At 35.9% G+C, this 144,179-nt stretch overlaps 4 protein-coding genes across 10 annotated transcripts; 2 read left to right on the forward strand and 2 right to left on the reverse strand.

Annotated features, from left to right (window-relative positions):
- The first annotated feature begins 2,217 nt into the window (after positions 1-2,217).
- Positions 2,218-22,491, forward strand: DNK (P-loop containing nucleoside triphosphate hydrolases superfamily protein). Its single transcript, XM_006829108.4, has 5 exons — positions 2,218-3,102; positions 7,314-7,781; positions 7,997-8,374; positions 8,483-8,550; positions 21,991-22,491. Exons 1-5 carry the CDS (start codon positions 2,506-2,508, stop codon positions 22,238-22,240), a joined length of 1,761 nt encoding a protein of 586 aa, XP_006829171.1. The 5' UTR covers positions 2,218-2,505; the 3' UTR covers positions 22,241-22,491.
- A 12,832-nt stretch (positions 22,492-35,323) lies between these two features.
- On the forward strand, positions 35,324-71,531 carry LOC18424523 (uncharacterized). Of its 5 annotated transcripts, none has more exons than XM_020676615.2 (14): positions 35,324-35,413; positions 36,352-37,116; positions 43,115-43,193; positions 43,303-43,359; positions 43,899-43,954; positions 55,852-56,080; positions 59,758-59,844; positions 59,915-59,989; positions 60,272-60,355; positions 69,976-70,040; positions 70,129-70,366; positions 70,447-70,535; positions 70,920-71,034; positions 71,153-71,531. In XM_020676615.2, the coding sequence occupies exons 2-14, from the start codon at positions 36,407-36,409 to the stop codon at positions 71,192-71,194; spliced, it is 1,926 nt and encodes a 641-aa protein (XP_020532274.1). In that variant the 5' UTR covers positions 35,324-35,413; positions 36,352-36,406; the 3' UTR covers positions 71,195-71,531. The 5 variants fall into 5 exon arrangements, with proteins under 5 accessions (XP_020532274.1, XP_006829172.1, XP_088704646.1 ...); XM_006829109.4 differs by having other exon boundaries at positions 36,368-37,116; XM_020676616.2 differs by lacking the exon at positions 35,324-35,413 and adding an exon at positions 40,196-40,297 and having other exon boundaries at positions 37,084-37,116.
- Positions 71,532-73,942: 2,411 nt separating this feature from the next.
- Positions 73,943-76,560, reverse strand: LOC18424525 (expansin-A11). 2 transcript variants are annotated; one of them, XM_020676593.2, is made up of 2 exons: positions 74,694-76,560; positions 73,943-74,540 (listed from the first exon to the last, which is right to left on the reverse strand). In XM_020676593.2, exons 1-2 carry the CDS (start codon positions 75,173-75,175, stop codon positions 74,231-74,233), a joined length of 792 nt encoding a protein of 263 aa, XP_020532252.1. In that variant the 5' UTR covers positions 75,176-76,560; the 3' UTR covers positions 73,943-74,230. The 2 variants fall into 2 exon arrangements, with proteins under 2 accessions (XP_020532252.1, XP_020532251.1); XM_020676592.2 differs by having other exon boundaries at positions 73,943-74,561.
- Positions 76,561-83,273: 6,713 nt separating this feature from the next.
- Positions 83,274-104,893, reverse strand: LOC18424526 (Ubiquitin-associated/translation elongation factor EF1B protein). Of its 2 annotated transcripts, XM_006829112.4 has the most exons (6): positions 104,568-104,893; positions 104,202-104,404; positions 103,988-104,040; positions 96,414-96,578; positions 83,784-83,885; positions 83,274-83,641 (listed from the first exon to the last, which is right to left on the reverse strand). In XM_006829112.4, exons 2-6 carry the CDS (start codon positions 104,392-104,394, stop codon positions 83,507-83,509), a joined length of 648 nt encoding a protein of 215 aa, XP_006829175.2. In that variant the 5' UTR covers positions 104,395-104,404; positions 104,568-104,893; the 3' UTR covers positions 83,274-83,506. The 2 variants fall into 2 exon arrangements, with proteins under 2 accessions (XP_006829175.2, XP_088704648.1); XM_088848522.1 differs by lacking the exon at positions 104,568-104,893 and having other exon boundaries at positions 104,202-104,485.
- Positions 104,894-144,179: the final 39,286 nt, after the last annotated feature.

Raw genomic sequence — 144,179 nt, forward strand, 5'->3', positions numbered from 1 at the left:
GACCTCTTCTTGTTGTCGTAGTTTCACTAAATTCACAACCCTTATGTAGAGGACCAACAAACCTAGATGAATCCAGCAAGTTATAGGTTGATTTGGCAAAAATTTGCCTAAAATCAACAAACCCTAGGTTTGTTTTAAATTCCTAGTTTTGTTGTTGAAGAAAACATAGGCTCTGATACCAACTTGATGCATTAAGATAAAGAAAAAATGGCAAAAATAATTCAATAACAATCAAAACATGTCAGTTTTTTGTGGATCTGGCTTTCCTTATACAAAATATATTTAACAAAATAGGGCTTGCTAGTACTATTCAAAATCTATTTTTGCTATTTTATGTCCCAAACGTGTTAGAAACACTAATACTCCATGCTATTTTACTATATTATAATAGAAAAGGATGAAAAATATCCCACTTAAGTTAAAATATTAAAAAAATGCCCTATAAATCCCTTCATTTAAAATAAAACTCATGATGATACTTTTAAACCTGATAAAATAAATAATTTCATAAGTATTCTAATCATTTTTCTACACATCTCTTCAAATCCTAAAAACTATAAAAAAAATACTAAAATGAACTTAGGATCTTAAAAATAGACCATGAATAAAATAAAAAGATAAATTTTTAAAAATTAAATAAATAGTATAAATAAGAATAGCTTTGCCCTCCATTATGAAGCCATCATGTTCTCATAATCTCTTAATCACTTTTTTTCCTCTACATTTGTATGTTCAATAAAATCTAGTAGGTGTGGTTTTTAAGCTCTAAATGTGTGGTTTTTCCAATCTTTATAAGCCCTAGTTGGACAATCTTGATGAGTTTGTTCCATACATCATATTTACTCATTTTTGTTATGATTTATGATTAGGGTAAAATATGAGTAGAAGGTGATAGATTGGGCATTGATCTTGTAGTTTTAGTCGGCCCTTAATTTTATGTATATGTTTATGATTTTTATGCGATTGGATTGTATACAAGTGAAATATTTGATCATATTTTCAAGTAGTGTTTAAAGAGAGATATTGATCAAAATCTTATTTCAATTAGTCCATATTAGTAACCCTTTTTTAAATCCATCCAACATTTGGAATAAGAGCTCAAGTTAAGAGGCAACTACAAGCGCATACTTTGAAAGTGGTAAATATCGAGAAACTTTCTATTTATAGAAAAATAAACTATTTTTTTTAACTTCACAACATGGAATTGTTGTATGTGATAAATGATGAGAAACCAAGTGCGCCTAATGATGATTCGATTCTCAAAGCTTATTTGGTTTATGGGAAACCCAGTTATATGGAAATGGTTTGTAAATGTCGTTTGGATACCCTTCCAGGGCGGGAATAACATTTTTGCTTGGAGATCGATTTCCACATTTTAAATCTTTTTTGTGAAAATACTAATTCTACCAAAATAAGTGAAATTAACAATTTTAGGAGATTGAATGAAAGAGAGCCACATGCCCTAAAAAATTGCATAAGTTATATTTTATAGAGTGGTTGAGGTCCGCCTAAAAAAAGAACTCAAAATAATTCTAATAATTAATATATAATCATTTATATATAAAAATATAATATATAATTAATATATGTTGTAAAAAATGTATTTAACATAATAATTATATGCAATAGTGAAAATTTATGACAATTTTTCCTCAAAAAAATGTAATAATTATAGTAGTTATATATAATAAATAATATATATAAGTAATTTGCATATTGTAATATGTATATATATATATATATAATTAATATATGTAATATTATGATATATAATATAATATTAGATTATAATATTGGAATATAGCGTTAAAATATTTTATTATAATTATACAATATAATAACGTATACTATTTTGAAGAGACAGGTCTTCTTGGCAATCGAAATGGTAGACGAGCATGCATCTACTTGGTCTCTTCCAAACAACAGATACCTCCAAGAGAAGGAGAGACATCTCATCAGGACCCCCATTTCCGGAGAACCAAACGGGCACGAGGGGCTTCCCATTCCATGACCAATTTTGCTGGTTTGGGCGGGAACCACTTAAAAGTAAAATAAATAAATACGGCCTTTTTTATTCCCGGGGAATGTGCTCGCCGACGTATTTAACTTTTTACCAAGGGTCAAAATTACATCCCTCTCCAACCCACTCTTCGTTTTTTACTCTTTCAACCCAAATCCATTCATTAAACCCTACAAAACTCCCCTCTCCTTCCTCTTATGCTCTCTGCATTAAACCCTACAAAACTCCCTTCTCCTTCCTGTTATGCTCTCTGCATTAAACCCTACAAAACTCCCCTCTCCTTCCTCTTCTGCCCTGCTCTTTGTATTCTACCTGCTTCTCTGAGGTTTTGGAGAGAGAGAGAGAGTTGCAGTATACTTTTAATAGGCAAGAAAACTGGTCTGGCAATTAGGGTTACCCACCCTGTTATCTTCTTTGCAGTGGGTGAGAAGGAAAGGAAGATGGGAGTTGGAGAGAGGTAAGAGAGATGCTACCGCTTCAGTGAGATGCAAAAGCTCTTGACTTGTTCCCCCACTGGACCAGCATCAGCTGTTGGCAAAAGTTGGGCTGCGGCGGTGGCCTTATCTCCCAACTTTTGCTTGCCGCCCTTGGCCATGCCGCTAGCTCGCGCTAGAGCACCGCCAAACCCCTCATGGTGCAACTCTTCTTTTATGGGTTCTTCGGAGAGGTCCCTTCTCCATCGGTTTGGCTGTGCTTCCTTGGCACGGGCATTGGCTGCCAGGGGCTTCAGCTTCCGTGTGTGCTGCTCGTCCGCTCCTAAGCCGAAGTATAAGCCTTGGGCTGAAGTGCGCTCTGCTTGGTTTCATGACGAAGGGGAAGAGAGAGGGAAGAAAGTGGAAGGTGCTGCTGCTGATTCTGATGACGATGATGAGGAGAGCAGGAGGTTACCAGGCAGCGATTTTCAGGGGAGACAGCAGCGGTTGCAGAGGAGACAGAGGGGGGTAGGGCCTCAGGGCAGTGGCAGCGGCAGCAGCAGCCCTGACCTTCTCAGCATACCAGGAGTTGGGCCTCGCAACATGCAGAAGTTTGTAGATAAGGGCATTGAAAAGGTTTCGGAGCTCAAGCAGCTTTACAGAGACAAGGTGAACAACCAACTCCTTTAACTCTCTCTGCACTCTTTAACTTGTGTAACCTTTCAAGCTTAACTTGGGGCCTTTATGTGTCTTATAACTTGGTAATAGGGGAACAGAAGAGGTAGATTTGAGTTCATGGCTGCATCCTCCCTCTTTTACCCCTTTCCCCAGCTCAAATAGTGTTAAATACTTCTATTTACATACAAAAGTTGTGACTTTTATTGCCTAACTGCTTATTTGTGAGGCTTCTGCTCTCTCGTCTTTTGAAGATAGGGATGGGAAATTGGTATCTGATTTTTTGTATCATTTTTCCTGTTTAGGGGGTAAGAACAAGGTCTTCCAATGAGCTTTTTGGGGGTTTATAGTTCCGAATGGCCTTCTTAGGGGAGTAGGGAGTTGAAATACAACATAGGATGTATTCATATAGTATTTGATACGAATGGCAGTTCTTTTACAGGGTCTCCCATTGGACCATCATTAGTTCACTGAATCTTCTCAAGAGAAATATTTCTCTATCTCATATTCTCAACAAAAATGTAGTTAGTTTGAATCATAATGTTTTATCAGGCTGACATCATAAAATGATGCATTTTAAGGTTTAAAGTTCCCAGTGGAAAAGCATTTAAATGCTAGTTAAAGCTCCTACCAGAGAAGCATTTAATGATTGATGTGGGTCCTGGTATACATGGAAGGACTATGTGATTTCTTCTGCAATATTTTGTTGCATCAGTTATTAAATGAACAAGTGGTGCATTGCCTTGTTTCCCTACAAGACTTTCATGTCAAATTTGCATATATGATTTCCTTATATTAGCCTTTTCAGCAGATATAAGAAAATGTTATGAGTTCTTATAGGATTTTTATTATATTGATTTTGAAAATGGATTTTTTAACTCAAACTTGTTGTTGGCTTGGAGTCGTTTGGGCCTTTTTTTAGCTTTTGGGCACTCTATGATGTTAACTGTAAATATATATTCACACGGTTATAATAGAATATTCACATGGTGATGGCTGGATTGGATTCTCGTAACCAGCAGAAAAACACTGTGAGAAAATGGAACAATTGCTAGAATTCTCACTGGAGAAGAAAGGGGAGTCAATAACAACGTGGGGGATGAGATGGACCTCAGTCAAAACTTAATGACAAACCATCTACTGCTAATATGTGGCATTCGGCAGCCATGTAAACACACCATTAGCGGGTGGGACTCTAACTCATATAAGTATGAATTCAAATCATGTTTGAATTTGACTTCAAACCTTGTGAAAGTTTGCTCATCTGGCATTGAGCTTTTGTCCATTCTAGCCCCACTTGATTTGATGGCTGTCCTTGAGCCACCTTACCCTGGCCATTAAGCCTTCATGTACCTGTAGGTTAGGTACCCCCACCTGCATCCCACTTGGACATATGAACCTGCCACGTTACCTACCTATTATCCCATTGTAGCAACACTCTTGGATGGGAAGGGCCACAATTTGAGGACACCTAATTGCCAATGTTTAAATATTCTGCTCCCCAGGCGGCAGGAATGTCAAAATGTCTAGGCGCCACCTAGGTGGGCTTTGTAGGCGTCGTGCATCTAGACGGCACCTCGATACACGCTGGTCGAGGGCAGAAATAGGCCCTCGGCTAGGGGTATTTTGGGTATCTCTCCCCCCTGAAAAAGGGGGAAACGGGTTCGAGGAGATCTCTCCCCCAAAGCCCCTTTTGTGTATTTTAGATAAAGAAAAACTCTCCAAAAGCTTATATTTTGAGATTTTTCTCAAGATTGAAAAAAATTTCAACATTTTTTTATCTCTTGCGAAATCAAAATATACACTTCTTGATACTGTTTGGAGCTTGGAGTGATCACCTAAGAGGGCTTTTGGTGACCAAAGATCATTGCTTTAGGAAGCATTTGTTATCTCTTGCGAGATCAAAAGATACACTTCCTGGTACTTTTTGGAGCTTGGAGTGGTCGCATAAGAGGACTTTTGGTGACCAAACATCATTGCTTCGGGCCTGTATTGGTTTCATTTTGAAAAGGTTAGTGCACTACAATATTTGATTTAGGGTTTGGTGTTTTTTTTGGGGGTATAATGTGTTGTTATTTGATATTCTTTCATACATTTTTTCTTTTGTAACATTTCTACATGTTTGTAGTTAAAAACTCAAAATATTTTGTGAACATTACCTGGTTTGTGAATATTTTGTGAATCTTTTGCAAATTTTTTTTGAACAAGAAATTACATTTTTTGAAATTGTTTACAAGAAATGACAATTAAGGACAGTCCTCTAGGAGCCACACGGGATATCCAAATGGCCAATGGGTGTCCGCATGGAGGCCTAGGGGGTCCCATGCTACCCCACATTGAGGATGGTGTTAGGGTGATGTCAACCCCCCATGGGGACCCCATGTCCTTTTGTATATCGTCGAATTTAATGAGGGGCATTGTAATTTGGTATTTTTTGGAATAATGTTATTTTAGAAAATTGTTCGAGTGCATGTTTAATTCAAAAAGCTAGGGGTTTGTGCACATGTGTGAAGGCTTCTAGAAGGGGCATAGGGTTTGTAATTACAAACCTAACCATAAGGGTATATGGTTAACATGCAATTGACAACCTAGCTTATGTGACATGATTTCATTAGCTCCACATGCTCTTATAAAATGGAGGAAACTGTTGAGTTTTGCTGTTTGTTGGAATTTTGTCAAATTATTACGAAAGTACGCCCCTCCAACTTGGTTTTTAGTTTAATTAAATGTAAAGAGCATGGGTATTTTAATAATAAGGAAAATTGGAGTGAATTAAAGGAGGATAAAGGTGTTCAAATCCATACCACACATCTTGATGGCATGATGGTGGATGGTGGGTTAGGATCAAGCCTCTCTTTGTGGCCATTGGATGATGACATGGAAGGCCAAGATTCATCAATTTAGAAGCATCTATACACTTTAATGGCTTGAAGCCTATAAATGCCCCCTTGAGCTTTCATTCTACACATGAGTTCACTCTTCTCTCTCTCTATCTCTCTGAGTGGCATGCTACTCTCTCTCTCTCATCTATCTTAGAGTGGCATGCCCACGGGCCATCTCTTCCTTTCTCTCTCTAGAAAATTGCATTCAAGGTGATGTGAGAGAAAGCTTTATTGAAGCTCCTTCATGGCTCCATTAATGGTGATCCAAAGCTCAAATTCAAGTCATGGATGATCTAGTCTTGAGGCATCATCAATTGAGTAAGATCTCTTCCATTTTCTTTGATTCTAGTTGATTCTTCTTGCTGTAAATTCTCAATTACAGCAAGCTATCTTCATCCTTTTGATGTTAGATCATTGCTCTCTTGATTTTACTTTAATCCCTCTTGATCCATATAGTTAAAGGCATCATCCATGCACAAATTGATATAGTTTCCATGAGCTTTCCCAATGTTGTTTTGAGCATTTTTTACTGGTATTTTTCTAAAATTTTCATAAAGTCAGTCGATTAGATCTTCATTTTGATGCCTCAAATTGTTGTTTTCACGAGAGGAGTTCGTACCCGAATTTATGTGGCTCGATTTGTAAACTCAATTGAACCGGTTGTGTTTTAAGAGCCAAGATTTTTCCCACGAGTTTTCTACTTGCTTTGATCGTCATCATCATCGTCATTTTAGCCTTTTTCCCAATTAATTGAGGTTGGCTACATTCTCTATTATGCTCTATTAGAGGCCATATCTTCAGTGAGGCCATAAGTCTCCATATCTTTTCAGACTACTTCTGATGACATCCTTTTGGGACTACTCCTTACCCTTTTTCAGTCCGTCTACTTGAACTAACTCGCACCTCCTAACAAGTGCTGTACTTGGTCGGTACCACACAATGACCTTGCTATAATATCATTTTGTAAGTTGAGTTTCAAGTGTACTGTGTAAAATTCAAGTTGTATTGTCTTGAGTTTTGACATAGTTGCGCTCCAAGTATATGAGATTTGGTTTCTATACACTCTCATAGACCATCATATTTTTGCAGCATAGCTGAAATGCTACCTATTTCCTGTTTCTAAATTTGTACCAGATGCCCACATATTTTATGCCTTTAGACCTCAAAGTCAATCTTACAAGCTTACATTATCAATGCGGAGAATATATTTATTTAAAAAATTCTTGATTTTTGTATGTCTTGTGTTTCTAATGTTTGTACTTTTTTTCTTAGCTGTACAAGGGTTGTTTCTAAGCAAAGGCTTCACTATGTCTCCTGTTACAGTTTTTTGGAGAATCTAGTCAAAAAATGGTTGAGTTCTTACAGAGTTCTATAGGGATCATTCACAGACACCATGCAGAGAGTATAACTTCTTTTATCAAAGAACGCGTGGATGAAGAGTTAAAAGAGGAAAGCCCTGAGTCTGGCAAGAAACTTGCAGAGAAAAAGCGGCTCACTTTCTGTGTTGAGGGAAATATTAGCGTCGGGAAAACCACGTTCCTTCAAAGGATAGCTAATGAAACGCTTGAATTACGTGACCTAGTGGAAGTGGTTCCTGAACCTATTTCAAAGTGGCAGGATGTTGGGCCTGACCATTTCAATATCCTTGATGCCTTTTATGCTGAGCCACAGAGGTATGCCTACACGTTCCAAAACTATGTATTTGTTACAAGGGTTATGCAAGAGCGAGAATCTGCAGGCGGAGTAAAGCCCCTACGGCTGATGGAAAGAAGCGTTTTCAGTGATAGAATGGTATGTTTTGATTATTGTTAGCGTTGCTGACTTGATTTTGCAAAGCAAATATGGCAATGCTCTTCTTTTTCTAATTTCTGCAGTACAATAAATTTTAGTATTTTCTTACTTTCTGATGCTCTCCATGGTGGTTTGTGTTGATGATATTTAATTATTTTATGTTCTTGCATTGTATTTTACTAGAATTATTGTGGTATTTGATTGACTTGGTGCAGGTTTTTGTGCGAGCTGTCCATGAAGCAAACTGGATGAATGAGATGGAGATAAGCATTTACGATTCATGGTTTGATCCTGTGGTGTCCTGTCTTCCTGGGCTTATCCCAGATGGATTTATCTATCTTAGGGCTAGCCCAGATACTTGCCATAAGCGGCTAAAGCTTAGGAAAAGGGCTGAAGAAGGTGGTGTCACCCTGGATTATCTGCATGACTTGCATGAAAAGCATGAGAGCTGGTTATTCCCTTTTCAAAGTGGAAATCATGGTGTATTGTCTGTCAGTCCGTTATCAAACCAAATGGACAGCTCCTTGCATGCAGATATAAGAGATCGTGTGTTTTATCTTGAAGGGGATCACATGCATTCAAGCATTCAAAAGGTAATTTGTTGCCAGTCCTTTACAATTATTTCCTTTTTTGGATTTCATTACAAATAAAGTTCTCTTCCGGTTTATCAACGTATTCACCTTTTATATTCATATTTTCAGGTTCCTGCTTTGGTTCTAGACTGTGAACCTAATATTGATTTCAGCAGAGACATCGAGGCCAAACGACAGTAAGATTTCATTGTCCTTTGGTTAATCCATTTGTTTTTATTTTTTCTCTTATGGATTGCAATACTATTTACTATTTCGAGTATTAACAAACCCCTGAAAATATCAACAAGCCCTGAAATCTTTAATTTTGCATGTCTTCTCTCTTTCATACATGACCTGACTGATTTATCATTTCAGTTCTTTGCTTGATCGTCTATTGGAATTTAGTGATATGCTTCAATTGGAGTTAGGGCTGCCAATGGCCAGGCTGGCTGTCAGGCTTTTGGCCGGGCTTGTTTTCCATCCTGGTTCGGACTAGAACGTAAGGCCTGTGGGCTGGTCATGGTGGGCCTAAAAGAATTTCAGGCTGGGCCAATCCCAGCTGGACAAGGCTTGGAAACAATTTTATATTTTAATCATTAAATGTGTAGTTTTATATATTATATAAAATTATATTTAGATACAGTTTGAGTCTGGCCATGCCTGATCCAATTTTTTTCAGACTGGGCTGGGGCCTCAATACGTTCTATTCAGGCTGGGCCCAGTCTGAAGCTACATATTTAGGCCGTGTCCAGACCCGGACAAGCCCAGACTGGCCCAAACCCAGTCTGTTGGCAGCCCTAACTAGAGTTGTGTTTGTTGGCCATTTTTTGGCAAGCTCAAGGCTTTCTTATACCAATATGATGTTGAAAAAGCTTCCATTGACTTGAACTTGCATATTATATGCTCATGATATAAAAATTGTATGTTTTTTGAAAATAATCTTTGTTTGAGTGTCTGAAAGCTTCTTGAAGACGGTTTAGGAGATTCCACTTTTTTAGTCAGAAGTGTTATCTTTCACACTCTCAAGTTCGATTATGATTGGCATCATGCAGTGGAAGGAACCGTAACCTAATTTATTTGGATATAGAATTGTCTTCCATTGAATATACGACTGTTTGTGCTGTGATGTGTAACTGGAATTCATAAATCAAGCATCATTGTGCAACAAATGCATGAAGGAATGCTATTCATAAGGATAACCAATAATTTGTTTGCTGTGCATTTGGTGAACATGGGTAAAAGAAAGTGTTAGTTGAGCAATTCATTAAGACACCCATTTTTCTTTCTTTCGGGTAAATATTAAGGCGCCAATTTATTGATCAATATGTACACTAATTGCTTCATTTCCAAAGTGGTGTAATACTCATTATTGTGGATCCCAAATTAGAGTGGCATTGGACTGTGCACTTAATTCTTTTTCTTCAATTACATTTTTTTTCTTTCTGTAGTAGTTAGTCATGAAGGCTCAGGCTTGCAACAGCCAGACACATTTCTCTACATATAATAAGAGTAAGATGTTCTTCCTGGAAATGAACATATGAGTTCCTATTTTGTGGATGACATTTTGGGAAGTGAACTCCAAGCTCCATAATGTCTGTGTGTGCCTATATATTCTGAAGCATAGTACTTCACTGAGCATCATTTCTCTGGCAAGTTCACAAAATTGACTGATATTGATCTCATTCCTTTACTTAATTAACTAATACAATTGCGATTAATTTAGCCTGATCTCATTCCTCTACTCTCTTCTTTTCTCTCTGCAACTATATATAGTACCATTACATAGTACTAGTACTGGATGTATTATTATATAGTACTATTATATTGTACTAAATATAGGAGAGAGAGAGAGAGGGGTACATGATGGGTCTTTACTCTCTTTTTCTCTACTTTCCACTTTCATTTTGTATTATGTGTGTGTGTGTATATTATAGCACATATATGTATTAAACTTAGGTGGTCTGATCATGTGCAACGTCGATAAGAATACCATTTAGGATGGGTGATTTGGTTCAAGTGGAAGGCTTTAAAAGGGGAAGGAAAATGCCCCAAAGGATATGGATGGAAGTAGTGAGAAAAGATTTGGTGATTTATGGTCTGGTTGAGGGTATGACTTTTGTTAGAACGAAATGGCAGAATAGGATTCGTGTAGCTGGCCCCAAATAGTTGGGTGAGGCTCAGATGATGACGATGTTGATATGTACTAACAACCTCCCCCTTTCTCTATCTCTTTTTTCTTTTTGGGGCCTCTCAATCATGGGGTGGCCACCTAAGTGCTTACCTCCATCTTTTTGAACATTGTATTAGACTTTGGGTTGAAAGGGAAAGTTGTATTACAGTTTGGGTTGAAAGGGAAATTTGCAGTTACAATTCTTTTGGTTGGTCAACCTAACATCTAGTCTAGAGGCCTTGGTCAAATAATGCATCATCATCATCTGATCCTTTTCCCAACTAATTGGGGTCGGCTACACGAATCATGGTCCGTCATTTTGCTCTATTAAGGGCCACACCTTTAGTGAGATCATAATTCCCCATATCTTTTTTCACTACTTCCAATGCATGGAGGCAAGTGGGGGGATGGGTTGCAATAATGTAATTTGGAGCATGAGATGGGAGTAGGGTTAGATTTTGTGTTGATGTTTAGTGTTATGAGAAAGCCTTGCAGAAGTGATTCCCATTTTTGGCAATCCTAGCTTTTAGACAAGAGTCCCTAATCAAAGAATGAATGGATAGAAATGGAGAGAGGGTGATTTGATGCTTTAATTTTTGGGATAATCAATGGGATGTGGAAATAGAAGAGTTAAATCTTACTCAATGTCTTGTCGTAAGCTTTCATCCTACTCATTGTTCAAAAAGCGGACCGCCCAGTGCTTAAGTGGCCAAACTGGGCAGTGGTCCCTGAGCGGCCGCCTAGGCGGTACGGAACCCGCCTAGGCGGTCGCCCAGCGCTCAGCCCTGGGCAGCCGTCCAGGGCATGACCCTGCTCAAAGGCGGAAAAGTAATTTTTTTTTTTTCGTTTTTTCAAGATATAAAAGTTTATAAAGATGGGTTTTAAGTTCATTTGAACCTAAACCCCCAAGAAACCCTTTTAGAGAGGGAGGAATCTCCAAAAAACTACAATTCATTGGATCGAATCATCGAAGTGTTTCTCAAAGTTTGGAGTTCGAGCAACCAAAGTAAGTGCAACTTTTAAATTGCTTGTTTTATTTTGAGATCTCTTCTTCAGGAGTTAGTCGGAGTGGAGATCCGGGTTGGAAATATGGATACAACCCGAATCCAAATGATAAAAATTATGTTAGATGCAATTTTTGTGAAAAAGATACAAAAGGAGGCATAAACCAGTTTAAGAAACATTTTGCCGGTATTAAAGGGGATGTTGCCCCTTGTAAAAATGTTCCTTAAGCTATTAGAGAGGAGATTAAGCGATTTGTAAGTTATGTAAAACAAAAACAAGAACAAAATCTTTGCCATAGATCTATTTCTGCTACTCTTAGAAAAATGATCCTGTTTGGGTACAACTCAAAACCAAATGATGAAAATTATATAAGGTGTAATTTTTGTGAAAAAGATGCCGATGGGGTATTAGCCAATTCAAAAAACACCTTGCTGGTGTTAGAGGTAATGTTGCTTCTTGTACAAAGGTTCCTGAAGCAGTTCGGGATGAGATTAGACATCTTCTGAATTTTGAAGAACCAGAGAAGGATGAAAATAGGCCTTGTTCTATGGAAGTATTTTCTCTAGGTTCTATACGAAGTGGTGATCCGAGTTGGAAGTATCGTGATAACCCGAATCCAAGTGATAAAAATTGTATTAAATGTAATTATTGTGGACATAATATTATGGGCATTTACCGGTTAAAAAATGCCTTGCCAGTATTAAGGGGGATGTTGCCCTTTGTAAAAATGTTCCTGAGGCTACCAAGGAGAAAATTATACAATATTTGAGTTCAGAGAAACACAAAGAAAAGAGTAGAGCAACCAAGACTCTTAGGGCCTCATCTGCACAAACTAGTAAGAGGAAGTTAGAAGAAGAGGAGGAGGAAGAGGCAGATTCAGAAGAAACAGAGGAGGACGAGCGTTATATTGAAGAGGGAGATGACTTTGATGATGATGGCCTCGACTCGGATGCATATGATGAGGCTTGCCCTATTGATATTCTTCTGATGATGACGACGACTGAATACTCTTGCCTCTTGATGCTGAGTGTTTAGTGTTGAGTCTGTTGACTGTTGTGTTAAGTCATGAGTGTTGACTTTTGTTATACTGTATATATACTAAATTTCTGTTGTGTTGAGTGTTGACTTTTATATCCTACCTACACTTGTATGGTTTTACAGTTTACTGTTTTAACAATATAGATTATCAAATTTCTCTTCTCAACGTCTATTTTTTTTTTTTTCAACTATATGGTATTATGTTGGTAATAATTTGGTATGGTTTTTACTTTTTTTCAAATTTCAACTAGCAGTCGCCGAGGTTCTGGGCGCCCGCCTAGGCAGCTGTCTAGGCGCTGGGCGGCCTGGACCCCCCAGGCTGCCTAGGACCCGCTTAGCGCTTTTTGATACATTGATCTTGCTTATTGATCTCGATGGGAATGGTGCCTAGGCAAGCATCGTAGGAGGTCATGTGTCTAGGCAGTCGCTCTTTGCCTTACGCATGCCAAGGCACCCGGCTAGTGCTATCCCCTTTAAAAGAAAAGAAGAAAAAAAGATAGAGATAAGTCCCCTTTAAAAGAAAAGTCGAGTCTCAAAAGAAAAGTATGTAACCCGCTTTAAAAGAAAGAAAAAAAATGTAAAAACAAGAAGTAAAAGGCAGGTTTCAAGAGAGAGAGATAGTCGTGACTCTCGAGAATTAAAACACTACCTGCCATTAACATTGAAGAAAGCCTCTCCTCTCTTTCCTCTCTCTTTCTCCCTTGCAACAAACAAGAGTCGGGTGTTGCAAAAACAACAGGACAGAGAGAGAAATAGTAAAAAAAATTCATAACTGCCATTAAGATTGTAGGAATCCTTTCCTGTCTCTCCTCTCTCTCTCTGTTTCGCCTTTACTATGCACCTTGAGGATGAAGATATAATATACGACCGACTATACCCCATTTTTGTACCTTGAGGATGAAGATATAATATATGACCGACTATACCCCATTTTTGTCGGTGAAAATAGTATCCTTCCATCTCTTCACACTAATTTAAATATACTCTCGCCCCTCCCCCACAGGGCTGCTAAGGTTTCTAGGCGCCTCCTAGCTGGCTAAGCAGCCAATGCAGTTGGATCTAGCTTTTTGAATGTGAATGTGGTTTAGTATCTGCCTCATTGTTCCTTAAGTGTTTTTGGGGAGAAAAAGAGATATGTCATCGAGATCGTCCTGCTTTTACCTAGTCTTCTCACCTTTTGGTGCTCGTTTGACAAGTTGTGTCTATAACTGGCATCTTAACCAAAGCACTCACTTCATGTATAGGGATTTTAAGATAATAAATCTTCTACTCAATTTTTCCTTAGTGAGTTGGCCGTGACATTGTTTCTTAAACCTTGGAGGTTATGTTAGAGTCGAGGGGCTCCTTGTGTTTCATAGCAGAAGTGAGACTGCTGGCTATGGAAGACATGGCCATTGACTATTATTTTGTAACATTTCTTGATAGTAACAACTGAATTTTTATTTTCTTTATAAGTTCACAATTAGTGTTCAAAAGGTTAGCCGTCTCGACGCCTAGGTTGGCCAAGGCCCTAGGGCAGAGGTATTTAGGCGCCTAATGTCTGGTGAAGTTAGAGGTCTTGGTCCTCTCTTCTTTAGGAACCGTTATTTAACCAAATTACGTTTTAGTCAAAATTTTAGCGAATTATAAGTGGAGGTCCTCTTTTTTCGTGGTTTTTTATTCCAATTTTGCACTTAGACCAATGTTGCCAACATCATACCACATTTTTTTTTATTTTTTATTTTTGTGGTTTTTGGGTAGTCCGATGCCGTAGATATCAGACCTACCCATTTATATGGCGGTCTGATATTGAAAACATTGGACTACCCCATACTTCGTTTTTTTTTTTGAAGTATATCCATTCAATGTCTCCAACATCAGATCGCATTTAAAATTTAAGAGATATAAAATTGGGCCGGTCCTATATCTCTAACATTTGACCGCACAATTTTATCTTTTGCTCTATAGGTTTGATGGCTACATGTGCAATAGTTGGTAGCATGATGTGCCTGATAAAAAGGACCCATGAATTTGGGATGCTGCTCCCCTTTAATTCAAAAGTCTGATGTTAGAGATATTGGACCGGCCTGATTTTATTTCTTACATTTAAGTTTAAATGCAATATGATAGTGGAGACATCAGAGCGGTATAGTTCAAAAAAAAAAAATGCTCTAATGGTGAAGACATTAGACCGATATACTAAAAAGAAAATGCTAAGGGGTGGTCTGGTGTTTGCAATATTGGGCTGGGAGTAAAACTAAAAAAAATATAAACATAGGACCGTAGTGTAAAAAATTATGAAAATATGAACCAAAACGTAATCCCGCTAAAGGATTACAATCTGTGTTGTGCATAAGTGTATACCTATATCTTATAAAATGCCTATGAGAAAAACTCTACATTGATTTCACCCATGGGCTTGAAGGCTATCAATTGAATACGGATGGTTGAGTGTGCAAGAATATTTTTAATTTTAATATTTTTATATAAATTGGATCAACCTGTAATTTAGGGCATGAGCATCACACCACCATACGCCCTTAAAAAATATAACAAAAATATTTTACACATTTTAAAATGGCAAAAACACCCTTGGATGTTATGGGGGTATTTTGGTCATCTTTTGTTATTTGAAATGTTATAGGGATATTACAAAACCATTGGCCACCTAGGCAATTGCCTCCGCCTTCTTGAACATTAATGGCATCATGTATAGAAATGGATCTTGAATGTTGCCCTATGGGCCTTGGTTTGGGAGTTCTACTATCATAAATTAGAAGACCTGATCAAGAGTGCAAGACGATAGCATATATTCCTTATACCTAGACAAGGAAACTATTATGTTGCAGGTATGTTTTCCCCTCAAATCATGCATTAGCGATTTTGTGAAAGAAGCTCATGGTTCTAAATCCTATAAGCAATTTCCTTTTTTCCATTGATGATAATTTTAAGCTATTCCACTCTGGCCTACTTCCCCTTGTATCACTATGTTATGATGTTGCCCTCGAGTTTTGCCTACTTTCTTGTGTCTCACAATGTTATGGATGACCTAACTCTTGTACTCGAGACTTTTGCATACTTACTCTTGCCTACTACCTCTTGAGTGTTGAATCAGGGATATTTTAGCCTCATGATGGAGGGAAAAATTGTTCTTATTCTTTCTTTTTATTTAACTTTAAAAGATGTATATTATAGTTTGCTTTTAGGGCTTATTTATAGGGTTTTTAGTTTTTTAGGGATTTTGGGGTCTTTATATTTTTTTGTTTATTTCATGGAAGTATTCACAATTACTATTCATGGGGGTAAATTTGTCATTATGAAATTTAAGTTTAAGTTAGGATATATATGTCTTTTAATTATTGTATGGACATGTAAATGTCTTTGAATATTGAATTATAATATATAATGTGTTAGGGGCCTTGAGAGGGTCAATTCCAGATGATTTTTAGAAATTGAGAAAAGAGAAAAGCTTAGGCTTTTGGAACCCTAGCTTAGGTATGGAGAAGAAACCCTAGGTTTCTTCGACTTATGCTTGTGTTTAGCTTTGTTTCTTGCTAATTTTACTGTTCCCTCAAATTCCCCTGCATCAAGTGGTATCGAAGCTCGCAATCTACACAAGTTATTGTAGCAAATTCGAAGTTACTGTAGCACCAATTGTTTCGGTGCCCTAGGTGAACAACAAAGAGGGGAAGTTATAGGGGGGTTTAGGGTTTGCTGGTTTTGGCCAAAGTTTCGCCAAAACCACCTAGATCTTGCTGATTTCAGCAATTTTTGTTGATTATTTGCCTAGGGTCTGTGATTTTGGTGAACCTATGGTAGCGAGAAGGGGTTGTAGAAGGGGGGTTTTCGTAAATCCACTCTGTGATCCCATAGATGATAAATTGAGGAACTTGAAAGGCAAGTACAGTAGCTGGCATAGCAATTTGCAAGCCTCAATAATGGGTAAGATGGTGATCTTTCAGCCCAAGAGGATCTTGAGTACAAGCCTTTTCACTTTTGCGCTCTGTTTGTGGAGTCGAGTGATGAAGATAGCTATAGAAGACCTAGATGTGGGGAACATCACTCCAGAGTTTGGATTTGGAGGATGAGATTTTTTATTTTGACATAGATTGCATAGAAAGTTAGCAAATTGTGGATTGGGATTCACCACTAATCTTATTTTGCAGGGTTACATGGCTGAAGTGATGCAAATTTAACAAGTTTATGTGATTAAAAATACTCTATCGACATATAGTGACCCTTTCCTTGAGGGTTTCTCAGTTCCAATGCATAATCTTAGTGTTTTAATTAGTGCAATAACCCACAAGTCCCGAGATCATGTTTGCAATATTTGAGTTGGAAGAATGTTGTCGGATTAATGCAAATTTCATCTTAGCACAATTCAAAACTCGATGACGAGAAAAGCTTAGGTTTAGAGAGGGTCAATTCCACATGACTTTTAGAAATTGACAAAAGAGAAAAGCTTAGGCTTTTGGAACCCTAGCTTGGGTATGGAGAAGAAACCCTAGGTTTCTTCGACTTATGCTTGTGTTTAGCTTGGTTTCTTGCTGATTTTACTGTTCCCTCAAATTCCCCTGCATCACCTTAATTCAACTCTTTTTGCACATCCCCTTTGGAAAGCCTATGGTTTCATCTAGTTCATCCATTGTATCTAACTTCTCCAAGCTTTTTGCTTTCCTCTCCCCAAGTTGACCTAAAATGGGTTTATTTGCTCCTTAATTTCATTCCATGCTCTATTGGTTATTTTCCCTTTGACGAAACATTACATGGGAAAATCCTGAAGTAGGACGGTAAGTTTGATATGATGCATCCTTTCCCCAAAATGAAGATATCCACTATGGCTATATATTGCTTTAAAGTGAAAATTATAGAACTATGTCCTTTCTCCAACTCCGCTCTTTATCTTTAGAGAGTCCGTTTATATTTAAGAGGTGTTGGTTTAAAAAGGAGTTATCTTTTTGTTTTTAAGAAGGTTAAAGTCTTTATTTTTTTTGCTTGAGTTGCTTTTACTTTTGGCTTGAGTTGCTTTTAGGCTAGTTTGACTTTGTAGAGCTTTGGAAGATAAAGTTTTGTTTTTAGAAAGATAAGGATAGGAGGTTAGAGAACAATGATAAAAGGGGGGTGGACGTCCCATTGTTGTGGTGGGTAGTTTTGATGGAATAAAATAAGGTTATTTTGTATAGAGAGAGAGAGATAGAGCCCTTTTTGTGGGTTTTTCTTTTTTGTGCTCTGGTGGCATGTGGCGTAATTGAAAATTACCGGCCGCCAATAATTGGCAAAACAACCATGTTTTAGAGAGACATAAAACTAAAAATAAATCTTCAAGAAGAAAGCACAGACGTTGGAGTCCGATTTTTCCACCACATGCCACCAGAGCTCATAAAAGAAAAGCCCACAAAAATGACTCGCTCTACAAAATAACCTTATTTCATCCCATAAAAAAATAACCACCACTACAATGGGATGTCCATCCCCCTTTTATCGTTGTTTCTCTAACCTCCTATCTTGATCTTTCTAAAAACAAAACTTTATTTTCCAAGGTCAAGCACTCAAGCTTCTAAAAAGTCAAAGTTGCCTAAAAGCAACTCAAGCAAAAAAAGTACATACTTTAACGTTCCTAAAAACGAAACAACTCCTACAAATAGATAACTCCTTTTTAAACCAACACCTCTTAAATATAAATGGACTCTCTGAAGATAAACCTACCCATCTAAAGATAAGCCTTCGCAAAAATGGAAAAACAAATCTCTAACTCCTAAATAAATATTTTTCTTAAAAAAAAATAGCCTAATAAAAATTACAAGAAAATCAAAATAAAAATATGGATTTAACCATCTCTTAATTGTATCATTCTCCCTGGATGGAAAAAACTTGACCTCGAGTTTTAAAATGCGTTGAGATGATTTGTCAATAGCCTCGCAACCTCCTTCAACTCAAGCATTGTAAACACGATCATGGGACTTGTGGGTTATTGCACTAATCATAACACAACGATTGTACATTTAAAGGGGTAAGTCTTCAAGTAAAGGGTTGTTGTATGTCAATAGAGTTTGTTCCACCACAAACTTGTTGAAATTGCTCAAACTTAACCTTAGGGCACACCACATATGGATCTTTGAGATGAGCACTAGATTTAATGGTCGAACCAATTTCACCTATTGATTATCCTTTGAGGCCTTTTTTTTATCTTCGTCAAATATTTCCATAGGCTCGATATCCTTTGGTTTTGGGTCGATATCTTGCTTATCCATCTCTCCATTGATGAGAAAGTTAGATATACTTGTTACCTCAAAGCCAATTTGTCTCCTTTTATCTTGTTCTTCATGAAATAGAGGACCTTCATAAAAAATAGGGTCACACATGACATCAATGATTGATGATTCCAATTGAAGATCCAAACCTGCTTGCTCTTCACCTTCAACTAGATCTTCATCAAAGTTAGGTAAATCACTCTCCCGACCTTGAGGCTCTCAATGCGGAGCGTGCGCGTGGAACATGTTCTCGAAAACAATGTCCAACTCACTAACATCATCATAGTGTGTCGGGGTTGAATTTTGTGCCAAGCATAGGTTAGCTCCTCTACTTGCTTTCTTAAATTTTTGATCTTTATGTCTTGGAGGTCCCGCACTCTCATTCTCGATACCTGGCTATCGATCACGTCCACGAACCATGATGCCTTGTCAATGAGCACTGCGATCCCATAAGAATCGAGGCTCGAAAACCACCTGACGCTATTGAAAATTAACATCCGCCAATAACTGTCAAAACAACTACGTTTTAGAGAGACAAAAAACTAAGTAGAAAGCACAAATGTGGGAGTCCAAGTCCACCACGTGCCAGCAGAGTACAGAAAAGAAAAACCTACAAAAAAGGGCTTTCTCTCTCTCTCTCTCTTTCTCAATTTTTACAAAATAATCTTATTTCATTCCATCAAAAATAACCACCACTACAATAGGACATATCCATCATTGTTTCTCTGACCTCATAACCTTATCTTTCTAAAATCTAAACTTTATCGTCCAAGGCCAGGCTTCTACAAAACTCAAATTTGCCTAAAAGCAACTCAAGCAAAAAAAGTACGGACTTTCACCTTCCTAAAAACAAAAAGATAACTCCTTTTTAAACCAACTCCTTTTAAATATAAGCGGACTCTCTAAAGATAAACCTACCCATCTAAAGATAAGCCTTCCCAAAAAAGAAATATAATAACCTGAACTCGTAAAATAAATATTTTTCCATAAAATATATCCTAATAAAAATTACAAGTAGACCCAAAAGTCAAAATAAAGAATAAAACAAAAATATGGATTTAACTATCTCTTAATCTGCATCACTAACCCCTCTTTACCTGTGCTCTTTCTCTCCCTAGCTCACTCTCGACCATGAAAACTTGGATAAGCAAATCTGTGATTTGCTTGTAGTTTTTCTTTTTTTTCTTTTTTGGGTTGGCCTATCCAAGATATGGGGCTAAATGGGGAGTTTGTATGTTTGGGACTCGGTGAGTGCCAAAAAGGTTCAAGGCCTCATATTTTGGAAATAACAATCCAGTACCAAGATTTCCAAGGATCCAAACGAGGTGTTAGTGAAGTAAAAAAATAAGATGTTGGTATAATGAATACAAATGCAGCAATTGATAAATTACATCTTCATATGCCCCTCCCTGAATAATTTCCCCTAGATACATATTTCATCACTTATTGTTCGTGAGTCATGGAAAAGTCATTACTAGTTGGCAATATCATAAATGTAGCAAGTACGTTATTGGTGGTGAATGCCGATGAACATGGACATGCCTTTTACACCTTTGTAAGCTGAGTTTTACTGTTTTCTTCTCTTATCTCTATGCATTAGCTAAGATCCGTAATTTTTTGATGAATCTTTTGTACACCTCCTAAGCCATATTTTGCAGTTTCCTTATTTGATTTCTATGCATTAGCTAAGATCTGTTAATTTTTGGTGGATCTTTTGCCCTGGTTTTCTGCTACCTTGGTGCTTTTACTTGGTTCGCATTTCTTGGAGTTCATAATGCCTGATCATAGTGCCCCAACGGTTATGAGTCTGTGATCATGGATGACTTTAGTTAGCAGTGCATGATGCTTAATTGAAATCACAGTCAAGGATTATTATGCCCGGTGCAATTGCTTGAGAGGAAACTTACTTGGTGACAATATGTTTTAGAGGCTACTGTATGGTGTCATTTGTTAAATGAGTCCAATGAGATTGTAGTCAGGTTTCATTCTAGGGTTAATTCAAGGAAAACTATGTCAGCAATTGTAATTGATATTCTAGGTGGTTCACAAAATCTAGGAAGATGTGATGCCTTATCTTTTGAATAGTTATTTCTTTTCTTCTTTTTTATCCTCTAATGGACTTCTGATCATGACAATAATTGTCTTACCTTTTAAATATGCGGATCAGCTAAAGTGGAAAGTAGAGTTGATTCCCTGGCTGTTTTAAGGAGGGTCTTGGTCAGTTGCTTTGATCTGGCCATACTTCACAATTGTGAGGTTTTTTTCTGTTCTAGCCTCATTTTAAAGGCTAGTTTAACCAGCGCTCGAAAACTCGGCGGTATCCACTTGCACTCGGCCCCTTACCGAGCCAAATGCTCAGATACAAACTCAGGTAAAATAAAAAGTTCATGAAAGGTATTATTTTCTTTGTAAAAATCAATGTGTAAATATGTTGTATATGATTTTGATGATGATTTGTGAGATTTTCTGTCATATGCCCTATATTTATATTTTCTTTTTTTTTCCCTGAAACATTTCCAGCTATAAGTCAATTTTCCCCATCTTTTATGTTTGTTTTTTTTTCCCATCTTATTTGTCCATAGTTACAGTGCTGTTTACTATGTTTTTTCTAACATTTCTTTTTGTTTTTAAAATTTTGGCCCTTTTGTGGTCCATACGCTACTCAGGTGAGTCCACTCGCCCGAGTTACTCGGCTCAGGCAGGTCCCAAATCATGAGCCTGAGCCGAGTATTTTGAAACTTGAGTTTAACAATAAATGGTTCTAATTGAAGTTCTATTATTGTTTGTTTTGGCAGTTCCAGAAAATTTTGATATCTTACTTTTTATTCTTTGCACTTACATCCATTTATGCGTGTTTGGAGATACGTTACTTTTGATTGAACCTGAACATTCGACCATCTAAGGTCAACTAAATTTGGCTGCTGTTGCCATACTTTGAAAGGAAATATAAAAGTTGAAACCTGCGGTTAGTTGACCGATTGCAATTATATTCATGGCTTAGAACCATTTTACAATGATAACTAGCATAAAAAGAAAGACTTTTTGCTCTTATATGTGTTGTACTTATCATTCTTAGCCTCCAAACTATCGACATACTACATTTAAATGCATGGGACGTTTGCTATTTTTGTCATGGTAGCATATTTCATCTTTGTGAGATATTTGATTGTACTTTGCTTTGTGTTTGTGACTAGATATGCTCGGCAAGTTGCAGAATTTTTCGAGTTTGTTAAAAAAAAGCAAGCTGCAGAGGATCGTGAGAAGAAATCCAACGAACAAGGGCAGAGGAGCCCAAATAACGGTCAGCAACAGATATTACTGCCTCATGGTGGTGGTAGGCTCTGGGTTCCAGATGGTAGCCACCCCTTGCAGCTGCAGCAGCAGCAGCAGGCAGCCATGAAATCCTTGGATTTTAAGCGAGCCATGTCATTTCTCTCTATTTAAATGCTCCCTCAGTTAGTCGACTCTACTCTGCTGGCTCTAACACTTGTGAGAGGAAACTAAGACCGGGTTATTCTCCTCTCTTGTTTGACTAATTTATGCACTTAGAGATCTTGTGGCTTTTTCTTTTTGCTTATCCTGATGTAAAAGTGATGTGCTTTAGTTATGCAATCCAATTTTGTTTGGATATGAATGATAAACTCATCAGCTTAACATTTTAACCTATATATTTAGAAAGGGTGAAGTTTGTAGAAGGTGTCAACCTTATATTAGTGAAGTAAGGTGTATCTCAAAACTATGCTGAAAATGCAGTTTCAATGCCGTAAAGCTTTGCTATGATATGAATATGACAATCAAGCTTATCTATGAGCACTTAAAAATATTTAAAATGGACCGTCTCTATAATGTGTTAGAAGATGAACTATTTTTAGGATTAAAAATTTTTATTTTTATTTAGTCATGTTGAATATCGAGGTAGAGATAATCGATTTGAGGGTTTTTTTAAGCATAAGAACAACCTTCTCCAGTGGGTTTTTTAGGTGTACTGTACTTCTACAGTATGAGGTTGGCACCTCATATAAACTTTTCCTTTAAAGAAAGATGAAAAAGGTTTATGCTCCTGAGGAAGCATATCGGAGGCATATTGTCCACTCACTCCCTCCGGTGAGCTCAAGTATTTTTAGGACTACAAACTTTAGGGTTGCAACCTCTACTACAAACTTTAGGGTTGTAACCTCCTCTGCCTAGCTACCAACATTAGAAAAGCCCTAACATACATACACGTGCTTGAAATAAATGTTCAAAGATTCAATTTCTAACAATAGGATTTTAAGCGTTTAAGAACTCAAAATTCAAATTTATTTTTGGAAAATACTCAAGATTGATTTTAAAAGTGGCTCAAAAAATTTATGATGGAGGGAGTAAAGTAATTATAAGTACCCTGCAGAGCGTTTGCTTCTACCAGAAAAAGAACAAAAAGAGGAAAAGTCCTACTGTGAACTGAAGTCTATTTACCCTAAAGTCACTTTGCGATGGTATATCGTGCATGTCACCCGGCTCTAGATTGAATTTGGCTTTAGGACAAAAAAATGTTAGTATTTTTAGTTTTGAAAATATTATATAATATTTAAAAAGGGTGCAGTTGGCATAAAGATGCATCCTCTAGCTAGCTGTAGAGGTAAGGTGCACCTTCAAACTTTGTCATGGTATATAATTTTGATGTAAGATGTTCATAGGATGATCTCAAAATATATTTTTATATTTAATTTTAAAATTTTAAATTTAAAAAATGGTTAAAATCAAGTAGATTTATAAACATATGAAAATCATGAAAATGGACGGTGTAGATAATATGTTGCAAAACGAACTATTTTTTAGACTTGAAATCTTTTTATTTTTCATGGCCATACATCTCGATATCGGGAAGATCAATCAAAGGGTTTTTCAACATGAAAACTACCTTTGTCGATGAATTTTTGAGGTGCATCCGTAATGCTACATTTTAAGCTTCCATCCTTATATAAACCTTTTCTATTTAAAAAAAATATACTTTCTTGTTAAGTTTTAGTAGCTAGAGAAAAAGTACTGGGTTTTAGTCCCACGTGAAGAATAAAGTGTACAAAGAGTGGTATTCATGTGGGAACATCCTCATGCTTTATGTTCATGGAAGAAATGAGAGTGTGGGTGCATGTACGGAATACGTAAAGTGTCATTCGTGTGTGGGTGCAAGGGTGTTGGTGTACTTTCCACTTCTGCTCAAATCGACACCTGCTTGGGTGCAGGTCGCGCTTAGGACTCACTTGCCCCATTTTTACAAGATGTGACCCAGACCTAACAAGATGCATCGGATGACTGCGTGTGTAATCCAATGGCCCGTTGAGCCTAGGCGCATGGGCGTAGAGTCTGTTGGCTGTTTCAGCAATCAATAACTGTTGGATGGGTGTAGAGTGAATAGTCACAACCGTTTATATGAACAACCACTTCTAAGCTCCACTATGCACTCTATAAATAGGTATTGAACTTCCCAATTTTAATAAACTTTTTTGACTCGATTCTCTCTCTTTCTCCATTTTTCTCTGCTATGTTTCTCTCTAAAAATTGTGCATACTTTCTCTCTTTACTTTGAAGCAAGTCCGGTGCTCTGTAGCCGTGCTTCTTCTGTGCGATAATAGGCGAGTTTTTTTTGTGTCATGTTTTCAAATACCTGGAGGACTGTTTTGCCCTGTTTACCCATTTAAGCGAATGCATTATTCATACACATGCACCATACATGATCAAAATGCACCGCAAATTCCAAACCTCCCAATGTGCGTAGTATAGAATGTACTGTACACCCACGTATGTTCTGCACGACGCACACCATGCACTGTAGATATCAGGCAGACGCGCGCCCGCAATGTTCATCCATCCTTTGCGCATTGTGTCTACATTCGCTTAGTGTGGGATGGCTTCAACACCACTTAACACGCGCTTTATGCAACTCAATGTGCACTTTCATGTGCAAAGTGTGGGCCGTTGCTTGCCCTTGTGACGAGCATTGTGCACCCGCGCATTGTGCAATATGCACTACGTTCGCATGACACATGCGCACTGAGCACAACATAAATTATACTTAGTATTATATGTAAACAACCAAACACATGTAGAATATGCTATGCACCACGATGCATGAAGTGCCCACACAGCACACCACACCACAGCACACACAAACCTATTAAAAACCAACTAAAGTCAGCGCTTTGTGCTACTCAATGTGCTCTAGTCATGTGCAAAATGGAGGCGCAACGCCTGCCCTTGGAATGAGCATTGTGCACACCGTGTGCACTACGTCCGGGCTTTTAACATTCCTTACTTTACTTTGTGCAGTGTGCAATCCGCAAATCACCAAACAAATGCATAATAAAAAACTGCGCGCTGTCACAACATCGTATTATATGGAATGCACCGTACAGGTTCACATCATCATGTTATGCACAACATGCTATATCACTCCGTTATGCCTTGGGTGCATTGTGCATCTTGCATTTCCATTTGAGTGAGAATGCATTATTCATGCGCATGCACCACACATATCAAAATGCACCGCAAACGGCAAACCTCCCAATGTAACCAAAAATAAATAAATCTAAACCTCCCAATGTGTGTAGTACTGAATGTACTGTACCCACACCTATGTACCATACATGCACGTAGAAAGAAAGATTAATGTGATCTTGCCTGATGGATATATTATTTTATTTTATTTTTTTTCATTCCTTTTCTTTTCTTTTTCTTTTTCTTTTTTTTTGGGCAAAGATCACTTACAAGTAGTCTTATTACAATAACTCTTGCTTCAAAGAAAATAAAACTAACAAATCCAAGATCTTAAGAACTTTGATGCCACTAAACCAATTTTCTTTAAACAAAGAAAATATCCACAATTATTATGCTTAGGAACATAAAGATAATATAATTAAATATGATTATGAACAAAAAGAGAGTGTCGGAAATTACCTCAACCGGACCTATTATACCCCACACTAAGTCACCACCATCCGATGATGCTGGATCGACGATCCACTTTCAATATCTGATGCTGGATCAACGATCCACTTTCAATCTCAACTGGGAAAGCAATTTAGGTCAAACCCTCTAATAAAACAATGAACTCCTTTATCAAAAATATCAAACTCTTAGGTGAATCCCTTTAGCAACCTAGTTTGAGAGAAATGCTTCTTTTTTCTACTAAAACCCTAATCAGAGATGAGAGATCGTGAGAGAGTTGAGGGAACCACCATGAGAGATATATCAAAGATGAGAGAGTGAGACGTGCCCCTTTGGGTCTCTTGAGAGAGAGAAAAAAACTTTCTTAAGAGAGAGAGATATTCTAAGTGGGGCGTACCCCCTTTGTGGGATGTGAGAGATAGAGATGAGAATTAGCTGTAGAGATTTGGGTAGGGATCAATCCCCCTATTTATAGTGGTTGAACAAGATTATAGTTTATCAAGGTTTTTTTTGGTTTGTATCTTCTTGTGAGACTGAATATAAACTATTGATCTTGGATGATTTGTGAGGTGAGAGATTTGAATTATCAATTCCATATATGGGCCATCAGCATTATGGAAAGTGCTAAAACATTTATCCCCCTCTTTCCTTTAACGATTATCCTATCAATCTCTTTTTTTATTATTTAAAATATTTTTTAAAAATTAATACAATATTTTAAAATTAATTTGAATATTTAAATCAATCTAAAATCAATATCTTTGTTTTTATAAATTCAAATTTGATAACTAAAATATCTATATATCTAAAAAAATCCAATTAATAATTCTAAAAATCATATATCATTAAAACAAACATAATTAAATTCATTAGATGGGAAAAATGATTCATATGGTATAGGAATTAAATAATAAATATTGGGGCACTCCACCTTCAATTGTGGACTACAGTCCACACTTGCTTTATCAAACCAACCTAGTATTTCCTATAACCCATAGTCCATGTTGGAGCTCATTAGTGGGTCACTAAAGTCTGGCCGATGAGCTAAAGAGTTGTAATCGCAGTTTGTGGATTTCTGGTTCTCCCTAGAGACGTATCAAGATCACCTAGACTTGATGCGACCATAGCTCCTACGGCGCATAGGGGGTATCTCTCGCACATGCATAAGCTTGAACTTAAAAGGAAGTTTGCGTTCCTGAAATGGCTATCATTGTGCATGCCGTGTGATGGTTCATGGATGGGTCTTTTGGCCCCCGTCTCTGAAGGCCACCATCACACAAAATAATCACAATCTCTCGGCTCATTCATCCGGGTATACTCCAACCTCATCAAGGGATAATCTATTAAAACCCTTACCAGATAATTTTCTATGCCTAGGTAACATAGGTTTTTTCCAACCGCCTAGCCTAACTCGTCAAGATCAGTACGGTGTCAACAAACATCTTTTGCTTAGTATGGTCCACGAGGGACCACACTCTCAATGAGTTCATGTTCCATTTTATCAAAATGTTTATCACAAGCACTCATAAGGCATTTAATGGCCACACTTATGTAATGAATACTAATTCCCACTCACGTCACAAATTGCATAGAATCCTTGTGTGCTAAATAACGTGCAATACCAGTTCGCATGTGGTTATTGAACATTGACCACACATGCATTACGCATGTACATAGCGAGCCAGAAACCCCTTCCGTCCATCTATACCCTGTGTTAGAGAGAGAGAGAGAGAGAGAGAGAGAGAGAGAGAGAGAGAGGATCTATGGAACTTGTATTGTTTCTTAATGAGAATGTTGTAGAAGCCTCAATTTGATCTAATATAGGCCCCCGATTATAAAGCATCTACGGTTTGAGAGAAAAGCTTTTGGCCTCACATCTTTATTCGCATTTTGTCAAAAAATCTATTTCTAATTTTTCTTTATTCAATTTCAAAAATTCAAAATTTAAATATCTGAAAATTACCAAAATGCCCATGGTGTTTTGACTAAATGTGTGAGAGAGCAAGCTTAGGAAGGGCATGCCCCTATTTTATTCTTATTTTTTGACTTTATCTGTTTACAAGATTAAAAAAGATATCTCTCTATCTCTTAGCTAGCTTGTACATTTCTCTTGTAATAAGGTGACAAATGATACAAAGTTACTTTATTCACATCGAATGGAAAATACCCTGTGACAAATTGATTCAGTCAAAATAAGTAAAACTATAATCCGCTACATCACACCACAATAAAGTGGGAATCCAAACAAGCCCTAAACTATAAAGTGATTGTAATCAACCCTGCTTCAGCAACATATTACTGACATGGCGCTAATGTATTGCACATAGGCTAGGTGGATGTGGGGCCCATTGGCCATTTGGACCCTAGGTTTGTAAAGCGTTTGTCATTCTTTGGTATTTGATTAAAAGAAGTTTTGAAAACATGCTTTTGGTTCTAGAAAAATTTCAAAAAATACTAGAAAATTACTAAATATTGAGCCAAATAAAATTATTTTCAGGGAAATTATTATCTTTTAGAAAACAAAATTAGATGGTTGGGCACTCCACTCAGCTAATTGCAGAGCTTTGAGTCATTTTTTCAAATTGATCCAGCAAGACCCATGATCTATTGTGTTTGGTAACGCCTCATCGTTGGTTTATCAAAGTTTAACCCAATATGTGATCAAGTCCCGAAATTATAGTGGATTATAGCTGGACCCTAAGGATATTTACTCTTGCAAATGCGGGAGTTTGCAAGAGTACTCCCTTTAGTACATGTGCATGCCTCTTCTCAGTGGATCAATCCTAAAGAAGTGCAGCTTCCCTTTTTGTGATTGTCATATACATATGTTGTGAGAAGGCTAGATATTAGGGGTTTGTCTCACTCTCTCAAAGCCTAACCTTCATACAAAGGGCTTTAGTCATAATTTTTCAATAATCCTTAGAAGTACCAAAATCACAAATATTCTTTGACCCATAACCTCATACATATATATAACATAAATAGTCATGCCTTAGCTTGCATGATTATGAAGTATTCTCATACTGAGCATGATTAAGGACAACCATAAGTCCGTTTAGTTATTGCTTCTCAATCCGCTCCTCATGACCTGAGGTTTTGTAACTCCGTAATTACCAACTCTAAATCGTATTTCGCACAAATTCGATGAGACACAATGTTCTTATTCATTCCACTATGATTAAGAACTATAAGAAAATAATGGTGTCATAACATTGAAAGGCCACAATCCTACAAATATTTATCAAGATTATTTTCATCATGCCTCTTAAGGAACTGTCGCATAGAGCTCTAGGACTTAAAGGCCTCCTCCCCATATATATATATATATATAAAGAAGGAAAAAGAGAAAAGTCAATGGCGAGAGCTCAAAGACGATTTTTGTTCAATCGAGGGAGAATTATGACAAAGAAAGTATTCCAAGTGAGAACGATCCACCATTCGAATATCAGATTCGCCCAACACATACATCTATTTGGAGAATCCAAATCTAAGACGAGCTACTAAGAAAATATGAAGAACAAACACAGATTGGACTGTTTTCTTTAGTAATTCTAGCTTATTTTTTATTTTAACTGTAGTTTATGTTATTTTGGAATAAGTAAAGGTCACATTAGGTATTTTTACTTTAAGTTGGGTTTACGAGCTATTTTTATTTAAGTAAATAGTATTTGCGCTTAAATAAGTCATGCATGAAAAGAATAGGAAGATTCATGTTTTAATAAAAAAAAAGAAGAGAGTTTTTGCTTGGAGCCCAACTAGGGTTTTGTTCAATTTGTGTTTGTATTTGATTGGAAATGTATTACTTTTTGTATTCTTCATTGAGAATGTACATCAAATTTTTAATATTTTGTTTGTATTCATAGATTCTAATTAGTTTTTTAAATTCTTTATTGTATGTTGCTATAAGCTTTTCTTTTTTAAAAGTAAATTATAATTAAAAATAAAAAATAAAGAAGCTACTCCTCGATTTTATGGAAAAAAACAAATTTGTTTCTTCAAATATGCTACTTTTCACGAGCTTAGATATTTATAATGATACAAATCATAATTGATTTATTAAAGAAATTTATGGTAGGTGGGATCATAGTTTAAAAAAGTGGCTCATGTAGCACCTAGGCAGCCACCTAAGTAGAAGTAGATTTGGGTTGGAAATGCGGCTATAATCCCAAATCCTTTAGAAAAATTTATATAAGATACAATTATTATGAAATATATATCAATGAGAGTATCAACGGGTTCACAAGACATCTTGCAGGTAGCTAGAGGATGCTGCCCATTGTAAAAAAAGTTTGTGATGCTATTAAGGAGGAGATTAGGAATTAAATGAATTTAGTAAAATTTTCAAAAGAAGAAAAAGATGCATGTACAATAGAGTTAAGGACTAGGGTTCATGTTTTTAATAATAATGAGAGCGGTGAGGAGGTGGAGCAGCTTGCCTTGTCCCAGTCTAGGAAACGGACGGGAGGTCTAATTAGATCTAGTGGACCTAAGAGACCTTGGGTTAGGGGCATAGAGATACTTTTTTCACCCTGCTTGACCTTGAGGTTGTAGTTAGAGAAAACCAAGAAGCAAAATACCATGGAGAATAAAATCAAAGAGGAGAGTGAGAGAGAGAGAGAGAGAGAGTTGCTTAGTATATTACTCGATGGGCTTATGAAGCGGGCATTCCTTTAAATGCCTCTTGTCTTAGTAGGTTCTACACCTTGACAGAGGTAATTGGGCAAGCTGCGTTTGGGTTGAAGCCCCCAATCTTTTATGAGTTTCAAAACCTCTTTTGAAAAAAGAGGTGCGTATCACGAGGGAGATTGTGGACGCGCAAAAAAATACATGGGCTCAGTATGGGGGGTCCTTAGAGTGACAAGAAGAGAAGAAGTCGTATGAATTTGTTGGTGAATTGTCTTTTGAGGACTACTTTTTGAAGTTTATTTATGCCTCTAACGATATACATAGTGCAAAATGTTGGTTAACACCATCTAGGATGGGGAGCAATATGTTATTCAGGTTGTCACAAATAATGCTGCTCTTAATGTTTTTGCCTCTAATTTGTTGCACATGACTACCCTCATATCTTTTGGACATCATGCATGCACACTACATAAACCTCATGATTGAGCCTTTTGGAGGTATGAACAACATTGTAGGCACAATTAGGAAAGCTAAGTCAATTACAGCCTACATCTATAGCCACATCCTCACCCTCAATGATGCACATGTTTATAAAGCAGAAGTAGATAATAGGGTTGAGGATCACAAGATTTGCTCCCAGGTTCTATGTTTAGATAGCCTACATTCGAGGGAAGTCCAATTGAGGCAGTTGTTCACTTATGATAATTGGAGTGCATGCAAGTGGGTGAAGTGTCAGAAAGGGAAGTCAGTGAGAGATATTATCTTATCTTAGACTTTTTTGGTGGGGTGAAGGATGCTTTTAAGGTATTTTTTCCGTTGTCCCAGTCCTGCGTATGATTGACAGTGATGAGCCCTCCATGGGCTTCATATATGAGGCAATGGAAAGTTGCAAGAAAGAGAGCCCATAATTTGGATATGACGAGAGCCACTATGAGCAAGTTTCAAAGATTATTGATGAGAAGTGGGATAGGTAGTGATACTATCTATTGCATGCATTTGGTTGAACCCAACCTTTTTTTTTTTATGCTGATAATGGTATACAACAAATGACACAACTATGATTGGATTTAATAAGTGTCTGGATGTGCTAGTCTTTAATTAGGAAATCCAAGACATTATATGGATGAACGAATAAATTACAAGTACACATTGAAGTCTTTTGGAGTGCAATGGCAATAAGGCAAAGAATCAAAGTTGATCATGGTAACAATATGCTGAACCCGGTCTTCAAATTCAAGTTTCATGTTTGTTGTTTGTTTTTTTTATATTTCATATATAATTGTAATTCATAATAAATTCGTAGTCAATTGGTGGACCTAACATAGGTTTAGTGCTTCAAACTTAGAAAAGATGGTTAATCGCTATGTTGTCCAATTGTGAGTGAAATTGGAGTATTATTGGGATTATATGTTTGTTACTAATGTTCTATACTACTTAAGTTTAATGTGAACGATTAAATTATTTTATTAGTTTATAATTTACTAATTGGTATTGTTAATTACTTATTACTATGTAAATTCTAATATTAATGTTTCATTTTTATTGTATATGTTTGTAAGTTTTCATATAAATTAAAGAAACAAGCTTGAATCAAATAGGCTAAATGACTTTAGTTTATGTAGAATTTGTTCGATTTCTTGAAGAGAAGATTTACTCACATGATTCTTGAAGGGAAGATTTACTAAGCAAAAAAAAGAGACCCCATTAGAACAAAAACATGAAGAATGCCATGAAGTGGTTGGTTGTTAATGATGAGGTCAAGAGGCACGACAGGCTGATATGGAATATGGTTATGGAGGCTTCAAGTACAACAGTTGACCCTCCTAGGACCACTAGATAATCTTCACAAAGGACGGGCGGACAACTAGATAATCTTCACAAAGGATGGGTGGACTTGGGGGGGAGGGGAAGAGGGGACAGATTCAGAATAAACAGAAGAAAATGAGCGTTATGTTGAGGAGGGAGATGATTCCGATGATAATGAGCTCGACTCCATTGCATAGCGTTATATTGAGGAGGGAGATGATTCTGATGATGATGACCCTGACTCCGATGCATATGATACATTCAATCCTACTTTTCCTGATGATGGCTAAAGACTTGAGTCTTCAAGTCTATATTTCTTTCTTTTTTTTTTCCTCCTCTTATGCATATGGACTATGGAGTATATGGAGCATATGGACTATCGACTATATGGACTTGTGTTATGTCTAATAGTGAATTTGACTTTTGGATTATATTTTCCTATTTTTCTTAATCTATTAGTAACTAATTTTCCAGACTTCAAATACTTTGGACCTCAATATGCATTTTTTTACTATGTGCATGGAGTATCGACAAATAGTATGAAGTGTATGGACTATGGATGGACTATTGTATTATGCAGTCTTCATGTGTTATGCCTCAATATGCATTTTATGCACATAATTTGGACCTAAAATAGTTGGATATTCTTCCACTTGAGTTGGCCAGGCGGCCGCCCGGTGTTGGGTGGTCAAGAACCCCCCAGCATCTTGGTATCTCTTGGAATATTGGTGCAATATTCTATTTTACTTGAATATAAAAAAATTAAAGAAATTCTTAAAATCACGAATTTATCTGATACTTGGACGTTCAAAGAAATAAAGTTCCTGCTTTGAAAAGTGAGAGAAAAATCTAAAAATAACCATTATAAACCATGTTTCAAATAATTATAATCGTAACTAAAAATTGACAAAATTTGGAAAATGTGATATTGCTTATATTTTAAAAAATAAAAAGGAAATAGAGTAAATAAAAGTTAGAATTCATCGTATGCCCAACCATACGCGAATAACTACATAAATTTAAGGACTAAGATTAAATCAAACAAAATTTTAAATATTAAATTAAAGGCTTTTATTAAATATTGATAACACAAATACGAAAATATCAATATATCAAATTAATGAGGTGGTTAAATTAACTGACAACCAATAAAATAGTTATTGTTAAAAATCATTTACCAAAATATCCATTATTTTAAATTTGGACCAAAGATATCACAACATTTTGGTGATTGAGCCACTTAGGTTACTTAAGCTAAATGACTTAAATACTCTTGTTTCTTTTGGATTTCAAATTGAGTGCATGTTCTAGATTTTAAAAATAGCCAAAAAATAGTCTACTCCTAAGTAAGTCAAAAGTCCATTTACTCCCTTGAGTAAAATCGCACCTAGAATCAATTTTAGGATCCCAATTTTGGGGATATAACTTCTTCAACCCATAAATTAACCTCAACAAATTTTTTTCCCCCCTAATTGTACCTTTTATGCACTTAAAAAAAGTTATTTCTTGAGATTAGATAGAAATCATACCATTTTTAGATGTTGAGATCTAAGTGTTAGCAAACTCAAAATTTCAATGTTTTTATTGAGACTAATCATGTACTAGTTTTTACGTGGGTCCGAGAATTTCATATTAAAAGAATCCTTCCAAGTAGCTCTTCTAACCAAGAGAAATAAATTGTACGTGTTCTAAAAATATATTGAAGCAAATTTTTTATTAAACTAACATATTTTTACGTAGAGTCTAAAATAAATAGAGCTAAAAATATCTTTGGCTCAAATGGCTTAAATGCTCATTTCTAAACCCAGCACCATTTTTAATCTAAAATATACTCAATATTTTAAAACTCATAATAAATTAAGATATTTAGGTTATTTAGTCAAGGAAAATATTAGTAAGTACCTAACTCGAAGTTTAAAACGGAACCACTGTGTCAATAAAATTGTTAAGGCCGAGGTCCTAATGAATCAAACTAACGTACAATAAAATTGTTATGGCCGAGGTCCTAAACAATCAAACTAACGTACAAAACCTTCAAATAATGCGGAAATATTTTGTTTCAGTATCATCAATATTTACAATGGCCTTAAATTTTTTTCATCTCTAATTATAAAATTTTAAAATGTTGTAGTACTAAGACTTAAAATCTATTTTTTCTCAGGTCCATACATCTTGAGGTCGAGAAGATCGAATTTGAAAGATTTTTAGCATTAAAATAACCTCTTTCAATAAATTTTTAAGGTACGACTTAATTTGATTGTTTAGGGCCTCACCTTTATGTAAACTTCCTTCTTATTATTGAGGATGTTTGACAATATAATTTATTTTATTTTATTAAAGAAAAAAGCATGTAATGAAGTCTTACCCTATAGAGGGGCTCTCAGGCTCCAAAATTCAACTTTGCAAGGCTTTTGTATATGGGAAAGGTTTCTATACTTATACTTCCCCATCCAGCCGTCCAATTTTGATCAAGTGAGCCACTGATCGTTTGATCTAGATCCGACTCCCAGAATATTTTATTTTTAGTTTTTTTATACAAATTGTATAAAAAAATATGGCAATGTGCCATATCAATGGGATGCACCTAAAAAGAATATTAAAAAGAATTTTTCGATAAAATATAATGATCAAAATCCTCTTTAAATATTTTAAAGATATTTTAGTCATTTTATTTTATTGAGAATATTTTCTTCCATATTTTTTACAAGGGCAAGTTTAAGAGAGAAGTAGACCCTCAAAATTTAGTATCAAAATAATTTATAGAAAATATTAAAAATAAAATAATGTAGTGATGCCATCTTATCAATGGGACGCACTTAAAAAGATTATTAAAATTTTTTTTTCGATAAAGTATAACGATCAAAATACTTTTTAAATATTTTAAAAATATTAAAGATATTTTGATCATTCTATTTTATTGAAACTATGTTGTTTTATATTTTTTACCGGGGCAAGTTTAAAAGAGGAGTGCACCCTCAAAATTTAATATCAAAATAATTTGTAGAAAAATATTAAAAATAAAATAATGTAATGACGTGGGATTGTGATTGAGGCCATCTCAACCGTCCATTCAGATTGGACGGTTGGGCAGGGAGAAGTATAGGAGAACGATATGAGTTTTATGTAGTAGGCGACGGACGGAAAGCTTACTCGATAGATATTGTCTTCATCTGAATCGCAGGCTGAGTCGGTTTCGTGGACCGGCTGCTCTTCTTTCTCTTCCAGCCCTTACTCCGCTTCATTCCAAATTTCATTCCTCAGGTACAAAGAAACTCCTCTCTCTATCTCTCTCTCTCTCTCTCTCTCTTCATTATGTGCTCTGCCGTTTTTTAACACCACCCTGCCCCCAATTTTTTTTTTTTTTTTTGGGTTTTCTCGTAAGTATCAAAATAATGTAGTATCTTTAATTAGGGATTTGAAGCTTGAATTCTTCTAGTTTTGATTAGTTCCATTGTCTCTGTCATTTCTGATTTGATGAAAACGAATTTGGTGACCAACTTGATTTCGTTTCTGTTTGGGGTTTCTCGATAGATTTTTGTATGAGATGCTTCAGAGGTGTCCTTCATATGAGATTATTTCATCAAGTTGTTTCTATGTTGCATTTATATTACTGTTCTCACAAGCTCAGTTTGTTAAAGTAAAATACTTTGTGTTACTCTTTTGATCAGTGTAGCAGGACCCGAATAGGGGCGAGTTCCACGGCAACTCGCCAGAGCACCAAAAGAGACGTTAAAAATATAAAATAAGTAAAAAAAATAATTAGAAATATGTTTTTAGATGAATTTGATGGGTTTTGAGATGATTTGGAGAACTTGTCTTATCACATGACGTTAACATTTCTCAAAAAAAAAAAAAAAACAAAAGGACTTTTCTTATCACATGATCCAAAATTGTTTTCCTTTATTTTTTATTTTTTCCGAATGATTCATGGTATAAATTAAAATTTTAAAAAATCCATTGTTTATGTATTTTTTGATCTTTTATAGTTTTTTTAGTGATTTATATCGCTTCTTTTATTTTTTTCTGCTTTTATCTATTTTTATCATATTTTTAACTTTGTTTATTTTTTAACAATTCTTCTTGGTGTACATATATGGACTTGGCTGAGATACTTGGCTCAGCCCAGAGCCAATTACCTTGCCCCAGGCGAGTCCTGCCACACTGGTTTTGATAATTGGATTTTCCTTGAAAAATGATAGTGAATGTTGAATTTAGGCAAAGGGCAGCAGCAAAGTCATCCCCAAAGTTGCTACCATGGATTTTGATGAGTATGAGTACCTAGAAAAAACTGTTGAGAACCCTGAATTGTCAAAGAAATCTCTTAATGGAGAAGTCATAAAGTCAGGAGGTGATGGGGACTGCAAAAACTCAAGGGGCCGGGAAGATGAGAGTGGCCGAGAAACTGAGCTTAGGTCTACTAAGAGGGCGAGATCAGAGGAAGGATCGCATGAGAATGGAAGGTCTTCTCGTGATGATGAGCGTGAGCGTGAGCGACACAGATTTGAGAGAGATAGGGAGAGAGAAAAAGGCCGAGATGAGAGAGATAGGGAGAGAGAAAAAGGCCGAGATGAGAAAGATAGGGAGAGAGAAAAAGGCCGAGATGAGAAAGATAGGGAGAGAGAAAAAGGCCGAGATGAGAAAGATAGGAAGAGGAGCAGCAAAGAGCATTCTGACCGAAGCTCAAGGGATAGAGATAGAGCTTGGGAAAGAGACAGAAATAGAGATAGAGGGAGAGGCAGAGTCAGGGAGGACAGAAATGGAAGAGAGAAGGATAGTGAGAGGGGGAGAGATATATACAAGGAACGTGATCGTGAAGGGGAAAGGGAGAGGGAGAGTGAGCAAGAGAGATCACGCAGAAGCAGCAGCAATTCTGGAAAGCACCGTGATCGTGATAGGGAGGCTGAACGAGAAAAAGAGTTGACAGAAAGAGACAAGGATAAGGACATAAGAGATAGAGACAGCAGGTACCATTTATCTCTTTTATGTTAGTTGTATTGAAATATTGATGCTGCTATTCTTTTGTACATATGAGTTCGCCTTTGTTTCCCTGCATCCTTCTTTGTTTGCCTACTATTTCCTTTGGTACAGATAGATTTATTCCTCCTAATTCATTTGATAGTTATTATAGAACAAATGGGTTTATTTTTACATATTCAAGAATCATATCATGGGATATTATCAAAAAGAACAATCATGGCAGGTAATGGGCAGTTTTGGGACATGTGTAAAGCCCTCAGATTTCTTGTAGGAAGCACCCAAGAGTTCTGCAATATTGAGATTTTAAATAGTCTTCTATGAAAGATCAATATTAGTACATCCCGATACTTCTTTTGCTTTATTGGTTATTGATATCTTGATACACTTTATGCAAGGGATGCATGATCATGAGGATTTTATGTGAATCACTGTGATTACACATAACACTTAATGCGAGCTGTTGAGACGTTATGTTTGCCTTGAAGAGAGATATTGATGTTATTCAAAGTTGGCATGTAGTTATGTCAACTTTTGCATCCCAAAGTAAATTTTTTCTGTGTGAGGCCCACAATTCAATCTCAATATTTTGTTGCTGAAATGCAATTTCAGTCATACTTTGCTATTTAACTTTTCAGAAGATCACAAGAGAAAGAACATTTACAATTGGGAACCATCATCTGTCTTCAGTTCACAGTTTGCCATTGCTACATTTGTGGTAAGGGGTCATCTAGTACTCATCCAGGATGGCTTGATGTCTTGGACATCAACACTCTATGAAACTAGATTGGAAGTGAATGCAAAGTTTGAGGTGAGGTGAACTGCTTATTTTTGTTTCTTGGACATTGAGTACGAGTATCCCGCCATCTTATGAGTCCGTCACTAAGTATGCACAAACTTGTGTTTCATGGACGTGGGTGTCTATATCTAACACAAGATGCATGTCTAAACTGACAACTTTAGAAACTCTAACATGGTAGCACCTTTGTACTTTTATACTAAACTGATTTCTAGTTAACACTTAACACTGTATCTCATGTAGATGTAATACATTTAGACTCTTCGAAATAGAAGAGAGCCAATTATATTCTATCTATAGACCCAAACACAAATTATCGTGAAATGTAATACACAAGCATTAATTGGATTTCAACTGGTTCATATGACAATATAAAATTTATTTGAGATGTAGATTAAATTTTCACAATGAATTTATGGAGGGAATATATTTCATGAACTTAAAAAATCAACTTTCTATAGTTGGTACAATGCAGCAACGGCCTTGTTATTGCACTCTAGAAAAGAACGGGTTTGTTGAGCTTGAATGGAAGAATCACCATGTTGTGGAACACTAGTTGGTGTACTTAAATCCATCCTTGCTTCTTTGCACATCATGAACTTGTTCAAATATAGCTTTAGGAGTAGTTCTAGAAAGTTGGAGCAGACTCTATAAGAGCCATAATCCTGTCCCTTGTTGAGGTTATGAAGAGTGAAATGTTGAAGGTTTAACAAAAATAAAATGAAATAAGATAAAAACGTTTAAAGCTTCGGGGTTTTATTGGGTTGTGCTAGCCTCTTTTAGAGACCCTATACTATTGCCAAATGCGAGCCTTTTGTGGAAATTATGCCTCCTAGATATCCTTTTGAGGCATCTGGGAGGAAATAAGTAATATGAATCTTCACACATTGTATTCCATGTGTGAAGGGCTCAGAGATATTGTGCGAACTATCAAACTTATGAGCCACACTATGAAGCTGTGGGAGAGAGTGATTGAGCAACGACCAAGGCATGAAACAAGTATATCAAAAAATCAATTTGGTTTTAAGCCAACGATTGAGGCTATTATCCTACTTAGGCAACTTATTGAGAAGTTTAAGGTGAAGGAAAAGGACCTTCACATGGTCTTTATTGATCTAGAAAAAGCTTATGATAGAGTACCTCGAGATTTAATTTGGTGGGTGTTGGAAAAGAAAGGAGTCTCTAGATAACTATATCAACTTGGTGAGAGATATGAACGAGGGAGCGCTAACTAGTGTGCGGACATCTAGTGGAGAGACGAGTGGGTTTCCAGTGACAATAGTTCTACATATGTATACTCTTTAAAGTGGGGAGCAAGAACCTCAAATTACTGGGATTGATATCCCAAAAGGTCGGGATTGAGATCCCTAACATTTGGGATTCGATCCCTAACATATGCATTGTACAGATGACGCTCCCAACCATAGGGATCTTCCAGCCTTTCACGAGCCCCCAGTCTCCATCCGGCTCCCGATCCTTAGAACTTTGGATTATAGTTGCCAAACACTTTGTTAGGCATTACAGATTGAAGCCTCTTGGACTTGTCATCCTCCAAGTTTGATTAAATTCAACTTTGACGTTGTTCGAGGAGGTTAGGGCAGGACGGGTTTTTAGGGACTGCTTGGTGCAGGATGTAGCAAACATATGTGGCTTGAATGTAGCAGTATCATTGGCACTTCTGACTGGTCAAGGCTGGCTGCTTATACAAGATCTCTTAGGAGTGTTCTTACTCAGAGGTGACTTGCTCCATGCAATTAGATGGGCCTCTAGAGATTACCCTATCCTTGGCATTTCTCTGGTCTTCTGGATGAGATACTACAATTGGCCTTTCCTGTATTGGCCGTTCTTGGCACACACTTCCCTAGAGAGTTTGACTCTGTCTGTTTCCTACATTGCCAATTTGTTAACATCCTTTCCCTCAATCAAACATGACAGCTTAAAGCCATGTTAGGGCCATCAATTGTCTGTCTATTATGTGCCTAGTGGGTTGTTTAGAAATTCATTTTGGACTGCCAACGATGTTTGAACCAGTGTCCATTGCTTGTTGATTTCATAAACATCCAAAGTTTCTTGTGGCCAAAATGATTGGGGTCATTACTGTATCATAGGATACAATAATTGCTATATGGCTGATATTATGCATAGCTTCCACGTTTTAACTGTTAGTTGAACTTGGTCTCTTTTTGTGTTTCCTATCATTCCTAACTTATTAATTTGGTTTCATTTGTTAAATTGAGTACTGGTCTGAATGACTCTTAGTTGACTCGCAGGAGTTACGAGTCAATGCAAGATGGTGGCTTCAGGAATATTTAACCCTATGTCATGGGGTCCGCAAACTATGACTTTTCCATGTGTTTTTGATGGCAACAGATGTATGCTTCATAATCTTTAAAAAATGTGAAGTAGCTTAGAAATTTCACATTTGTTCTTTGGAGCAATCAAATTTTACTTTGGTAGTTGGCCCTGCTTCGTTATTTTTGATTTCCAGGGTTTCTCTTGAAGTTGGATGGTTATTTGAAAGGGAGCATTCATTTGATAAGATAAACGAAATTCACAAGTACCTGCTTCTTAAAGTTGATTTGCCCAACTGGTTTCATGATTCCTTTTTCTTTGCAATAGTCCCAAAAGCATTATTTCACTACAGTTACAACCTGCTTATTTTAGAAGTTGTCATCATTTAAGTTTTCTGTCATTTCATACTCTTTGATGTGCCTTGCAGTTGCGCAAACATTTTGCAAAACATTCTCATCTAAAGTCATACTGCATTTTTTAGTGCAATTATTTTTTGAAGAATATGAATGCAGTTTGTCTTTCTGCTTTTTCCTTTTTTATGTCTTGCACTACTAGCCTACTAGAAAAAGTTCATAAAGTCTGGTTTAGGCAGTTCTTATTGTCGATGGAACTACTTTAGGAAGGTGTCAATCTTTGGATAGCCTTTTATGCTTTTATTTTTTATTTTTTATTCCTTTTCACCAATAATTTTAATGGTTTTCAATGGAACATAACTACTTATGCTAACATATGAGAACTCCTGCACTTTTGATTGCCGAGTTATACCTTCATTTCATTTAGCATACTGTTTCTATGGTCCATCTTTCACTTTTCTGAATATTGAATATTAGATAATGGGAGATGTGGTAGAGCATTCTTCAGATGGGCAGTCTCTGGCAAGTGAAACTTAGGAAGCCAGGTCTTGGTCTTAAAGAATTAATTCGCTGGGGAATTCTATACTCTGTTATAATCTATTAGAAGCTGACAATTCCAATTTTGATTGGGGAAGTAGGGGTTTCAAAATGGGGGGTTTCAGTGGTATAGTAATTTTGGTATGCGGCTGTTCGAAATGATTTAACTGTATCTATTCTGTTGCAGACGTGCTGGTGTGGGAATGATTGGGCTTTGCTTCAGGAAATATTCGTCTCTGATGAATGTGAGAGAAGGGGATGTTTTGATGACTTCAAGTCACATTTATGTTTTGATGCCAGATGTATTACAATATCCGTAGCACCTAATTGTCTTGAGGGTTGCTTATGGTATATTCCAATTTTTGTGTAGGTCGTCTTGGATAGCTTGAAGGGTGTGGGTCATATGTTGGTCTAGGAATCTGTTGCCTTTGTGAGAGCCACAGCTTCCCAAGTCACATCTTTTAAATGTTACTTTTTTCTACCCCATGCAGCTAGCATTGCTTTTATCTTCAGTTTTTTTCCACTTCTTATCCAATATCCAACCTTTCCATCCTTTGCCACTTCAATTTCCTGCTATTTGGAGATTGTTGCATTTTTTTGTTTTGTGAAATCCTGATCTTTGGCTCATGATAGATCGTAGATGTCAATGTAGTCAACAATTTCTTCTATATATCTAACTTTTTGCTCTGGCGACTTCAGGAAATTTCGCCTATTTACGAAATTCTACTCTTCTGCCAGTAATTAGGCGTTTTTTTGTATATATATATATATACCCGCTGACCCCAAATAGTTGGGATGAGGCTTGGATGATGATGATGTTGTATTATATAGACAACCAATGCCTTCACTAGAGATTCTGTTTTTTCACTGTTGTCAATGATGGATCTTAGATAGTCAGATGTTAACATAGTCAATAATTTCTTCCATATATTTAAATTTTTGCCCCAGCAAATTCAGGAAATTTCACGTATTTACCAAATTTTACTCTTCTTCCAGTAAATAGTTTTTTACTTTTTCATATCTATAATATAGAGACCTAATGCCTTGTCGGTAATGTACTTTTGGTGACATGTTTCCACTTCTCATATGGCTGTCATCACCAAGTGACGAGATGAATAGTTCGAACTAGTATCATCTAATCCTTTACTTGATAATATTGTTTATTTTTAGATCTTTTTGGTGGTCGGTTTTAGTTTCCTTTCCAAATGATTGCTGGAATAGATATCACTAACTTTACTTGTAGCTAGCAATCTTTGTGAATGTTTTCCTTTCTATATTTGATTTTGATGGTATATGTTTCGTAAATGCCTATGAAATAATGCATCTTATTGCATCATAGTCCGGTTAATGATTTATTCGAAGTATATTTGAAGTATAGTGTTCTTGATTATGATGTTTCTTCAGGCACTAAGAGACTTAACATTACTCTTTATACTTTGCGGTGTGCATTTGTGCACCAAAATAAGACAAAAGTTTTACATGGAGAAGCAATTTGCTGAATTATCTTCAGATGCAACTCAAACTTTGTTGTGCTTTGCATGAGTTATGTCTGTGTTATCTCAGGTCTCCTAGATTCATTCCAATGGTTTGTTGGTATCTTTAAAAGGAGAAATATCTTTACATGATTTCTTGGACTTAATATCTTTTCACCATCCGTAGAGTTGAAAATTTGTGCTTCAGAAGTCAAATAAAAGAAAAGACATTTTTTTTTATTTTTCATTTATTTTTCTGTTGCTTCACGTTTTGGCTGTTAGTGGTATCATGTTAACTTCTTTCAGTTCTCTGCAGGATTATGTGGATTGACTTTTTTACAGTTGGGCCAGAATGTTGCAGCTGTTTTCAAGAATAAATTTTAGGGATTCATAATATATAAAGTTTTTGTTCGCTATGAAATTTGTTCCTCATCATCTTCTCAGATGGTTTAATATTCCATCACAAGGCATGATTGTGTTCTGGCAAGTTTTATGATTTTTCAGATGCACTGATCAAGTGTTTTTTCTTTTGCAGGCACTTCAAAGATAAGAAGGAACAACCAGAACCTGAAGCTGACCCTGAACGAGATCAAAGAACTGTCTTTGCATACCAGGCACTTTCCTTCATTAACTTTTCTTTACTGTACATCTGCCATTCATTTGATGGATTGTTTATCCTTGTGATGTATATCATTTTGAATGTTTGCTCTATATTTTTGACAGATTTGCTTGAAGGCTGATGAAAGGGATGTTTATGAATTCTTTTCAAGGGCAGGCAAGGTTAGTATGATGGGGGTGTATCCGCATGCTGCAGGATTTTTTGAAGAAATTATTGTTTAGAAGTTGTCTGCATGTAATTGGGCATTTGACTTCTCAGTTTGCTCTGATGTTGGAATCTTCACATCAGTGTTGGCGGTGGAATTTTTTTTTCTCGTCAGTTTTATCCTAGCATTATGGTCTTCCATATTCTCTCTCAAGTAGAATCATATCTCGTTGCCTGTGAAACAGTTGAAACACTGTATGTTGTATATTATTGGTATTTGTTTGCTTTTTTCATTGACACTAGTTCTTCTGCCTTGCATGGGTTGTAGTTTAAGAATGGATCTTTTTCATTTCAAAGTTCTTTCTAGTTGTTGAATTTAATATGGACGCTTAAACGTGACAGGCAATGATATAGGCTGCCTCTCATGGGTGCAATGTGCAATGATGTAAACTATGAAGTATCTGTGTCGGGTGTTTCATTCTGTAAGTCACTTTGAAATGTCCCTGTAATTCTGAAGAAATAATCCTTTTCACATTATTGTCTGTGTTGTACTCAGGTAAGGGATGTTCGTCTTATCATGGACCGAAATTCAAGACGTTCAAAGGGAGTTGGGTGAGTTAATTCTTCGCTAGATTGATGAATACTTATGAAATGAGCTTTTTAGTAGTTCAATGTTAACGAGATGCCCGGAATGACCACAACTTTATGAATGTTTGGGTCCTCTTCTTTTGTTCATTTCATTAAATCTTTGTGTACTGCTGAGATATACATATGTTCTATTGTGATTGACCTTCCATTTTATGACCAGTGAGCTTGTCAAAGAGCTTTGTCTTTACTATGACTGAACCTGTTGTATCGATGATTTTCCTCACATATTAGGCCAGTAGTCAACTTCATATGAGTGGATACTTCTCAAGTTCTCTCTTTTGATGCTTATCTACATTTACTTTCTGGATCTCCATTGTAATTGGGGTGTGCAACTTTTTCGTTGCTAGTGCTCTGCTACATTGCATGTCCATTGATGTCGTAATTCTTGACATATACTAAGATGATGCCCAGATATGGGTACAGATATGGAAAATAGGTGATACAACTCCGCATTTTTCAAAATCCAGGATACCAATATGGATATGGATATCGTATCTAACACATCTGGAAGTACATATTATAGTTTATAAAGTATATGGAAAAAGTTTATACACCCACCTCTAAAATACTTCGATAAAGGATTTTTGATGTTGGAAAAACATCTAATGAAGAAAAAAAGAGATTTTGAGATGCATATCTATGAAGAAAAAAAGAGATTTCAAATCCTAAAAATAGTACATCTTGCAACATATTATCTGGACCGTACATTTTGAAGATGTTCATGCGCTTATAGATATCCTTGATTTGAACTATTTTTGGAGTTTAAAACTTCATAATTAGATGCATCCAATACATTGATACATATGTATACCATATTGGATGCATGCGCACACATATATCATATCATAATGCGTAATATTATTCTTTTGTCACATTATGTATTTAACAATTATGAGATCTGTACATACATTTATCCTACAGTATCTAAGTATCAATGTTGATACAGTATGACAGCGGCACTTTAAGCATGTAGTGCTGTGCACAAATATCCATGTATCGTAGGGCATGGACATTTTCCAGGTCAGTTGTAGAAGAGCTATGCAACAGTGAGCCTTAAGGGATGGGCCTGTCTCAAATTTAATATTTGTGATGCAGTTTATCATGATTACTTGAAGTTGAACTAATTGGTTTGGTATCAGTAGTGTTCTTATTTTCGAACTCCAAAATAGCTGGTAAAACAGGCTAAAATCCAGTTCTTTTCCATTGCTGACTCGGGTTTTTGGAATCTAGATTTTTTGGAACTAAGTGAATACTTGTTCTTTTTGCTTCTAATTTACATTTAGTCTTTGGATAAGAATTCCAAACTATTTCTTTGGGTATGTATGTAATTTGTATGTTGCTAGTGCTGGGCTAGAACGGCAAGTGGATGCCATATTCCTTGACATCTCACAGTTTCTGGTCATTTGGAAGAGATATGCTAAAGTGAGGTTGGCTGATGTATCTATCTCCAATATGGAGTTTGTGATGCAATTTTCTCATAATTAATGGCTAATAATTGGGTTTGTACTTGCAGAGTGCCTCTGTTAGATCTCCAGACTAACATATAACTTTAAACTAAAGGGTCACTTGTTTCCCTTTGTCAAATGCTAATAAGGGAAATACTATACTATATGGAGAAAGTTAATGTTGTTGCAGGAAATACTTGATACTACTGTCAACTGCAAAGATTTTAATATTCAAAGGTATTACAAGAAAAGGAGATGCTTCTCTCTCTCTCTCTCACACACACACACACACACACACACACACACACAGTCACTCTCACATGTACTATGTGTGTGTGCATGCGTGCCTGTGCTTGCACACTTTTGTATCACACCTCTGGTGTGCTGTCAGCCTTGCTGTGGGGACAGCTTCATGAAGGCGACACAAGAAGACAAATGTAGATGGCTTGCGTGTAGCTTGGACTTGTTTCCATCCACAGCTGGAATTCATAATGGTACTCATGCGAATGAAGGTTTGTATTCTCATATGCCAATTTCAAGAGCTCGTACCTCGAGACTCGTTATGAAGGTCATATTCTTGTTATTGAAGGGACCACCTGTGGAAGCATGGGCGGTCTGGCTTACACAGTGTGTGCTAGGTGGGTGTAGCCAGAAATTCTGCTGCCTGTACCGCCTAGCTGCCTTTAGTCGCGGCCGTGTAGAACTTCATATTTTTCAGGTTCTATGCAGTTTTCCCTAGGAAACTTACATTAGGGAGTCCTCTACACAACTTGATGGTCTGCCCATGTGTTTGCCTAGATAGCGTGAAACCCAACAGAAAAAGTTGCCCTTGGGTTAAAAAACAGTTTGGTACTATGATACCCTTTTAAGTGGGAACCGGGGCAAGAGTTGTCCTAATGCCTCCTAGGATGTAGATTTGCATATATTAATGTTATGGATACCAAAAACACTTGGAACCTGTCTTCTCCAAGAATCGAAGTTGGTAGCCCTAGAGGCAAGAGTATTTGTCAAAGGCTGGCAAGGAGGGTCTAACCCAAATCCTTGTTACATGACACACAATTTTAATATGTGCTGGCGGGGCAATCCTTTGCTGGGGGCATATTGAGATATCTTGGAGGCTCATTTTATCTTTGTTGACCTAGTTGAGACTCCAAAACATTTGTTTTTCTGTGCATGACTTGTCAGAGTCATTTGTTAGTGTGAACAATACTCGTGAATGCTACTGTTAATAGTGTCGTGAACAATGCCGTGGACAGTGCTATGAACAGTACCATAAACAGTGCTATGAACAGTACTGTGAAGGGTAAAAACTGTCAAAACTAGAGAGAGAAAGGAAAAAGAAGAGATAAGAGAGAAAAAGATGAAAGAGAAAGAGAGGAGAGAGTGATGTGAGATTCAGTCAATCCATGCCCCACTAATATCGATATTTCTGATGTTTATTTAGGGTTTACAAAGGACAAAATCCTCAATGACAATAAATACCCTAAAGTATACAAAAATACCAAAAATACCCCAATATACAAAACAAGTTATTCTTTAACACTCGCCCTCAAGCTGGAGCAAATGTCACCCATGCCCAACTTGGAACAAATCTGCTGAGTCTGGTTTCGACAAAGCGCCTTGGTGAATATATCAGCCAATTGATCTTATGACTTTAACATATGGGGTTGTTATTTGCTTGCTGGTCATTTTCTCAAGAATGAATTGGCAAAATACTTGAATATATTTTTTTCTTTCATGAAAAATTGGATTTCTCGCAATATGAATGACCATCCAGCCATAGAACATCTTCATTGGTTTAGCAATTGAAAAACCCATTTCCAGCATCAAGGTTTTCAACCGTATTAACTCACATGAAGTACGAGGCATAGCTCTATACTTAGCCTCTGCATTAGATTCTGTTTCTTGCTTTTTAAAGTCACCAAGTTTCTTCCTATAAAGGTGCAGTAACCTGTAGTAGATGAAGGTGATCCTGCCCAATCAGCATCAAAATAACTGTCAATGTCAAAGTGGTCATTCTTCTTGTAGGTGAGTCCTCGGCTTAGGCCTTCCTTCGTGTGTCTCAAAATTCTTCTTATTGCTTCCCAATGTGATGTTTTGGGTGAATGCATAAATTGACTTACTACACTCACACCAAAGGCTATATCTGGTCTAGTTATTGTCAGGTAGAGAAGTCTACTAACAAGTCTTTTATATCTGCCAGGATCTTCTAGTAAGTCTCCTTGGTCCACTGAAAATTTGGAACGTGGATCTATGGGTGTATTAATTGGTTTAGTCCCTAGAATCCCTGTTCCTGTTAGTAAATTTGTTACATATTTCCTTTGGGATAGACTAATTCCATATTGTGAACGAGCTACTTCAATCTCAAGAAAATTTCTTCAACTTCTGAATTCCTTCTTAATCATTGTTTGTAATAATATCATCAAAATAAACAACCAAGATAATAGTTCTAGTGGCTCGCTTTCGAATAAATACTGAATGATCCACACGGCTTCGCTAAACCCATATGCTATAGTAAGCTCGTTTAATTTCTCAAACCATGCGCGTGGCGACTGCTTTAGGCCATAAATAACATGCATACTTTGATTGACTCCCCTTGAGCAACAAAGCCCAACTCCATATAGACTTCTTCTTATGAATCCCCATGGAGGAATGCATTCTTAACATCAAGTTGTCCTCACTTCTCAAACCTAATAAATGGAACCCCTAAAGGATTTTTCGCATCCTCTAGGGGTCTCCACCAGGGTGACCCTCTCTCTCCCTTCTTGTTCGCAATAGCTGCGGAAGTTTTTAGTCGTTCTATTTCTCGGGTGTTCCAGGCAGGACTACTCTCTGGATTCAGGAGCAGTAGACATGGCCCAACAGTGTCCCATCTGCGGTATGTGGATGACACTTTGGTGTTCTTGGACGCTACCTCAAATGAAGTGGATACACTTAATCTTTACCTCAATTGCTTCCAAGCAGCAACATGTTTCAAAGTCAACATGGAAAAATAAAAAATAATGGGAGTAGCAATTTCAAATGTTGAGATTAGAGCGCTAATTCCAAACTGGGAATGTAAAGTGGAGGATCTTCCTACTACTTGTTTAGGTCTCCCCCTTGGACTTGGAAAACCCAAAAAGAGACAATGGTCCCAGGTCTTAGATAGGGTAGACAGACGCTTGCCAATTGGAAAGGTAGACTCCTCTCTGTGGCAGGGAGGTCGACCCTGATTAAAGCCACCTTATCAAAACCCTCAGTTTATCTCATGTCCCTCTTTCATATGCCAGCTCAAGTGGCTAACCGTTTGGACCAACTCATGAGAAATTTCTTATGGTCGAGGCAAGCTGAGAAGACAAAATTTCACCTAGTTGCATGGGATAACATTTGTCTTCCTAAAAACCAGGGAGGTCTAGGAATCAAGATTCTCCGAAAACATAACCTCACCCTATTAGGCAAGTGGTGGTGGCGTCTAGCAACCCAGCCCGACTTTCTTTGGGCTCAAGTCCTAAGGAAAAAATATAGGATACCTGATGGAGTTTGGGTGTCTGTGAGAACCGTGAGACACAATGCCTCAGGAGCATGGAAATCTTTTTTGTTGGCCTTGTCTCAATTCAAAAGTTACATTAGATTTCACCCTAAAGAAGGTTCCCGGGTGAGATTCTGGTCAGACTTATGGATAGGTTCATCACGTTTATGGGATGTTTTCCTTGCTCTCTACTCGCTGACCATTAACAAAGATTCAACAGTGGCTGAGGAATTGTTCCTATCAGGAGAGCGAAGAGTTTGGAACCCATCCTTTCGGAGGAACCTAACAGAAGAGGAGATCAACCTTGTTCAACAGCTCATCATAGGTCTTCACTCTCTCTTTATACCTAACCAAGGAAGAGACAATATGGTTTGGACACCCACTCCTTCGGGTACGTTCTCGGTTGCTTCCTTTTATAAAATTCTCTCTCTCAGCCTCCCACCTTTCTCGGTAATCCCACCTCGGTGATTGCGAAAGTGTGGTCTACCAGCGCCCCACCTAAGGTCCAAACTTTCATCTGGCTTGCTTGCTATCACAGAGCTCTCACAACGGACCAACTCCAAAAGAGAGGGATTCCTATCCCTAATAGATGTGTATTATGCCAACACGAGGAAGAGTCTAATCCCGACTTATTCATTCACTGTGACTTCTTCTCTGAATTATGGGGCAACATATTGCAACTCTTCGGCATAGAATGGGTCACTCCCCCTACTGTTAAAGCGTTCTTCTCTTATAATCTACATTCTCAGTGGCTGAAGGTTGGCAGAGTCCTTTGGAAGGCTACCTTAGCGGCAACCTTATGGACCATTTGGATGGAAAGAAACAACAAAATTTTCCGCGGTTCAAAATTACTAGTTGCAGTACTCTTGCACAAAACCATTTCCATAGTTTCTTTTTAGGCCTCAAATCACAAGGTATACTCGGGTATACCAAGGAATTTGCTCTTTCCCCAATGGAAAAATATTCTACATCACCGCCCCCGACAGCCGCAAAGGTCTAGCTTTTGGCAACCACCACCACAAGGAATCATCAAATTAAATTTTGATGGATGCTCCTTTGGGAATCCTGGCCCAACTGGGGCTGGGGGGGTTTTTAAAGACCACCAAGGCAACGTGCTACTTACATTCTCAGAGCATCTTGGTATCAAGGATGCACATATGGGAGAAGCTTTGGCTCTCCTCCAAGGCCTGAAAAAGTTCAACCGCTCTTGGTGCTTGCACCTCATCATAGAAGGAGATTCAAAAAAGGTTCTCTCATGGGCTAGTAGGACTACTTATCCGCCATGGTACCTAACCACTATCTTTGATGAAATTGAACATATTTGCAAGGATATGGACGTCTCCTGGAGGCATATATGGAGGACGTACAATGACTTTGCAGATCACTTGGTGAAAGAGGGAGCTAGTTTGCAAGCACAAGATCAAGCTGGGGCCGTCTCCTTTTTTGGACAGGACCCTTGGCACAGCCTTTCAACATGGCGTTTTAGTTGGCATTTTAGGCGTCCTGTAATTTTTTGAAAGTCTCATGTATATTTTCTAAATCGGGCGGAACCTATAAGCCCTTTTTGTATGTGATACGCTGACTGTATTTTTACCGATTCCCCCCTAGAGGGTGAACTTGGACTTACAAATTCTTGTACACAAAACTTCAATAATACAATGTTAACCATAATAACGACCCCTTATTTGCTGCCATATTTAAAAGTACCCTAACTGAATTAAGTTTAGCCATAGGAGCAAATTTCTCAAAATAACTAATACCAAATGTTTGTGTATCCCGTAGCCACTAGTCTAGCTTTTAATCTCTCTACAAATCCATCTGGCTGGTACTTAATGGTATATACCCAATGACATCCAACCATTCTTGCTGGCAAATTAGTGAGCTCCCAAGTACCATTTGACTCAAGCGCAACCGTTTCCTCATTCATAGCTTTCTTCCGTCCAACATACAAAAGAGCTTCCTAATAGGTTTAGCTACGGAAATGGAAGAAATGCTAAAGAAAAATTCTTATAACAGGGAGACATATTTTCCAATGTAACAAAATAAGCAATAAGATGTTTTGTACATGATCGTTGACCTTTATGAAGTGCTATTCGAAGAGCAATACTTCCAATTTCAAGAGTAGGTTCAGGAACATGATGAGGAGAAAAAGATGAAGATTGGTCTGTTGTTTGAGTTGGTGGTGCTGGTCCTTCGTTTAATTTCCTTCTCATATGTACATTGAGAGGTTGTTCCTGTGGAACTCTTGTAATAGGAGAGACATGCTTTGTAGAGGGAGACACTTGAGATAATGAATTATCAATAAAGAAAGGAATAGGAATGTAAACAGGTGTAGAAGAATTTATGGGTCGTGAATTCACCCCTTGTGTGGATTGTCCTTAATTTATTTCTAGCATATTACCCTCATAAAAAACGTATGGAATATTTTTAAAAAAGGTAACATCAACACACTCAAAGTTCTTTTCAAACCAGGATGATGACACTGATAGTCTTTTTGGGTACGCGAATATCCTAAAAATATACACTAAATAGCTCGGGGATCCAATTTGTTTGTTTCAAGATCTAAGACCTGAACAAAGCAAACACACCCAAAAACTCTAGGGGGCACAATAAACAAAGGTCTATTGGGAAAAACAAAAAACTCAGTAATTTTCCATCCAAAACAGAAGAAGGCATACAATTTATCGATTAACAAGCTGTCAAAAACAACATCTCCCCAAAATGTTTTGGGCATGTGCATATTTAACAATAAAGCATCAGTTACCTCTATTATATGACAAATTTTTCTATTTGCTATCCCATTCAGTTGGGTAGTATGTGCACATGATGTTTGATGCAGAGTTTGCCATGTGTGGCTAAATGATTATGTGCCCCAGCTAAGGTCTAGGCTTCCATTATCACTTAACGCATTAAAAAACCACTAGCAATTTCAAAAATGGGTAGGGGTTCGTCATCCCCACTAAATTACCCAAAGAAAAAAACCCAAATATTCGTTCCAAATTGCCTTTGAATTTCCTTATGGAACAATGAAAAAATAGGCAAGGCCTTAGATCTGTCCTTTATTAAATATAACCATGTCATTTGGGAAAATCGTCAACACAAATTAAAAAATATCTATAACCACATAGACTCTGAACTCTAGAAGGTGAACAACCACAAAAGAAAAGACTCTCGTTTATCATTTCTAGAAGGGAAAGAGGTCCTATGATGCTTTCTTAACTCACAAGCCTCACACTCAAGGAGTTGATGCTGCCTCTAATGAAGGGTCTGTCGTCTTCAAATTATTGATGGATGGATGATCAAGTCTGCAATGCCATTGGAGAGGGGAAACACTAGAATGTAGAGCAGCACTCACGCAGCTACAATCAAGATTGTAGAGCCCATCAAACTCACAAACGCCACTAATCATCTTCTTCGTCTTTAAATCTTGAAAGATACAATATGAGGGATAGAAAGTCACTTAATACTGAAGTGATTTAGGTAATTTACTGATTGACAATAAACTGAATGGAAATTGGAACATAAAGAATAGAAGATAATGAGAGTGAAGAATGCCTTTACCAGATACACTAGAAGAAGAACCATCAACTAGAGTGACAGTAGTTGCCATCTGGTTTACTGAGAGACATGAACATAGAGGACTCACCAGCCATATGATCAGAGGCTCTTGAATCAATGACCCAAGGAGAAGCCTTCTGTGATGCAAGGAATGCAAAAGTACATGTATAGTGAAAATACTAGTGGAAGAGGAAGGATGAATAGAGATGGTTTTTGGCTATTGTTGATTAACTTATTATTGTCCTCCCGTGAGAGCAACACTAAGTCACCAGCAAAATTTAGAGTCTCGGTCTTGATCATTGGAGCCAATTGGGTGCGCACCATCACCTTTAGAAGCATAGGACACCTGGTTAGCCCAAGCAGGCTTACTAAACTTATCCCAACATTTTTCAGCAATGTGATGTGTTCGCCTCAATGGGTGCACGTCCCACTACCTCAACCTTTACCATGATCTCCCCTTGGATCACGACTACATCCTCTATTTCCACTACCATGACCTTTGCTATCACCTCTACCCATGGAGGAGGTTAAACTAGATCCAGCACCAGTGCTAGTAGTCAATGAAGAAGAAGATACAGTAACCGGTTGAAGGTGAGGGTATACATTATTGAGAGAGGGAAGTTCACTACTACTAAGATTTGCCCCTGAATAGCACGATACTCAGAATTAAGGTTAGATAGGAACTTTGCAACTCTAAATTCCTCTCTTTGCTTCTTAAGAAGTTCCATATCACTAGTTATGGGTTGATAAATTCAACTCTTCCTACCTACCTTAGAGAGAACTATAATAATCACTAAGGCTTTGATCTCCTTGCTACAAAAGACTTGCTCTCATAGAGTTGATAAATTCGAGAAATTTTTTTATCGAAGGAGTACATTTCCTTTACAGCTTCCCCTCACCTCCTTAACAGTATCCTAGAACATAACATCAGATCTCACATGGGCTTCCATACTATTCCATAACCATATCATAATCTGAGTTCGCCCTAAGCTACTCATCATCTTTCCCCTTGCTCCCAGAAAAACCGTTATGGATTGGGCCCGTAAAAGGTAATTGGACCCATTTAATCTTTAGATATTGCTGGAATTCCTATCATGTCATTGACAGTAGTAGGAATTCCAGGTATACTTTGCTTGGCCATGAGAACAAAACAATCTCAAATAAGCAACTATGAAAGTATAACTTCAGTCACACAAAAAACACCCTAAAAACTTCCTAGAAATTTATAAATTCAACGATCCACAAGCATAAAACAGCAGGTAGCACACACAGTTACTTCTCAATCAACTATGAGGAGAACACTTTTCTGTTTAAAAACCGATGCACAAAGCTCTTTCCACTATAACTCATGATGAAATCCCAAAACAAGTAATTCACAACTTCTGCAAATACACCTTGTAACATTTCACACTTGTCCCGTTCAGCTTTTTACATCCTAGAGAGGAACCTTTCGATGGAACGAACATACACAACACGTAGAGGCTACCATATTGGCCTCACACACAGAAAGGATTATTTCTTGACGAAATCAGCACTAACAAAATTAGTGTTTTTCCTCTCGCTGTGTTTTTTTTTGTTTTGTTTTGTTTTTAGAGGTAGCTATTTATTTAAAGAAGAGAGAAAGACAATAAGTACATCAATGCTTTGATACCATGTGAACAATACTCGTGGGCGATACTGTGAACAATGTCATGAATAGTGCTGTGAACAGTACCATGAATATTACCTTGAACAATACATGAATAGTAAAAATTGTCAAAATTAGAGAGAGAGAGAGAGAGAAATGAAGGGACAAGAGAGAAAAGGTGAAAGAGAAGAGAGTGACATGATATTTAGTTAAGTGTCTACATCATCATCATAATCATCATCATCCAAGCCTTATCTCAACTATTTATGATCGTCTACACGAATCATGCTCTGCCATTCAACTCTATCATGGGCCATACCAGTGTTCGCAAAATTAAACCGGAACAGTTAATCTGACATGGGCCTGAAAGTGGTTTAACCGGCCTAACCGGTAAACCGGTTCAACTGCTCTAACTAGGCAAGTCCCGGGCTGTCAAAAAAAGGTTGAACAAAAATAAAAAAAAAAAATCTAAAATATGAAAAGCATATAAAGAATGATTAAAGCAAAACACATTCAAATGAAGTTGAAAATTAATGAAAAAAATGGATTTTAACCCATTTTTTATTTTCCAAGAGCTATTTTTAAAATTTTCTAAAAAGTATGGAAAAATATAAAAATCAGCATTAATGACCAATTTTTTTTTAATCTTTACCATAATGTAGAGAATATTTAAAAATGCATTACAAATCAAATTCCTTATTTTTGAGAATTTATATACATTTTTTTAATTTTTTTTTTGTAAAATACCTGTTGATCACCCTAACCGCCCAAAACTGGAACTGGCCACTAGCCGGTTCTGATCTAACTGGGCGATTAGCGGTTAGATCGGGCGATTTTGTGAACAATGGGCCATACCCTTAGTCAGATCACAAGGCACTATATCTCTTCTCACCGCTATTAGGGCTAATAGCTGGTTTTTTAGATGAATAAGTTAAAAGAATGTAGTGGACAAACATTTTACTCAAGTGTTCCATGATTGGCATATTAAAATAAATACTTCTAGTCATGAGTAGTGATCCTTCCATGCTCATTCCTAGGTATCAACTTAATGGAAATTGTGGTTTCGCTCTAAATACTGAGACTCTTTGCTAGGTTCACTGGTACTTTTCCAGCTAAGTTATAAACCAGAGTTGTTAGTAGTTGGGACCTTGAACTTTGCTTGGTGATATCCTTCAGAGAACTATCTGAGTTGGGTTGGCAAGCCTTGTGGCAGGAGATGATGCCCCATCTGTGCTATGTCTAGCTTTCATTTAGTGAAATATCTGAGGATACTTGAGAAGTTGGATTCAGTAATGGAACCTCGTTATTGGTCCTTGCCTCATCATTTTTCTATTGCAGGGATTCAGTAAAATTGTTTATTATATGTTAACGATATCAGTTTAATCTTCTATGTTATTGCAATATACTTGGTTATTGATTCATGAGTGTTTTAGTTCATCTGCGCATTCATGGCTGTTGAATAAAGAGTATCTTTTATCTGCTTAATTAAAAAAAGATGTGGGTTCTGGCATGTGAGTGCCTCTTTTGGGCATGCAGTTTAGTATTTTGTGCTTGTATTGCATTTGCGTCATTCCATGTGTGTGGGTGATGACATGCTTAGTTTGCGGCTAATGTTGACCTATCCATTTTATTTTTCATCTATAGGAATATTATCGCTATCGATGCTTAAAAAGCATTTAATTATGCATCAAGAAGATAATTTAATCTTAATGGCTTTTTGCAGATATATTGAATTTTATGATGCAATGTCTGTGCCAATGGCAATAGCACTTTCTGGTCAAATGCTATTTGGACAACCAGTGATGGTTAAGCCATCTGAGGCTGAAAAGAATCTTGTTCAACCTACTCCTGCAGGTGGACAAGGTGGCCTTATTGGGCCTTATTCAGGGGGTGCTAGACGTTTGTATGTTGGGAATCTACATTTCAACATGACAGAAGACCAGCTTCGGCAGGTGAGTATAATTCTGTGCATGTAGAATTTCTAAATATTCTATGGTTTTGCATTTCATTTTCTGTTATCATTATTTGCTGCTGTCTCAGAAGTGAGAATTTCCACGGCTAAACGAAATATCGGAAACATACTACCATAGTTTTCAAATGCGACCGCATATTTCATTATGCAGACTCATCTGCTTTGGTTCCCTTAGGTAGGCATAATTGATGTGCCCCCTAGGCAGGGCATCGCCTGCATAGGCGACTGCATCAGCGCAAGCCTGTGCAGATGCATATTTCAGACTTGCTTGTGGGCAGACATAGAGCCAACAAGCAAGGGAAAAATGTTCTTTTTTCCCCCGAGAGGAAGAGTGGTAGTTTTTGGGACAAGCAAGGGAAAAATGTTCCTTTTTCCCCCGAGAGGAAGAGTGGTAGTTTTTGGGGCTTGGGGGTTGGGAGGGGGAGGGGGTGGGGGAGGGTGGGGGGGACGGTTGGATTGTGGGCTGCACTTAATAACTATGGAGTGCATTTAGTTATCTTTTTGTTTTTTTTGTCATTGTGCTTTAGTCTTCAAGGTTTGGTTTTTGGTTCTACTTGCCGACAAGCAAGGGAAAAATGTTCTTTTTTCCCCCGAGAGGAAGAGTGGTAGTTTTTGGGGGTTGGGAGGGGGAGGGAGGGGGAGGCGGAGGGGGAGGGGGAGGGGAGGGGGGGGGGGGGGGGGGGGGGGTGGGGTGTGGGCTGCGCTTAATAACTATGGAATGCATTTAGTTATCTTTTTGTTTTTTTTGCCATTGTGCTTTAGTCTTCAAGGTTTGGTTTTTGGTTCTACTTGCCAAGTACTTAGTATGGGGCTATATGCTAATATTGCTGTTTTTTAATTTCTTTTCAAGTTTTTTTTGATAAGCTACCATACCGTAAATCTTTCTTCCTTAAGTGCATGATACATTGACACACTCATTTGGTTTTTATTAGATTTGATGAATGTGTTGGATTGTTGAATTAGACATGCTAATTATATAAAAGAATGGAGATAGAAAATGCCTCTATTGCTTTATATGTGACTAATGATAAATTAAAATGCCTACTGTCACTAAATCACATACTCGTGTTATTCTTTGTATTTTTATAAATTTTATTTTTGTTGATCTTTTTTTTTTTAACTTATTGTCTTCATAGGAAGTGATGTGCATGCATCGAGGTGCATGACATATCAGGCCCCCCTAGTGCCTCATACCACACCCCTCATTTGATAACATCTGCATGTTACGAATAATGGGTTTGACTTTTGAAACATATTGACAACATTACCAGGGGCGAACCTTGCTGAATGGAAGGAGCTAAAGGGAAGGATGACGAAATGAGAAAGCTCAAAGAACATCACACGTGACATCAATAATGACAATTCCCTTATCAAGGACCACCAACATGGCAAACTCACACCCCCAAACCCCCCCAGCCCCCCAAAAAAAAAAAGAAAAGAAAAGAAAGGAAAAAAAAAAAAGAAAAAGAAAAAAAAAGAAAAGAAAGGAAAAAAAAAAAAAAGAAAAAGAAAAAAAAAGAAAAGAAAAATCTCTTTCTTTTTCTTCCTTCAAAGAACTCATTTAAAGGGCCCAACCTTATTAAATCTCTTTCTTTTCCTTCCTTCAAAGAAGTCATTTAAAGGGCCCAACCTTATCAAGGCTCCTAAATCGAAACCCATTTAGAGCTCCAAATAATACCCAAACTCTCTCTTTCTGTGCCTGCCTTGCGTGTTGCACTTGTGTAGGAGCTATGTCCCCTTGCTCCTACATCAAAGTGAGGGCCCCCTGCCCTGGGAGACTGGAGCATCTTTTCGAGGAGATCTCCCACCTTTCCTCTTCCTTTCAGGTTTCCTTCAACCATATCCAAAGGGAGGTTAACGTAGTCATTGAATCCCTCACCAAACATGGTGCTCAGACTGCTGCACTCTCTATAATCAGCAACTCCTCACTTCAAGAATTTCCATTCATCTCTCCCCCATTTTCTCAAATTTTGTTGGAATTCATTAGTGACTAAATTTTCAGTTCCGGGTCACACTTCCTATCTATTTCTTTCATTCATGTTCGCCTTTTAATCTTGGGATTTTTACAACAAAATAAATATGTGTAATGTTTATTTCAAATAAATATTTACCCATTTAGCAATACTACGGTAATATATTGGTAGTGAACATGTGGCTAACTGGGAATATAAATATTGACTTTTAGATTTCCGTACTAAAAATTGTCATAAGGTGTGAGACAACGACAAATTTACCCCTCGCCCTAAAATTTACAGGAAATTCCAATTGCCAATGATTTCCCTGTGATTCTTGTACCTGGAACTTCAAGAACCTGGGCTTCCACTCCCCTCCCCTTAACTTACAACACTGACATGCAATTGCCCTAAAAAGTTTTCCGCCTATCTCCAATACGGTACAGCAGCGAATGGTACTTCTTTTTCTTGATATAGAATGAGGGGGAGAGGAGAGTAATCACAAAAAGAAAGAAATAGGGAGAGAGAAGAGAGAGACTCAATTATAGGGGTCCAGCAATAGCAAAATGGGAGCCTTCTGCTTTTGCCCAGTTTGCTTCACCTCGCAGCCCACTTCTCTACCTTGTTCTTCTTCATCCACAAGGATTCGATTGAATATTGTCCGTTCCTCTCAAGGTTCCAGGGATCATGAGCATTGCCAAACTGAACACCAGCAACTGCTTCAATAACAATAACACATGGCAGCTCAATCAAGCCTTGGTCCAGGACTGCACCACAAAGTTGCAGCTAAAAATATTAGAGAGTGGAAAATCCCCCTTGTTGATGGCCACAATCCTCGTAGTAGCTGAGATGGTTGTCGACTAAGCAGGGATGTACATGAATTTAGCAAAGCAGAGGAACAGCTGGTACAATTCTCCTCAACTCCATCACCATGGCCTCTCTCACCTCCTTCCCTTGCTCTTCCCCTGCCGACCTTTCTCTGGCCTTCTCCTCCACACTCATCTACTTGGCCACCACCACTATTTTGTGTGTGCTGTATGCAAGATCCAGCATCAGGTTCACTTTGGGTGCCTCCACCCTTCCCAAAATAGTGATCTCACCTTTGCCCCTTTTCTCCAATGGCCTCATTAACCACATTGAAGTATCCCGTGTATCTCTCCTTCGCATTATCTGAATCCATGGAAGCAAGTAAACTGCAATTCCCCCCCATTGTTCTCTCTAGAACAAAAAAGGTAGGCAAGTACCAAAGGTGCTTCCTCTTTTCAGAAACAGAAAGACAGGGGAAGCAAAGAGATGCCACTACTAAGGAGCACTAGGGCGCTCGCATAAGAGAACCCTCAATAAAGGAATTTTAATTTTTTTTGTTGTTGTTGTTTTGTGTGTGTGTGTTTTTGGACATGGGTTTTGTTCTAGTGAGGGGGGCTCTGAAAGTCCCAAGATGAACTAAAAAATACTTCAAGGATAACTCCAAGATAGAGCTTTAAAGAGACAAAAGTACAAAAGTGTGTACAAAAGTGTGTACAAAAGTACAAAAGTGAATTTTATGGTCAAACTATGACAATTCACAAATAACTGATCGTTTAGTATTCTGTAGAATCAATACAGTTTAATGTCTACAGGCTGTTTGTTGTGCCCCTAAATTGTCATGACTGAGTTGCTTTTTATATGATTGAGAGTTTTGGCCATGACAATAATTCCTGCCCAGGTCTTTGAACCTTTTGGCCATGTGGAGTTGGTACAATTGCCTCATGATCCAGAGACAGGGCATTTCAAAGGTTTCGGGTTTGTACAGGTAAACATATATATTTTAACAATAAGCCTTTCATCTAAGTTTTAGGCTAATCAATGCTGGTCACTTGTAGTTTGCACGTCTCGAGGATGCAAGAGCTGCTCAAAGTTTAAACGGACAGCTTGACATTGCTGGCAGAACTATCAAGGTAGGTTGCACTTTTTCCCATATATAGGAGATTGATATTTGAATCCATTTTTTTGCTATCTGAATCCACATACCTGCATGGAATTTTCAAAAGATTTGGCTCTTTGTTTTCCACCCAAAGGTTTTCGACAATTCTGCCCATTTTTTGGTGGCAATAGAAAAAAATGGCTGCAGATAGCAATATCAATGGTGAATTAACAATACCCTAAATATAATAGTAGTCTTTTTATACTTGGACATACACATTTTCCTTGTCAATGGCTCGAGTTCTTGCATATCTCAGGTTTCAGCTCTCTCTGATCAAGTCGGAATGCAAGATGTTGGGGCAAATGCTGCTGACTTTGATGATGATGACGACGGCGGTTTGGTTAGTGACATCCCTTTTCCTTTTATGTTTCTCCCCATGTCTTATGTGGACTTTTATGGCCAGATGCTTGTCTTATTGCTTATTAAAATTAGGGTATCATTTAATGGTTCATTTTATTTCGTAAACTGCATAACATGCATTTATGTGTGCTTCTATATGGGAGCAACAACGTTTGAGAAAGCACTAGGCGGCATCTTGATTACGGAGTTCCCCATGCACATATATATGTGTATATGTGCGCTTCGAATGTATGCATCCCAAAGTTTTGATCACACACGCACATATAGATATAGACATAGATTTGGATATACATAGATATGGATTTATATATATATATATATATATATATATATATATATATATATATATATATATATATATATATATATATATATATGGGAAAAGTTTATATAAGGTTGCAACCTTAAAATGTAGAATCACAGATGCACCTCAAAAATTTATCGGAAATGTTGTTTTAATGTTGAAAAAACCCTCTAATCGATCATCTCAACATCGAGATGCATGAATATGAAAAAAAACGTTTTTGAGTCTCGAAAATAGTGCATCTTGCAACACATTATCTAGACTGTCCATTTTCAAGATTTTTATATATTTATAGTTCTACTTAATTTTAACCATTTTTGGAATTTAAAATTTTCTAATTAGGTGTGAAAATAGATTTTAAGATAATACTAAGTATTTTTAACGACAAAATTACATGTTATAATAAACTTTTAAGGTGCACCTTAATTAGATTGTTTAATGTTGCAACCTTATAGAAACTGCACCCATATATATATATATATATATATATATATATATATATATATATATATATATATATATATATATATATATATATATATATATATATGGGAAATGATTCTGTTAGCCTATGGGCTGACAGCTACAATGTCAACCACAGATTGAAACTGGGTCCAATCCAATGGTCACGACTTCATTTCGTATTTGAATTTTGATTTTTTTTTATACAAATCCAATCACTTGAAATGTTGAGCGTCTATTTTTTAAAAATAGGAGAATTTAATAAAATAATTCGTAAAATATAAATTTACCAAAATACCCCCAAAAAGTTTTGGGGGTATTTTTGTCAATTTATATTTTACGAATTATTTTATTAAATTCTCCTATTTTTGAAGAATAGAGTTTTGGGGGTATTTTTGTCAATTTATATTTTGTGAATTATTTTTTATATAGGTGCGCCTTGATGAGTAACATGTACGCATAACATTTCAAGTGATTTGGATTTGTAGAAAAAAAATGAAAATTCAAAGACGAAATATGGTTGTGATAGTTAGATTGGCCCAGATTCAATCTGAGCCGTTGGCTGTTTGTTTGATCCAAATTTTAAAATATACACTCTTTGCATTTGAATGAGCAGTCACAAAAAAGAAAAATTTGAAAACGTAACCTTGAAATTATTTTTTTAGCCCAATTAACATAGACCTTCCATTTTGATAAGATATTTAGATCTAGGCCTTACAATGATTTTTTCTTTTCCATTTTTTTAGATGCCTTTATTATCATTAGATGAATAATGTTAAAAAAGAAATAAAATGATTTTGAGTTTGCAAAGATTAAGATCTTGAAATTCTCCAAATGAATGGTCTAGATTCGTTGATGGAGGATACTCATTTTGACCATATCTAAGGTTCAAATCGAACTTTTTTGTTTGGGGATTGATTATTGAGATGAAAAGAGTGTGTGCAAAATTTTGGATCACACAAATACCACAAACATGGTTTTCTAGAAGTGTGGTTGCATTATACTATGATATAACCGTTGCATTAGATCACTGCCCATATATATATATATATATATATATATATATATAAACTTTTTCCATATATAATTTTAAATATAGCTACATGTACATATACAAATATATTTGTACACATGTATCTATGCACCACAAACACACATGTGATGGTGTGCTCTAAGACTGTTTGCCTTTGGTAGGAGGTTGCAATAACTCGTAGCCATCAAATGTGAACTCGGGTGGCTAGGAGCATCTCACAAAGTTCGTTGACAACCAATGTTCGCAAAATTTAACCGGAACGGTTAACCGGTTTTGGGGTTGGGAGTGGTTTGAATCAGAATCGGACTAACCGGGGCAGTTAACCGTTTTAACTGGTCAAGTATTTTTTTTTATTTTTTAAAAAGGTAAAGAACGTACAACAAAATTTTAAAAAAATTGAAAAAAACTAGAAAAACTTAGATTAAGTGTATGCTATTATATTACTTACATTTATCTTACAAAAAAAATTGAAACAACTTTTTATATAAATTAATATTGAATACTTTGAAGATATGCAAGACAATTTAGAATTTGACATTAATTTAATTAATGAAGTTACAAAGTCCAACTAACAATGCTAGTTGTAATGAGAGTGGCGAGGGGGATCATGATATTGTTGTGTTTCACTATCCGGATTTACAGGACGAAAAATCTGAGTAAAGCTTGGTGGAGTTTGTAATGCCGCAGTTGTGCCCCCTCTTTAGTCAGGAATATTTCTTGTGGTACCCCCTTGGCCAAAGTCTCCTAGACTCGTCCAGCCTTCATGCTCTCCGCCACCCTGTTCTGTGTTACCCCCACCTTGTTCTGTGTTACCCGCACCCTGTTCTGTGTTACCCCACCCTGTTTTGTGTTATGGCCCTCAACATCTTCAATATTGTCATCATCATGAATAACCAGGTTATGGTGACGGCTACGGCTTCGTCTCTCCCTTGTTGAGTAACTCCTATGCCTCAATGCCTGGACTTCCTCCCGAGCCAATCTCATTAAATCTTTCTGTTCGTCAGGCACCGCTTCATGTTGGTCCCCTTCACATTCTTGGATGATTGGTTCTTGCCAATTGTTTTCCATTGTCCCATCTGTTTCATCATCCTGTGCTTTATCTTCATCTTGTGTATAATCGTCATCCATGTCCATTGTCATGTCTTCTTCATTGGATGCTGCAACATTCACATTATCATCCATATCGGCAACTGCACCACTAAGAAAATCTTGGTCTAGTAGTGGGGTCTTTAGTGACACCCACTTCTCGGCGAGGTCCCTCTGGAAGATGTAATCAAGGTTGATCGGCGTGTAGTCTGTGGGGGTCCTCCTTATATGTTTCTCTTTTAATTTTAATTATAATGAGCGTATACTAAGTTGTGCAACATCTGTGTCTGTAACCTATTCCGCCTCAGGGCATGTATCCACTGAAATGTACTCCAGTTTCTCTCACAACCTGAGGTAGCACAGGTTTGACTCAAAATTCTAACGGCAATCTTTTGCAATTACTTTGTTCGAATTCCTTGTATCGTCTATCATTGTGCTGACACAGGCAAACATAGAAATACTTAACAATAGAAAATAAGTTGATTTAAAAAAAACCACAAATAGTAGTGTACTAAACTATTGTAAGTTTTAACTTAAAACTAACCTGGGTGCAATTTTAGAGCTGCTTTTTTGGCATTGTTGTATGCAAATTCCCCATTTTTTTCCATGTACATGATAAGCTAGAAATAACAAGATGCATATACAAGAAATTAGTACTACATAGACATGCAATTCACACGTTTTGATTAAGGTTTACCTGTTGCATACACTCCATCTGAGTTTCAAGATCAGGTTCAAGCTTGTAGATGCAGTTTCTTACCCCCTCCATGATATCTGCATCATCTAAAGTGGCATTGGAGTACAAATTTTGTGGATTAAGAAAGAACCCTGCACACGGTTTGTTATATTATTAATTACGGTAACTTTTCTCGGAGTAGAGAAAGAGTCATGAATTGCGACAGTGAATCATAAATTACCTACTGCATGGATATCCCGGTGCAGTTGGTCTCTCCACCTACGATCAACAATCTCCAATATCTCTTCATTCCATGTGTTATTCTCAAATATAACTTCCTTTGCACGTCTCATTGCATCGAATAGAAAACCCATTGCGGGTTTATCATCAGAGTCACTTAACCTCAACATCCGTACTAAAGGTTCAGTTACAGAAACAACATGGTTACATCGAGCCCAGAACCTCCGATCAAGAATGGTGGTTTCAACCTGCTTTCTAAGTTGACTCATTGCTGCCCTATCAGTCTGCCATTCATTAGAGCGTATCATTGACCTCAATCCTGCCTTGTTTACCAATATCGATTGTATCGTAAGGAACACTGTAGCAAATCTAGTAGTGGCTCCCTGACAATCTCTCGCATGCAATGCTCCCTCATCAAAGCATGAAGATACGTGTGATTGTATATAAATCTTGTAATCAACTTGCTCTTCAAAATACAATATTTAACCCTCTTCAGCTTCCCTATATCCTTGAGCATCAAATTAATACAATGGGCAGCACAAGGAGTCCAATAAATATTGGGTCTTCTCTCAATTAGCAACAAGCCTGCTTTTCTGTAATTTGCAATATTATCAGTCACTACTTGGACCACATTTTCAGACCCAACCTCATGTACAATTTTGTCTAGGTGTGCGCATATCAGTCTCTCAGTATGTCTCTTTCTTCATAAATCAATGCTAGAGTGGTAAACAATGCCCCTAGGGCAACCTATTAAAAAATTGACAAGATACGTATTGGACTTGTATTCCAACTGTCAGTCATGATGGTCACTCATGTACCTGGCTAGCAGACCTTGAACACTGCAATATACTTGTTAACATCATGAACAGTAGCTTCTAAACATGGCCCTGCAAGCTCTGTCGCAGTTGGACCTCTAACACCTGGTCCTGCCTCAGCTATAGAAGCTACCATTTGTGGGTAGAAGTCTGAGCTTGCAGAATTAAATGACAGTGCATTAGCATACCAGAACATGCTAATCATCTTTTTTGGTTTTTCTATTAATACACCTGCTGACGGAAATTTTAATTTTTTTTTATGATATTGTGCCTTGTGGGGATCAAGTCCAGAGGGTTCGCGGGTCATTGATGACACATCTATGGGTTCATGCTGTTGAGTAGTAGATGACTGACTATAAGAGGATGGACGACTAGAGAAACTACATCTCAATTTAATATATATGAATCTAAGCAATGAAGACCCACATCCTCCACTATCCGGTACTACATGTTCTTGAGGTTGACGGCTATTGGATGCACCATCCCTTCTCCCATACATCTCTTGAATTTTCATTTATTTATAATTAAGCTCTTGAATACTGGCAATCCTAGCTCGTTCCATTTGCGCCTCAAATTCTACCTCTTGGTCATCTTTCTCATCTATTGGACTTTCGTACCCCTTTCCTATCTCCTCTGCATCCCTTTCTCTCTGCACTTTTTTTCCTTTTCGTTCTGTAGTTATTTTTATCATTTGTTGTTTTACTTCTGGTGGCACTTCTTTACAATCGGTGACATTACCTTTTACCCAAGCAAGATGTTCTTTTAGGCGATAAATACCACCACCCATTTCCTTGTTTCAAAAATTACATCGAACTCTTCCTTTGTCATTCACTTTTGTACTATACTGCCATGTCACATCTCCCCTTCTCATCTTATTATTTTCTTGTAAATTTTCTTGAATATAAAAGTTCATTAAAAAAATATTTATTTGGGAAAATCACACTACCAAGGGGACCTTGTAAGCATGGATATTTAAGCCCTACTTCGCATGAAAATGAACAAGTGACAATAACATCCAATAGAAAAAAAAATTATAATTAAGATGACCATGAATCACCATGCCATTCAATTAATATTTCTCAATAAAAGACATGCATGTGTGCCTCTAGACCATGAAAGCTGAAAAAGCCATGCATGAGGGGAATGCATTAAGAAATGTGGTGAAATATGTTTTCTAGAGGGCTAAGGTCAAGTAAATCCTTCAATGGGGAATATGAACAAAAATAAGTGCCCAAACCTTTCCCAAAGCACATGGTACACCACGAAATTGAATAAGAGCAGCAACCTATTAAACAAGAAGTAATCCATATAAAGATACCTCAATTCCTGATGAGCAGTTTGCATTTCATGATAGTGACCCTTGCCATGAATATATATTCAAGGTAAAAAGTATTTTTCAAAAGTTTCTAAATGGATGCATCAGAAGGGAAAAATACATCCACTTTCCAAAAGTGGAATTTAATACACTCCTTGCTATAGGTTTAAACTATAAAGCATGCATTGCTCCAAGGAGTTCTACAAGCTAGTACAATAGATCAATAATGTATGTTGATCAAAACTGAAGATCTGATAAGATATGCTGCCAAAACTGAAACCTCTATAAAAATGGGCTTTAAACACAATTAAAGTTGAACAACTAAATATATCTATTTTTTATAACATTGCCGCATACATAAAGATATAAAATCTTAATTGCTGCATACATAAAGATATAATAGCTTAAGGCTTTATGACACAATTGCATAATGAAGTATAGCCAACAGGTAGTCCGATACTTAAAGAATACTTGGAATACTTAATGTTTTTTGAATCAAATCGACTCCACAAAATCAAATCATTCATAAAAAATGTCTCCCTAAAATTTAAAGAATGCTGGGAATACAATTTTTTTTTTATTGTATATATATATATATATATATATATATATATTCTCATATTCATCACAAAAAACATATTTTTATAAATATATATATTATATAACATTAAAAACAATCCTCACAAAAAAATATCAATTTTATTTTTCATTCAATAAACTCTAAAATCCCCAAAATTGACCTCCAAGTTTTTGTTTTTGTTCTAAAATTTGTTCATTTATTTTATGCAATCAATAATCTCAGACAAATATTGTTTATATATATTCTCATATTCATCACAAAAACCATATTTTTATAAATATATATATTATATAACATTAAAAACAATCCTCACAAAAAAAATATCAATTTTATTTTTCATTCAATAAACCTTAAAGTCCTAAAAATCCCTAAAATCCCCAAAATTGACCTCCAAATTTTTGTTTTTGTTCTAAAATTCGTTCATTTATTTTATGCAATCAATAATCTCACACAAATATTATTTATATATATTCTCATATTCATCCCAAAAAACATATTTTTATAAATATATATATTATATAACATTAAAAGCAATCCTCACGAAAAAAATATCAATTTTATTTTTCATTCAATAAACCCTAAAATCCCTAAAATCTCCAAAATCAACGTCCAAATTTTTGTTTTTGTTCTAAAATTCGTTCATTTATTTTATGCAATCAATAATCTCACACAAATATTGTTTATATATATTCTCATATTCATCACAAAAAACATATTTTTATAAATATATATATTATATAACATTAAAAACAATCCTCACAAAAAGAATATCAATTTTATTTTTCATTCAATAAACCTGAAAATCCCGAAAATCCCTAAAATCCCCAAAATTGACCACCAAATTTTTGTTTTTGTTCTAAAATTCGTTCATTTATTTTATGCAATCAATAATCTCACACAAATATTGTGTATATATATTCTCATATTCATCACAAAAAACATATTTTTATAAATATATATATTCATTAAAAACAAAAAAAACCTAAATTCCTAAAATCAAGCTCCAAAATTTCTTTTTGTTATTAAAAAATCGTTTTTTTATTTATTGCAATAAATAATACTAGTCAAATATTGTCTGAAAAATCTTAAAAGAGCTGCAAAATTAAGAAAAAAATTTAAAAATTGTGTTCGGGCTTACCTTGTCTGCTTCAATCTCAGAATCGAGCCCCAAATCTCTCCATTTCAATGAAATCAGGAGTCTTGAAATATATGTATCTCTGTGATCATCAAAATCCCTAACTTTTATCGAAAAAAACTGAAAAACCAGGCCAAAATCAAAGGAATGGCGGATTTTTCATAACAAAATGAAGAACACAAAAAAATGCACCAAAAATTCGCCAAAATCGATCTAATCTTGGAGTTTTTGATTCTATATTGATGGATTTATAGAAGATTTGATGGTATAGTACAATAATTGAGCCAAAAAAACAAAAAAACGGTACAAAAATGTATCAAAAAGCTCCAAAAAATGGCGGATCACGAGTTCTGCCCAAATAATGGGCATTGTTACAAATAATGGCCGTTATTTGCTGTGGCGCCGTTATTTTGTTATGTCGCCCCATATAACGCCAAAATAACGCCAAACCGAACCGGTTTTTACAAAACTGGTCGGTTTGGTCAAAAATTCGCCAGTTGAAGGCTTAACCGGCTGGTTTTTGAGCTGATTTTTTCAGGACGATGTGTTTTTTTACAAGTACACTAAAACCGGACCTAACCGGAATCGCCACCCCACTGGTAGCGAGCTAATCGGCCTGTTCCGGTTCCGACCAGCTGGTTTTTTGAACACTGATGACAACTTTCTTGGACTTTGAGCATGATCAGTGGCCCACCCCCAGCAGTACTAGTTCACATTTGATGGTAGGAGTGGTGATTGCGACCTTGCGCTAAAGGTAAACAGTCTTAGTGTAGATAGGAGTAGCAATGGGTTGGGTGGCCCTGCCCTAAAAAACTAGGGCTTGGGCCACAAAATATGGCTTGAGGACTGGGCTGGGGCTAGGGCCAAGACAGGTCTAGTTTGGTTCGGCTCAGCTCTCATATTCTCATCATTTTTCCATTGTTTTCCTTCAATTTTACCTAGCGCAGCCCTAACCATAGTGCAATAGGCCGGGCTAGGGCCAGGTTGGTCCAGCCTGGGCCCTGCCCATTGCCAGCCCTAATTGTAGACTTATCCTATGCATACCTACATTTAGACATATTTGCATATACGAATGTCAAGCACTAAATCACCCACAATCTTGTAATCTATCTTGATTGTTCACAACAAATCCCAAAAAGAAAAAATGGAATTGAGAAGATTTCTTGTTCACAATGAATCCCAAAAAGAAAAAACGGAATTAAGGAGATTTCAAAAGTTTTGAAAGTTTTTCAGTTTCAAAAAAAAGTTTCGAAAGTTTTTATTTTTTTGTTTCTCTTAAAAAAAAAATTGTTGGGAAGCTTTTTTTTTGGGTTTATTTTTATTTATTTATTTGGTTTTTTTTGGGGGTTTTTGGGGAGGGGGTGTGTCGGGGTTGGGTTTTTTGGGGGGGAGACCCCCAGCCTGTCTCGAGGCGCCATCTAGGTGTCTGAGGTGGGTGCCTTTTAAAGATCATATATTAGTACATGCATGCAGAAACTGTTGCTATATCAATTTTTAAGAACTAAGGCTCGGCTTGGGAATCCCCAGCTGCCCGAGGCCAGTTGACTTGCAGAGTCCCTAGTTCACTTGGCAAGTCTTTATCTTGCACAACTTGGATATTCTTAATAATATTCACTTATGGTTCTCATGGTTAGCCCTCCACAATCGTCTTCCTACTTCCTCTCTTCTGCAGCAACGTGATATTTCCCTAGCATCTTTTTGCCCTTTCTGTAAAAACAGTGATGATAGCCTATGTCATCTATTGTTTCAATGTGATTTTTCCTAGGGTTCCCAATGGACGAGTTGGGGGGTTTTAGGACTCGGGACCCTCACGAGCTGTGTGGGTTCTGATGCCTCCATGTTGAGGCATGTCCTTGTTCTTCAAATGCAAGTCAGTTTATTTATTTATTTTTGATACAGAAGTGCCAAAGTTTATTGGTCCACCATCTGTGTAAATATGTCTCCTTTAATGCAGTCCCTCAATGCTCGTTCCAGAGCCATGCTGATGCAGAAATTGGACCGTAGCGGTGCTGCAACAAGGTAAATGTTTCCCTAAGACCTCCCAGAAAATGTGGTCCTTATATTATTGACACTACAATTTCATTGTTCATTTTTGTATTCTTTCTAGTATCGCTGGTTCACTTGGCACACCCGCTGTGACTGGCCCTGCAGTAAGCTTACCATTACCGGCAGCTAATCTTCTCGGGAGTGCTCCCTTGGTTTCCCCCCTCATCTCTACACTTGGACAGCCTTCTGTGGCTGGTCTTAGTCTACCTATAGCTGCTGCGATTGCATCACCTGTCATTTCCATTGGAGTGCCTAGTGAATGCCTTCTTCTGAAGAACATGTTTGATCCTAAGGCGGAGGTATGTGGAGAAGTATCATTTTGGATTTTGATCGCTATGTTTCATTTAAAGATGTTCTGAACCAATGACATGCATTGCAGACAGAACCTGATTTTGATGTTGATATCAAAGAAGATGTCCAAGAGGAATGCTCCAAGTTTGGCACGTTGAAGCACATTTTTGTTGACAAGTAAGTCATGATGGTTTTAGAATATCCCATTCCCTCTTTCATTATTGTTGGATGACCATGTGCCACATATCCACAATTGCTCTTTGCAGGAATGATTTCTGATTGGTCAAAGAGTAGCATTATAGTTGTGATGTTGAGAGTTAGAAAAGCTTGTGCTTTAGTCTTGACTGTCCAATAATTATAATGTGGAGAGCTGAGAAGGATATGTGTCGCTGCTGACCTTTCAAAATTGTAATTTAATATTCCAAACTGAAATTGATTGCTAGATGTTGAACCCCCAATCTCTGAAATCATGAACCAAGTCCATATACTTCGAGTAGCTAAATGCTGAACGCTGACATATTTGCTGTTCCATCCCTACTGTCTATGTTTTACCAATGGCAGGATTAGCGAGGGGCATGTGTATTTGCGATTTGACAGTGCTACTGCTGCCATTGGTGCTCAGCGTGCTATGCATGGAAGATGGTTTGCTGGCAAGATGATCACAGCAACTTTCATGGTATCTATACTACTACTTTCGCATTTTCCGTGCTTTTTCATTGTGAACTTTGATGGTTTTCTAAAGAACAAAAAAAAAAACTTTTATGGTTTACTGACAAACAATAACTGTTCTACAGCTACCTCAAAATTATGAGGCGAAGTTCCCCAACAGCAAGTGAGCAGACAGTTGGAGGCGGGTGAGCTGTTTTACATATGGCCTGATGGACAATTTCCGGTGTCTGGATGCCTGGACAACAGACCGTTATTGGTTTCTTTTATACATTTTGCTTGGTCTTAGAAGACGTCTTTTGAGGTCCTTTTTTGTAATGCTGGGGGGAGAGAAGAATGATTTTTGGTTGACGTTGCTTAGCCAGGGGGATTCAATGGTCTGTATGTCCTTGATGCAAGGTGCCTACCCTTATGTTTAATTTTTGCACCCGTATTTGCGGGCCTAGCACTCTGTACATGCTTAATTGTGTTCGTTAAGGAATTTAATTGGTTGGGCAGTTAGGGCCATAGGGTTCTCTCTCTCTCTCACATACACACGCACACACAGACAAGCTTCTCTTCTACGGTAAGTTCACTTAAATATATCTTAAATATCATCTATTTCATCGAGAGAGAAATGAGATTAACTTAAATCTAAGTGAACTTGCAGTTTATTTAAGTATTATATTTAAGTGGAATTTGCAGTGTTTAACTTAAATATAATCTATTTCATCGAGAGAAAATAAGATTATTTTAGTCTAGGAAATAAGAGTATTATTTATCAAGAAATGTATTCTATTTCTGCAGAGCTATCTTTATCTACAAGGAGATCATTACATGGAGTGATTCTTTTCATCCAATTTGTATCAGTTGCTTCGGCTTTGGAAATGTTTTTGAATTTCCTTTAACATAGATCTGATATATGAGTTGAAGTTGCACGTTGGTAAATCGAAAGAAAAGGTTTTAGGGTGAAATGAGATGGGATAAACTGCGAAAGCAGCAGGGAAATCAAAACATTCTAGTCTTTTCCTTTTCTACATTGGAAAAAAATTCCCATCACGCAGTGGAAACCTGTATTCGTGGCATGAACAATGCCAAAAAGAAAAAAACGGAAGTTCAAAATGTATTCATTTCTTTTCAAACTCATGATCATTATGATCAAGATTATAGATAGGTGAGATAATGCATGTGCTAATGAGGCGGGGGTTAAAGCTGTTCTTGAAAGGAAATGCTAGGAGAAATGGTTTTTGGGAAAGTAGATTCCCTTAATACTATTACATGGCAGAAGATTCCATGGAATTTACTAGCTATGCTATTTGATCTGTACATCTTTACAGAGAATTGAATATGGAGGCTGATTGGTTGGCTAGGAGCTGGTCGAGATTCTTTACTTTTTGTATTGGGGGATGGTTAATAAGTTGTTAGCTTGTCCGTCTCTGACAACTTTATTAATAAAATAGAAGTAAATTTGCTAAAAGAAGATGGATTCAAAATCAACTTCTTTCTTTATGGTTTATAGATATGTGAAGAAAAATTCAAAATCTCCTTATATATTTTTTTTATCATGATAGCTGAGAGATTACATAAATTTTGAAATGCTAGAGGATCTCTAAGATGAAAAAGGGGGCAACGATTGATAAACAAAATTAAAGTGTGGACGCCTAATTTAATTTTGTTTTTAAATTCTAAAACACTGGAGCATACTATCCTAGTGCATCATAGGTTACACTACTATAGTCAACCCTAGACTAGAGTCTAGTCTAGAATACTCTCAATTATGCTTAGAAATACCAAATAATTTGAGTTAGACAATATTTCAAGCTCAGTCAACTAGAGATTTTTGGAGCAGAAATGGCAGGAAAATATATCGAAATCTGCATCAGCCAAAATCGACAGCAACGCAGAGCATGCTGCTGGACGCAGAAGGCTGTGACGTGTATCGTGTCGCTGACACATGCCAACCCGGGATTTGTGTCGACTTCTTGTTTTGGGTACATTTTTTACCCTTTTTCCAGCCTTCAAAAGAATCCACAATACGTAAACCTGCCCTCTAGATCTAAGCTCTAATCCTAGTTCATCAGATTTGGGCCCTAGATCTAGGAACTATAATTCATATATAAGCAACTTTTTTTATTAAAAAAAAAAACCCTGGAAATAAAATTCTAGATGACACTCTCCGAAGAACTACGTTCATTTATTCGGATCTAAAATCTCGAGGATCAAAGAGCATAGACCTAATCTTGGGCACAACTTCGGGTGTGGGACCTGAGGGCCAGGCTTCCAAGTTCTTACATTTTATTTTCCGTCTTGCTTGGTTTCCATTATTTTATGCATTTATTTCAAATTTTACACAAGCCTAAGCAGACCGGGCTGCAGATGTTAAACAAATTGAACTTTGAGTAGTCTGGAAATAACATCTAAACAATTTGGCCACATACGTATCAATGGAAGACAACAGTTACACAAAAGTGGGCATGCATTGAGAGAGCAAGTAATGGTGTTTGTAACGGGGAAACAGAAATTGTTCTGGTGCAGCACATGTAGGAGCAAAAGTCTCACTCTCTCTTAAACTCTCTATTATCATTATTGCGGCCGTAGTGTCTCAGAGAAGCACATGGCGTGTGCACTCAACACTTTTAATAACAAGAATCCAAATCTACCCTGGTGGGTATATGACATTGTTGGCCATGTGCTCCTCAGTACATCTTTTCTCATTTATTTTCCTCATTTATAACTGCATCTCCTCTCATTAATTTCTACAATTTGCTACTCATTTACTGCTGCATCTTCTCTCATTAATTTCTAGAATTTGCTATTCATTTACTGCTGCATCTTCTCTCATTAATATCTAGAATTTGCTACTCATTTACTGCTGCATCTTCTCTCATTCATATCTAGAATTTGCTATCCATTTACTGCTGCATTTTCTCTCATCAATATCTAGAATTGGCTATTCATTTACTGCTGCATCTTCTCTCATTAATTTCTACAACCCAAGTTTGTTTAATACACTAGTTGAGGGAAGGGAGACTCCCCTTCTTGCCAATAAAATAAGAAGAAGAAGGAGCCTTACACCAAACAATCCCAATGAGTCCTCTCACCACACAAATACATACACACATGGTGGGTGGCAGTAAACAATGCATGCGTAGCGGGCTTGCTTTGTTCCATTTTCTACAAGCACGCCTCTGCTTGCTATGCGGTGAAGCTCACTGCACACGCTGGTTCTACGAAAATTGGAGTGAAGTTGAGAAGGTTTGGCCAAACTGCCAGTCAGGTGGTGCAACATCGGGGAATTCGACGGTGGTTCCGTCGGTGTTGGCTATGCGGAATGAGAGGCCCTGGCTGTTGAGATATGAATTGCTCTGCCAGTTCGCTCCCCAGTTCCTCGACATCCTCTGCCAGTCGCCCTCGCTTCCCTTGATCCACACCGCAGAAATGGATCCACCGCCACCCACATTGCTGATCAGAACCAGTTCAAAGTAGGACCTCCCATTTATCGTGAACCGGATGCCCCCGTGCTTCCTACAAGGGACACTGCACCAGACGAAATTGGATCTGTGATAAGTTTTAACGAAATTTTATATTGGCTGCCTACCTAACACAACTTTGCCGCATGAGATTCAATTCTTTAATTACAAAACCAAATTGAAAAGAAAAAACAGCAGTAGTAGTGGTATTGGCCAATACCTTCTGTAGAGAATAGGAATGATGCCTCCTCGGTAGATACCAATCTTCTCCCATGCAGGCTGCGCCATGTCAAAGTGCTGGAGAGGGGGGTTGCACCACCCACCGTCGTCGTTGGGGAGAGCAAAGTTCGGAGGGCAGAAATTGGTGGCAGTGATGGTCACGGACTTCCCGGGCAGGCACCATCTGGGGTCGGTCTTGGTATCACAGACAATCTGGTAACACTGACCGCAGGACGCCCCGTCGTTGAAAAGAGCAGTGCTAAGAGCAGCAGTTCTGGTGCCATAGCCGGTCGAGTAGAGGTTCCCATAGCCGCACGCACCGCCCATAGTTCCCGACGCGTCACTCCCACCGTAGAATGTGGCGTGGGCTGATGTCCATGGGCCCACACTCATGGCCTCCGTGTACAAACCCGAAGCAGCAAGGAAGATCAACAGACCAACCATGGGAGAAGCCATTATCATGGTTATGGTCATTAGTGTCATATGAGAGAGAGAAAGAGAGAGAGAGAGGAGTTCTTGAGCATGGAATACAGGGCAACTTAAATAGAGAGGAAGGCATGTGAAGGGTGCACGAAATCAGGGAGTTAAAAGAGATGTTTAATGGGGTGGGCGGTGATGCTGATATCTGGTAACATTGGGGAGAGAGCTGAGGTGGTTTGAGAGAGATTCTCTTCAATTATTCCCACGTTCTCCACCCCTCGCATCCACATGCTCATAAGCCCAAACCTAATGACACCAAACAATTTATAAACAATGATTTGCAGAGAGAGCATTTCACTCCCAACCGACGAGTCCTCTAGGCCTTGGTAGCTTCCACAAAATAATATCAAAATTTTCAGCTGCTTTCAAAACAAAGTTTGCATTTCTCGCGAACAAACATGAAAAGTAGGAGTCTTCTTGGTACCTTCCACAAAATAATATCGAAAATTTCAGCTGCTTTCAAAACAAAGTTTGCATTTCTCGCGAACAAACATTAGAAGTACTACAATTGTGGATGCCGTGAACCAAACACGCCTTAGACTATGGGGATGTAACCCATTCAGTTGGGTTACCGACATAAAATTGATTAAAAAAAATTGAGAAAGCACTTTATACATGTTTGAATATTGAATAGAGATTGTTTAATTTTTGTACCATCAAATTTAAGTGTTTAAGAAGTTAAAATCTAATTCAATTTTTTTTTTCATCTTAAAATTTGTGAAGGGTCTTAGGTTTATCTAAAGATATTCAATGTCTATTTATCAATATGAATATACAAGCTTGTCTTATATAAACAACTACAAATGACAAATATAAATAAATTACAGACACCTAAATTATAGGTAGATTTACCCTAAAATACACGATACTTCACCCACCCTTCCCAAATATATAGATTACAATATACATATTCCATATTACTTGATAGAAAATATTTAATTTCCTTTCACACTCCTCCTCAAACTCAAGATTCAGAGCAGTTAGAGTTTGAACACTCAGTTGCAGAAATGAGCAGTTGGATCTTCAGGTGCATACTCAAATTGCTTGTTCAGCAAGCATAGAAATCAGCGGCAGATCAACAAGCCTCAGAAACAAAAGGCAAGAACATAGCAACAATTCAGAGTTCAACAATAAACAAAAACTTCAGATCTTCACCAGAGATTGAAAACAGTCGAGTCAGCCGAGAAAACAGAATGACACTTGATCAGACAAGATCGAGTAACAGAATAACATACTCGATCATGCAGTTTAGAACATGATTGAGTAACAGATTCGATCGTACATGAATAGGCACATCGAAGATGAACCTGACTCTGATACCATGTGAATAGTTTCAGGTTTCTCTGAAGAGCCTCAAATATCCATTTATCAATATGAATATACAAGCTTATCTTATATAGATAAATACATATATAAATATATAAATAAATTACAGACACTTAAACTATACTCAGACTTACCATAAAATACAAGATACTTCACCCACCCTTCCTAAACAAACAGATTACAATATACACCTTCCATATTAACTTGATAGACAATATATACTTTCCTTTCACAAAATTAACTCTAGCGATTCTTAAGTGGTGCCCAAAATTTTAGACCGAAAAGAATCCTCCTAAGTAGTTCTTTCACCCCCCCATGGGAGAAGTGTGCTGAATCCCCTTTGGGAGGATAACTTTGGGAGGATAACATGCGCACTAATAATTAATAAATACATATTTAAAGTTCTTGTTAAACCAGGTTGCATTCATGCAAGAGTTTCAAACCCAGAGAGAGAGAGAGAGAGCCCAAAAGCTTAATACATATTTAAAGTTCTTGTTAAACCAGGTTGCATTCATGCAAGAGTTTCAAACCCAGAGAGAGAGAGAGAGAGAGAGAGAGAGAGAGCCCAAAAGCTTAAGCATGTAACTCGAGATGGTTTCCTGGGGTGGAAGGTGCAGAGAGAGAAAGACAATGGAGATTTGGACCCGACTCCAAAGGGATGAATGGAGTGTTTGTGCGTTTTTTTTACGCAATATCCCCTGTGCGGATAATAAAAGAGACGATTGGCTTTCAGACACCAAATACGCTTAAAAAAACCACGGAAGCACGTGCTTGATAAAGCTTATGCTTTGGAGAGCCCCTATATAATATCATCTCAGCCCTAGAAAGAGCACAAGAGTGGCCCCTAATGCTATGAAGATATTTCCCAAGTTTCAGCCCGATTGAGTGAGGCTACTAGGAGATATGAGGAAAGTGAGATAAAAGAGTACTTTGCCCTGTAAGTGTACAGATAAACAGTACAACAAAATTCTTAGAAATTGACCTCAGATGGCCTCCGAACCATTGCATAGGACTTCAGAATGTCAAAATACCCCAACCCCTGAATTTCAGTCCAGATGGACCTTTCTAGGCGGCGCCTACTTCCAAATATGGGTGGTTTCTATACTATTTAGGATTTCACAGCTTGAACAAGTTTTCAACAATAGCAAAATCCTGTTACACTTCTTAAAAAATGGGCGAAATTTGTGTCACTAGATCTCTCCATTCGCAGGCTGGATAAAGCCAAATTTTGGATATGTTGTGGTCCTCGACGAGCACAATCTTTGGTGTAAGGCTCGCACATTATCGTCGACCAGATTGAAATATATCCCAAAGAGAAGTCCGCAAGTTCCCAAGCACATACAAAAATCAATTTGCGTGACCTCTTTGCACTTCGACGACCATAATTCTATATCCAACTGTTGGATCAAACTCAAATTTAACGCACTACAATCATGACTCGATGATATTCGATTTGACATAAGAGAAGTTGCAATCCGGGTGCAAGAAAAAGTCCATCCAAGGCTCGAAAATGGGCACGATTTTTTAGATACAAAAAATTGATTTTCTGATAACTTGCAGGAATCATAACTTGGTCAATCAGAGATCATTTCACATGATTCTCATTGCAAAAATATCGTGTTGACTAATAAAAAAATCACAATAAACTCGGTATTTTAGAAATAATTTTAGAAAAGTTTACATGAAAATCATGAAACCCAAAAACATCAAGGACTTCTTCATCAAATATTTGTAGTTCATTGCAAATCATATATAAAAACGATCGTGGCGAGACAATCTATATTTTCCTGATGATAGATCATTCGTTCCGGTGCTGAAAATGCCACAACCAATGACCCATTTTATGTGGGTGGGGAGAGGTCCCTTTTTAGTGTAGATATCCCCCTCGAAATTATGGCTAAGGGAGTTCGTAAAACCTTGGTTATGAGTCTAAAGGATCACACTAACCTTAAGTGACCTAAACCTAATAGAATTATCACAAAACCACCTGAAACTTATTTCAATACCCTCACGTAATCACCTTAGACACTCATGAACCTTGTGAACCTAGAAAATTGACCGGAATCCTGATAAAATATCCTGAAACCTAAAATCGAGACCCTAAAATCCTAGCATTGTAGGCACATAAAAAATACCTCAAATTTGATTCCAAATTTTAGAGGAGGTCGCAGGATTTGTAATGGTCCAAGAGTAGACTGAATCTGACTTATGTTTAAAAAGTTATAGCCCGGGGGAATTTGTTAAAAGAAATAATAATTTAGTCCCTATCGAGGGTGGACACGCGTTAGCGTGTGACACACCGCACAACCTGATGGGCAAGAAAATGGGTCACTATGCATTTTAAGCCCGTTTTGACTTATTTTGAGTCTGTTTTTTTATCAAATTTTTTTTTTTAAAAAAAACCTAAACCTAATCCTAATTGAACTAGGAGATTATAACAATTAATTTCCACCTTAACCCTACTTCAAGCCTACAAATAAGATAAAATCCCGAAATCATTAGAAAATAGGATAAAATCCTTAAAAAATAGGATAAAATCTCGGAATTAGGAAAATACCTGAAAGTATGAAAAACCTTAAGAAATTCCTAGAAAATTAAAAAAATCTTGAAAAATCCACAAAAATATCAAAATTGGATTTTACTATACGAGATCCCAAAAACCTTAGAAAATTAAAGAAAACCTCTTTAAATCCCAAGAAAAGCCCAAGTAGATTCTCCTAAGAATAGCTAGGTTTATTCTTGCCTTAGAAACCCAAGTGAAAATCTTAAGATCCACCAATTCCAATAAGCAAAAAACATCCAAAAAAGAAGATGGTGGAATTATACACAAGTCTTAGTAAAATTGTCTATTATTAATTACTTAGTAAAATTTAAAAATATTGAAAAGTAAAATACATAGATCTTGAAGCTGACACTCCTAGTGGACTCAAGAAAGAATCATATATGGATAGATTTGTATTGTTTCTGAGCCCATAATTTGAGCGACCTCACTTTCTCAACTTTTTCATAAATTTTAACCCAGTTTTACAAAGATTTGAGTTAATCTCACCATGAGATCGGTACAAATCGGAGTGTAAACAGTTTGGCACCTATCGTGGGGGCTCTCGAGCTTCAAATCTGTATATTTAGACTGTTAATTTCATCTTAAAAATTTCAGATTTTATTTTTCATAAAAATTAATAATAAAAGAAGAACCCCAGATCTTTTGGAGGACACGTTTTGAATATATATATATATATATATATATAAAAGATGGGATTAGCCCACTAACTCATATGAACATATGAGCGCAACGGCCTATATTGAATATGGGCCGATCTGACGATCACAGATGTCCGGTAGTATTTGAATTTTATTTTATTTTCTAAATCATTTGAAATTTTAGGCGTGTATTCTTCTCATCAATGCGCACCTAATAAAAATATAAAAAAAATTATTTGTAAAAACAAAATGACCAAAATATCCCCCGCAACTTTTCAGAGGTATTTTGGTCAATTTATTTAATATAAAATATTTTTTTGATATTTTTCAGAGGTTCACCTATTTTTGATAAACACACGCCTATAGGCAAAAATAAATAGTGATTTTTCCTACCCTCATCACCATCCAAAGTTCATCGTACGGTCACGATTGTTCGGCAGTGTTTTATTTTTTATTTTTTTATACAAATCAGAATGATCTAAACTTTGGAATGTGTGTTCATAAAATAAATTGATCAAAATACCCCTGAAATGTTTCAGGGGTATTTTTGTCAATTATGTTTTACGAATTATTTTATTTTATATTTTTATTAGGTGCTCCTCACTAGGATTTATGTACGCTCCAAATTTTAGATCATTCCAATTTATAGAAAAAATCTGAAAAATGAAACATTACCAGATGATCGTGATCGTGCGATGGACTTTGGACGGTGATGAGGTTAGGCGAAATCATTGTTCATTTTTGCCTATAGGCGTTTTGTAGTATCTTTCATTCAGTTCATTCAGATTTATAGAAGAAAAATAAAAAATGAAACACTATCGGACAATCGTGACCGTGCGATGTACTTTGGACAGTGATGAGGGTAAGCAAAATGACTATTTATTTTCGCCTGTAGGCGTTAGGAAGAATTTTCATATATATATATATATATATATATATATATATATATATACATATATATATACATATATATATATATATATATATACATATATATATATATATATATATACATATATATATATATACATATATATATATATATATATATATATATATATATATATATATATATATATATATATATATATATATATATATATATATATATATATATATATATATATATATATATATATATATATATATATATATATATATATATATATATATATGGAAAACACTACGCAATGTCTCAAGGAGAAAATGAATAGTAATTTCGCCTAAAGTTCATTGTACGGTCACAGTTGTCCGATAGTGTTTCAATTTTCATTTTTTTTATAAAAATCAGAATAATCTGAAATTTGGAGCTTATGTTCATAAAAAATTAGAGAATATAATAAAAATAAAATAAAAAATAATTCGTAAATATAAATTGACCAAAATACCCTTAAAAATTTACGGGGGTATTTTAGTCAATTTATATTTTACGAAATATTTTTTTTCATATTTTTATTAGGTGAAAATCACTAATATGTACACACACTCCAAATTTCAGATCATTCCAATTTTTAAAAGAAAAATGAAAAATAAAACACTATCGGACAATCGTGACCTTACGATGAACTTTAGACTGTGATGAACATAGGCAAATTCACTGTTCATTTTCGCTTATCGGCATTGGGAAAATTTTTCCTCTCTTTCTATATATATATATATATATATATATATATATATATATATATATATATGGCAAAAGTTTATGGGTGTGGTTTCTATAAGGTTGCGACCTTAAACAATCCAATTAAGGTGCACATCTAAATTTTATCATAACATGTAATTTTGGTGTAAAAAATTCTTAGAATTATCTCAAAATCTATTTTCATATCTAATAATAAAATTTTAAACTCCGAAAATGGTTAAAATCAAGTAGATCTATAAACATATGAAAATCTTGAAAATAGACAGTTTAGATAATGTGTTGCAAGATGCACTATTTTCAGACTCAAAATTATTATTTTTTCATATTTATTCATCTCGTTATCAAGATGATCAATTATAGGGTTTTTCAACATTAAAACAACCTTTTTCCGATGGATTTTTGAGGTGCATCTGTAATTTTACAATTTAAGGTTGCAACTTGAAAATGTAGAGCTATGGATGCACCTAAAAAATACACTAGTAAAGGTTGTTTTAATGTTGAAAAACCCTCTAATTGATCATCTCGACATCGAGATGTATGACCATCAGTGTTCACAAAATCGGCCGATTTAACCGCTAAACAACTGTTGACCGGTTCCAATTTTGGCCAATTTTGGTGCTCAACCAGTATTTTAAACTTTAAATAGGTTAATACTTTAATTTTACATCAAATACATTACAATGGTTTATTAGCTAGCTTCAACGAGTAGTTTTGATAGGAATCAGGGTTCGAACCCCGCCGCCAGCTATTTGTTTTCAAAAATATTTATGCCCATTAGAAGAGTCGAACTAGAATCCTCTTTTAATGAAGTTTTTTATTACTAGACCCACTAACCAAAACACCATAGACCCACTAACCAATACATCATTTATTATTTCATAAAAATAAGGGCCTATATTATATATATAAAATAATTTTTTCTTCATTTTCTTTTTTAAAAAAGATCATTTTCTTTAAAAAAGCAGAGCCGGCAAGTCGATTGTTTAATACTATTTTAATATTCTTTACATTATGGTAAAGATTAAAAAAAATTTTGGTCATTGATACTCACTTTTATAGTTTCTTATCTTTTTTATAAAATTTTAAAAATACCTTTAAATACAAATTGATTCATTAAAATCCCTTTTTTCATTAATTTTCAATTTCATTTGAATGTATTTTGTTTTAATCACATTCTTTATATGTTTTACATATTTTAGTAGATTTTTTTATATCTTTTTTATCTTTTTATTATTTTTTTTATCGCTCGGGACTTGTCCGATTAGAACAATTGAATCAGCCGGTTTACCGGTGAGGTTAGTTAAATCGCTTCCAAGCCCATGTCTGATTAACCGTTCCGGTTCGATTTTACGAATACTGATGACCATGAAAAAAAAAAAATTTGAGTCCCAAAAATGGTGCGGCTTACGACACATTATCTAGACAGTCCATTTTCAAGAGTTTCATACGTTTATAAATCTACTTGATTTTAATCACTTTTGGAGTTTAAATTTATAATTAGATTTGAAAATAGATTCTGAGATAATATTAAGAATATTTTACATCAAAATTATGTTATGATAAAATTTGAAAGTGCGTCTCAAATGGATTGTTTAAAGTTGCAACCTTAATACACACACACACATATATATATATATATATATATATATATATATATATATATATATATATATATATATATATATATATATATATATATATATATATATATATATATATATATATAAAAAGAAAACTCTTCCCAACGTCTATAGGTGAAAATGGACAATGATTTCACCTACCCTCATCACCATCCACCCTCATCATCATCCAACTACGCAAGGCCTATTCCATAATCTTCCCCTGGAATTCCCAATATAGGTCACATGTAATTCACAAAAGCAGCGTCAATATAAGCGAGAAATACTCGTTGTCATCTGCTGAAAAAGAAAGTTTTACCAAACCGAGAGCAAATCCTCATGTGCATATATTAATTTTTTTGATCAAGCCATTTACATATATCATCAGATGGGTCGCACATCATACCAAATTACTTAAAATTGACAAAAAAGAAGAAGAAACCTTCACTCCTTTTCCTTTTTTTTGAATGTTAAAAAAAAAAATCTTCATTCCTCCCACACACTATTCCCACTGAAACTAAATATTATTGAACATAAAACTAGGGACTATGCAGAACTGCCAAGGAAATGCGCTAATGCCTTGTCTCTATCATTGTCATACATCACCAAAACCCTGGCAACATTAGTTGAAGCGAAACCCATTTCTCGAAGAAGATTATAGGAGGATACAAACTCCCGAACCTGCACAAAACCAACCTCTCACAGACAGTAATCAATGGCATGTTCATCCATTTCAAAAAACATGGAGGTAAAGACACTACAAGAAAGAAAAGAAGGAATTTGGGAACTCAAGGGAAAAGTAGATTGGTCTAAGGTTGAATACCTTGTTTGCATTGTCACCATAGTTTGCAACAGCGAAAGACACTGCTTCACGGTTAAGTCCTAAGGCAGCATATTTGTTCACGAGCTGGTCCGCTGCAGATTCCTTGATTCAACAAGGGAAGGAAACAAAAGATAACAATCCATAAGCATGCTGCTTTTGAAAGTTTCACAAATATTTAAAGAAGGAAACGTATGAGACTCCAAGACTTGCACAGAAGGAACGGAAAGCCTTCAAAGGGTTATGGTTTTGCCTTTGAGAAATCGTGCTTTTGAATTTCGGACAAGGTAACATAACAGCTTTTCAGAAAGTTAAGACAGTTTCAGATTAACTGGGTGAAAATTTATCTTTTTTTTTTTTGGGAATAATTCGGTGAACTATAATCATTGTCAAGTTTCGGGTGGAAATAGAACATTCAAAAAAGTTTACGGGGAAAATAGGGAATTTTGGAAACTTTATGAGTGCCTTACTCACCTTTCCCATTGTTTTTCAGTTTGATCTGATGCTAGAGATGTTGCATAATACAAGGCCACCTCCTTAAACAGTATGACCTTGAAGGTGGGGAAAACTGGGTGGAGACCACATATCTCAAATAAACAAAACTTCACCCTCAAGTGCCCGAATGAACATGGAAAAAGAAAATCTGTCGATATTTGCAAGTGCCTGTTGTACATGTTTTTTAAATAAAATAAAAAATAAATCTTTATATCTCCGGATAAAGTGCCTGTTGTACATGTCTCCAGATTTACAGCAACATGACACCAAATTTCAGGAAGGCAAGGGAAAATGTCACCCAACTCTTTATAAGAATCGATTACAGTTCTCATTAACTGCTTATAACTACTCCTAAATAGAAATAAAAACAAGAAAGACAAAAGAAAAGAAAACTTGTAATTTGGAGATGGTTGCTGTTTTGGGATTATGATTGTCGGCCCTTCACTTTGAACCATATCCATATAGAAATAAATCTGGCAACAGGAAGTGGTCTACTGACTCCAAAGATGTAACTACAGTAGGTTCAAAGCATTTGACATGTTAATACCATTTTCAAGATAACAAAGGGCAAGCTTACACTTGGCAATGTTGACAAATTCGAAAAATAGCAATCAGAAAATTGAAAATTTTATTTAACGGTTGAATGTCATGATGACTAGCGTTGTTGTCAGTGCCACATTCATGAGCAATAAAAGGCAATTATTATGTCATCTCATGCGATATCTGTCAATTAGCTGTCCCACTATGAACCACTACGGTTGTTAATATGGCCAGTGGAACATAATCATGTGATTTAGCCTAAATATAGGGTCAATTAGTCAGAAGTTCCAAAGTGAACTGGCAAATATAGTTAGACAAACAGACATGTCAGCATTTAATTGATTAATGTACTAGATTCCCTGAAGAAAGGAGGAAACCAAATTCATTTTCTTCATCCCATCAGAACTATAGGAGAGATTGGTACTATTTGCCTTTGGTTTTAGCATCTTGATTTATTTTTTTTCCAAAATAAATTTCTGTTGATTATCAAGGGGCTTCATACGCATCATGGGTACTCTGATATGAGCAACAAGAGGTTCAAAAGATTACATATACATATGGACTAGATAATAAGGGACTAGATTCTCTAGAATGCTCCAGACAGTGCCTCCTTAACCACTCCCCTCTAGCCAGGATATCAAGTGGCTTCACAGCTTGTCGCTGTCGCTAACCAATGTTTAGTTAATGTCATTACGGTTTTGCAATGATAACAGCAGTTTTATTGAATATTGATTAAAAAACGGAGCAAAAGGGGATAAATTCAAAAAAAGGGAAACACGGTAAATATGTTTTCTTATTTTTTCAGAAATGTGGGTAATCAAAACCAAATAATGCCAGCATGTAACTTTAACTATGAATTTTTTAAAAGTATATCTTTAACTCTCTTTCAAAAAATTCACATTTTTAACAAAAATAATATTTTAAACAAGTTATTTTCTTTCTAAAAACACTAATTTGCTCATTGTGTCAAAGTTTCAACAAAATTATTTTCAGAGAATATCAGCCTTTAAGCAGTCATGTAACTGCAGTTATTTTCCAGAAAATAAGGGAAGGGAAAAAGGGGTTGCTTTCTACAAGGAGTGTTATCTCTGCATCGCCCTATGGCCATACCATTATAATAGCAGTAACTGCATTTTTCTTCAACCATGTCCTTAATTAACTACAGTGAGCCAACTATTTGCCACTGCACAGCAACTCCTTTCTCACCCACTTAATTGCATTTAATGATTAATTACCCTTCACCACCAAAGGTTCGAGATATACCAGGAAGACAATGCATGGCCGACTACTGTGATATCTGCTTCTAATTCATTAGGAACATATTTACCCAACTCTCCTTACAAAAGCCACAAAAACAAGGTCAAGATCTTATCTAACATAGCCATCTGGTAGAAAGTGACAACATTGGAAGGGACTAAGTGACAACAATACTTGTTTTTCAGATAAAGAGTTACCGAAACAATCTCAAAAGCGGAACCCCTCTAACCTTTCCCAATCTATCGCCTCCCTTATCCATCGGAACGTCCTAAAACACCTCCAGTCTAGATGGCACAATCATTAGGTCCAAGTGTTCAACAACCATGAACCTAACCTACGGCCTTATGTTACAAGGTTCACAAGCATGTGCATTCGAGATAGTTCCTCCAGTAATGTGGTGTGGACATGCAAAGTATATACAACGTCCTAAAAAACCTCCAGTCTAGATGGCACAATCATTAGGTCCAAGTGTTCAACAACCATGAACCTAACCTACAGCCTTATGTTACAAGGTTCACAAGCAAGTGCATTCGAGATAGTTCCTCCAGTAATGTGGTGTGGACATGCAAAGTATATACAATAAATGTTTATTTCTACGTTCACAGTCATATATGAAGTTGTCTTTTTGATAATTATATATAAATTAATATATACACGAAAGTTAATAAAAACTAGATACATGTAAAATTTGAAGACATCCAAATTCTTGATACATGCCCAGAATTTCAAAAAGCATATAATTATAAAACATATCTTAATGGTGACATGCATCTTGTATGGTCCAAGACAGCTCCTAAAAGACTTGTGTTGGGCAAGGACATGACCATATAATATAACATGTCATCGACATGTCAATGTCGGGGAATCAAGATAGGGAGCTGCGCAGTCTTGAAGATTCAAACCGGGATCCTCTTTTGCTCTTGTTCGGGTCTCTTTGCTTATGTTGTATCTAGTCATAGTGGGCCTTTTTATATTTTTTGGGGCGTGGGGTGTTTCTGGTTTGGTCTGAGTCACCTCTCTTGGTGACATACACTAAGGGGAACCTTTGTATTTTCTCATCCTTCAATACAATGTTAATATCCTCAAAAAAAAATATAAACTAAAACCAAAACGAATAAAATGCACGTAAATTTTCAATGCACATTTCAAATTCATGATATGTGTATCCATAATTAGATGCAAGCGTTGATGACCAAGATGTTCAAGGTTCAAGAAGCTCTTGCAACACTTGTTGAAAGTGTTGTTTGGCAGTTCTCATATGTCAGACAAGCTTCAGTGTTGGAACATGTTTGTACATAACACACCTTTGTTACCAAGCGACAATCCTTCATCCCAAGCCAACCATCTCACCAAAACTTGACTCTCCTCAATCCTTCGTCCAAAGCCAACCATCTCACCAAAACTTGACTCTCCTCAATCCTTCGTCCAAAGCCAACCATCTCACCAAAACTTGACTCTCCTCTCGCACCAATGCTACATATAGTACATTACTGAGCTCCATCTCAGTGCTAACCATGTCTCTCATGACATCTAAGACCCTAGGAGACATACCCCACAATGAAGCTTTGTTGATTCCCAAAAGAGTCCTGCTCCACAGAACCCTTCAGCTCCAGAGACATTTGCCCAAAAGAAACTTGTGCACCATATTAATGGCCTATTTGGTCATCAAAGAACAGGACACAATTCCAGTCATTCCACAATCCATGATGCCAAAAAAATGAGGATCGCTCTAAATTACCATTTTCTTTCCAAGCCAACCACAGAAGCTGGCAATGTTTTCATCCTAATACGTTTCTCAGAGGCTTTCAAACAGTAAACCGGGAATTGACTATGCAGACCAGCTTCCATTTTGCTCAAACCGCAATACATCAGGCTATCGAACAGGCGTAAGCCTTCAGACCCATTGCCCATTGTACCATGTGATTGTAATCCCTTCCCATTTCGCCATATGAAACTTATGCCCAAGCTACCCTCTCAATTTTAATTCATACATAATCCTTTTTGGGTTTTTCTACCAATCCCTTTAGGATTTTGGGATAGTGAGACATGGTAGCTAAGTTAAATGTAGCTTTGATGAGAGCAACACTCCTAGTAAAAGGCAAAAAGCAACTCTTCCATAGAGTCAACATTCTCTAACATCTTTTGATAAATACAACCAAAGACTCATGAGGGGGACAAACATGCAGAAAGGGAAACCAAAAGAGCTATCAACTGCATAGTTACCGGGATCTCCTACTGTAGTAGGCAATCCCTTCAAGGATCTCGATTCTTTCACTCCAGGAACGGATCTCTTAGGGATCACGATTTGTAAATTTTGGGATCTCAAACCCCATTGATAGGGATCCTGATTCCTACTGTTAGGGATCTCGATCCCAACCTTAAAGACAAAGACAACAACCAAATTGATGATTTTTTTTGTTTAAAGCCAACTAGCAACACAACTTTTGCTTGCTTGCTATCAATAATGAGATCCCTACTTTAAAGAGTACACATAATCCTAGATTATCATACACTTTAGAGTTGGTAACAAGATCCCCAAAAAGTTGGCATCTCGATGCCTAACATTTGGTGATCTCGATCAGACGCATTATAAAATCACTGGCGAATACTACTTGGCAAATTAACTACGTTTTAGAGAGAGAAATAAAAATTCAAAAGGGAATCACAAGGAGAAAAAAAAAAACGCGTAAATACGAGTATTCCAGTACGGGCCCATAAGTAAAGAAGAAGAAAAAACACCCACAAAAGGCTTTGTCTCTCTCTCTCACTTTAAACGATCTCAAAGATCACTTTTTTTCCATTCATCAAATTCAATCCTCTTTTACAATGCACGCCCCTCCTCTTTATAAAGAAATCAGTACTTCATCCAGGATCATCCTTAGAAAACATTGAGGTTTATCTCTTGTAGAGACCAACAATTGTAAACGTTAAGACTTATCTCTTCCTCATCATGTACCAACAACTACCTTTTTCAACTTACCACTTTCTAAACACTAATGATAACTTCTACTATTTCTATTTCCCATTACCCATTCCATATCCTTAATTAAAAGATAAACTTTCCTTAACCATATTTTCTCCTCCATGAAGAGATGATTTCCTAAAGGAAAAGCTTGTATCCACGTAAATACAAAACCAAGCTCATATTTTTTTACACCCACATAACTCCAACACAAAACCTAATAAGATAAACCTTTGCATAAGATAAACCTTTGCATATTGAAAACCTCACCTCCAACCTAAAAGATAAATATTGGTCAAAACCTAATCTATCGAACGGACTCTATCACTGATAATTAGAAACAATGACCAACGCTTGCAAAATAAAAACGGACTCATAGAAATTAGACTTATCAAAACTACCCCCAAAAATCCTATATTTAATAATTAACTCTAATAAATAAAATAAAAATTCTACACAAACTCTAAAAATAAAATTAACAAAAATAAAATTAAAATTTGTAGCCACCAGATTTTGATCTGCATCATTCTCCCATAGTTCAAAAAAACTCATCCTCGAGTTTTAAAATGTGATAAGATCAAATTTTCTTTGCATCCTTCTTCAAATTGAATATTGAAAAAATGATCCTGTGACTTGTGGGTTACTGCATTGAACAAACCATAATGAATCTACTTAGAAGCAGAGAAACCGTCTAGAAAAGAGTCATCGTATGTAGATTTTTCAGCCACACAAAGTTGCTGAAATTGCTCTGGCTGAAATTGCATCTTAATCATAAAGCACTCCCTGTATGTATCTGTTTCTTCATCATGCATCTCCACAAGCTCAATTTGCTCTAGGATCAAGTTAACATCTTGAGTTTCCACCTCTTCATCGATAAGAAAAGTAGATATCCTTGCTTCCTTAAGGATAACTTCTTTCCTTTCATATTGCTCTTCATAAAAAACAGGAACTTCATCAAAGATGGGGTAATATGTGACATCCAAGAATGATGATTGCAATTGAATATTCAAAACTCCACGTTCTTCATCTTCAATTGGTTCTTCATCAAACTTTGATAGATCAATCTCCCGACCATAAGGAAATAGATCTCTCTCTCAAACATGAAGCTCCCGACACAGAGCGTTGGTAAGGAACGGCTTTTCGAAAATAGCTTTCGACGCACTGTCGTCATCATAGTGTGTCGATGCTAGTTTTTGTGCCAAGCGCAGGGTCAACTCTTCTACTTGCCTTCTCAAACTTTTGTTCTCTATCACTTGGAGAGCTCAAATGTTTCGTTATCGCTGGAAGGGTTGAGTCCCGATGCCTTGCCATAGACCTTGTCATGGAATGGCTTCTCGAAATAGCTTTCGACTCACTATCATCATCATAGTGTGTCGATGCTAGTTTTTGTGCCAAGCGCAAGGTCAGCTCTTCTACTTGCCTTCTCAAACTTTTGTTCTCCATCTCTTGGAGAGCTTGGAGGTTTCGTTCTCGCTGGAAGGGTTGAGTCCTGATGCCTGGCCATAGACCTTGTCCACGAGCCATGAGGCCAATAAAAAAACACCACGATCCACAAGAATCGTCTATGCTTTGATACTACCTGACGCAGTATAAAATTATTGACGAATACCACCTGGCATATTAACTACGTTTTAGATAGAAAAATAAAAATCCAGAAGAAAATCACATGAAAAAAGAACAAAACGCGTGGATACGAATATTCTGGCATAGGCCCATAAGCAAAGGTGAAGAAAAAACTCCTACAAAGGGCTCTCTCTCTCTCTCACTCTACACGATCTCAAAGATAACTTTTTTTGATTCATCAATTTCAATCATCTTTTACAATGCACACCCCTCCTCCTCTTTATAAAGAAATCAGTACTTCACTCATCCTTAGAAAACATTGAGGCTTATCTCTTATAGAAATAGTAGTAGTTATCGTTAGTGTTTAGAAAAGGATAAGTTGTAAAAGGTAGTTGTTGGTACGTGGCGAGGAAGAGCTAAGTCATAAAGTTTACAATTCTTGGTATCTACAAGAGATAAAGCTCAATGTTTTCTAAGGATGATCCAGGGTGAAGTACTGATTTCTTATAAAGAGGAGGGGTGTGCAATGTAAAAGAGGATTGAATTTGATGAATGAAAAAAAAATGATCTTTGAGATTGTGTAGAGTGAGAGAGAGATAGCCCTTTGTGGGTGTTTTTTCTTCTCTATTACTTATGGGCCCGTGCCCGAATACTCGTATCCGCGCGTTTGTTCTTTCTTCTTGTGATTCTCTTATGGATTTTCATTTCTCTCTCTAAAACGCGGTTAATTTTTCAGGTAGTATTTGCCGGTAATTTTATACTGTATCAGGTGGTATCAAAGCGTAGACGATTCTTGTGGATCGTGGTAGTTTTTTATTAACCTCAAGGCTCGTGGATAAGGTCTATGACCAAGCATCAGGACTCAACCCATCCAGCGAGAATGAAACCTCTGAGCTCTCCGAGAGATGGAGAACAAAAGTTTGAGAAGGTAAGTAGAAGAACTGACTCCGCGCTTGGCGCAAAAACTAGTATTGACACACTATGATTACGATAGTGAGTCAGAAGTTATTTTCGAGGACACATTCCCATGCCAACGCTCTGTGTCTAGAGCCTCATGGTAGGGAGAGAGATCTATTTCCTCATCACCTGGTGTATCTGGCTATGATGCGTGGATATTTCACATTTAGGGTCTCATCTTTACCGGACGCTTAAAAAGGAATATGTCAATCACATAAAGCTAATGTTGTGGCCTTGTCCATGCTCATATCCATGCTTCGTAGACAACAAGTCTAGAAACTCAAGGGCACCAAAGCTCCATATCTCCATTAACCCTCATGAAAGCTAACATGTGATATAACGAATCACAATGCCTCCAAACCCTACTTAGAGGACTCCAGTTAAGTGCTTGCACATACTACTCACCATGATAAAATGAGGAAAGTCCCTAGTGTCCTCAACCCCTTCAACAGTGGGCCCCATGTCGATGGAAGTAGCTTTCATTTCCTTATAAGAACTCCCATTGAACTTGTGGAAGAACAAAAGAAAACCCCATACTATCCCTAATGTTTGAAATCAAAATCATTATAGGCCCTAGGGCTCTGTCTTTTACTAGTGCAAAGTTTGACATTTACACCTCTTCCTTCATGAACCTATATTCCAGAATGAGTAATAACACCCATATCAAAGCTAAAAGCCTTTGGTTGTCGTCCATTCTTGGTCATCAGACCCGGACCCGGACCCAAACCCGAATTGATTATGAGAGACCTAGACCCAACCCGATCCTGACCCAAAAATCAATTCTTACATTAAAAAAGAGTATATTTAACTCAAAAAAAAAGAGAGAAGAGAGAGATTTGCATGGGAAATTGGGGTTTCATTGGGAAGAGAGGGAGAGAGAAAGGGGAATTGGGGGTTTTGTTGGGAAGAGAGAGAGAGAGCATGGGGAATTGGGGATTTGGTTGAGAAGAGATAGGGGATTTTGGGGAAGTGGGGGTCTCGTTGGGAAGAGAGAGCATTCTTTTGGGAACAAAGAGCATTCTTTTGGGAACAAAGAGCATTCTTTTGGGAAGTGAGGATTTTGTTGTGAAGAGAGAGAGATTTGGGAAGTGGGGTTTTTATTGGGAAGAGAGAGTGAGCACTTTATTGGGGAAGTGGGGGTTTCGTTGGGGGTTGGGGCTTTAATATTAATTAACATTTAATTAATATTTAAAGAATATGTAACTACAAAAATAATATTTTAATTTATTTAATAATAAATTCAAGTCGAGTCTACATGGACTCAGACCTGTACCCAAATAGTATTCAGGTCCAAATGATCCAACCCACTAGGTCCAAATTTTGAACCCATATCCGGACCCGATCCATTGCCACCCTTGCATGAACTACAAAATAAACATTTAGAACCTAAAAGAAATATTAAATTAGAAACTCGAATCCAAAAATATCGAAATCTCGATTCCATAATGAAAGAATCTCAATTCCATATGGGTCGATTCCAAATACGTCAGAAACTCGATTCCAAAGACAGAATCTCGATTCTATATATGTAAGAACCTTGATTCCATTTGGGATGAATCTCGAGTCCTATAGAGTAGGAATTCTCGTTTCCCGCAATTTTCCTTGTATGGACATTAGATTCTGACAGCATGAATCTTCAGCGCGTGCCGTGATTCGAATTCCTAAAACGATTCAAAATCTCAAGCATTTCCAACAACTATGCTCCTGCCACTCAAAATTGCCAAAGGTAACCAGATTGCACTCTTCAACTTACCTTAACCCACTGAAGTCGTACTTGTCAAACATCACCATGCCCATTGGCTTCCACACTTTCTAGCACTCAACATAAAATGTTTAGGTCGCGTTATCAAAATAGAACATTTTTTACTATATATAAAGGACTAGCAAGTGGCCTAAAAAAGAGCATCATCAACATTAGGTCACTTCTCTATATGGGGCTTACAATCTCTGGAGGGGAAGGTGTGATACAAGCACATTAATAGGGGGTGATTCTTGACAATCAAAGAACGTAATTTGGGCTCCATCCATGATGTCTAACGAATTCCAAGAGCTGCCTCATAGCTGTTGCTACTTTTTACATTTGCCTTTGTTTTCAAAGAGAAACAAAATAACATTCAAATTCACATGTTACACATCATAAATCTCTCTCCTATCACTTGGAATTCATTGTATGATGCCCTGCCACTCAAGATTAACCCATTAAGTACTCTCGTATTAGAATCCTATACTCCACTATTAATCACTCCTGCCACCCTCAATCATCTTTAGTAGCATTTCCAATGTAAAATTCATCCTTTCGATTACAAAACCATATGTCAGAACAGACCTAATGCGCAAAGTTTCTATGAATGCACAAGTTTCCATGCACATATACCAGATTTCCTTACCGGCACCCACTGCTCTTTAACCTCCACGACATCCCCACAAACTTCACCCTTTGTTCTGGAAGGTCTAATTCCTACCCAAAAAGAATGAGCACTGGATCATAACAACTATCATGTCAAATACAAATTCCATTTTCTAATGGCTAGCATTATGCCTTCCATTCTTGTAACTCCTTAAAGATAATAAGTTTCATGTACAAAAGGTAGTTGTCGCACATAGAATTAGAGCTGGGTGGGCTAAGTGGGGATGTGCATTTCGAGTTTCATGTAATTGTCGCATACCAATGAAGCTAAAGGGGAAGTTCTATAGGATAGTTGTGAGACCAAATTTACTTTATGGGGACGGAATGTTAGGCGGTCAAGAAACAACACACCCATAGGATGAGTGTAGCTGATATAAAGATGTTGAGATGGACCAATGGCAAGATAAGGAAGGATGGAATTCGAAATGAATACATTCGAGGGAACTTAAGTATGGCTTCAATAGGCAATAAGATGACGAAAAACAGACTTAAGTGGACCCACTACAACACTGGTTAGGAAGTGCGATTTGGTTCAAATGGAAGGCTCTAAAAGGGCAACAGGAAGGCCTAAAAGGACATGGATGAAAGTAGTGAGAAAAGATATGGGGACTTATAGTCTTACTGAGGGTATGACCCTTGATAGAGTAGAATGGCAGAACATGATACATGTAGCCGACCCCAAATAGTTGGGATAAGGCTGCGATGATGATGATGCACAAAGGGTAGTTGGAGTAGCATATCAACATCATTCAATTGACATCTAGTTCATCTAAAACTATAGTTTCCTTTTCTTTACAAGAACACAAATGGTCTTCCATTGTTTCCCAGCCTTTTCAGCCAAGAGTTTGAACCAAGTGTTTTAATCCTAAATGTGGAGAGCTTGCTTGAGGGCTAGTAATCCCCACATGGAATCTCGTCCCAATGATCCAGAAGATGGAGCTCAAATAGAGCTCACTCCCTCCCCCCCTCCCCCCAAACCAAAAAAAAGAAAAAAAAAACACAATTAAGGGATCTCGAACCCTTACTAAAAGGGATTTGGATCCTTGTGTGTGTGTGTGTGTGGGGGGGTCACAATCTCAAATGGCGTTTCAATATTATTTGATTTTGAACCTGGAGTCTTTGATGTTGTTTTGATCTCTTTATTTCTGGTAATTCTCTAGCTAACGACCACCTGACGATGAATTTTGTTTGCTGTTTTCATAGCTATGGTTTGCATTAGTGGTAGCAAGCGGACTTGGATCACATGAGTCAACTCAGAAACAGTCCCTGGTACCGAACGGTTCCGAACCAGGGAATTGCAATGGTTTTCCAAACAGGGAAGTTCATTATAGTGAAAAGCCCAATTCACTATAGGGACTTAAGTAATTCCTTACTTCAGTTTTTTTTCATGACCCCAAAATTTCATCTCTCAAAATTTTATGGTGTTTTCAGGATATAGAGTTCTCATTATGTAATTGTACAGATAATGCTAAAACAATTTATTACATTTTTAATTATAAAAATATCACTTTTAAAAAAAACCCACACACACATATATTTAAGATAAAGGTGCTCCCCAAGTTCTCCCATATACATATAATACATATATCGGGCTGCTTTTAGGCCTATCCTTGAACAATGCTTCCAAGGTAGGGAGCTTCATGCATGGGTCAATCCCAGACCCATGCTCCAATTCCCGCTTTCGCTCCCAACAAATATGGTTTCAACCAAAAGTTTTGGAGCCTAAACCTCTGACCATTTGTCAATTGTGGAGCCCAGGAACAATCCTAGTTGCTATATTTGATGTGTTGATTGAGGATCTATCCACTGTAGAACCCTAAGACAAGGTTCTATGAGTATGTTTATATAGAAACTGTTACCATAGGAGATAATAACAACCAAAGTTGAAAGAAAGAACATTACTCTATGCAATTTCTTCATTCTAGTTTTATTATTTTGGTGTTATAATTCCTTCAATCAGTTTCATCCCATAGATCATTTTCTTAACTTTAAAAATTAATACTCATATTATAGTACAATAATATTGGCATGTTCGACATCTCAAGAAATGCTAGGGCAGGCACCCCAACAAAGTACCTGGATGGATCCATGTCCATGAAAGTAAGCCAATGCCAACCTGCCCTTTCTCTTCCCATTCCAGAAACCTCTCTTTCCATCTTTAGAAACAAGTATTCAAAGGGAAGTGTGAGTATTTCAAAAGTAGAATAAAGTGAGGGATGCAACTCTACGAGTCTCATTTCTCTGTCTCATATTTTCCTTTTAGTTCTTATACACTTCAATTAAAGCGATTCAATTCCAGACACTACCTATAAGACACAAACACATCATATTGCTTACTACTAACCAATAAAGTCCAACACATCAATGCCATGAAAGAGATCTTTCACAGATTATGTTGCATAGAGTAGCCACAAGTATATCAATTGCTTTCATGATAGACACTAAATTATACCTGGGTACCAGATTCTGTAGGCTTTGATGAAGACGGGGTTTCTGTTGCAATTTTGCTCCAATTCTGACTCTCCTTCTCTGCTTCTGCTAGTATTTTTCTTTCAAACTCAAAGTCAAACAGGAATGAGCACCGTGGAATTTCAGCCATTTGTGGCGAGAGTTGAGGCTAAGAATTAACAATAAAATACATGGAATAACATCAGAACAGCATATTATGTCTTGCTCTGAGAGGTAACAACATAAAAAATTGTCATATTACACATAAATTAAACATTATTCAAAGTAAAGCAGCTCTCAACTCCTCAGTTATGAAGAAATATTGATCACTTGCATAAGCAAAATGCTTTTAGTAAAGAGAGCAGTTATTAATCTAGATTACATTGAATGCAACAGGAAAACGCAGAAGAACTTAAAATCAGGTTACAAGGTGCGGGTGACTGCGTTATGACATCTTCAACTAATAAAGTATGTGAAAGCTAGTCAATTTAAATCCTACGTCCATGTAAGACAAAATTCATGATTCCAAGCAGAAATAACCAAACATTTGGTTCAATAGGAAAGAACTTAAGGCAGAAAACTGAAACCAACTGGAAAAAAACTCAGTTTGTTTTAGGACTGGTAATTCATCAGGTCAAAGAAATGAAAGGAAAATTTGTTATTTGTCTCCAGAAAAGGCTGAAAAATTAAAAATTTTATAATTCATTTCAGCTAAAATAGAGAAACAAACACATTAATACAAAAAGAAATTTAAAAAAATACGGATTACGTTCTAGAATGAAAAGTTCTTGACAAGAATATTACTACTTCAATAAAAATATGTGAAATGGACATCGTCCCATGGATGGAATGCTTGATACCCATGCCACATTAAAGAGTTGAGACATAATCTCATAATTCACAATCAGAAGTTAATTTGAACTTATTCATCCAACAAAAAGAAAAAAATACAAGTTAAATTGGACTTGCTAGTTGAAAGCTTGAAATTATTTGCAATACTAAATCATGCCATACCATATCATTTTATCTATTAAAAGAAAATCTAATTATAATGTTACCTGCACATTTCCTCTAGTTTTTTCAATCATAGATGAATCATGGCATTTCAAATGGGCAAAGCATACCCATTGCATCAGGCATTGCAAGCAACAAACCCAATCAATCCCCCTAATTCATGTTTAGGCAGTGTATTTAATGGGCAAATTAATTGAGTGTGACTCACTCATGGTGAGTAGCAAAACTAGCCACCAAATTTTTTCTGGTTGCCACACTGATAATATTTCTATCCAAATGTCCTAATCTTTATTTAAAAATAGTGTCCCCGTATGCTCCCCATTAAGTTGGTCAAACTGCAACTGTGTCAAGTGTAGCACAAGTCAAAAGTGAGTTATTGAGAGCAATGCATCGACAGAAGGTAGGGAGACATGCAAACAGGGGTTCCGCCTCTTGGCTGGTGACCAGGACATAAGCATTGCTCTCCCAGTTAAACCCAGGGAACATGTTGAGGACAAAATGACTTTGTTGCAGTATTTTGAATGAGTAATATTCCATGAAACAAATACACTGTAGAAACTGTGAATTTTACTTGGTTGTTGCCTAACTGAGCTGAGATTTATACAATTTATGCATACAAAAGGAAAATGAGAGAGCAGCAAGCCAGACGAAGGGGAAACCAAGATGCTACAGTGGTGGACGAAGTGGTCCTCAAAGGTGCAAGGAGAACCTGAAACCCTTCCTTAAGGAGGAACCTTGCCGAAGAGGAGGTCACCCAATTCCAACTTCTTCATTCTGGCTTTCACTCTCACTTTATTTCCATTCTAGGAAGAGATGTTATAGTTTGGACCCCAACTCCCTCGGGTGAGTTTTCAGTGGCCTCTTTCTATAAATTATTATCTAACCCCCTACCTTCCAGGCCAACCCCACTGCTATTGCATCAAAAGTGTGGGCTACTCTCGCCCCACCTAAGGTCCAAACGTTTAACTGGCTAGCTTGCTCTCATAAAGCCCTCACTATAGATCATCTTCAGAAACGAGGGGTTCCTCTTCCCAACAGATGCGCGCGCCCTATGCGAAAACGATGAGGAATCTAACTCACCTTTTCCTTCACTGTAGTGAAGGACTTCTCTTTTGAACTTTGGGGTAAGATTTTACAATTATTCGGCATCGAATGGGTCACGCCTCCTACGGTAAAGTCCCTCATCTCCTATGAGCTTCATACCCCGTGGCCGAAGGCTGGCAGAGCCCTTTGGAAGACCACCTTAGCGGCTACCATGTGGATTATTTGGCTGGAAAGGAATAATCGTATTTTTCGAAGCTCGAAATTACAAACTTCAGCCCTCCTGCACAAGCCTTTATCTTTGGTTTCTTTCTGGGCAGCGAACCACAAATTGTTCTCGAGGATTCCAAGGACCCAGTTCCTTCCCCAATGGCAAAATATCCTATTCCACTACCCAAGACAACCACAGAGATCCAGCTTTTGGCAGCCACCCCCAGAAGGAACCATCAAGTTTAATTTGATGGGTGCTCCTTTGGGAACCCAGGTCCGGCAAGGGCCGGGGGGTTCTTAAGAGACTACCAAGGCAATGTTATCTTTTCGTTCTCAAAGCACCTTGGCCCCATGGAAGCTCAAATCGTAGAAGCCTTGACTCTCCTTCTAGGCATGAAAAAGTTTAACCGATCTTGGGGACTACACCTCATTGTAAAAGGAGACTCAAAAAAGGTTATCACATGGGCTAGTAGCACGTCTCCCCCACCTTGGTATCTTGTGACTGCATTTGAGGAAATTGAACATCTTTGTAGGGATATGGACGTCTTATGGCGGCATACGTGGAGGACGTCCAACGAATTCGCGGATCATCTGGCGAAAGAGGGAGCTAGTCGGCAACTTCACGAACAAGCTGGGGTCGTCTCCTTTTTTGCACAGGACGTCCGGCTCAGCATGCCTCTATAGCTCCTCACATGCTTTCTTTAGCCCCCCCCCCATTTTTTGGATTTTTTGTAAGCTTCATGTAAACTTTACTTAGGGCGGTCTTATAAGCCCATTTTGTACATGATACTTTCCAGTTCACCCCCTAGGGGATGAACTTCGCCCCCTCTCTCTTGTACACTTCTCTCTCAGTAATACAATGTTAACTTTCATAAAAAAAAGATGAAGGGGAAAGAAGGTAAACATCCCTAACTGAAACATGGGGAATATGCATTAGAAACTTATGTCAGTCCAAAGAACATATCTAGCAAGAAATGACGTGCAACAATCGAAGGGCCTGAAAGACCAGTGGAAGCCTAAGACTTTAATGGAAGAAGCTTCAATAGAAAGAGAACCAAAGATTTATAATGGATATCGTATGGCATGTTTCAATGTCCAGAGTGAAAGGTAATTATATCATTTGAGTTATTTGAGAACTAAGACCACCCTGACAAACTAGAAAACATCTAGCATCTGCAGTTTTTTCCTACAATACCCTAAGCATCCACATGGATTGCAGCAAAGAGGCACATGCTTAACCCCAAAAGGCTTAATGAAAATTAAACCCAACAACAAGATGCAAGGCCACAATTGGATCATCGGGAATAAGATTGAAGGCAACTTCACTAGCGAGGAATTTATCCAATGCAAGCGTAACGCCACTGAAATATTCCCAGTCCAGAAAAGAGAATCTTCTCAAAGTTCATGTTGAATTGAGCCAAGTTTTGCTTCCATACTAATGCAGTAACGCGTGACACGTAAAGAGAGGTCCTATTGATAATTTTCTTCATCCTTAAAGGATGTACGTCATTCTACCTAGCAGAACATTGTAAGTTTCTCTTCCTAATAAACCACTTCAAATTTTCTACATGTTCATCTCTACAGACACCAACAGGTGTTTGCTTTCCAACTGCTGCTACATTCAACTTCCCTAGAAAAGAAAAAATATGCATCCTATATCTCACCTAAAAAGGATAAATATGCATCCTCAGATCCCAGCAATTAAGCCCCTTGATATTCAGAGTCCAAGTTGACATCTATTCCAGATAAAGGCCAACAGAGTGCTGCACTAGATCTCCATGTAAAAATTCCCATTCTTCAGATTAGTAATAGTTAATAGATGATAGGAATATAATCAATCCTTCACCCTGCTCCGTCTTTACCAAACCCTTATTTCCCTTTCTGTAAGACCTTGTCCAATATTTGGATCCCCCTCAAATGACTCCAGCCACCCAGCCTACCTTTACCTATAAGAGCAGGGAAAAAAAAAGGCCCATGGCCTTCATATTCTCCTCCATTTTCCTCCGGTGAAGCCCTATCATCCTAAGTTCCTCATATATGAATGTAATGATGGCAAAATAATTCTTCCTTCAACACATCCACCCATTATCCCTCCACAGGAAGCCTAAGGTAAATTTCATACCTGCCCATTATCCCTCCACAGGAAGCCTAAGGTAAATTTCATACCTGCCCATTATCCCTCCACAGTAAGCCTAAGGTAAATTTCATACCTGCCCATTATCCCTCGCCTAAGGTAAATTTCATACCTGCATGATCATAGTTCATTGATCACATTTTCCATCCTACTCAGAGAAGTTTTGGTTCCATCAAACTCCAACCTGAAACTTCTACTCTCAGTTCCCACTTTACATTCTCATGCATGTCATCAATTATTTTACCAACAACTGAAACTGAATATGGACTATCTTTTCCTCTGCCCTGTTCCATAGTTACGTGTTTTATGTTTTATGTTTACCGTCAAACTACAACCTTGTTAGCATGCTCTCATATCCATTACAGGGATGTAGTTGTTGGGATCGCGAGCAGAATCGGGACCAGGAGAGGGAGATTGTGAAAGGCTAGAAGGTCCCCATGGGTGGGAATGACGTACATACAATACATATGTTAGGGATCTCGACCCTGACCTTCTGGGATCTAATCCCAACCTTTTTGGAATCTTGCTACCAAACTTCAAGAATATATGTAGGTCTAGGTCTATATACACTCTTTAAAGTAGGGATTTCTTTATTTATAGCCAGCAAGCATCACAACTGTATTAAAAAAATAGTTACGTTGCTAGTGGGCTATAAATAAAGAAAATCATCAGTTTGATCATTATCTTGGCCTTTAAAGTGTGGATAGAGACCCCTAACAATGGGGATCAAGATCAGTAACACTGGGGATCGAGCTCCCAAACCTTAGAACTTAAAATCATTAGAGATCCATTTCTAAGAGGGTCAAAGTGGGATGGCCACCTAGGTTGGGAGACCCCAGTAACTATCCCCTAGGCCTCTGTTAGAGCCTAGCTTTGTGATTACCCAACATGGGCATCTACTTTTTCACCAATTCCTTTAGATTCACTAGCATCAATAGATCCAGCTGCAGTTTTCGCTCAGAATCTCAACAAATCTCTCCCAAGACATCCTGACACTTGCACCACCCTCTATCAACAAAGCCCAACATTCTCTACTATTCAATAGAGAGAATAATCATTTCTTCCTCTAAAAGAATTGTACTCGCTAATTTCCCTCAAGTCTTTCTACAAAACAATGGCATCTGGGCCATCTGAGTAGATCACCCTCGTCCCCATGTTGGTGTCAAATATCTTAACTTGATAGTGGCTTCCTGATTAGGAAGCAACTCCACACCTATCAAGTTGATATATTTCCTAATTTAAGTCCCTGACTCATCCCATGATTTTATCTCATCCTTCCTGATATGGTCAATGCATGTTCTTACATCCTGGAATGCAAAACGGCCATCATGCTCGTAATACAAAAGGTTATTGCATGCAGAATCCTCCTGATCTTCACTACTTTTGACACTTGAACTCCATAACTATTCAATCTGTGATCCATGCTCCAATCCCAGCCTTCCTGAAAATATATTCACCCATCCTTAAATTTTGATCCCTAGCCCAACTCTATGTAATAAATCAATGTCATATGAACTGCTCCATGTATCACATGTTGCTTGTGTGCTATCATACAACCTCAAGTGCTTAACAGCCATCAATCCCATATCACCCATTTAAGAGTTCCTTAACATCGTTAGCACCTCTACAAGCATTTCTGCGGTCAATTCTCAGACGCTCTTCAAGGGCTAATTAGCCCTTTTAAATCTCATAATATCCAACCCACCCGCATTCAGGCCTCTCTATACCTCAAACCTCTTGATGGCTCTTGGTGTTTCCTTCCATCTCACGCCAGCTCTCATATCTAACTGCCCAATCTTCCTCCTTCCTAAACCAATTGACACCTGGTTGACCGGCAGCCAGGATTTCCCCCCTCAAGAGGCTAAAAAGAATTCCCAGACCCCAGCACTCCGTTATCCATCACTGTGCATGCCTTAAGAGAAGTGGCAAGGAAAGGCCAAGCCCTGCCTTACACCCCTACGAGTGATTCGATACGACACTTCAACAGTAATTGAACCTGAGTTTAGCCAACACTTCCAATGCCCAATCCCTACCCTTCTCCAACTTATGCAGTATGGAGCCTGCAAATAACCAAAAGTCAGGTTCCTGCCAACTTATGGTTGTTGCAACTGGAGCTTTCTGTTCTCCATCTCTCCATTGATGATGGTCTTACTAGCAACAGCTCTTGCTGCCTGGTTTTTAACATACCTGGCTTTACACTCTCCACAGCCAAGGGGTTATTCCAAGACGTTCTCCAAATTTTTCGACATCTGATCCATTCAACTGTGCTCTTCTCCATTTCTCTTTAACTATGGTAAAACAGTTGCCATCACCCCTTGACACACCAACCAAGCATAAAGACAATCACTACTCTTCATGTTGCCCCTCTCAAGTTTGGGAAATTCTTCCTAAATGGCTCCCCCAATGCCTGGTCAACTTCCAATTGTGCCGCCATGTACTTTGTGAATGCTAAGAGAGTCTCCCTAATTACCTGCCTCCAAGGATTTACCAATGTTGACCCATAAGAAAGTTTGGCGTTGGGAGGAAAAACAATTCGAAAAAGCTAAAAATATGAACATCTCATAATAGTAGAATGGAATTTGCTACCCAATGAGATATCTAATCATTCTATATGAAAATGAACCGTTGAATCAAGCAACAAAGCATCCTTCCAGCAAACACAGATGAATTGGAAGACAAACTATTATTGGAGCCCTAAGAAATTTGCAAATGAAAAACAAAAGAATAATCAACCATCTATACTTTCGAAAGTAAATTACCAAAAGATATTTGCAAAGAAATTACATTACTTTATACTGTTAAGCTAAAAAAACAATTAGATCTACACTAAGCACTAGCATCTTATTACCCAAATCTTCTAGTTCAATTTATTCCAAGTTTTCCCAAAAATCGCCAGGTGGCCCCTTTCAGGCCGCCCTAAGCGGCCCAGTATGAAGAACAAAGTCAATCAATCCAAAGTCAAGCCAAATTTGGATCAACATAATAAAAAACTTTGAATTCACCATTGAATCTAGCACAACGTATCATTTTCAGTAAAAACGCGTTTTGAGGGTGAATTAGAGGCGCTAGGGTGGCTGTTCTTTGTTTCCATTAATACCAATAGTTCCCTGATATTCAAGGCTTCATCCACTACTACTGCCTAAAATCAAAGAAAACGGAACACCAAGTATGCAACTTACAGGAGGGGTTATGCGGTATGCTGGCTTTATGGCAACCCTGATACCCAGACTTGCTGCAAATTCATTACATACGCCAATTATCAATTAAAATCATCAAATCCAATAAATTACGTACCCAGACTCTACTGGTACTTAATCACCCAAAATAAAATCAGAAAACTAAAGAAAGGAGAAAAAAAAAATTCAAACGAGAGAAAGAGAGAGATCGATTTACATGAGGGCGAAGATGAGGTAGTCGGAACAGGAGGCGGGCGGCTAACAGGAGGTCCGGAGGTATGGGCGATCCTATTGGGAGCGGGGTAATAGGAAGGGGAGCCATGGGCACCATAGCTTGAAGGGGGCCTGTACATGGGTATGGCAGAAGAAGAATCATAAGGAGATGCGCCCTTCCGGAAATCGTAGTCCATCGCCAGATGCCTGCACACAGATTTATAAATAAAGACGCGTTGTCCTTCGGCTTAATGAGATGCTCTGCTTTTCTAAAACCTCTTCCTGACTCAGAGAAGGATAGAATGATGCCGAGCTTAGTATTGATCTCGAAAATTTAAAAAGGACATTGACAACAAATTAATATCCTTACAAGAGAATAGTACGATGTACGGCAGTCCTCGTGTAAGAGGAAGCAGGGGATCCTTTTTGGGTCCAGGACACCTTCCTCCCACGGGTGTAGATACACAGCTATGGGTCTTAAAAATTGAACTCAATGGGTTAGGTCCGGGTTCAGACCTCAATATTATTTGGGCTACATTAATATTTAAATACGGGAAAAGTGTATATAGAGCCTAGGCTCTAAACAATCAAATTTGAACCTACCTCAAAAATTTCACTTGAAGATGTTGCTTTGATGCTCAAATATTCTCAAATTGATCAGCTCAACATCACAATGCATGGAAATGATTAAAACATGGATTTCAAGTTTTTGAAATAGTGTATTTTGTAATACATTTTTGGATCTTTAATTTTCAAGATTTTCATAGATCTATTGATCTATACTATTTTTGAAGCTTTGTACTTTATAAATAAAGATGAACATATATTTTAAGGCTATCACAATGATTTTCAATATTGAAACTACATTTCTCGACACTATTTGAAAGTAGGCTCTAATTTGATTGTTTAGAGCCTCAACTCTATACAAATCGCACCTTTTAAATAATATTTTATATATGTAATATTTAAATATATAATTATATATCTTTATATTTTTTTTATTTTTTGGGTCGGTTCTGAGGCCAGGTCCCAATCCCATAAATTTTTTCGAGCATATAGGTGTATCCTACGAATTTTTCTGTCCCCCAATACAGTATCCCACAAACTTGAAAATATTTTTTCTCAATCTCGTCATGATTGGTACCTTTGTTACTCTTGCCTTATATTGTTGACTAATTTTGTCACAATTAATACAATTTTTTTTTTTTTGTATTACTATTTGTTTTGTATTGTTGAAGTGGACTTTTTTTTTTGGTAAATATGGTTGAAGTTGTTTATTTTATATTTGTATTAATATTTAGTGTTTTGGGTAGTTTATTGAACAATCCATTTATTTAGTAGTACATTATGTTGATATATAGTAGTACACTATATTGTATTTGTTGTGTTAAGTAAATATTGTTCAACTTGTTAGTTTGTATTAACATTTGTTGTTTATTGTTTATTTGTTGTTTATTTTGTGTTTGTATTAATATTTGCTGTTTTTCGTTGTTTATTGAATAATTGACTTTTTTAGTAGTACACTATTTTGATATATTATGTAAAACTCACATTTTATGAACATTTAATTAGTTAGATATATCTTAATTTTTTTGTATTCCTTATTGTATTGATTTTCTGTAACATGAATTTTGGTATTTATTTAATACAATAGCATTGACGATGGTTATTGAGGGAGTGACTTTGGTATTTCGATATGGGGGATTGAGACGAATCCAGATGACATACGTGTTGTTTATAAAGTGAGAAAATTGAAGGTTACGAAGTATAATGGACATAGTTCATTAGAGGAATTAAAAAGTCATTTTGGGAATTTGAAAATCGTGTGATCCAAACAAATTGACTATTATGTGCCGCAACACAAGTCTATCTTGGTGTTATTGAATTGATTGATGTAAGTGATGATATAAATATTTCTATGTTGGGAGGGGAGTCTTCATTATTGTATGCATTGCCTCTGCAATAAAGTTGAAGCGTAGATCTATGAAATTTGGAACGACAGAACCTGTTGGTGATGGCCCATCTGAAAGGAATAGGTACATCTACAATTTATATTTGCATCTCTAATTTGCTTTATTTTAATCTTTTATGTGCACAAATTATTGTTTCATTTTACACTCTATTTTTTGTCAATAGTCGGCGTAATGTTCCTTTACTTAATCAAGATGAGAATATTCAAGTAGTGCTCGAGCCTTAACTTATACCAGAGCGTGATATGGAGGATATTGAACCGATTGAGAGGCCATGAAGAGGAGTGATAACGAAATTCAACTGAAAACGGGCCAATTTTTTGATAATATCAATGAATGTCAGCATCATCTGATTGATTTCGTCTTCCATAATAATTTTATTTTGAAGTTTGACAAAAGCGAAGGGGGGCGGGTGTGGGCAAGTTGTAAGTCAAAGGGATGCACATGGCAAGTGCAATGCTTATGAGTTGGCAGTACGGCATGCTTCAAAGTGAAGTCCATGGTTAAGGAGCGCATATATAGTTTGCCCAATGGGGAGGGTCAATCAGTCGTTAACTCGTAGTGATTGGGTGACAAAAAGGATTAAAGCCCATGTTCTTAACCAATCAAAAATTTTTAAAAAAAACATTATAAAGGATATCCAATGCGATCACGATGTCAAGCTTTTGTTGGGTTTATGTGGCCTTTAAAGGTCGTATGAGTGCTTGTAAAATGAAATGATATAATGGAACATGAACTCAGTGGGAGTGTGGTCCCTCGTGGACCATAATAAGCAAACGATGGTTTGCTGATACCGATCTGTGCTTAACGATCTAGGCCAGTCGATTGAGAAAAACTCATGTTACCTAGGCATGAAGAATAACCGATGAGGGTTTATGGGTTAGCCCTTGATGAGGTCGGAGAATATGCCCAGATGAGTGAAGGTTTTTGCATACTGTGAAACCAACAGGTATTGAATTACATATTGCATGAGACTTGATATGCTACTTTATGATATATGCATAAGAATATTGAGAATGTATATGTTGTATGTGCAATAATTGAGTGGGAGCTGCTACAGTCCCACATTTTCTTAGCTGCTTGGATATTCATATATACAGGTGCAAGCTATCTCACAGATCCAGATGATGCAAAGTCTACATCTAGATATGTGTTCATGCTTGGAGGGGGTACAATTTCTTTAAAATCAAAGAAACAGGATGTGACGAAATTGTCCACCATGAAGGTAGAGTACGTGACATGCTGATTGGTGATCGAGGAGGCCGTATGGATTAAGAAATTTCTTAATCGACTAGACTTTCACCTCGTGCATTGTGAGGCAGTAAAAATTTTCTGCGAAAGCATAGTGGCGATATGCATGTCAAAGGAGCCACGATTTCATAAAAACTCCAACCATATAAAACCATGTTTCTATCACTTGAGGAATGAGGTGAGATTGAGAAAGATCGAGATGCATATAAATTAAATATTCCAGTGGGAGTACCTGCTTGTATTTGACATGCCAAATGGCATAACAGACTATAATGTTGTTCACCCATAGAACCCAAATGTTTGGTGCTAGTTGTATGGCTACAAAAGGGAGCAACTTATTTGAAGAACTCTTTTGAGCCTATAAATATACGACCCCATGTGATGAGGGTACGTGATGGTCTTTTACGACAACATGTCCATGATTCACGATGCGTTGTGAAAGATGAGCTATGACTATTTTTTGGATGAGATCCGAGTAGCAAAGAGCAAAATATGTTGCCTCTAGAAATCTTTTTGTGAAAGGATTGATGACGAAAGCCATGATTAATGTATTGAGAGAATAAGTAAAAATGCTGGAGAGAGAGATGGGAATGAGAGAAAGTGAGAAAGGGATAATGTAAGGCCTTCAAAGGCCAAGTGGGAGATGTTAGGTTTATGTAGCCTATAAGGCCTTATAAGTGCTTGTAAAATGAAATGATATAGTGAAACATGAACTCAGTAGGAGTGTAGTCCCTCGTGGACCATACTAAGCAAACGAGGATTTGTTGATACCGATATGTGCTTAACGATCTAGGCCAGTCGGTTGGGAACAACCCATGTTACCTAGGCATGAAGAGAAAATCGATGGGTTTATGGGTTAGCCCTTGATGAGGTCGAAGAACATGCCCGGATGAGTGAGCCGACGGACTGTGTGACCCTTGTGTGTGATGGTGGCCTATAGAGACGAGGGCCAAAGCCTCATCCATGTGCCATCACACGGCATACATATTGATAGATCGTTCGGAAAAGCCAAATATCCACCTTTAGGTGAAGCGTATGCATGTGCGAGCGTCATAGAGGTGTGGTTACATCAGGTCGTGGTGACTTTCACTCGTCTCTAGGGGAGGACCTGTAATCCACAGACTGGGATTGCGATCCTTTGATTCATCATTCTGAATTTGGTGACCTATTAATGAGCCCCTGCTCGGACTGTGGGTCATGTGAAACATTGGGTCGGTTCGATAAAGCTAGTGTGGTCTGTAGTCCATAGTTGAAGGTGGAGTACCCCGTTATTGTAGATTGGATTCCTAAAACCATATGGATCATTTTCCGATCATATTAATTTAATTGTGTTCATTTTATTATTGAAATGATTTTAGTTTTATTATTTGAATTTTTATGAATTTCTCAATAATTTATTTATGATTTTTGGACTTATAAAAATATAGTTATTATTCTTACAAAGTTATTAAAATTCAAATATATATTTTAAATTGTTTTATTTAATTTTAAAAATAATATTTTTTTTATAATATTCCATAGGGGCCCATAGTGCACATAGGCCCACCATGTGACATGTGGGTGGGGGCCCACATGTGCCACAAAAGGGTGGCACACCCCACCCTCTTTGGATTCTCTTGTTTGCTTTTAAGATAAGGTTAGTTTGATTTGTGGCACGTGGTCAAATCTTTGAAGGGATATATTGACCATGGTTTTATCTATTTTGTAGCAAGTTTGTTTTAAAGAGATATGGTCAATTTCAATTGATATGGATCTTATCTTATTTATATTTGGTAATGTTTATCTACTTGATATTATTTGACATATCCTTATGGAATATGTGACATGGATCGTGCAATTTTATAGAATGTATGATATTTATTTTATTTAAATATATTGATGGGAGAATGGTTTAAGAAAAGGGGATAATGGTTCATGCACCTTCCATAATATTGATGGCTCATCTATAGAATGGATAGCTCAAATCTCTCACCCCATAAGTCACCCTTGATCGACAGTCTATGTTCAATCTCACAAGAAGAAGCAAGCTAAGGAAAACCCTAAGAAACCCTAATATTATTCAAAGCCTATAAAAATGGATTGTCGCTACCAAAAAATCTCTACACCTTATCTTCTACCTCTCTCTCTTAAGAAAGTTTATCTCTCTCTCACATTGTGAAAGAACCTAATGGTTTAGGTTATGAAGTTCTTCTCTCTTATCTATCAAATATTGATTTACGACTAAGAGTTTTAGGGTTTAGCAAAAAGATAATCCATCTTTCTCAAACTAGATTGATAAGAGAATTCACCTAGGGTTTGAGTTTGTGATCAAAGGGGTTTATGTTCCATTGGTGTGGCTTGGCCAAAATTTGCTTTTTTGATTCGACATTGAAGCTACACCGTTGATCCTGCGCCATCAGATGGTGGTGCCTCGGTGTGAGGTGTAATAAGCCCGATTGAAGTAATCTCCAGCACTCTTTCTTATGTTTCTTGCAATCTTATATTTTATTCTCAAGCATAGTGCATAGTTGTTTCAATGGCATCAAGTTGATAAGATCTTGGTTTTATTGTTATGTTGATTTTATTTTGAAATTTATCTTATTATAATAAAGACCACTTGTAAGTGATCTTTTGCCAAAAAGAAAAGGAAAAAAAAAAACAAAAGTATTCCTTGGTAAAAGATCACATAGGTATTTCTTTCAGCTTTCCTACATGCAAGCTTGACGAGAAAAAGATGTTGCCAGGGAGATGATAGATGAATCACATAACCAACAATACAATGACATCCTTTATATATGGAGAAGCTTTGAAGAACCAACCCTAGAACCGAAGTTCACATCCACATAGCTGAAGGCATATTCGAACGACTATTTAATTCTTTTCATCCATGCATCATGGTTTTGTTAATGGATGCATGCCACTAATGGATACTGATGAGACATTCTTAAAAGAAAAATATGAAAAGGACAATATCAAGGCATATCATTGTGCATCATTGTCGTAGATGCAAATAATGGGCTCTTCCTAATAACATTTGTAGCGGTCGAGAAATAGAAATACTAGAGTTAGTAATGGTCTTTGAGTATACTGAGTGAACTATTACATGAACATGTCCAGTTGTCTGCCTTGACAATTGTACCAGATCGACAGAAAAGCTTGCCAGAAGCAATAGAAAAAATGTTTTCCCACATGTTTTTCGGTATTTTGTGTGCGATATATGTGCGATTTATGAAGAAGTTAGCAAATACCGAAGTATTGTTGATGCTATTTTGAAAAGCTGCCCGCAAACGACCATTGGTGGGTTTGAAAAAATCATATTTGATATACAGTGTGCTGACCCATAAGCATATAAGTGGATTAAGAATATCCCTCCCAAATCTCGGGCAAATGCCTATTTTCCAAGGGTTAGATACAATCATCTTACCTCTCACATAGACGAGTCATTCAATGCATATATTTTATCTGCCTGGGAGAAGTCGATCATTGCAATGTGTGAAAAATTAAAGGTACAGTTGATGAACAGGTTTGAAGAGAAGTGGGAGCTAGCTAATAGTTGGAGCAACGTGCTAGTACCTAAAGCCCAAGAATTACTCAACTTGCGAAAGATGAAGGCAAGATTTTTACACCATGTTATATCTGTCATGGATACATAGTTCGAGATCCACTATGCAGGGAAGAAGCATACTGTCGATTTAACTCATTGGACGTGCAATTGTAGGAAATGACAAATCTGTAGCATACCATGTAGTCTTGCCATTGCGGCTATTAACCATATTCATTTGGATCACACTGTGTATTGCAATCAGTATTTAATAGTGGAATGCTTTAAAAGGGCCTTCCAAACTCCCTTTGGGCTTATCCCTGATGATATTGAGTTGATTAGTATGTTCAACCGGATAGGGTTGCCACCAATGATGACACGCCTTCCCGATAGGCTGAAAAAGTAACAAAAAATATTCGAGATTGAACACTCCACCAGGGCTTTAAAGTGCATGCGATGCGGCATAGAAGGTCATAATATGATGACCTGCAGAGAACCGATAGGCCATTAGGATCTTGATGTTGCATCAAATTAATCTATACTTATATCGAACTATCATTTTGTATCGAATTATCATTTTGGTGAATTAATTAAGTTATTGAATTCCGTGTTATCAGTCCAGTGTATTGTACTTGGAATTATGTACTTGGCATCATTATATGTATTATACGTAAAAGGGGGAGGTCATACTTGGGTGCTTTTTTCTTAACTAGTAGTTTTATTTGCAAAAAAATTGAAGAACACCTTTAAAAGTGGTAAGTTATACACTCTTCTTAACAAGATTGAGATTTCTATGAAGGATGTCATTATTAATAAAAATAAGTTTGATGTGGTGGATACAACATGACAATGGAAACAATAAAAATGGAAAAAGAAATCAAAGATACAACATTATGAAATCTTTCATCATTTGAAAAACAAGACAAGAAGGAACAAGTATAGTTTGTTATTATATAATAGAACAAATGATCCTTTTGTAACTGCAGTAAACTGGGGTCCTCAGGACCTCCAGGGTATCCCCTAGCTGGATGGATATAATCCATAATCACTGAAACCCTATTTGGTCACCATGTTAATCATAAGGTTACATATGCAAAACGTAATTGAATAACTGATAAAAATAATGACATGCTATTATTAAGTGGAAAATATAGTCAATTTTAGATCATAACCTAGTATTATGGAGCTCTTCAACTCAACCTCTAGGTTCCAATACAATACTTGGCTTATCATCATTTTACTCTCTTTACTTTTAACCATTACAATAAAAAGCACTAATCTATGAAAAAAACATGATAATACAAAGGAATGAATATCGAGATAGTAAGAACTCATCATACATTTGCATATAAAATCAATGAAACAATGCTAAGTCACATATTAAACTTCCAAATAGGTGGTCATAAATTTACCGATTGAATGAGCTCTCAAATAAATTTGGTATTTGAATTATTCTATAAAAAATATTGAAGCATAAAGCATAAAGTTCTTTATTTCCTATGTACTCCTAAAACCACAAGCATTTGCAAATTGTTTAATGCATGCATCATAAATCGAATACAAATTTTCATTTTTAAGCTACTCAATCTATCAACAAGAAAAATTCAACCCTTTCCTAAAATATCACTATAGCTATCACAAATTTGTACTTAAAACTATTTAAGAGTATCAAAGTTCCTATAAGAAAGAAGAAAAGAATGACAAAAAGAAGCAATCAAGAATAAATGACAGTAAGGATAAATGAATTCTAATAAGACTTAGAAAAAGCAACTCATGATTTACCAAATTCACCCACTAAAATACTATGATCATAAATAATGGTAAGCACAATAAAAAGAAATAAATAAAAGGGAAACTTCCTATTCATAACTCTGTATTAGACTCAACAACCAATCTCTCTATAAAATTAACTTGATTAATAAAAATACTGAACAACAAAAATTTTATGAATCCACATAAGTTTCTAGTTCCAATGTAAAATTTGCAGCTAGAAAGCAAAATTAGCTCCATAAAACCTCATGTATATATTTCTAGTTAAAAAAAAAAACCCAAATTTACGGTTCTTAAAAACCCCAAATATCACTCAAAAAAATTGCCATACTAATTGAATTGTGAAATCCGTTGAATAAACCCTAAATCGACTTCTTATACTCAAGTATGAAACCCTAAATCATAATCTTATACAATCTAAATATCTAAAATCGAACAAGAAATCATTGTATGCATACCTTCAACAAAGATTTGAAAACCGTCAAATGCCTTCAAAATCCATCCGGTTATGATTTTTTTTTATTACATATTGGGTTTTCTTGTGAGAGAGGTAAGAGAGAGAAAAAAAATAGAGAGAAGAGAGAGGAACCCCAAAGTTCGACTGTTGTGAGAGAAGCAGAATTCGTGAGGTTTAAATGAGCCAGAGCAATTTTGTTTTTTCAAAAACCGAAGTTGGTCAGATTTCGATTTTTGAAAAACCGAAAAAGGGTAAAAGCATTTTTTTAAAAAAAAATTATTATGAAATGACAAAAAACGAACATGTGGATAATAACGAAAAGTATTTGATATTTTTGTAATAACAGAATGTATAATGAATATTTACATAATTTTTCTAAAAATACATCATGTTGTTTTCTTGAAGAATGGAAAAGGCCGCATCTACGATTTGTGAAAGGGGGGGCCGTAGCAGCCACCAGCCATGCTCCAAAGGACATGTCGTGATGGTCAATGATCGGTTAAAATTTGGGTAGTGTCCTAAATTGCCCCTCCAAATCAAAATTAGTTTTTAAGGAAACCAAAACATGAGATATTGCTATTTCGAATGCTAATATCTTGCACTAAAAACCTTCTTGAAATCAAAATAAAGCCATTGCTTTGTTTTACATTTATATGAATTATCTATTATCCAAATAATTAATTTTATGCGCACGTTTGATTGTCTACCTACACAATAAAGGGTAAAGAATGGAAATGGTGCCATGCTTCTCAGTGCCTCGTCTTGATCTTTTTCACGGTTAAATACACATGGGATCTTCACAGGGTCTCTCTTGCTGCAAAAAATGCTTAATATACCCGAACTGCCTCTAATTGAGGCATAAGTGGCAACTGAATAGATGCGTTTATCTCTCCAAACTACCTTTAATTAGAGCATAAAGAACAACTGAATAAATTTTTGTCACGGTAACAAAAATTGCAGGGAGCCTTTTTGCCTCAATGCTTAATTGTATTGCATCAAAGACAATGATACACCAAGTTCCATACCTAAGATGATTTTTTCCCTTCCGCAAAAAACTCGCCAATTTCATCCTCAATATGTTCTCCCTTCCACAAAAATCCTCACCAATTTCATCACTAAATTCTTTTTTATGTGGGGATGATGACAAAGTTCAAGCTCAAAGTAGCCAAAAATCATGGTCCCAAAAAGGGATATACACAGGAAGAAATTGAATGATTTGGATAGGAGAAAAGCATGTGAAGATCATGATCAATTTTGCAATCTCCATGTGAGAAAACCCATATGAGAAAAACCATAGAAATTGCACCAACATGGTAAAAACTGCACCAACATTTCTTTTCTCACTATTAAAATCATACCCCAAATCGTTTTTTCTTTCTCTAAAGAGCTCACCTCCTGTTCTTGATCTTTCTTAGTGCTCTTTTGTAAGGGTTCATGAGGAAACCCTGCTCAACACATGCACAATGTGAAATCTGTGAACTGATCGGCCTTGGTGGTTAGTGGGCAATTAAGAGAGAGGGAGATTCATCCCCGTGAGCTGATTTAAGATTGAGAGGGATTAAGGTTTAGAGAGAGAGAGAGAGGAGGGGCTCTGGTAGACGAGAGAGGGAGAGACACATGTAATATTTTATTTTATTTATTTATTTATTTTTTGTGGAGAAATTGAATCCCGTAAAATTCCACTACGGGTTGAATTATTAGGGATTCAGATATTTGGGGATTATTTCAATATTAGAATATATGATTTGATCCAATTAAACATGATATATAAACTTATATAATCAAAATTATGGTAGATTCGATATTATCTTGAAATATTAGGATATTAGAGTATTTTCAAACAGGGCCTAAGTAAGCGGCTTCATATCTCTTTAGGTATGAAACAGGGCCTAAATAAGAGAACTTTCCTAGCTGATGGGAAACTCTCTCAATGAATGAACTTTCCTAGGACCCAAAGAAATGCTTTCACATGGAACAAACGTGGCCTTCTCTCTTAATTAATCTTCCCTTTATTTCTTTTACAATCTTGCTAATTTTTTATTATCAATTTTATATTAAATATGTAATAATGCACCTCATGGAAAGGTTCTTTTCTAAATCATGATTTCTTCATATCTTGTAGAGACGTGATCGATATTTGTTTTTTATTTTATGGGATGTCAATCCAAGTATTTCAGGGAATTAATATCTTTACGGATTTGCTTGGGATCAAGCTAGGAGTTCAAGAAAGTTCGTAAAAGGCCTTTATGTAATTTGGCTTTGTGTGTCTTAATTGGATCACCATATGCAAGCCAAGAGAAAAAGTGCAACTTGATGAAGGAAGCCAAGACAAAGAAATCTTCTTGATGGAATCCAAGGGAGAAAATTTTTTTCTTGATGAAGGAATCCAAGAGGGAAATTGCATATGGATAAAGGAAGCCAAAATAGAAATTCATTTGAAGAAAGACGGCATACAATAGAGAGATTTTCTTGAAAAAAGACGGAAGACAAGAGAGAAAGGCTCAAATAGAAAAGATCTCCTCCTAATGCTCCTCCTCTTTGGCCTTGATACATCGACATGAGATTGGTATCTAACCAAGGGGCGTTTGAATATTTGGAAATATATTGTCTGTGAAATATATTACTGACGTAATACATTACCTGTAAATGGATTGTTACTGTTTAGGTAGTATTTAGATGCAAATTGGGAAATACATTGTTATTGTTTGGCTATGTTTGGAAGAAATATAAGAAATGCATTACCAACATTTTACCAGCACGTGCCTATAAACTATCATTTCTTTCTTTTTTGTCACAAAATTCCACTAAAATACAAAATTATCATTTCCTTCTTTTTGTCACAAAATTTCACTAAAATATGAAATTAACATCATCATTACACCATTCCAAAAGGATTTTTAATAATAACAGTATCACCAATCCAAAAAGATTTTCTAATAATAACTTGTACCATTTTACAGACATGACACTATTTCCTACTTATTTTAAATGCCTTTGGCACTTATATGCAATCATATGTTTTCTAACATGACATTGGCTTGAACATGACAAGTCATTGGAACAATATGATTGGAATAATATGATTTTATTATGATAAGCCTTATTTTTATTTATTTATTATAGAAGTCTTTCAAATGTCTCTCTATATAATTTCAAATAAACAATAAATTTATGATACTAAATTCAAAATATGTAGGGTACGAGTTAAAAAATAGGAAGAAGTTTGATTAGTAAACTAGAAGGTTCGGTAATTGCAGTATAAAATTTTGAGGTATTGGAGGAGATTAAAGAGGTATGTTATTTCAATTGAGATTTTAGTAATCTCGTATGAGGATTATATGGTGTGAAATTTTTTATTATGATTGTGTTGTGTAATTAATCGTTGATTACTGATTTTTTTTGTTATTATTTTTGTTTTTATATGAAACTGATGCCTCCAGATGAGGGGACGAACTTAAAAAGGAAGGGATCACATTATATTGTGTGAAATTTTTTATTATGATTGTGTAGTGTAATTTATCATTGATTACTGATTATTGATTTTTATTTTTATTATTTTTATTTTTATATGACAGTTGATGCCTTCAGATAAGGGGATGAGCTTAAACAGGGAGGGATCACTTAATTATTATGAAGAGAGAGGGCGTAGAAGATTTTTTTAATCAAGGATAGGGTAGACAAAAGCGCCATTGAAAGATTTTCCAAAATTACCTGTTAGTATCATAATAGATTTTTCACCTATCACCGCTCGTAATGGATTCCCTGTTTTTTGGCGAAATCGTGCGTAATCTCTTTCCATTTCCTTACGATTAAGTATACCCAAACAGTGGAAATGCCATATTTCCTTATAATCTACTAAATCTTGTAATCCTCATCATGTAGTCAATTTTATTCTCCTTGGATCTTGACATAGCCTTTTGAGGTGAACCACATAAATCTTTGCGTTCTTGTCTTGTGTGCAATTTTACTCGTATCGTGATTTATCATTGCTAATTTTGTTTCTAGCTAGTTAAGTATACAATCTTGTTAGGATCCAAATTTAATGTTTTTGTTTTCGCATACTAAAGGGCCCTTAATTCCCAATAAGTGGTATTGGAGCGTATGATTCAATACATGGCTAGGGATTCTGTATTCAATAAAAAAAAAATACACGGTGAAATATGCGAGTGCTTGGTTGACCGAGGATAATATACTGAAGAGCATGATATTCTTTAACAGGAATGGCAGAGTTTTACTGTAAAAGGAGAAAAAAAAATAAAAATCAGACAGCTATATTTGATGGGAGTGGAATAGCATGTTGATGATTTTGTTGCATAGGGGAGATTATTTGGGTTGGTAACACCAAAATCACCGCATAGAAGATTATTTTCTAAATTAAGATTTATATATAGAAAAATTGTATCATGCGGGCTGGATCACATTTTTACATTATGCAGTCTAGAGGTATAAAGCATTCATTTTAAAGATAGATGCAAATAGGTGGTCCATCTAAAAACAAGTCTAACTAATGGTCCAAATGTTTTTTTAATATAATTATTATTTCTAGTTTTCAATATATATATATATTTTGATATTCATGATCTCCATGTTAAAGATTATATATACTCTAAAAATTAGGATCAAATCATATTTAAAAAATATTTTTATTGCCAAGCCCTCATTTCTATAATATGTTGGCTGGCCGCATAAAAACCATGTCCTTTATATATATCTTATAGAGACTTGATTTAGGGGATCCATATTTTTATGGGTTTGCTTGGGGATCAAGGAGTTCAAGAAAGTCTTTATATATGTAATTTTATTTTGTATACGCTAGTTGGGTCAATATATAAGAATCCAAGAGGGACAATGCCTTTCAATGAAAGAATCCTAGAGAAAGGAATCCAATAAGGAAACCTCTTAATGGAAGAAGTCAAGAGAGAGATTCTCTTGAAGACAGGAAAGAGACAAGAGAGAGCATCATACACGAAAGATCTCTTCGGTATTCCTCTTTGTCATAGAGAGAGAAAGAGAAGAAGTGGATAAGTAATATTGATCCATCAACATGTTTGGGAAGATTTGAATTTTCCCTAAATCTTGCAATCCTCGTTATCTAGTGAATTTCTTTGCCGCCTTACCTGTAGATATAACCGTTTGGGGTGAACCGTATAAATATTTATGTTTTTATGATTTGTTAGTTTTTATGTCTTATTCTTCATGCTCATATTATAGTTCATTGTTGCTAATTTTATTTCAAGCTGGTTAAATATAGGATTTTTGTGAGATCTAATTTTTAGGTTCATGTTCCCACGTATTAAAGGGTGCTTAGTTCCCAACATAATTATCATTATTAGCATCATCCAAGCCTTATCCCAATTATTTGAATTCTTAATTCTCAACAAAATCATACTTCCTTGTTCTCCTGCTATGAGCATTAATGGGGATGAAAATGAAATGCAGTCAAGCTTCAAGGCCTATGTGATAAATGGAGCTGGAACATCCTTGGAATGAGAAGATTTATATACTTGAAGCTAGAACATGGGGTATCTTGAACTGGCATAGTTTAATTGAATCTAGAATTCTAGAAATCTGGAGATATGAAGATAAGCAAGTTATGATAGTTTGTTGAATTTTTCATTGATGTGAGACCAATATCTATCCAATGAAGGAGATGTTTAAGCCACAATTCATCCTCGGTGGCTCTAACAAAATAATCAGTTCAAATTAACTGGCAAATTGCATATGTTTTCCATCAAAGTGTATATGAAATTCTTCATTCTTTGTTAAAAGAATTATCTATTTAATTTTTGTCTTTTTTGGCTTTTAGCCCATCCATAAAATTATACTCGTGTGAAGATCAATAGATAGAGCACTTACAAAATCTCTCTCTCTCTCTCTCAATGCATGTGTAGTTTGTATAAGGTGCCCACCCTATACTGGACAAGGGAGATGCACCTCTAAATTTTGTTGCAAGATGTAGTTCCAGTGTTCGAAGCATTATGTTGGCTTAAAAATTCATGTTCAACATTAATTATGAAATTTAAAATTATAAAAATATGCAGACCGAGCAGATCTAAAACATGTGAAAGTCTTAAAAATAAACAGTCCAAATAACTCGTTACAAGATGCATTATGTTTACAACTTGAAATTATTTTTTCACTTTATATAGATCTCAAGATCGAGATGATAAATTGGATGGTTTTTCAACTTTAGAGCATTCTTTTCTATAAAAGTTTTTGTTCCATTGGATTTTTTAGGTGCACCTTACTTCTGTAGTATAATGTTGCAACCTTACATAAATTTATTTCACACACATAAATGCACTTGCAAATGAGCATGTGATGCACATTTATCATATGTGTTTTTTTTGAGTTTTGAGACTCTTTATTTCTTTTAATACATAATAGGGGATAATTTTGTTAAAATTAAAATTTTCTTTTTCCTCTGGTTAGTTTTCTCTCTCTCAGAAGGGAGGACCTCTCTTTCTATCATTATGAAGGGGTGCCTCTCTCTCTCTCTCTCTATATATATATATATATATATAATATTTGAGTAATGATCCTATGAGACCCTCCCACACCTATATGTGTAAGACCCCAAAAGATCACCATTAAATTTGGCACAGATCTATAGAAAAGTTATCACATAGGTGTGAGACTTGACTTTTCTAGGGATCTGTACCAAATTTAATGGTGATCCTTTAGGGTCCTACACACATGGGTGTAGGAGGGTCTTATAGGATCATTACTCATAATATTTATATTATTATTTATTATATTATATATAATGTGTGTTAGTATGGATATGTATTGATCTTGATACATATCAACACGGTTATGCATTTATATGGATATATATCTCTTGATAGATTAGGTGTCTATGTATAGATAGATATATAGGTATTTCTTGATTATGATAAGATTAGATAGTATATATCCATAATTGTTACTTGCCGTACATTTATAGGAGTTTTATTTATTTTTTAATAATATCAATATACAAATATTTTTCTATGGAAATTTTGAGATTTTATCATAGTATCAGAGCCATAGACTCCTCAACCCTTAGATCTGAGCTCAGATCTAAGGTTGTCGTAACCTTTTTGCCTGGCCTATCCGCTTGGAGTTCCATCGAGTTTTTTCAGTTATTTGAATCCATTGCCTCGTCAAGGGCTTTGAATTTGTAAGATTTTTGGTTCACTGCTCTAGGATCGTGAAATCCCCAACCCGTACAAAAACAAGAAGAAAATAATTTGGTTTGCAAAAACTTTTGTCCCAAATCTGCTTCTGTTTTTCTCAAATCAACCCGTGCCAAAAAAATAATTTGGTTTGCAAAGGCTTTTTGCAAACGAGCTTGCTACTAAAACATCTCTATACCATCCACTTGCTTCTTGACTTCCGTGCTCTGAAGATGTTTGTACAAGTCTTCTCTGAGAGCACATTTGGTTCACGTGAAATAGTTTTTTTTGTAGGAAATTAATTTTTTAGAAAATAGATTTCTTAGATTTAGATTTCACATATTTTTTTTATCATGTTTGGTAATACTATATAGATTTCCTATGAAATTGTTTTCTTTCATTTGGTAAACTATTTGAGAATCTACCTTCTTGAAATCTGGACTGTAAACTATTCTCTCTATTGAAATCCAATCTCTCTTTCTCTCTCTAAAAATCTAATCGCTCTCTAAAACCCATCCTCTCTCTATAGAAACACAATCGCTCTTTCTCTATCTAAAAACCTACTCTCTCTCTAGAAGCCCAATATTTCTCGCTCTTTTTAAAAATCTATTATATTTTTCTCTCTAAAAGCTCACTCTCTCTCTAGAAACCGTATCTCTCTTTCTCTTTATAAAAACCCATTCTCTTTCTCTCTCTAAAAATCTAATCTTTCTCTCTACAAAGCCATTATCTCTTTAGAAATCCAATATCTCTAAAAACCCATTATCTCTCTAGAAATCCAATCTCTCTTTCTCTCTCTAAAATTTCATTCCCTCTTTCTGTCTCTAAAAACTCATTTTCTCTCTAAAAATTGATTCTCTCTAGAAACCCAATCTCGCGTTCTCTTTCTAAAAACTCATGTTCTCATTCTCTCTAAAAACTTATTATCTCTAAAAACTCATTTATCTCTCTCTAAAAACCTATTTTCTCTCTAAAAAACTACCCTCTCTCTAAAAACTCAATATCTCTTTTTCTCTCTAAAAAATGTTCCCTTGCTCTAGAAATCCAATCTCTATTTCTTTCTCTAAAAACATATTCTCTTTAGAAACCCAATCTCTTTCGCTTTTAAAAAACCCATTTTCTTTTTCTCTCTAGAAACCCAATAGCTCTTTATCTTTCTAAAAGCCCATTCTCTCTTTCTCTCTAAAAAACCAATATCTATTTCTCTCTAAAAACTATTATCTCTCTCTAGAAACCCAATCTTTCTAAAAGCCCATCCTTTTGTTCTAGAAATTCAATTTCTCTTTCTCTCTAAAAACCCACCTCATTTTGTATCTTTAATCCAATTATCTCTCTCTCTTTAAAAATTCATTCTCTCGAAAAGTCCAATCTATCTTTCTATCTAAAAACCCATTCTCTCTAGAAACTCAATCTCTATTTCTCTCTCGGACAATGCATTCTACCTCTAGAAACCAATCTCTGTCTAAAAACTCATTCTCTCTCTAGAAACCCAATATCTCTTGCTCTCTCTAAAACCCATTTTCTTTATCTAGAAACTCAATCTCTCTTTCTCTCTCTAAAAACTCATTCTTTCTCTCTAGAAACTCAATGTCTCTTTCTCTATTTAAAAACCTTCTCCCTCTCTAGAAACCTAATCTCACTTTCTCTTTCTAGAAATCCAAGCTCTATTTCTCTCTCTAGAATCAATCTCTTTCTCTCTTTAGAAACCCAATGTTTCTTTTTCTCTCTAAAAATCAATCTCATTCTCTTTCTAAAAACCCAATCTCTCATCTCTATCTAAAAACTCATTATCTCTCTCTAAAAATCGATATCTCTTTCTCTATAAAATCCCAATCTCTCTTTCTCTCTTTAAAAATCCAATATCTTTCTCTCTTTAGAAACCCAATATTTTTTTAAATTTTTAAAAAAGTGTTTTTGGCTTACTACAAACAAGAAAAGTTTGAAGCGTGAAATAAAATAAATAAATAAAAGGGGGGCACTTCTTAGTGAGCTAGGTCGGGCCCATGCCCAATATATTCTTTTCGGGTTGGGTTGGGCCGGGCCGAGCTTTGATAGTACATATTCCAGGGCGGGGTGTGATTTTCGGTACACTTTTTAGGTCGGGCCTTACTGGGGTAGGCCAAAGTATTTTTGGGCTTTGCCGAGCCTCGGGCTAGCCCGGCCCGATGGCAGCCTTACTTACACCCCTGCCCTTGATTATTTTGAAAGAAATTGGAATCATTCCTATGTAGGTATGATTTGGGCACTTTTATGGAAATTAATTTCATAGGTAAAAAGATTTCTTACTCTTGTGACGAACTATAGGTGAGAAATTAGTTGTTTTCTAATAAAATAATTTCTATGAAATCATTTTTATACGAACCAAACATGCCCTGAATTTGTTCCAACCGTGGTTCCTCAAATTTTTTCTTGTGGCAAAATCTTGGGCGGCCACCATAGCATCACTCCTAGAAACCTTTATTTGATTACCTCTCAAGGTCACAACTTTGCGTCAATTCTTTGCTTTGCAAAAGCTTTTATTGCAAATTTGAACCAGATTTTGTTTTTTTTTTTTGCAAATATCAATGCGTGCGAAAAAAAAAAGAAGAAAAAAAGAAAAAAAGTATAGAGGGAGAGTTGTTATCCTGCCAAGATCTCAATTTAGGGAGAGAGAGAGAGTTGGTTGTCTCAGTTTAAAAAGAGAGAGTTGGTTGCCGCCTCCTTGTTGCTGCCCTACTGAAATCGCAGTACAGAGAAATCTTTGTGATCACTCAGTTTAGAGAGAGTTGGTTGCTACCCTCCTTGTTGCTCTCTTTGGAGAGAGATATGTGATCTTTAAGCTGTATGCCATTCCCCATTGCTTTAGGTTACCGGGCCCCCCTAATATTGGACCTATGAGCCGGATTTGAAACCCGCCTCTAAATCCACCTCTGAAAATGTCCTCCGCAAAACAGCCACCGAGTCGTGTTTCGACTCTCTGCAAAACAACTAACAGCGAACCTTTGATCTAAGCCATTCTATCTTTGTTCTGGCTTGCGAGCCATTGAATCTGTCTCTGTGGTCGCCTGTTCCTAAGGCCTGCTGATTTGTCATTGCTCTGGATCCATACTGAATTTTGTTTGCTTTTCCAAGTGCTATTCTCTTTTCTTGGCTGTCTTGACTGCTTTTCTATCTCCAATGACGATCTAGTATGGCCGTTTGTTCTTAAGGCCTACTGATTTGTCATTGCTCGAGCTTGTTGATTGCTTTATGTGCTTTTTCATAAAGCAATCTGAGCATGCATGGCAACCACTGATTCTATTGATCAAGCTATGCTACTCGTTTGTGCAATTGAGTATTCAAACGTCTCTTTCAAAGCATCTTGAGTTTGAGGGGGTGTTAGTATATACATATCAATACGGGTATGCATTTGTATGGATATATATATTTCGATAAGATTAGGTGTCCTCATATAAATAGATGTCTAGGTATCTCTTGATTATGATAAGATTAAGTGGTATATATCCATAATTGTTACTGGCCATATATTTATTATTTATTATACTATATATAATATGTATATTATTATATTTTATATAATATATATTTATGTTATTATATAATATATAAATAGCATATATTATATATTATATTATATTATATTATATATTGTTAATATATATTTGTTATCAAACACATTACCCATAACTTATTTAGACCTTCCACAATAAAACATTCAACTTTTTCCATAATTATTTAAACCTTCCAGAACAAAACAGTCCACTCCGGAAAAAAATCGAAAAGTTTTGTTTGATAGCTTTTAGCCAACAAACCCCTAAGACTCAATAGATGTTTGCCAGACAAATCTTCTTCTTCAATCTTCACACAATTTCTATTAATATCTTCCACATATTTGAGTTTGTCTTTATTGGGTGAGTGTGGCCATTAAAAGCCTTATGAGTTCTTGTAAAATGAAATGATATCATGGAACATGAATTCAGTGAGAGTGTGATCCCTCATTGACCATACTAAGCAAACAATGTTTATTGATACATGACTGAGCTTGACCAATCGATTGAGAAAAACTTATGTTACCTGGGCATAGAAAACTATCCGATGAGGGTTTTAATAAGTCATCCCTTGATGAGGTCGGAGTATGCTCGGATGAGTGAGTCAATGGATTATGTGACTTTTGTGTATAATAGTGGCTTTTAAAGACAGAGGCCAAAGCCTCATCTGCAAGCCATCACACGGCATGCATAATGATAGGCGTTTTGGAAAAGTGAAACACCTTTTAGGGTGAAGCTTATGTATATGCAAAAGATACCCCTATGTGTCATAGGAGTTGTGGTGGCATCAGGTCTAGGTGACCTTAGTACGTCTCTAGGAGAGAACTTGAAGTTCACAAACTAGGATTACGACCCCTTAGCTCATTACTCAGACTTTGCTGACCCACTAATGAGCCCTTACATAGAATGTGGGTCATGAGAAACATTGGGTCAGTTTGATAAAGCAAATATGGATCGTAATCTACAGTTGAAGGTGGAGTGCCCCAACGTTTATTTATTTAATTCCTTGACCATATGGATCATTTTCCTATGTAATGAATTTATTATGTTTGTTTTAATAATATATGATTTTTAAAATTATTATTTGAATTTTTTTAGATCTCTAGATATTTTATCTATCAAATTTGGATTTATAAAAAAAGAGATATTGATTTTAGATTGATTTAAATATTCAAATTTGATTTTATGGATTTTTAAAAATCATATAATTAATTTTAATATTGCATGAGAGGCCCAATATGTTAATGAGCCTACCATTGCATGTGGGTGGGGCCCATGAAGTACCACCTAGGGTGGCACACCCTACCCTAATGAAACTTTCCTTGTGTTAGTTTTAGCTTTAGCTTGAAGAGAAAGCTTTGAAGTGTTTTGGCAAGATTTTGCTTTGAGGAAGCTTTTAAAGGATTTTTGGAAAGCATGAGAAGACTTGTGCATAATTTTGGTAAGCATTATATTATGAATGGAATTATTTTATTTAATTTCTATTTATGGAAAAAATGTTTAAGAATGAAAGATAAATGTTCTAGCACATTTCATAATGTTGATGGGCTATCTATAGAATAGATGACTTAAATATCTCATTCCACAAGTCACCCAAGATCAATAGTTCATATTTAATATCACAAGAAGATGCAAGCCAAGAAAGATCATAAGAAACCCCAATTCAAAGCCTATAAAAAAAGATTGTCTCTATCCAAAATCTCTTACGACTAATTTTCAAATGTCTCTCATATCCTACAAAGGGGCACACCCTACTTAGAATATATATATATATATATATATAAAGAAAGTTTATCTCTCTTCCTCAAGAGACCCAAAGGGGCATACCCTACTCTCTCATCTTTGATATCTCTCTTATGATGGTTCTCTCAACTCTCTCATGATCTCTCATCTCATATTGGGGTTTTAGACTATAAGGTTGTGGTAGAAAATAGAAGTATTTTTTTCGAAAAAGGTTGCTAAGGGAATTCACCTAAGGGTTTGAGATTTGTGATAAAGAAGTTCATAGTTCTATTAGAGGGCCCGGCTGAGACTAAAGGTTGATCGTTGATCCCCTGCCATCGGATAATGGTGACTCGATGTGGAGTGTAATAAACCCGGTTGAGGTAATATTCGACACTCTCTTTTTGTTCCTTGTCATATTTAATTGTATTGTCTTATATTCTCAAGCATAAGAATTGTCGATATTTTCGTTGTTTAAAGAAAATTAGTTTGATGACATTAAGGTTTTTAAGATCTTGAATTTGTTAGTTTTATTTTCTTTGAAGCAAAATTTATTGTAATAAGACTATTTGTAAATGAACTTTGCCAAAAGAAAAGAAAAAGAAAATAAAAAAGGAGAAAAGAAGAAAAATAAAAAGTAATCCCTCGGCAATATCGCATTAGTCTTTCTTTCAATGGTAGTAGAGCTATTGATACTAGATGCCATTAGTTGTCTTTTCTCTTTATTGAGTCTAGATCAAGTTTGAAAAATGATATATAAGAAAGCTAATAACCTTTGTGGTCACGTAATACATCCACGGTTAAAAATTATTGGAATATTCAAACACCGAAAAAAGGTACTCTGCAGAATGAGTATTATGAGCTATTTTAGAGCAATGATATAAATAAAATAATGACGTGTTTTTCTATTGCATACTTCAGTAATATTGTGTCTTTGAGGGTATGATCTAAGCAACAAAACTTCAATGGGAGATCCTTAAGGAATTGAGAGTTATGGACTCATCAATGAAGGGTATCAGTTCTGACCATGCAAATCAAGGAACTGTCCATTGAGTTCCATGATTTTTCCCACATGTTATATGACTTTATTTCTAGTTGATTATTGTAACATCAAATTGAGTCTACTTTCAAAGAAAATTAGTTTCATCAAGAAATTCCTTGTGGTGTGAATGATATGGTCTATTTATTGAAGGGTGCGCAAGTGTTGTTTTCTGCAAAAAAAACTATTTCCATAACTTGGGAGTCATGATTTTATTTCTATTCTTAACATAATGTTTTATGGTCTACAGTAAGGTTTTAGACTTGCATTCTGAGTCTATTTTCTAATAAAATTTATTTGAGAGAGAAATATCTATAGGAATCGAGAAATAAAAATTTTGAATTGAAGAAAGGTCATCTTAAATTTTCTACAATTTGGTATGTTCTTCATTGAGACATGAATATCTATATTTATCAAGTCTACATGATATGAGGCTTGTGGAAATATATGTGCTACTATTATATGTCTACTTTCAAACAAAATTGGTTTGAAAGGGAAACTCCATTAGGGTAGAGAGAAAATATAATTTTATTAAATAGTGTTCATCTTGGAATTCTGCAGTATGATTTATTTTGTGAAGTGAATGTCACTATTTATTTCTCTTAAGAAAAATATTATTTGGGATTCACACTATGATATTATGATTTGGGTTTGAGTCTAGTTTTCAACAAAATATTTCTTCGAGATAAACAAATTTTTTATTAAGAGGTACTCAACCTGATTTTCTGCTGAGAAAATTGCATTGTGATGTAAATGTCACTAAAATGAAGACTCACTAAATAATATGATTTAGGGCTGGAACTGACCACTACTTTATATTTTTGAGTCTATTTCAATGCTTAAAAGGATTCGGAGATAAACTCTTTATAAGTTGAGAGATATCATATTTTTATCATGAGATGCTCAAGTTCTATTATGCAGTAAATTAAAAGATGTGGTGATAAGATACATATTTGGATTCATAATTATAGAAACATTTTTAGGGCTCATTTAAAAATATTTTAGGGCTCATTTAAAAACTTCAGAGAGATGTAATACAGAGTTGGCCAGATATGACACTTTATATTGAAAGATTTCGATTTGAGAATATTAGAAAGAAGAAGAAACACAATATCTATAAAAGCATTTTGGTTTGTTCAAGATGTGTGGATACATAGGGAGATTTAATGGTAGCAAAAAAACGCTAAAGATCAGTGGGAGAATCAAATTTGTGATATTTGAAATGATGGAATAAAGAAGATAATTTCTTCACGGTGTGAGACATGGTGAATGCAAGTGCCGAAGAGATGGACACTTCGTGACATGTAAAACCGATGACCAATACATTCTTCATCAGCTGTGTGCTTTTTCAAGATCACAAAAGCTTGTTAAACAAATAAAAACAATGAATCAAGAAAGCTTAGGTACCAAACTACATGGTTTTGATGTGTGAAATCTATTCCACATTATATAATAAGGTCATATAGGAAAAGATGATTCAATAACTTTTTAATTTTATGTTTAATATGATTTGGTTTTATTTTGGCTAATTGTTCTATGAATATGTATGGAGTGTATGAACTTTAAGTGATGGGTACTAACAAATTTGAAAGAGCCGATTTATGAATACCTTGTGTTTTAGTACCTCAATGTGCTAGAGTATGAACTACTTAAGGTAATAATAGACATGAAGATGTGATTTGATCAAGGGCTTTGAACCCTAAAGATGAAACACAAGAGATGTGTGTGGATCATTCAAATATATAAGCACGAAAGGAAGGTTTTGATGGAACTCGGTCTTAGTGACCATCCTCCGAATAATGTTTATAATATGATGTGTTGTATGTGATGATGATTTCTTGATAAATTCTCCATATTTACAAAAAGGAAGCATTTTGTCAAGGCTTTAATAACTATCCTTAAGTAATGCTTTATTTTGGATAAAATTACAAGATAGTATATATGATTTGTTTTTGTGGCCATGAACTTTACGTGATAGGAAATTAAAGGTGAATGTGGTAAAATGATTTATGAAGGCTAAGCATATATTTTAAAATTAAATTGACTGATTTGAGAAAAACCTAAGTCTATGAATATGGTTTTGAGAAAACCACATAGTCTTGCAAGGTCCACTAAGTCTTTATGAAAATCATTTTAAATTGTCATACTATTATCTAACTATTGAACCAACTATTCTATAACAAGTAAGCAAATAGCATACCATTATATTTGATTAATTCTTATAATATTCGGATATAATTAAGGCAAAATAAAATTATTATAATAAAAGGAATATAACGAACCAAGATGTGTGTGTGTGATCACCTATTTTAAGACTAAAAACAAGTTTAAACTGCATTAAAACATTAGATCATAGATATATGTATCACAGATTACAAATCATGGACAAATTATAATGAAACCAACACAATTACACTGGTACAATCTGGAATTGAAATAACAAACTAAAATATAAAAACACTTACTGTTTACAGATACAATAACTGGAGAATAACTTCCAGTTATGAGAACAATATGAGGGGAGTGTATGGAAATTACAATCACACATTTTAGATTATGAAAACGAAGATAGAAAACTGAGATAGTAAGATATGGGAGAACCTGGTTTGATGTATCAAAAGATAGGAAAAACCTGGATAGTATGAGACAGGTTCTGGCTGTGAGGTCGAGACAGCAGTGATGGTCTTGCGTAGAGAGCAAGGGGATGAGAGAGCAGAGAGAGAGCTCAGAGAGAGAGGGAGATGAAGAAGACAGATGAAGAGAGGAGAGCAGAGCGGAATGGAAGAAGGAAGAAGCTCGGAGAGACCTGCCTCTGAATGAGGGAGAGGCTTCCCTTTTATAAGCAAAGGAGGAGGTTGCTTCGTGAGGAAGGAAAGAGGTGAGGTGACGTGATTAGACTAAAAGGAAGAGGAAAAGACATAAAGCAAAAAGCAAAAATGGAAAAGACAAAAACGGAAAAGAAGATGCTTAAAAAGGCATCTTGAACAGTGACATTTTTGTTTTCTTACGTCGGTAGCATAGTATCTCCTTTCTCGTATGTGTCGGCGGCTACAGTGAAAGACAACAATCATTTGTCGTATATGTTGGTGGCTACAGTGAAGGGCATCAATCATTTGTCGTATATGTCGGCAGCACAGTGAAAGGCATCTTGATCTAGCAGAGTTTGAGATGTCATATCGGAGGTGACATGGTAGCATCTTTATGGTCTTTGGCTGAATTCATTGGGGTCTTCTTCTTCTAGGTCTGTTTCTTCTTCTTCTGGGTCTGCTTTTTCGAGTGGGAAATATTTATTGGTATGCAATGGTGAGGATTGTACGGTTTCATCTGATGAGACCGCTTTTCTTCCTGCTTTTGCAAATATCTCTTTCATTTATTGTGCATTCGGGTTTGACTGGAGCATATTTCTTAAATATATAGGAAAGTCAAATGAAGTATTGGCTGTATTATGGTCACTTGGACTTGGGTTATATATAGGTTTTTGTGGAGGTATTCTTTTGGGAACTATAGTTGTGGGATCCATATTAAAGATATCCCACCATTTAACTGAGATGGTTTTGCCCAATCTTGGAATGTAGGTATGGTCGGCTGTATTATTAACAGAGATGGTATATTCCCATTTCATAATCCATGAGAGTTGGTATAGTGCCACGAAGTATAGGTGATTGTCAATATTATTATCACTATTATTGAATTGCACAAATTGTTCCTACACTTTTTGAAAAGCAGGCGGTAAAATTGAAGTGGTTGATCCTCAAACTAAAAACCAATTTTTAAACCAGTTAGGGAATCGTTCGAAAATAGGTAATCTGAACTGGATATACCAGCCATGAGTATTGTTTGGATTTTGATAATAAAATATTTGATGTCAGGCTTCTATGTATTCGGCATATTTATAATATTTGTATGAAAAATCAGGATTATGCAATTTCTTTCCTTGAGCAGGATTGCAACCCCACTCATCATAAGAGAGTAATTTCTTAATCTGGATTTTGGAGTAAGCAATGACTCTAATATTTTGTTGGTAGTAATGGACAACAGATATGGATCCTGTTTCCATGAGAATTGCTTCATAATATTATCTGATTTTGACCCCATTGGTGGGATTCAAATGGTTTATCAAGTATAATGGAGCAAGTTTGATAGGGTCCATATTAATATGGTGATGTCCATAAGGTAGGCTCTTTCAGTATATGAAGACCTAAGAAAACTAGTCTTTTGATTTGATTTGGACTGTGCTTGAGAATAAGCAGGAGTAGATGTATTAGCCTCTGGGTAAGTAATTTGGCGAATAGGAGAATTGGAAGGTGAAAGGGTTGCCAAAGGCGGGAATTCACATTCAAATGGTATTATATTCAGTGAGCGTTTGTCGTTGCGAGAATTGCTACGAGAACCCATGAGAGTAGGTGGATGTGATAGAGTAGTATTATTTTTATTAGCTGCAAAGAGCTGTAGTGCAAGTGAGAGTGGTGATTCTTCGTCGTTTGCGTCAGTGTTGCCCCCCTGCAAAAATTCACGGGTAAGAAAATCAGGTAGAGATTTGGAAGACCCGGGAAGGTGTGCAATGGTAAAATCAAAGTTGGACATAATAGCCTGCCAGCGGGCAAATATTTGTTTAGAGACAAGATTTTGAACATCTTTTTGCAGAATATCTTTGGCTGCTTTGTAATAAATTCTTATGAGGAATTGTTGATTGAGAATATCACTCTGAAATTTTGTAACAGAATGAACCATAGCCAGTAATTCCTTTTTAACCATAGAATAGTTTTTCTGGGTTGGGTTCCAGGCTTTAGAGGTATACCTGAGTAGTTGTTCTTGATTATCAATGCGTTGCTTGAGAATACCACCCAAGCCTATGTCGGAGGCATCACATTCTATTATCTTGAAAGCAGTAGGATGAGGAAGAGAAAGGCAAACAAAGGTTTTTACCTTTTGTTTAATTAGTTGAACTGCTTTAGTATGAATATTCGTCCATGGTAAAGGATGCTTTTTTAATCTATCATGTAAAGGTTTAGCATCTATGGCAAGATTAGGATAGAAATCACTTACATAATTTTAATACCCTAAAAACCTTTGAAGTTCTTTCTTATCGAGTATTTGATCAGGGAATTTATCAGCAAATTGCATGGATCGTCTATTGGGATAATAGTGCCATGATGAATCATATGTCCTAGAAACCTAATATTGGTTTTAAATAAGGTTATCTTTTTGGCCGATACAACTAATCCAGCATTCTGGACTGCATGAATAAAAGTATTAATATGTTTGATATGTTGATCTATAGATTCAGAAAAGATCAAGACATCATCAATATAAACTATCGTGAATTGATAATAAGCATTAAAGACATCATTCATTATTTTCTGAAATTCTGATGGAGCATTTTTTAAACCTAATAGAATTACATTCCATTCGTATTGTCCAAATGGTACATTAAATGTTGTTTTATATTTATCTTGTTCTTGAATTTGTATTTGCCAGTATCCAGATTTCATATGGAATTTGGAAAAGATACAAGCATTGGCTATTCTATCTAATAAATCTTTTTTATTGGGGATAGGATATCTAATCCATCTTAAAACTTTATTAAGAGGTTTAGAGTTAATAACTAATCGAGGAACTCCTCGTTCTTTTTCAGCATTTTTATTGACATAGAAAGCTGTACAACTCCAAGGTGATGAGCTTGGTCGTATTAACTTTTTTGTTTGGAGGTCATTAATTTCTTTTCTACACATGTCTAAGAAAGTAGTATTTATTTGTATTGGTCTAGCTTTTGTAGGTATTTGTTTTTCATCAAATCCTTGTTCATATGGTAGACTAATACTGTGCTTTTTCCTTTCCCAAAAAGCATTGGGATGCTCACTGCATATAGAGGTTTCTATTTGTTGTTGGATTGATTGAATCTTTTGTTGAATCAAATGATCTTGTATTTGTTCTTCCATATGCTTATATTTAATTTCTTGTTTTAAAGTACAAAGAAATTTTTCTTTATTCTGTAACTGACTTTTGACATTATTGATTTCCTTTAATTTTGGTTTATGAATAAAATCAAAGTGTATTGGTACATTTTGATAATTTGAAGATATTCCTGTTTGATCTATGGATAAAGGATATAGAAGTGTAAGAAATGGGACTCCAAGTATAACTGCTTGACTTAATCCTTTAACTATAATAAATGGTGTATTAATACATTGGTGACTACTACAGACAGAAGCATTAGTTAATTTATAATTGATAAAGAGTCTACTACCATCTGCAGTATTTAAGATTTGAGTTGTTTTGTCAAAATATTTTGAAGGTACTAAACCTTCATTGATGCAATTAAGGTCAGCCCCTGAATATATTAAGGTTGAAGTTTTAAAGCTATAATCTTTTGCTACAATTATCTTGACTTGAACAAACCATTTTTGAATCATAATTTTATCTATCATGTTAACAGAAGAAATTGTTACTAGATGAGGTTTAGCTTCTGAAGTTTCTGGTATTTCTCCTGGTGGATCAGAATCATATGTTATAAGCTGATCGAATTCTAATTCATCTGTATCTGACTCTGGTTGAGATAGATTTTGTAATTCTAAAGTCTTAATTCTATTTTTTAAATGATATACTTCTCTTTTGACTTCTTTGATTTCTTGCTTTAAGTCTGAAATTGAAGGTTCTTTATGGTAAGAAGTATGTTGTTCACTGACTCTTTTCATAATAGAAGAAAAATTGTATTCATCAGGTGTTTTACTAATTGGAGGTGTTTTTGCTTTTGTTTTAGTTAATGCAATAAATTTAGTGATTACAAATCTTTTTTCTTCTGGATCTGTAACTTTCTCAATAATATCTAATATTAAATTATATTCTTGAGTAAGCATGTGAAGATTATGTGTAGGTATAAGACAACTACAATTAGTGTCATTCATTGGATTGGATGATTCTGTGTCAGTCGAAAAATCTGAAGAATCAGGTGATTCTGTCCATAAAAGGTCATCATCCTGAATATGGTCTATTTGTGATTCAGTAGAATCTGAAGATATTGAATCATAAGTGATAATATTATATAATTTTGATTTGATTGTATCATCTAAATGTAATGATTCTATTTTCTTTTTTAATTTGCATTGGTGTTTGTAATGCCCAACTTTTCCACATTTATAACATACTGGAAGTTTTTTTTTATTTTTTGTATTTGGAGAAAATTTGTTTATAAATTTTTGTTTAGACTTTTTATATTGTTTATATACTTTATTTGATTTAGATTTATATTTTTCTTTTTTATATTTTTTCTTTTTCTTATATAACTTTTCAGGTGTATTTTTCCTATCTATATAGTATCCAGATTGTTCACAGAAATCACCAAGTTCTTTACGTTTGGTAATTTGTTGTTTATCTAACTGTCTTTTGAGTTTAAGATCAGTACATAAAGCTAATCCTTCAGCACATATTTCTGCTGAGAGTTCTCCAAGTGTATAAGCTGAATATACTATAATTTCATTATGTTTCTTTCTAAGTCTGTCTTTGACTTTTTCTGCAAATAAGTAGGGTAGACCTGCAATAAATTTTTCTTTCCAATGGTCTAATTGACAATCTTCCCGTATTAATAATCTTGAGAAAAAGACATCCTTATACGATTTATAATGGGATAATGTAGGACAACGAAGATTAGATAGCAGATCTTCTGATCTTGTTGCTAATAATGCCGTATTGCCTACAAAATGAAGTGTAATGGTATATATTAAGGTGTTTACTGCATCACTTTCAGTATAAATTATGTATTGATTTTGTTCATTCCTGGCGGTCCATTGTCTTGTATTAGTAAGGATTCTATTTTTGGTTTCATCATCTACATAGAAATCCCACCATCCTCTTAACCAGCCAGTGAATCCATTGACTATTGCTTTAGCAACCTCTTGGTCTGGGTTGCCTGCCATTTTGTTTGCAGAGGCAAACATTGTCATGTGCCTCATGACATCTAATATTTTTAATTCTGATAAACCATCTATTGTCCAATTAACTATTGATCTTCTTGAAAAGGAAACAGCTTGTTGTATGGCATCTTTTTCAAGCTGGACATCAACATGTGTAGGTCTTTTATAATATGGTAAAGCAGTAATTGGTTTCCAAGTTTTACCATAGGTTATTCTGTTTATATCAATAGGTGTAGTATCCATAAAAGCATTTTATTGGTTTTATATGGTGTCTTCGATAATTGGTTCTACTTTCTGGAGCATCATTGTTTCATGCTCTGGTATTTTTTATTTTCCTTTATCTGAAGATTCTGGTAATGGAACAGGTATATTTGGCATAACAATACTGAGTTTGGGAGAAGGAATTCCTTTTATGTCTAATTGAGTTAATTTGGCTATTAACTGATCCAATAAGGTTTTATTATTTTCACCAATATGAAATTTATTTTTATTAAGTTCTGGAGGTGGTTAGAACAGAACTGCTTTAGGAATGGAAGGAGTTACCTCCTTCGAAACTAATCTTTCTATACGTTCTGCTTGTTTTCCTAAAAACTGCATATATAAATTAGTATAATTATTTTGTTCCACAATATGGGGAATAAGTTCTTGCTTCTTACCTATTTCTTTAGGTAATACTTTATATGGTGTGGCTATTATATCATATAAAGATTGTGGTGGTTCTCCTTTATTTGATGGGGTTACTCCTTTGAGTATTATACTTTTTTCAGGAGGATGTGTACTAGCAGTAGTAGTACCATCCGTGCTGCTATATGTTTTTTCTTCTAACGTTTGAAGTTTATCGAATGAAGGAATGTTTATTTTATATTGCAGACATATTTCTTTTAGCCATATAAAAAATCCTTTTGTTTCTCTTTCTTTTTTGAGAAATTTATTGTATTTTTATGAAATAATTCTATTAACCTAGGTTGGAAGGTTTGAAGATACCATTTTCTAATATTTTGATTTTCTAAAGAAAGATAATCTTTTTTAAGATAATCAATATTAATTTTCTTCTTTTTTCGTTCTAATTTAGCAGCTAAATATGTTGCTATATATTCATCATCATATGTATTATTAGTATTTATCTCTTCTTCCGTATCATCTTCTATTTGTAATGTAAGTATTTGAAATTCTTCTATGTTCGGTTCAGAAATATATGTAGGAAGAACTACATGATCAACCGTTCTTCTTACTCCTTGTAATTGGAATTCTGAAGATGGTGAAGGTTGTGAAACAGAAGGAAGTATAATGACATCAAGAGTAGTATGACAGGATTTTCTAGGAGGTAGCAATGGTTTTTTATTTCTTTTCCTATTAATGTCTATACCATTCTTGACTCTAGATTGTTGGAATTTTATTTCAATATTTCCATTCTGATGTTCGATTATTTGGTTTGGAATATTATTTTTAGGTGCTTCTTGGGGTTGGTTTGCATGTTGTAATGCCCAAGACTGAGGTAGAAAAATATCGCACCAATTACTTGTTTTAGGTACAATTGTATGTGATTTTTCTATATTTGTTTGAAATAATATAGTGTGATCTTTTTTATCAACTTGCAAATATTTATAATTATTTTCTTTATGTTTTTCAATAATGAATACCCTTTGTCCTAATATTATGCAAGTTGATAAAAAAGATCACACTATATTATTTCAAACAACTATAGAAAAATCACATACAATTGTACTTAAAACTATTAATTGGTCCGATATTATTCTACCTCAGTCTTGGGCATTACAACATGTAAACCAACCTTAAGAAGCACCTAGAAATAATATTCCAAACCAAATAATCGAACATCCGGATGGAAATATTGAAATAAAATTCCAACAATCTAGAGTCAAGGATGGTATAGACATTAATAGGAAAAGAAATAAAAAACCATTGCTACCTTCTAGAAAATCCTGTCATACTACTCCTGATGTCATTATACTTCCTTATGCTTCACAACCTTCACCATCTTCAGAATTCCAATTACAAGGAGTAAGAAAAACGGCTGATCATGTAGTTCTTCCTACATATATTTCAAAACCGAACATAGAAGAATTTCAAATACTTACATTACAAATAGAAGATGATACGGAAGAAGAGATAAATACTAATAATACGTATGATGATGAATATATAGCAACATATTTAGCTGCTAAATTAGAACGAAAAAAGAAGAAAATTAATATTGATTATCATAAAAAAGATTATCTTTCTTTAGAAAATCAAAATATTAGAAAATGGTATCTTCAAATCTTCCAACCTAGGTTAATAGAATTATTTCATAAAAAATACAATAAATTTCTCAAAAAAGAAAGAGAAACAAAAGGATTTTTTATATGGCTAAAAGAAATATGTCTGCAATATAAAATAAACATTCCTTCATTCGATATACTTCAAACGTTAGAAGAAAAAACATATATCAGCACGGATGGTACTGCTACTGCTAGTACACATCCTTCTGAAAAAAGTATAATACTCAAAGGAGTACTCCCATCAAATAAAAGAGAACCACCACAATCTTTATATGATATAATAGCCACACCATATAAAGTATTCCCTAAAGAAATAGGTAAGAAGCAAGAACTTATTCCCCATATTGTGGAACAAAATAATTATACTAATTTATATATGCAGTTTTTAGGAAAACAAGTAGAACGTATAGAAAGATTAGTTTCGAAAGAGGTAACTCTTTCCATTCCTAAAGCAGTTCTGTTCAAACCACCTCCAGAACTTAATAAAAATAAATTTCATATTGGTGAAAATAATAAAACCTTATTGGATCAGTTAATAGCCAAATTAACTCAATTAGACATAAAAGGAATTCCTTCTCCCAAACTCAGTATTGTTATGCCAAATATACCTGTTCCATTACCAGAATCTTCAGATAAAGGAAAGTAAAAAATACCAGAGCATGAAACAATGATGCTCCAGAAAGTAGAACCAATTATCGAAGACACCATATAAAACCAATAAAATGCTTTTATGGATACTACACCCATTGATATAAACAGAATAACCTATGGTAAAACTTGGAAACCAATTACTGCTTTACCATATTATAAAAGACCTACACATGTTGATGTCCAGCTTGAAAAAGATGCCATACAACAAGCTGTTTCCTTTTCAGGAAGATCAATAGTTAATTGGACAATAGATGGTTTATCAGAATTAAAAATATTAGATGTCATGAGACACATGACAATGTTTGCCTCTGCAAACAAAATGGCAGGCAACCCAGACCAAGAGGTTGCTAAAGCAATAGTCAATGGATTCACTGGCTGGTTAAGAAGATGGTGGGATTTCTATGTAGATGATGAAACCAAAAATAGAATCCTTACTAATACAAGACAATAGACCGCCAGGAATGAACAAAATCAATATATAATTTATACTGAAAGTGATGCAGTAAACACCTTAATATATACCATTACACTTCATTTTGTAGGCAATACGGCATTATTAGCAGCAAGATCAGAAGATCTGCTATCTAATCTTCGTTGTCCTACATTATCCCATTATAAATCGTATAAGGATGTCTTTTTCTCAAGATTATTAATACGGGAAGATTGTCAATTAGACCATTGGAAAGAAAAATTTATTGCTGGTCTACCCTACTTATTTGCAGAAAAAGTCAAAGACAGACTTAGAAAGAAACATAATGAAATTATAGTATATTCAGCTTATACACTTGGAGAACTCTCAGCAGAAATATGTGCTGAAGGATTAGCTTTATGTACTGATCTTAAACTCAAAAGACAGTTAGATAAACAACAAATTACCAAACGTAAAGAACTTGGTGATTTCTGTGAACAATCTGGATACTATATAGATAGGAAAAATACACCTGAAAAGTTATATAAGAAAAGAAAAAATATAAAAAAGACAAATATAAATCTAAATCAAATAAAGTACATAAACAATATAAAAAGTCTAAACAAAAATTTATAAACAAATTTTCTCCAAATACAAAAAATAAAAAAAAACTTCCAGTATGTTATAAATGTGGAAAAGTTGGGCATTACAAACACCAATGCAAATTAAAAAAGAAAATAGAATCATTACATTTAGATGATACAATCAAATCAAAATTATATAATATTATCACTTATGATTCAATATCTTCAGATTCTACAGAATCACAAATAGACCATATTCAGGATGATGACCTTTTATGGACAGAATCATCTGATTCTTCAGATTCTTCGACAGACACAGAATCATCCAATCTAATGAAAGACACTAATTATAGTTGTCCTATACCTACACATAATCTTCACATGCTTACTCAAGAATATAATTTAATATTAGATATTATTGAGAAAATTACAGATCCAGAAGAAAAAAGATCTGTAATCACTAAATTTATTACATTAACTAAAACAAAAGTAAAAACACCTCCAATTAGTAAAACACCTGATGAATACAATTTTGCTTCTATTATGAAAAGAGTAAGTGAACAACATACTTCTTACCATAAAGAACCTTCAATTTCAGACTTAAAGCAAGAAATCAAAGAAGTCAAAAGAGAAGTATATCAATTAAAAAAATAGAATTAAGACTTTAGAATTACAAAATCTATCTCAACTAGAGTCAGATACAGATGAATTAGAATTCGATCAGGTTATAACATATGATCCTGATCCACCACAAGAAATACCAGAAACTTCAGAAGCTAAACCTCATCTAGTAACAATTCCTTCTGTTAACATGATAGATAAAATTATGATTCAAAAATGGTTTGTTCAAGTCAAGATAATTATAGCAAAAGATTAATAGCTTTCAAACCTCAGCCTTAATAGATTCAGGGGCTGACCTTAATTGCATCAATGAAGGTTTAGTACCTTCAAAATATTTTGACAAAACAATTCAAATCTTAAATACTGCAGATGGTAGTAGACTCTTTATCAATTATAAATTATCTAATGCTTCTGTCTGTAATAATCACCAATGTATTAATACACCATTTATTTTGGTCAAAGGATTAAGTCAAGCAGTTATACTTGGAGTCCCATTTCTTACACTTCTATATTCTTTATCCATAGATCAAACAGGAATATCTTCGAATTATCAAAATATACCAATACACTTTGATTTTATTCATAAACCAAAATTAAAGGAAGTCAATAATGTTAAAAGTCAGTTACAGAATAAAGAAATTTTTTTTTGTACTTTAAAACAAGAAATTAAATATAAGCATATAGAAGAACAAATACAAGATCCTTTGATTCAACAAAAGATTCAATCAATCCAACAACAAATAGAAACCTCTATATGCAGTGAGCATCCCAATGCTTTTTGGGAAAGGAAAAAGCTCAGTATTAGTTTACCATATGAACAAGGATTTGATGAAAATCAAATACCTATAAAAGCTAGACCAATACAAATGAATACTACTTTATTAGACATGTGTAGAAAAGAAATTAATGACCTCCAAACAAAAAAGTTAATACGACCAAGCTCATCACCTTGGAGTTGTGCAGCTTTCTATGTCAATAAAAATGCTGAAAAAGAACGAGGAGTTCCTAGATTAGTTATTAACTATAAACCTCTTAATAAAGTTTTAAGATGGATTAGATATCCTATTCCCAATAAAAAAGATTTATTAGATAGAATAGCCAATGCTTGTATCTTTTCCAAATTTGATATGAAATCTGGATACTGGCAAATACAAATTCAAGAACAAGATAAATATAAAACAACATTTAATGTACCATTTGGGCAATCTGAATGGAATGTAATGCCATTTGGTTTAAAAAATGCTCCATCAGAATTTCAGAAAATAATGAATGATGTCTTTAATGCTTATTATCAATTTATGATAGTTTATATTGATGATGTCTTGATCTTTTTTGAATTTATAGATCAACATATCAAACATATTAATACTTTTATTCATGCAGTCCAGAATGCTGGATTAGTTGTATCGGCCAAAAAGATAACCTTATTTAAAACCGATATTAGGTTTCTAGGACATATGATTCATCATGGCATTATTATCCCAATAGTCCGATCCATACAATTTGCTGATAAATTCCCTGATCAAATACTCGATAAGAAAGAACTTCAAAGGTTTTTAGGGTGTTTAAATTATGTAAGTGATTTTTATCCTAATCTTGCCATAGATGCTAAACCTTTACATGATAGATTAAAAAAACATCTTTTACTATGGACGAATATTTATACTAAAGCAGTTCAACTAATTAAACAAAAGGTAAAAGCTCTTGTTTGCCTTTCTCTTCCTCATCCTACTGCTTTCAAGATAATAGAATGTGATGCCTCCGACATAGGCTTGGGTGGTATTCTCAAGCAACGCATTGATAATCAAGAACAACTACTCAGGTATACCTCTAAAGCCTGGAACCCAACCCAGAAAAACTATTCTATGGTTAAAAAGGAATTACTGGCCATTGTTCATTGTGTTACAAAATTTCAGAGTGATATTCTCAATCAACAATTCCTCATAAGAACTGATTGCAAAGCAGCCAAAGATATTTTGCAAAAAGATGTTCAAAGTCTTGTCTCTAAACAAATATTTGTCGGCTGGCAGGCTATCCTGTCCGCCTTTGATTTTACCATTGCACACCTTCCCGGGTCTTCCAATTCTCTACCTGATTTTCTTACCCGTGAATTTTTGCAGGGGGGCAACACTGATGCACATGACGAAGAATCACCACTCTCACTTGCACTACAGCTCTTTGCAGCTAATAAAAATAATGCTACTCTATCACATCCACCTACTCTCATGGGTTCTCGTAGCAATTCTCGCAACGACAAACGCCCACTGAATATAATACCATTTGAAGGTGAATTCTCGCCTTTGGCAACCCTTTCACCTTCCAATTCTCCTATTCACCAAATTACTTACCCAGAGGCTAATACATCGACTCCTGCTTATTCTCAAGCACCGTCCAAATCAAATCAAAAGACTATTTTTCCTAGGTCTTCATATACTGAAAGAGCTTACCTTATGGACATCACCATTGATGATCACCATATTAAAATGGACCCTATCAAACTTGCTCCATATACTTGATAAACCATTTGAATCCCACCAATGGGGTCAAAACCAGAGAATATTATGAAGCAATTCTCATGGAAACAGGATCCATATCTGTTGTCCATTACTACCAACAAAATACTAGAGTCATTGCTTACTTCAAAATCCAGATTAAGAAATTACTCTCTTATGATGAGTGGGGTTGCAATCCTGCTCAAGGAAAGAAATTGCATAATCCTGATTTTTCATACAAATATTATAAATATGCCGAATACATAGAAGCCTGGCATAAAATATTTTATTATCAAAATCCAAACAATACTCATAGCTGGTATATCCAGTTCAGATTACCTATTTTCGAACGATTCCCTAACTGGTTTAAAAATTGGTTTTTAGTTTGGGGATCAACCACTTCAATTTTACCGCCTGCTTTCCAAAAAGTGCAGGAACAATTTGTGCAGTTCAATACTAGTGATAATATAATTGATAATCACCTATACTTCGTGGCACTATACCAACTCTTATGGATTATGAAATGGGAATATACCATCTCTGTTAATAATACAGCTGACCATACTTACATTCCAAGACTGGGCAAAACCATCTCAGTTAAATGGTGCGATATCTTTAATATGGATCCCACAACTATAGTTCCCAAAAGAATACCTCCACAAAAACCTATATATAACCCAAGTCCAAGTGACCATAATACAACCAATACTTCATTTGACTTTCCTACATATTTAAGAAATATGCTCCTGTCAAACCCGAATGCTTCCAAAGAAATGCTAGAACAACAAATGAAGGAGATATTTGCAGAAGCAGGAAGAAAACCGATCTCATCAGATGAAACCGTACAATTCTCACCATTGCATACCAATAAATATTTTCCACTCGAAGAAGCAGACCCAGAAGAAGAAGAAACAAACCCAAAAGAAGAAGACCCCAATGAATTCAGCCAAAAACCATAAAGATGCTACCATGTCACCTCCGATATGACATCTCAAACTCTGCTAGATCAAGATGCCTTTCACTGTGCTGCCGACATATAAGACAAATGATTGATGCCCTTCACTGTAGCCACCAACATATACGACAAATGATTGTTGTCTTTCATTGTAGCCGTCGGCACATACGACAAAGGAGACACTATGCTACCGACGCAAGAAAACAAAAATGTCACTGTTCAAGATGCCTTTTTAAGCATCTTCTTTTCCTTTTTTGTTTTTTGCTTTATGTCTTTTCCTCTTCCTTTATGGATACTACACCTTTTGAGTTTAAGATCAGTACATAAAGCTAATCCTTCAGCACAAATTTCTGCTGAGAGTTCTCCAAGTGTATAAGCTGAATATAGTATAATTCCATTATGTTTTTTTCTAAGTCTGTCTTTGACTTTTTCTGTAAATAAGTAGGGTAGACCAGCGATAAATTTTTCTTTCCAATGGTCTAATTAACAATCTTCCCGTATTAATAATCTTGAGAAAAAGACATCCTTATACCATTCATAATGGGATAATGTAGGACAACGAAGATTAGATAGCAGATCTTCTGATCTTGCTGCTAACAATGCCATACTGCTTACAAAATGAAGTGTAATGGTATATATTAAGGTGTTTACTGCATCACTTTCAGTATAAATTATTTCTTGATTTTGTTCATTCCTGGCGGTCCATTGTCTTGTATTAGTAAGGATTCTATTTTTTGTTTCATCATCTACATGGAAATCCCACCATCCTCTTAACCAGCAAGTGAATCCATTGACTATTGCTTTAGCAACCTCTTGGTCTGGGTTGCCTGCCATTTTGTTTGTTGAGGCAAACATTGTCATGTGTCTCATGACATCTAATATTTTTAATTCAGATAAACCATCTATTGCCCAATTAACTATTGATCTTCCTGAATAGGAAACAGCTTGTTGTATGGCATCTTCTTCAAGCTGGACATCAACAGGTGTAGGTCTTTTATAATATGGTAAAGCAGTAATTGCTTTCCAAGTTTTACCATAGGTTATTCTGTTTATATTAATGGGTGTAGTATCCATAAAAGCATTTTCTTGGTTTTGTATGGTGTCTTCGATAATTGGTTCTACTTCCTAGAGCATCATTGTTTCATGCTCTGGTATTTTTTATTTTCCTTTATCTGAAGATTCTGGTAATGGAACAGGTATATTTGGCATAGGAATACTGAGTTTAGGAGAAAGAATTCTTTTTATATCTAATTGAGCTAATTTGGCTATTAACTGATCCATTAAGGTTTTATTATTTTCACCAATATGAAATTTATTTTTATTAAGTTCTGGAGGTGGTTTGAACAGAACTGCTTTAGGAATGGAAGGAGTTACCTTCTTCGAAACTAATCTTTCTATAAGTTCTGCTTGTTTTTCTAAAGACTGCATATATAAATTAGTATAATTATTTTGTTCCACAATATGGGGAATAAGTTCTTGCTTCTTACCTATTTCTTTAGGTAATACTTTATATGGTGTGGCTATTATATCATATAAAGATTGTGGTGGTTCTCCTTTATTTGATGGGGTTACTCCTTTGAGTATTAAACTTTTTTCAGGAGGTTGTGTACTAGCAGTAGTAGTACCATCCGTGCTGATATATGTTTTTTCTTTTAACATTTGAAG

The sequence above is a fragment of the Amborella trichopoda genome, chromosome 9 (assembly GCF_054954075.1).
Source record: "Amborella trichopoda isolate Santa Cruz 75 chromosome 9, AtrichopodaSantaCruz75HAP2 v2.0, whole genome shotgun sequence".
NCBI classification, from domain to species: Eukaryota; Viridiplantae; Streptophyta; class Magnoliopsida; order Amborellales; family Amborellaceae; genus Amborella; species Amborella trichopoda.

What these genes read in the sequence shown, in the direction of transcription:
- DNK (XM_006829108.4), top strand. Translation starts at nt 2,506, where the DNA reads ATGCAAAAGCTCTTGACTTGTTCCCCCACTGGACCAGCATCAGCTGTT. An exon ending in TGCATTCAAGCATTCAAAAG is followed by an intron (nt 8,375 to 8,482) that starts GTAATTTGTTGC and finishes TCATATTTTCAG; the next exon opens with GTTCCTGCTTTGGTTCTAGA. An exon ending in GACATCGAGGCCAAACGACA is followed by an intron (nt 8,551 to 21,990) that starts GTAAGATTTCAT and finishes GTTTGTGACTAG; the next exon opens with ATATGCTCGGCAAGTTGCAG.
- LOC18424523 (XM_020676615.2), top strand. Translation starts at nt 36,407, where the DNA reads ATGGATTTTGATGAGTATGAGTACCTAGAAAAAACTGTTGAGAACCCT. An exon ending in ATGATGACGACGGCGGTTTG is followed by an intron (nt 60,356 to 69,975) that starts GTTAGTGACATC and finishes CCTTTAATGCAG; the next exon opens with TCCCTCAATGCTCGTTCCAG. An exon ending in CGTAGCGGTGCTGCAACAAG is followed by an intron (nt 70,041 to 70,128) that starts GTAAATGTTTCC and finishes TATTCTTTCTAG; the next exon opens with TATCGCTGGTTCACTTGGCA.
- LOC18424525 (XM_020676592.2), bottom strand. Translation starts at nt 75,175, where the DNA reads ATGACACTAATGACCATAACCATGATAATGGCTTCTCCCATGGTTGGT. An exon ending in ATTCCTATTCTCTACAGAAG is followed by an intron (nt 74,562 to 74,693) that starts GTATTGGCCAAT and finishes AACTTATCACAG; the next exon opens with ATCCAATTTCGTCTGGTGCA.
- LOC18424526 (XM_006829112.4), bottom strand. Translation starts at nt 104,394, where the DNA reads ATGGACTACGATTTCCGGAAGGGCGCATCTCCTTATGATTCTTCTTCT. An exon ending in CTACAGAATCTGGTACCCAG is followed by an intron (nt 83,886 to 96,413) that starts GTATAATTTAGT and finishes TGTTGAATCAAG; the next exon opens with GAATCTGCAGCGGACCAGCT. An exon ending in ATGGTGACAATGCAAACAAG is followed by an intron (nt 83,642 to 83,783) that starts GTATTCAACCTT and finishes GGTTTTGTGCAG; the next exon opens with GTTCGGGAGTTTGTATCCTC.